Genomic DNA, 143,722 nt, shown 5'->3' with positions numbered 1-143,722 from the left:
ATAAGCACTGTATCCTGTGCTTGCCCACCTAACTCTGTCAACCAGGAAAACTTGGGCTTGTCTGGCCGGTGGAGATTTAAAAGTTTCTCGAAGGATACAGGATGTGCTGCAAGGTCCTGGATGTGCAGTCAATGCTCTGTAGTGCTGGGTTTTAGCACTGGGATGCTGGCCACCACCATCAGGCTGGCGCTGGATGCCTGACCGCAATTCCTCCCCTTGCCCACTCCTCCCATCACTGCCAGCCTTCTTAGAGGTGCAGAGGCTGACTCTCTGACCTCGCCAGAGACTGCCCCTGAACCATCTGTTCCCCTTCAGTCAAACAGAAGGAGAAAGGCAAATAAATCTAGAAGTGAGATGGCATCGACGATGGTGGGGAGGGAGGGACCCACAGTAGATGCAAAGTAACACATAGTCGTAAAGGTTTCTATTGTATTCATAACCCACCCTTCCTTCTCCAGGCCCGGCCCTTTGCTGACTTCTCTGACTAAGGGAACCTAAGCATAGTATTCTTTTTTTTTTTTTTTTTTTTAGCATAGTATTCTTAGGGGGACCCTTTACTGTCTCGTTTACAAAAGAGGAAACTCTAGCTGTTAAGAGGTAGGGAGCTGTCTTTGCTCGCCTCCCCCCTTCCTTCTGGGGATGTTCAGAGCAGTATATCTCATATCCTCTAATGTATCCAAAATATAATTCTTTTAAAAAATGAATTTATTGATTTTTAAATGACGTGTAATTGACATACATTATATTAGCTTCCACAGTATAGCATGATGATTTGTATATATTGCAAAATGATCACTGCAAGAAGTCCAGTTAACACCCATCACCAGACATAAGTCACAGAATTATTTTCTTTTCTGATGATAAGAACTTTTAAGATCTATTCTCTTAGCAACTTTCAAATATGTGATGCAGTCTTATTAATTACAGTTGTCATGTGTTATATTGCATCCCCATGACTTATTTATTTTATAACTGGGAATTTTGACTTTCCTTACCCATTTTGCTTGCCCCACACCGCTGTTAACCATCAACCTGTTTTTGTATGTTTGAGCTTGGTGTCTTGATTTCACTTTTGTTTAAGATTCCTCATATAAATAGGATCATATGGAATTTGTCTTTCTCTGCCTGATTTATTTCACCTAGCATAATGCCTTCAAGGTCCATCCATGTTGTTGCATATGGAAAGACTTCAGTCTTTTTTGTAGCAGGATAGTATTCCATTGTACACATGTATGTGTACACATGTGTGGAGATATATTTATATATATTTCCATTCATCTGTTGATGGACATTTAGGCTGTTTCCATATCTTGGCTATTGTAAATAATGCTGCAGCGAATGTAGGGGCACAGATATTTCAAAAACACAATTCTTCACTCATGTACCTATCAACTTATTTATCCCTCCATATATCTATTTAATCATGCAGTAAATGAGCACGTGCTTGGTGGTGACAAACCAAGGTCACCAAAGGGTAGAGATTCTCAACATTTCCATCTAAGGACCTCTTTACATTGAAAAAAACTGAAATTGATTATGTGGGTTATCAATAATTACTGTATCAGAAATTACTGAGTCACTTAAAACATGTATTTGATGGAGAAGGAAATGGCAACCCACTCCAGTATTCTTGCCTGGAAAAATCCATGGACAGAGGAGTCAGGCGGGCTGAAGTCCATGGGATTACCTGACTGAGCATGTGTGCACGAGGGTGGAGGGAGATGGGCTGGTAGCAATAAAGTGGTAGAACTAAAAAAACAAAAACAAAAACATGTATTTGAAAGTAACAATAAGACACCCACTACATATCAACCTAAAATCACATTTTATGAAAAAAGTAACCATATTTTCTAAAACTAAAGAAGAAACGTCTTGAGAACAGTGGTTGGGATTTGTTCATTGGTCAGCTTGTTTATCCATTTTACAGCTCCCTTTAATGCCTGGCGTAATAGAAGGCAACTGGGTTCTCCTATCTGCTGTGATAGGCCATCACATAGCCTCTGGAAAATTCCAGCGTAGTGACCGAGTGAGGCAAACGACATCGCACACTGTTATGAAATAGCCGTGCTCTCATGACCCTCGGAAACGGTCTTATGGACCCCACGGCCACAGGACACACCCGCCAAGGGCAGCAGACGCGTCTGGGGAACCCCAAGCAGCCCACAGCGCCCCTGAAGCCATGGCTGCCCAGGCTCTGGCTCCCTTGACCTCCTCCCCTTGTCTCCTTTCATCCCTCCCCATATTCCTCTCCAAACTTCCCCTTCCCGTTCCTCTGCCTGGCTAGATAACTCTCTGGAAGCTCAGTGTCTCTACTCAGCTCAGGCTTTTCAGACTCTGAAGCCTGTAGCCCTGGTTTTTATTTGGTGTGTGGCCTGGGGCAAGTTATGTAGCTTTTCTGTCCCTCATCCACTCCCTCTTCAAGGTAAGGAAACTAAGACCTGACTTTGTATAGTCAAAGAGATTTTATGGTTAACCAATATTAGTGACGCGCCTACTCTCTGCTGGCGAGTTGTAGATGCAGGGAATGGGACAGACAGATTCTTTGGCCCTCAGGGAGTCTACATTTTAGAGGAAAGGTGCATTTTCATTCATAAAACAAATGTTTTGAGGGCTTCCCAGGTGGCTCAATGGTAAAGAATCTGCCTGCCAAGCAGAGACTTGGGTTCAATTCCTTGGTCAGGAAGACCCCTTGCAGAAGGAAATGGCAGCCCAATCCAGTATTCTTGCCTGGGAAATCCCACTGACAGAGGAGCCTGGTGGGTTACAGCCCATAGGCCCCAGAGAGTTGGACACGATTTAACGACTGAACATCAGCCTTCTCTAGGCCTGATACTGGTTAACATGTGCAAAGCACCAAAGTTCAGATTATGAAATTCTATGCAGTGGTTTTTAGAATGAGGACTTAGAATATGGTTAGAGCTTGAGGATGTATCCTTCAGTGGAAAATGCAGGTCGTGGCAGCAGAAGGAGAGTGAATGGGGGCAGAGTGACTTTGCTGAGCTGTGGAGGGAGCCAGCCCGGCTTCCTGGTTGTGTGCCTTTACGAGGTTGCTGAGTTTGAAGGGCCTTGTGCTTGGGTTAATGCTCTGCTGTGATGCTCCTGGAATTCCTCACTTTTGAACAAGGGTCTGGCAAAATTATCATTTTGCACTGGGGCCTGGCAAATTGAGGAGTGATTTCACCATTAGGAGTGTACCTAAGGGGTAGGGATGGTGCAGACACATGGCACGGCCCCAGGTATTGCTTCAGCTTAACCCCCCCCCCAACCCTGGAAACACCCACCCCCCCACCAAGTAGCTCCCAGCTGCAGGGAGCAGCCCCAGGCCAGTGCCGCCGGGAGTCAGTGGACACAGGTGCCTTGGTGTCCATCCTCCAACCCCCGACTGGATTGGGATGAACAAAGCAAAATAATGCAGGGCTTCTTAACCTCGATGCTGTGGACATTATGGACCAGATAACTTTCTGTCATGGGGGCATCCTGGGCACTGTGGGTCCACCTGGGAGATGTCAGGAGGGCCTACCCCACGAGCTGTGACAACCAGAAGTATCTCCAGACTTTCCCAAATGTCCCCTCAGGGTAGGGGGAGATCACCCCCGCTGAGAATCTTTGAATCCAGAGCTCGGCCCCAGGCCTAACTTCTTCCTGTCTCTTCCGAAACCCAAAAGACATCTAATCTCAGCCTTGTTAGTACAAAGATACCAGATTTTTCTAGCTATACCATTCTGAGTAATTCCACTCAAGATGGAAGTAAGATATATGTGTGGGGGGAGGAGGATGTGGGTGTGTGTGTTGGGGGTGGGGAAGGGCCTGACACATTGATTCCAAGATTTTTCTGGAAGACTTAAATCAGGGAGATGAGGCAGTTATGGAAACAGGGCAAAAGCTACAATCATCAAACATAGCTTGGCACTGGCACTTTAGACAGATGGGAGGGCAGAAAAATACACGTGGACAGAGATCAATTTACATGATTAATAGGGGCGTTTCTTTCTGCCCCTTCTTACTGTGAGGGCCATTGGCTAGCATCTCTCCTCTTGGGAAAAATAAAAATTAGGTCTGGGACTTCTTTGGTGCTCCAGGGGTTAAGAATCCACCTGCCAGTTCAGGGGACAGGGGTTCGATCCCTGGTCTGGGATGATGCCACATGCTGTGGAGCAACTTAGCCTGTATACCACAACCACGGAAGCCTGCCAGCCCTAGAGCCTGTGCTCCACAACAAGATAAACCACCACAATGAGAAGCCCGAGCAGCGAAACTAGAGTAGCCCCCACTCGCTGCAGCTAGGGAAGGCCCTCACCCAGCAACGAAGACTTAGCGCAGCCAGAAATAAAAATTAATTAATTAATTTAAAAAATTAGGTCTGTCTACCTTAGACCGTGAATACTTCTCCCTTCTCACTCACCTCCCTGCACCCATACCAGCTGCAATAAAGACTGAAACATGAACAAGGATGTGTGAAAATCATTGAAAAAAAATATTGTTCTGCTTTTAGTATATGTGCTCCCGAAGTGAGGGCTGAAAGCATACTGAAGAAAAGATGCCTCGATAGAAAAAAGGGCAAGTAGCACAAATAGTCTGTGGAAGAAATCACACACATGACCAGCAAATTATAGAAAAGATGAAAATCAAATGCACCATTTTCTGTTGAGCCATCCATTTAGCAAAAATTGTCATTGTTGTTTAGTAGCTAAGTCATGTCCGACTTTTTTGTGACTGCATGGACTGTAGCCTGCCAGGCTCCTTTGCCCGTGGGATTTTTCCAGGCAAGAATTCTGGAGTGGGTTGCCATTTCCTTCTTCAGGGGATCTTTGCAACCCAGGGATTGAACCCAAGTCTCCCGCATTGGCAGGCAGATTCTTTGCCACTGAGTCACCAGAGAAGCTCTGGAAAAAATTAAGGATCAGTAGAATAACGTCTTGTAAGTGGGAGGAGGTAGACACATTTTCTACACCACTGGTGGGGATGTAAAGACTAGATCACGCTGCTCCCCTAGGCTCTGGCGCCCAAACCCCACTTCTAGGCATCACCCCTGGAATATAGGCATCACGTTTGCCTGTCTGCAGGCTCTCTCTTTCCTGCAGCCTTGCCCTGGCAGCCCCCAGGCCTTAAAGAGCCTGTGGCCCTATTTTGTTTGTCCCACAGGCTATTTTAAAAGACAGCTTGACTCAACTTGTTAGGCTATGAGTTTAGTCTTCCGCAGACATGTTAGCACCTAGGGTCTTATTTACCCACTTCTGTCTCCTCCCTGGCTTTGAAGGGCAAGTTACTAAAGTGCTGTGTTTCTGGGTTTCTACACAGGCAAAATGGAAATAGTAATAGTTCTCACCTCACGGGGCTCCTGCAGGATTAAATGGGATACTCCGTGCAAAGGACCTGGAAGAGCGAGACACACGTGGTAAGTGTCGGTGCAGGTCAGCTAGGGTGCAACGGACAAAAGCAAGAAGCGGTAAACAATTCTAATGTGGCAGCTCGCATAAACATTAGTTAAACTTCAAACCAGCAAAACAGAAAAAAAAAAATGGAAGGAAGACGGAAGAAAAATGAGGAGGAAAGCAAAAAGGAAAGAAGTGAATCTATATATGAAAGTCACTCAGTGTCCAACTCTTTGCGACCCCATGGACTGTAGCCCACCAGGCTCCTCTGTCCATGGAATTCCCCAGGCAAGAATACTGCAGTGGGTTGCCATTTCCGTCTTCAGGGGATCTTTGCAACCCAGGGATGAACCCAGGCCTCCTGTATTGCAGGCAGATTCTTTACCATCTTAGCCACCGGGGAAGTCCCAAATCTACATATATTAGCATGCAAAGAAGTCCCCATTCTACAGCTAAGTGCAAAAACGCAAATTGCAGAAAATAAAGTACTGCTATTATTATTTAAAATTTATTTAAAATATAGATATAATGTAACATTTGTGATATCGTCTATATCATGTGTAATATAGATTATGGATAGAACGTGTAGAATTATACTTCTGTGTTTTAATGATGTTTATCTCTGGGAATGGGACAATTTAGGGACTTTCTCATTTATTTGTTTCCTCTGGTGCTTGCATTTGAAACAAACCCATCGCTGAGTGCCTGCTCAGAGATCACCTCCTTCACGTGACTACATCCTTGAAGCACCCAGTCTCCTCAATGTCCTGGCCCCTGCTTTTCCTCCAGTGCCATCTGATGCTATATGTCCTATCTGTCTCCAGAGACCCTGGGCCTCTCGAGGGCAGGGACTTGGCCTCATTGCCACTGTCCCCTGATATGGGAGAGGCCCTGGCAAGCTACCTGCCCAGTCAATGAAGAAAGTGGTCACCCGGTGAGCTTCTCCAAGAGGGGAACAGCATTTCTTCTCTAAACATCTACTCTGGGCTGAATACCCTGAAGCTAATAAGAGCAAAGAGTCCAGAGGGCCTCCTTCCATTCTCCTCTGGACCAAAGTCGGCTCTTCAGCACCATCTGTCTGACCCACAGGCTAGTCAGCTCCTCCCCAACCTGTATGGAACCCTGGTTTCTGTTCTAGCATTTCTCCTCTTAGCAATCCCTCCTTGCCTCCTTTCCCTCTTCAATTCCCTCCTTCCTTTTCTCCCTCCCTGCCCTCTGTAATTGTTCATTTAAAGTTATAGCCCCTGCCAACATACACTTCATAAGTTTGGGGATTTTGTCAGTTTTGTGAACGTTATCCCCTGAACTGCAGTAGAACTTGGCACATAGGAGGGCCTCAAAACATTGTTGGATGGATATGTAGTTCCCACTAGACTAGAGGTTACAGAAGGGTGGGTTCCTTACCTGCTGACAACCGAGCAGAGATGCTTGTAACTACGTGTAACTGTCTGTTGGAGGAATGAATGTCTCCAAGAGCCTCTCACTTGCTGATTAAAAGGAGGGCTACCAACTTGGCAGGTGCACCTAGGAGGTGAACTTGGGTGAATAAGGGGTGTAGGGAGGTGGCTGAGAGTGGGAGGGGGTGAGGGGGTTGTGGGTCAGCCAGTGGTCATCCTGGGGAGCAGGTTCGGCTGTGGACAGAGCGGCCTGTGCTCTAAGGATGAAGAGAATGCAGCCGTGATTTTAGTAAGCAATATTGTACAACGCTAACATTGGCCAGGCTTGGGGATCTTCGTTCCCTGACCAGGGATTGAGCCCCGGGTCTGGGCAGTGAGAACTCAGAGTTCTAACCACTGGACCACCAGGGAATTTCCTAGGCATTATTTTAAACCCCCTCCTTATGCGATCTCATTTCATCCTCACTCCTAGGAGGTAGGCACTACTATCTCCATTGTGCAGATGGAAACACTAAGGCACTCCGAGCTGAGGCAGAGTCAGGATTTGGAGCAGACACAGCGGGACCAAAGCCTGTGGTCTTCACCAGGTCAGAGTGTGGTGCATCCCGGGATGTGCAGGGCACCACCAGAGTTCCACCTGTCCTTAACGCGATAGGAAATGTAAGGCATTCGGACCCCCTGTTTTCTAGTGTTCGGTATGGTGAGACATGAACCGCCCCTAGGCGAAAGGGGTGATTTGCTTGTTTGGATAGTATGGGGCTGGGGAAGTCTTGATTTTAGGTATTCACGTCTTATGGGGCCTCAGCATTTTCCTGAATATAATATTTATAATCTAATCCTTTGGGTGGGGGAGGGGACATAATAGGAAGCAACAATAAAATTCTTTTTTTTTTAAATCATGTTCAAAACTTCTTTACCTCCTCTTCCCCTAAGTCCCAAATCCATATAACTGATAGAATTTTTATAACTTTGTATGCATGAATGAAAAACTGTTTCTTTAAAACAAACAGTCTACATGAGTGGTTTTGAGCAGGGTAAATTGGTTGTTTAAAAGGTCAATGTGTGATAAGATTAAAGCACATCCTTTCAACACAGAGAGAGTTTAGGTGATCTGCACCACAAAGACGGATGGAGGATCCCCTAAACGATGCAGCTATGGTTTTGGAACATGTGCAGTTGATTCATTATATACAGTTTCTGGGTCTCACATATGAATAGGGAAGAAATAATTTCACACTTGTTTTCCTACAAATCATTTAAGCCGGTGGGTCTCAAGGAGCTAGAGAGAATCAGCTGAAGGCTGGGTCAAGGCAGAGGTTGCTGGCTCTGCCCACTGAACTCCAGATTCAGTGGGTCTTGGGGTGGGACCCCCAAACTTCGAGTTCCTAGGTGATACTCATCATCCTGATCCCAGACTTCACTTTGGGAATCACTGTTTTATGCTATGTCTGAGATCCTAATGAAAAATAGCTTTTCAATGGACAAATAAATGAAACTGGACTTCATTATAACAGGTCGCTTATGCAGCCACGGAACGTTTTTCAGCAAAATGAAAATTCATTATTGCCAAATGGAATAAATTAGGGCAGGGCAGTGCTCTGAATCTTTGAGCCCATCTAAGCTTCTCATGAAAAGAAAATGCCAAATACATTTTCTTGACAATATACTGTCATTTTCTTTTCTTGACAGTATATTGTCAAGATATGGTACACGATATTTTCAGTTCTTAGTTTTTAAATATTTATTTATTTATTTGGCTGTGCTGGGTCTTAGCTGCAGCATGGGGGATCTAGTTTCCTGACCAGGGATGGAACCCAGTCACGGAGTCTTAGCCATCAGACCATCAGAGAAGTCTCTCCAGTTCTCCAGTTCTTAGTTTTGGAGGCTACAGATTTTGTTCAAGTGAGAAAGAAACATATATATATGTATCTTTAAGATTTTTTGTTGGTGTTCCTGGTATTAAAAAGGACTTCAAAACTGATATTTATTATATATTATAGAGTGGATCTAAAGAGTAGTATCTTTTCTTCCTTTTAGGTTCTGGTTTTAATCTGCCGTGGATTTTTGCTGGCTAGGTTCCCCTTTAGATCCTTGGGTTGCCATGGTGCCATTTTGGCTTTTTTAATGTTGTTGTTTTCAGGCTGACGGCCCCAATGAAATGAGTTCTTACATGTAGAACTCAAGTGCTTGGCACCAGGTTCAGGAAAGCCAACGTTGGTGTGCCACGTGAGGGAGATGCCAGGGGTAAACTGGAGAGACTGCAGCCTGGATTGTAGGATTTAAACGAGAGGGCAGAGGAGAAAGGACACGGGTGGCTGCCTGTTCGCTGAGCGCTCCTGCCGAATGGGGTCTTGCTCCAGCTTCCTTGCAGACCCCACTAGTGGAAGTTGTTTAAAGAGACCCAGGGGTGATTGACACCCTCTCCAGGTGCCAATATTTCATAATTATGTACTGTGACAGTACAAGATGCTTCAGCTTCTGAGGTCAAATAAACACATTTGGGCATTCACAGTGATTGCGTTTTTTAAAAAAGTTATAAAAGTAAGATGTAATCATAGCAGCAATAACAAGAGAAGACCAGAGACACAACAACAATCTTCCTTTCTGGTTTAAATTTTGAAACGAAACCAGGATGTTAACAGTGAGTAGTATGTTCATTTAAAAAAAAATATTAAGGCAGGAATTCCCCAGTGGGCCAGTGGTCAGGAGTTGGCATTGTCACTGCTGAGGACCCAGGTTCAATACCTGTTTGGGGAACTAAGATCCCACAAGTGGTGCGGTGCAGGCAAAAATAAGTAAAATAAAAAATAATTAATACCAGACACATTAATTGCACCCCTACCCACAGGTAGGAACAAAACCCCAAACAGAATGAAGTAAAAAAAGTCAGCTTTCTCTTCATAACCTTCCCCCAACAAGTCCCATCCTATTTCCTGGGTGTAACTATACCCCCAAATGTGGCCTATGACCTTTTCACTATTCCCAGTGGGAATTAAAAGTGATCAAAAAGCACAGCATATGTTGATCTTAGAACAGAACAGTACTGATGATCAAAATCCTACTTACACCTTCGCCTAAGCTATTTTCCCTGTAGTCTTACATTCTGCCCATTTTTTGCCCAAATTGGCAGCCAAGTGAATGTTTAAACCCCTTGACACTAAGTTGTGGCTGTGCTTCCATGACTTTTTGTTTGGAGAAATGCAAAAATGTGCATTTCTCTACATGGATGATTCTATTATAAAAATTTCTTGGTGTCTTTCAATAACAGTGCCTCTGAAGATTGTTGAAGACAGAGAATGTCTGGGAGAGATTGCCAGTGGGTGGGGTTGAAACCTGAAGTTTTCCTGTCACTTTTTTTCTCTCACTTCTAAAGCACATGTAGAGGAATCTTGGGTAAGTTTTCAAACTCACCTCTCTGGAGAAGAAGCTGTTTGGTTGCCTGGGAAGATTTCTGTGAAAACCATCAAGGACTCAGATGCTGAAGGGCAACTGTTCTACTAAGCTAGTTTCTCCTGCTGCTGACCTGGGTTGTCACGGTGGATCCCCTGATGTTTAAACGGATGGTACAGTCAACAAATGACATTTATTTTTGTGCTTATAATCTTCCTTAAGAAGACTGCATTTTACTGGGCTATCAGGGGTGTGTGTGTGTTTTCTTTTTTTTAAAATAACCTAGGTACTTTGCCTCTTACCTTAAGGCAAATAGCATGTGAAAACCAAGGTGTAAGCAAACGTCGATGGCGCTTAAGGAAGACCCCAAACCCGCCCACCTCGTTCTCCTTCAGGGCACTCTTTGCCCCTGATTCAATTTTACCTGGACCCGGAAACCAGCGAGGCGCCTCTTGTCAATGTCAGAACTGACCCCCCCGCCCCCCCGCGCCCCCGCCGGAGAATTCACGGAAATGCTAATAGATCTGGCTTTGGGGACAAAATACATTTAAAATGTCCCTTGCCTGCAAGATGTAGACTACACAGTAAAATAATTTTGTGATGGAGGAAGTCCTAGGTACCGCTTGTTAGAAACAAGTGAAAAACCATTCAAAACGCTGGGAAGACCCTTTTCAATTGGCGATTTTACAGTTTCCAAGGGGAGGAGGGCGGGGGAGGAGTAACCAGGGCCTTCAGGTGTGTCTTCCAATCGCGATAGCCCGTTCTGGCTGTGAATTGTGCCCCCATCCCCCTTCCGTTAATTAAATAAACGCTCCGAGCATTTTACGGCACACGACGCGGCCCTTGGGGACCTGTTGCCGCCGTAGCTCCCATTCTTAAAAAACCTCAGCTGGCAGAGGGTCGCAGAGCTGGCAACATGAATCTCCAGTACCTAAAGGTGAAAAGAGAGGTGCTGGGTGGAGGGCAGATCCAGGGGTCGGCAGGGAGAGGGGTGCGGGAGGGCAGGCTGCCAGGGGCGGGGTGGGGGGTGGTGGGGAGTTCCCTGGGTGGGATGGGCGTCGGTGGGGGGTGCACCGTGGCCCCTAGGCTCTGCGTAGTCTAGGCTCAGGAGGCCGAATCCGCGCCGCCGGGCACCTGGACACAGTGGGTCTCCTCCCCGCCTGGCGGCGACCTGATAAATAGGCGAGGGCCGCCGGGCTTAGCTGGCCTGGAGGTGCCTGGTGTTCAGGACGCCGAGCCGAGAAAGCCTCCGGGGACACTGGGTTCGCGCCTCAGCCCTCCTGCCTGCGCCCCCGAGCGGTTAGGCTGCACCTGGATGGGCCCGGGGACGTTAGTGGGTGGAGAGGTAACAGGCACCTTTGAGGGCGGGGGTCCCCCAGGGCGGGGGAGGCGAGAGCCAGCATGTGTCTGATAGGTGCCCGAGAGCCGCTGGGATAAGCGACTTTGAACAGCAGGCAAATTTGTGGTTTTGAGGTAGTTAAACGATTAAAAATTCGCCTGCCGAGAAACGGGGCGATGGTTGTCGAGTTAGGAACTCTCCCCAAGATTTCTGCGCTCGGCGAGCCTCTCTTAAGCTGGCGTCCTCCGGGCCCTCTCGGCTCGACGCTACGCTTTTGTTGATTTGAGAGGGTGTTTGCCAGGAGAAACTAAGGGCTGCGAAACTCCTTCGAGGACAGGCCTGGCACGGAACAGAAAAGTGTTGGGTTGGACCCTGGGCTAAGACGAGAAGCTGTGTGTAGCCGCCACTTTGAACATCACTAAAACAATTGCTATTTTTATTTGATTGCTATTTTGAAGTGACTGTGAATTGATGCATGTGGCGCCCCCAGCATGCGCCTGAGTGGGCTTGTACAATTCGGATGCTCTTGGACGCCAAGAGTCCCTCCGATGGGTGCCATTGCTGCGAAGAGAGAGTGTGGGAATGGGGCATGAATGGGGGCCCTCCCGGGTGGCTGCAGGCTTTTCGACTCTGCTTCAGCGGCTCTCACCACTCACTGGGGTCCCAGCTGGAGCCCACGCTGTTCCGCGGCGCGGGACACGCACCTTGTTGGGTTCTCAGCGCCCAAAGGGGCGCTTCGGGCCTCCACCTACGGCTCGGGCGCCCCTTCCCTGGGGCGAAAAGAGGAGTCGTGGGCCCGCTCCAATCCCGCTCGACCCGCCCGGTCGCCTTCCCGGGCTTGCGCTGGGGGTGGGGGTGGGAGCGGCGGAGGCCCGTCGCCTGGGGCTGGAAGCCTCGTTTCCAGACGCATCTTTAGAGGTGGCGCACTGCCGTAGCGCTACTGTCCTCGCCTACGCTCGTCGCCTCCGGTCTCCAGCGCCAACCGAGCGGACTGGGGGCTGGGGTCCAGGCTTCAAGCGGGTATGTTGAGTGCAGGCTCCCTAGGTGGCGACAGAGGGAAGCCGCTGACCACCCTCCAACCCCAAATCCTGATGGTATAAGGCGTGCGGCGAGGCTGGTCCCCACGATCCCCAAGTTTTGTTTAGAGTTAGGCGGCTGCGAAACCGCGGAGGGTCCGGTGGGGGTATCATTCTCTGGCGGTGGCTGCCCAAGGGCGCGGCCACGCAGTCACGAGTCTTCATGCGGCGACGGGTGGGGGCCTTGCGGGGAGGCCTGTCTTGAGCGCGGGAGCCGTCAGCTGACTTCTCTAGGCTCAGAGCAGAAAAGTTGAGTTCCAGGGAGGGCTGGGGTTTCCTACATCCCGATCAGGGCGCGAGCTTTCCTGGGCTCCGTCCCTGAAGCCGAAGGTTGTGCGTATTCGGGCAGGGTCCGCCTGGCGGGGAAGACTGCGGTTCGTTTGAGTCGCCTTCCCCGTCCCGCGCGCGGAAGTCGCGTGTCCCTTGAGGGAGGGGCAGCGTCCAGGCCCAGGGCGCTGGCTTGGGAATGAATGAATGGCCTTTGCCGAGCCGTTCGGAAACCTCACTGCCTCCGAGGCTCCCTTCAGGGCCCATTGGCTCCTTTTGCCTCCGTCGTAGACTCCCCAGGGCTGCGAGGAATTTCCGTCCCTCCGGCTGCCTTCGGCGAGCGCTGTCGCGGAAAGGGCTGTCAGGTCTTGGGGTCGGGGTTGGCACTTTGGTGCCTGGTCCTGGCGCCCAACCTGCCCGGCGGCGCAGTTGCCGGCGTGGATGAGACAAGTTGTTGAAGCTGCAACCCAGGCCGGGTCTTGGAGTCAAAGCCGGGGATGGAAGGCCCGGCGTGGAGGAGACCAGGTGCGTCACTGGTCTGGGAATCTGGGGTGCCCGGAGGCGCCGCAGCCTCCCTCGAAAGTGCCTGGGACCCCAATCTTCCACGCCCAGGGCGCCAGCAGGCCTGTCGCGCCGGGTCCGATTCCGCCCCCATTCTCGAATCCCAGGAGCGCTGCTTCTGAGGTTTTTTTTTTTCCTTTAGCCTCCAGGCCCCGGTATTTGAAAGCGAGCTGTCAGGGGTCCTTGTGTGCATTGCCTCTGTCTGTACTTCTAGTGCAAAGCCCGGAGGCAAACCCGAAAAGCCCCCAGTGGTAACCTCCAGATTTTGTCCTCCCACTTGGTCAGCAAATCACCTGAGTCTGCCTACTAAGGCCAGGGAGAACTTTTCGCTTGGAAGACGCCTATTTTTATTTTGGTTACTTTAGGCCCATTTGGGTTTTAAGAAATGCTAAAGCGCAAACCAACCCAAGCAGGAGTAGGGAAGAGGTGGGTGCATTCATTCCGTGGACTGGGAGCAGCGTCCACTCCAGGCCCCCTGGGGCCCTGAACTAACAGGTATTGATAACTGCAGTATTGGATTCAGAATCAGATGGAAAGAGCCCCCTTCTCTGATTCCCTGTGAATGTTTAAATTCAGCTCCCAAATCCAGTCAGGATGTTCCAACAAAATTCCCCCTCAAGAATTAGAGACTTTATCTTTGTAGCAAAAAAAAAAAAAAAAGGTCAGTTACAATTATTGGGCCAATGGATTTCGTTTCTTTAAAAAACTTTAATAGTGCTTTCTGCCTTCAAGTCTGGGTGGCAAATACATAATGCGCTGAGAGACAGCGTTTATGCGGAAGGAAGTTTCGTTTTCTGCCCGCATCTGCGAAACGGAGGGGAACTCACCTCTCCAGCGGGGGTCCCTCTACGGCCCCTCCTTCTGCCCCCACCACTTGCCTCTCCCCTGCCTATGACACTAGGGTTGTATTCTGCCCCGCACCTCGTTTCCCTGTTAAGCTGAGGCTTCCGAGCGCCCGGCCCGTCGGAGGAAGCTGCCGAGCTGGCGCTGAGCAGGGCAGGGCAGGGCGAGGCGGGGCGAGGGCCCGCGGGTGCCCCCACCTCCCTCCCGGCCGCAGCCCAGCCGTGGAGATGGAGCTTCGGGCGATGGCGGCATAAAGTTGTCCTAGACTTCGGGACTGGTGTAGAGGCCCGCCCGCTCGGTGGCGCTTGGGGCGGACTCCCCAGAAGGCCTTCCACCCCGTCCCCTCCGAGGAACCCAAGAGCACCGTTCCCACGCCGTGCGGGGGAGGGGTCATCTCGCGGAGGGGTTGGGTCTTCGGCAGCACGACCCCACTGTAAACCTTGTCTCCCTGGAGTGGGTGGTTAGGACGTTTTAGGAGATGAGGGGACCTCAGGTCTTGAGACGTCCCCTAAATCGGGGTCTCTAACTGCCCGTGACGGTGTCTTTCAGAAGATGGGGAACGGCGGCCTAGATGAAAGGGGGTGTATGTGGGGGGGCTCTTGGATTCGGATCCCTTTTCCCAGCTCTGCCAGTTTCAGGTGTGTGCGAGGTGAGGGTGACTGATGGCAGGCGTGACCCTGGCCTCAGGCTTGCGGCCGTCAGCGAGGTACCTTCCACTGGACTCTGCTCCTAGGCCCCCGCAGCGTGGGACTCCGCGCGGCGCCCGGCCAGGGTGCGGGGCGGAGCTAGGCTGGGACTGGCTGGGGGCCGCCCCGCCCGGCGCCAGGGCCTTCGCGCCGGCCCCCGGGGAGGAGTTATGATAATTTCCTTCTCATTAAGGCTCCCCGATCCCCCGGCTATCGCCGGGACACACAGTGCGGGCGCGGCTTTCCAGGTCCCCTGCAGCGGTCTTCACACCCGCGGTGGCAGCATTTACAATCGCGGAGCCGCCGATGCGCGCCCAGTGACCCGGACAGCTAGGCCCGCGCGGCGGGGGCGGCGGCAGACGCCTGGCCACCGTGACCCCAATTTTGGATTTACCGCTCGGGGGGTGGGGGGAACCTGGATTTAACTGGCGATTGTTTTGGGGGACGCCGGACGCCATGTTGTGGAAAATAACCGATAATGTCAAGTATGAAGAGGACTGCGAGGTGAGCTGGGCACAGGGGCGCAGCCCGGCCCCACCCGAGTACAGTCCGGGAGGCGGGGGCCACTGGACCGAGGTCGGGGGCGAGGGCGCAGGAGCCGCGAACAGGCACCCACCGCTTGCCCTTCAATGGGACAGAGTCCACTTCTCCGGACGCCCCCTATAGTGCGTTTCTCCGCGGTCCCCTTCCCGAATCGGGCCTTTCTCTAAATATCCAGCCTCGGGAAAGGGCCTGGAAAGAGAGTGGCAGATCCTACCACAAAGCTTACCGGCCGGTTTCACGCGAAGCAAAACAGCCCTTCTTCCCGTTTTCTCGGAAGAGCGCCGGGTCTACAACTGTTAGAGGTGGCTTTTACGCACGAAACCTCCGTCCAAAGGCGTTAGACGAGACGACCTGCCGGCGACACCTTTGCGGAGTCTCCTCCGAGGCGGGCTTGTCACCTGCTCCGCTACCCCCTCGGGGAGACAAGAAAACAGCAGAAGTTTGGCTTTCGAGAGAAGTGGGGGCTGGGGAGGGGGGCGCGCTGAGGCCAGATGGGGCCGTAAGCGCTCGGGAGTGCTCCATCCTGTCGGACAGGTTGAGCTAGAGTTTCGGAGAGTGGGAGGGAGGGAGGCGGAGAGCGGGAAGAGGAAGAAGACGCAGGCAGCGCGAGGCGTGCGCCTGGGCCCCGGGAGAAAGGCGAGCGGTGGCTGCGGGGACGCGCGAGAGCCGTGCGTCCGGGGCACCTCGAGGGGCTGCTCCCGTTTGCAGGCCCGGACACCTCCGCTAGGGGGCGACGGCGTCCTGTCTGTCCGGGTCCCCCAGCCCCCGCTCCCGCTACCCCTGTGACCCGGGGACACATGGCGACACGTCCTTTCAGAATTAAGTCGGACAGCCCTGGGGCCAGGGAACGTGCACAGGCAAGGCTGCCCAATTTTCGGGGTCCTTCCTCCTCCTAGTGTGTCGGATTGATGCGGAAACTGACGCTGGTCGGGCAGGACGGTCTCACTCCGCCGTGGTCCCGCATCGGTAGTCCGGGAGCGCACGCCTGGCTCCAGCGGGTTCCACCCCGAATCCCTGGGGCGGCACTGGGCGGCCGGCCCGGCTAGGGAGGGTCTCTCGCCCGGAGGTCTTTGTCCTGAGGGCGTGGAAGGGAGGGTGCCTGGGGCGGGGAAAAAGCGCATTTCCTGCGCGGCGCGCATTATCCGCGCGCGCCTCTTCCCCACTTTTTGGCGGACAACGCTGGCATGTGCGGACTTGTGGGCGATCGCGCTCTGCGCAGCGTGCAGACCTTCTCCCAGGATCCCTGCCTCAGCTTCTCCCGCCTCAAGACCTGGGATGAGGACTGGGAGCCCCCGATAGCCTCGGGCGACAGAGCGCCCAGACCTTCGCCGCCGGGCCCCGGGGGCACCTTCCCCCAGGTCTTTTCTCCAGTTTTTCTTCTGCAGACTCGCGGTTGACAACGAAGTTCCCCCGGGGCACGTTGCTCCCCCAGGGGCCTTTTGGCTCGAGGGCAGGGCCCCGCGGGGTCGGGCTGGGCGGGAGCAGTGGGTCCCCGGGCGCCAGAGGCCCAGCGCGGCGGCTGCACTCAGTTCGCAGGAGCGGGGTTTCGTCCTAACCGGGTCTCGGTTTCTCTGCCCCAGGATCGCCACGACGCGAGCAGCAATGGGAACCCGCGCCTGCCTCACCTCTCCTCTGCCGGGCAGCATCTCTACAGCCCCGCGCCGCCCCTCTCTCATACCGGAGTCGCCGAATACCAGCCGCCCCCCTACTTTCCGCCTCCCTACCAGCAGCTGGCTTACTCTCAGTCGGCCGACCCCTACTCGCACCTTGGAGAGGCGTACGCCGCTGCCATCAATCCCTTGCACCAGCCCGCGCCCACCGGCAGCCAGCAGCAGGCCTGGCCGGGCCGCCAGAGCCAGGAGGGGGCCGGCCTGCCCTCGCACCACGGGCGCCCGGCCGGCCTGTTGCCCCATCTCTCCGGACTGGATGGCGGCGCGGTGAGCGCACGCAGGGAGGCCTACCGACGCTCGGACCTGCTACTGCCCCACTCGCACGCCCTGGACGCCGCGGGCCTGGCCGAGAACCTGGGGCTCCACGACATGGCACACCCGATGGAGGACGTGCAGGTGAGCGCCTCGGCCCTGCCCGCTCCGGCCCGGATCTGTGCGCCCCACCGCGTCTCTCCTCTTACCCCCCCCCCCCCACCCCTACCCCTACCCCGGCCCCCGGTCCCCCCGCCAGGCTCTCCCCGAACTTAAGGAAACTCTCATTTCTCCCCCAGAATGTGGACGACCAGCACCTACTTCTGCATGATCAGACAGTTATTCGCAAAGGTACGCAATGAGCCACAGTCCTTGTCTTCCTCTGGTCCACGCACCCTACCCTGTTCTGGTTTTTAACTGCGCTGTGAAGTTATTAACTTATTGGCAAGGTGGAGCCTTTGGGATCTGACTTGGGACATCTGACTTGGTGGAGGGAGTGACAGGCAGGTAGGTTTTAGGAGTGAGAAGAGAGGGCATTTAAGATCTAAATGGGAAAAGATGCTCTCGGGTGCTGCCTCTCAATCTCTGGTTTTGTCACTTGCTAATTTTTTTTCCCTTGGGGAGTGTCACTTCTTGGATTTGAGAGTGTTTGTACAATGCTCCAGAAAGAACTCCAGAGTGAGTTAAGCCTGTGATTTAATTTGGAAAATCAGTGGAGTGATTGGTCCTGTGACAATTTTAGTTGTTGGATGGGTTGCTGTGATTTTATTCCTGATTTCAAATACAAGGTAAAGGGCCTTCATTCTGATCTGTAAGAAGATGGTGGGAAGCAGTTTGGCCTACGAAACATACAGCCTTAAAATGCATGGGGCTGGGTGATCTCTTGGTTTTAGGCTGGGATGAGGGGGGAGGAGGTTTGGAAAATGGGATTACTTGGTGAGTGAGTGGCTCATGAAATTAAGTTACATCTAGCCAGGATTACCAGTTTGGTTTTGCTGGGAAAGATAGTCATCCTAAATCAAGGGTAGTTAATGACCTGTTACTTGAGGTTAAACTGTTTGAAATCAACTGGGAAAAATTAAAAAAAAAAAAACACAAAACCCGTATAAAATAAATTGAATTTCCTAGTAAACTTAGAACAGATTTATTTGTATTAAAAAATTTGCTGTGATCAGTTGCATTAAAAGATTTTAGCAAATGATTGGAATATGTCCTGCAATTTTGGATATTCCTTGAGTGGTGGGGAGAGGGAATCACCATTTAGTTAAGAAGTAGTCTTTTGAAAACAAATGTTCTAATTAAACAGATTATAATAGTGGCTAGAAAATGCAAACCCAGATTTTGACTAATTAATTTCCCAAGGTGTTAACTTGTGAATTTTGGATTTGATTATCTTGAGGAATACAGCTTTAAAAAAAATCTGTTTGCAGTTTATAGCCCAACATGCAATGTTACTGTCGAAGGGCTCCTTCACTTTTGGTGAGTGATTTGAAAAGGTCTCTTGCTTGGAACTGCCACTTCTGATCTTCATTTACAGGTCCTATTTCCATGACCAAGAACCCCCTGAGTCTCCCTTGTCAGAAGGAGCTGGTGGGGGCTGTGATGAATCCCAGCGAGGTCTTCTGCTCAGTCCCTGGAAGACTGTCCCTCCTCAGCTCTACATCTAAATACAAAGTGACAGTTGCTGAAGTCCAGAGGCGGCTGTCCCCGCCTGAGTGCTTAAATGCCTCATTACTGGGAGGTGTTCTCAGAAGGTACATGGGGACACGTTGTGGGCATGGTGGTTGGGTCGGTGGTGGGGGATGAAAAATAAAAAAGCACCAGGGAGGTATTTTTAACATTTATGTAACTTTTATACCTAACACTGAATTCTAATTGCCTGGGGGGGGAGGGGGATGGCTTAGTACATTTCATCTCTTTTAGAAAGTGGCAAGTGTAGAAAAAAGTGCTAAAACAATGCTAATAAATTCTCATTTGGTTGGAATTTGATTCCATGTATGAAGTGGTAGCAAATGTATTTAGGGTAGAGGAGCTCCATGGGTCTGATTCTCCCCAGGGGAGTAGTTTTGTGTGTGTGTGTGTGGGGGTGCTGCTGCTGCAGTTTCTACAAGTGAAAATTTATCTGCTCACAGTACAACTTGCAGTGTTCTGTTATTAAAAAACAAAAATGCTGGCGATGCTAAGAAAGATTTTTTAATTTTATGGAAATAAGGACTCCCTGCATCACTTGATTAGGAACGATATAATGTCGAAGGTCTCTGACAGATTTCTGTTTTGATAGCAGCAGTTTAGGTATTTCAGCATTTTAAAGTGGTTTCTTGAGAATAGAATTTTTTTTTCTTTGCTTAGAGCCAAGTCTAAAAATGGTGGCCGGTCCTTGCGGGAGAAGTTGGATAAGATTGGGTTGAATCTTCCAGCCGGGAGACGGAAAGCGGCTCACGTCACCCTCCTGACGTCTCTTGTGGAAGGTCAGTGGAGTTTTTTTTTGTTTGTTTTGTGGTATTTGTAGTTGGTGTTGTGTTGTGTCTTTTAATATTTCTCTAAAGAAAAGCTTAAAAACAACTCAGTCACAAGTAGAGAGGGATGCAAGGAATGATTTGCCATGTGTTCATTGCAGTGACTCACAGTCATTTAATCAAATGTTAACCCCAGAAAATCACTGTTAAATTTCCTATCAGGTGAACCAGTTTCTGAAAGATGAAATGATTTGGTACATGTTTTTTCGTTGTTTTCTTTTCTTTTTTTTTTTTTTTTTAAAGCTGGTTCCTTTGGGTAAAAATACCGTTTCTAGTTTTTGTAGCTGTGGAATATTGGGATTATGGTCAATGAAGAGAAAAGCCCCTGTATACAGTGAGACTGGTCCAATTCACAACTCCTTTGTTAATTTCCCCATCAAAAAAAGTAATAGGGGGAAAAAAACCCTGATGGGGCCCACAGATGGGTACCCCTCTCCAATGCTAAGATAGTTAGGATGTGATATTTCAGTTTCTTGAATGGGCTTACACCCACTAACCTGGAAAGTAGCCAAGAATGCAATACGGCCTTTACAAAGGGGGCGAGGGAAAAGTGAAATAATTATTTTTAAAAACAAAACAAGCTGGTTGTTACTGCGCGCAGGAGAATGAGTTGAGCCGAGAGAGGCTTCTCGCCAGCGCCTCGTCCAATCAGCGGGGCGCTGGGGGCCCGGGCAGCCAATGAGGGGTGGTCTCCTGGCAGCCAGGCGATCGTTTGAACATTTTCTTTCCCTGGTTTATGCGGTGCCACCGCGGTGCTAAAAGAGACTTGGCAGGGCCCGGCTCTACCTTTTTATGAGTTGTCTTTGGAGGTCAGGGCCAGGAGAAAGGAGCTGCCTGTTAGATGCTCTTGGGGACCAGCTGTCCTGCATGGAGAATGGTGGGCTCTGCGTGTGTGGAGCATAAATGTGGCTCCCCAAGGTTTCCCCACCAGCCAAGCTGGGGTGCTTGAATGAGAAAGTGTGCACCAGAACAATGAATCTCAGATTCTGATTTAGTGAGTCAGGGAGGGCATTGGGGAGCGGGGGTGCCACCATCTGGGTTTTTGTAAAGCTCTAACAGCTCCACATCTTGGAATCAGACACTTTGGTGGGTTCCTCAGGTGGGAGATGACCACCACCACCCTACCACACTGCTTGGTTTTCTCACTGTCCGCTCCCAGTAACTTAGACAGGGGGTAAGCAGGCCAAGTTGGTAGGTAAAGCTCCTGACATTTCTGGTAGGATACACTCCTCCCTCTTTTTTTTTTTTTTTTTTGGCCATACAGTGAGGCATGTCTATCTTAGTTCCCTGACCAGGCATCAAACTTGTGCCCCCATTGCATTGGAAGCATGGAGGTTTGACCACTGGACTGCCAGTGAAGTCCCCCTCTTAAAGAAACATTCTAGAGACTTAGCTCAACCAGCAATGGGGCACCCTTGTTTAAAACAAAGATTTTATCCCAGTTTGCTTCTTTGACAAACATGCTCACCTCCCTTAAATTTTCTGACTTCTGCACAAGGACACAGAAAACATGGTGTGAAAACGTGGAGACAGAGTATCTTCATGATCTGCTCAGGTTGGGCAGAGGACTGGGTTACACTGGTCAAGAACAGTTAAAAATTTCAGTTTTCCCTCCCTGACGTTGTATGATTTCACCCTCTATTCCTAGGGAAGAGTACCCACTGAAAGTACCCAGGAAGTTCTCCTTACCAGCTGGATTGTTGGCCCCATGTATGATTTCATTTTAGAATGCAGAATGACCACTAGACTGATGATTGTTCAGTCTCTAAGTTGTGTCCAACTCCTTGGCAACCCCATAGGCTGCAGCACACCAGGCTTCCCTGTCCTTCACACTGTCTCCTGGAGTTTGCTCAAACTCAAGACCATTGAGTCGGTGACACCATTCAACCACCTCATCCTCTGTTGCCCCCTTCTCATGCCCTCAATCTTTCCCAGCATCAGGGTCTTTTCCAGTGAGTTGGCTCTTTGCATCAGGTGACCAAAGTATTGGCGCTTCAGCATCAGTTGTTCTGGTGAACATTCAGGGTTGAATAGACTGATAGTGCTGGAGAAGGGGAGAAGGGCTAGTTTGCCGTGGTGACCACAACCACCTTAAAGTCTGTTACCATTGCCGATTATTCTAGGTGAGGCAGTTCATTTGGCTCGGGACTTTGCCTATGTCTGTGAAGCAGAATTTCCTAGTAAATCTGTGGCTGAGTATTTAACCAGACCTCATCTCGGTGGGCGGAATGAGATAGCAACTAGGAAGAACATGCTGTTGGCCGCACAGTAAGTATCCAAACTTGAGAATTTGATGCCCTGATGCTCTGACCTTGAAGCCCAGAGGCCAGCACAGCCCCTGGTGCTCAAGAAAGAAATGCTCTTTAAATAAGTTAGGGTCTTGAGCAAAAGGAATGTCGTAGTGTAAAAGTAGAGTCAAATAGGGTAACTTTCGGGTAGGATTTAGAAGACTAAGAACAGTGAGAGTATGGCTCACAATGAATGTTTTTCAGCTGCTTAGTTATTTAGCTCAAAATAGTTAAGCTTACTCTTTGATCTTATTTGCATGTCTTACAAAAATGTGTTAGAAACAATTTATTTTGTCATATCCAGTAGCGATGATGTGCCTTCTGCTTCCTGATAACAAGATGTTTTTCGATCTTAATTATTTTAGCTATACCACGTGGCATGTGGGATTTTAGTTCCCCAACCAGGGATGGAACCTGTGTCCCTTGCAGTGGAAGTGGGAGTCCTAACCACTGGACCACCCGGGAAGTCTCTTTTGTGTTTTAAAACAAAACGGCCCAGTTGAATGTATAGGAGTCGTAGGCAAATTAAATGTCTCCAAAACAACTTAATGCAGCTGAGGGGTTTCTCATCGAAACCAACAGTAAATTGATTTTAAAATCATGGTAAATGAAGCAGAACCAGTCGAGTGGGAAATAGGGCAGAAAAGAGAGCCGATGAACCAGCCTGTATCACAGAGTGACTTTCAGGGAAATAAATTCCCAGTTCTTGACAGAATTGTTTTATAGGAACCAGACTGCATCAGAGAAAAAAATCACTCTCCTAGGCTGGAATTCTGATTCCACCTCTTTACCAGTCCTGGTGACCTTGGCCACTGCATTCTGGTGTTAATCCTTTTTATCTTTTCTAATTGCAGGGAAGATTAAATAAGATAGTGCTTAAAGGAGTTTAGTTTATGGCCTTGAACAGAATAGGTGCTAAGTGCAGCAGCTTAGGCCATTGGTGTCAGTTTAAAACCTACTGGGAAAAAAAAAAATAAATAAATAAAACCTACTGGGTAGGTCAGCCCCTGTTTCTCTTCGTCTCCAGGTGTCACCCCCACGTAGTTTAGTCTTTGCTCTTTACCTGTCACAGGCCAAGGTTGAGCTCAAGCTCAGCGGTGTGCATTGACTGTTTTCACAGGCAAGTGTGTAAAGAATTTACAGATCTTCTCAATCAAGACCGAACTCCCAACGGGAACAACCGACCCACCCCAGTCCTGGAGACCAACATTCAGAACTGCTTGTCTCATTTCAGCCTGATTACCCATGGGTTTGGCAGCCAGGCCATCTGTGCTGCAGTGTCTGCCGTGCAGAACTACATAAAAGAGGCCCTGATAGTCATAGACAAATCCTACATGAATCCCGGAGACCAGAGTCCAGCCGATTCTAGCAAAACCCTGGAGAAGTTGGAGAAGCACAGGAAGTAAAATGAGGGGGTGGTGAACCAAGGGCCGAAGAGTTTGGAAGGAAAAGGACTCCCAGATCATCTCGACCAGGACAGACTGGGAACCCCACTTACCTGGGGGGCAGCGTTGTTACCCACCTTCCCATGAAAAAGGGCCTCTGTCGATTTCCAGCTCTTCACGTGCCCTCCTGGATTCCTTAGTGTTTAGGGAGTGCTGAAGTGTCTCCTTAACTCTGGACGAGATATTGGAAGTGCTGGTTCTTTACTCATTAAGCTTATATTTTATTTTTTTGGAACCCCATTCTTCCTTACTCTGGAAGTGGTGCTACAAGTTTTCGAACCTTTTAAATAAATCCCCGGGCTAACAAAAACTCACATTCACTCAGCTGTTGAAAGGTCAAATTGATGGGATTCAGATCAACAATAACTTTTAGTGTTGAGGTGAAAGTATTTATGTAGTTTCTTTAGACTTGTCCTGCATACCGATAGGAGGCAAGGATTCTGTCCACCTAGCAACTGGTTAATAGGTGGCATTTGTAACACTTTAAAACCCCTTGTTCAAAGGGGCCCTTCGGGTTTTACGAAACTTGTAGAAACAAAGCCTGCTGATGACTTTATGTTTTTTCTTTTTAAAAAAAAAAAAAAACTTTGAAAGTTAACTCTTCAAGGAGGAGACTCTTTGAAATGACATTCCTTTAAGGTATGGAAGCTTTATTTTGCATATTTATTTCACATCTTAGTGAAACTTGAAAAGGGTAGGCATGGAGCATTTTTTTTTTTTTTTTTTGCTGTCTGTCATCCCCCAGTCCCAGAGGAGGCTCTGTATTTTGAGAAACTGCGTTGAGTGTACAGATTTTATTTATGCATAATTTAATGGGGTCTGTAAATATGGGTGCACTTCTTATGACTTTTTGAGAAATGGGATTCGATTTTAATATTAACTTTTAAAGGTGACGGGGTAATCTAAGACACATCTTTAGGTTTTATTCGTATGTACACAGGGTATTAAGAGTTAAGAGGATCTTCAGCTCTGTTCTTGACTCTGGAAGACTCTTATTTAATTGAAGCTGTCTGTCCACAAAGCAATAACTTTGTCTTGTTCCTGTTGGGCTGACCCCCCGAAGAGGTACAGTTCAAGGTACAGTGCGTGTGGGTGAAAATGGAGTTTTGGAATTGAACTCCTTGCCTGTAAATGTTCCCTAAATAATTGTTGTGTATATGAAACCTGTATAATAAAAAGTATTCTCGATAGAAGCTGTGAAAGTCTGGTTGGAACCTGAGATCATTTCTGGTTTGACTGTAGCCGAGCAGCAAAGCTGTGTGCCAGGGGAATCCCTTGTAAGATTGCTCCGTCACCCCATGCCATGCACTCAGCAGCTCTCAGCTTCGTACCATCTCCCCTGACATAACGGCTGCTGGGAGATGTGTGAGGGATGGTTGATCGGCAAATAAGAGGAATCTGCAGTTTGGGAATCCTGTCTTGTGTAAGGCCACTTATTGAGAAACATGGTTCATATGGTTAAGTTGCATCAAAATTTTGAGAGTGGACATGAGATGATTGTGGGTAAAGACTTGGGCAGATCCTCCTTGGGAGGACTAGGCATTCAGTCAGATGCAGGCAGTGGAGGTGTGTGGTAGGTGCCCTGAATGTTTTCTCTATGGAATTTCTCCATCTTTGAAAACATGATCATGCACATAGACATTCTAATCATTTTGTCTGCTGCGCAGATCAGAGGTTGGGTTTCTGTCCTTGGGGAGCAGAAGAGACTGGCAGGGCTTTGTGTGCTTGTGGGATGTTTGCTAGGATCTTGGATGTTCACCGACAGTCCTTAGGTTTCAAGTTGAAGTGGCCTGGCACATCCTCCAGGAAGTGATATGTTTATAGTTTGGCCTGAGTGGCTGGGCTTCAAAGGGAGTGTGGGAGCAAAAGGGTTTTCCACGTCAGATAAGGCTGTTGCTTCAACTCCAGACTCATAATCCTTGATTCATAACTCTACCAAATGCTTAGCAATTCCTGATTTAATATTGGCATTGGATGTTATTAAGTAACTTAAACTCTGCCAACCTAATGCTTTGCTCTTGGCAGCTTGTCCCTGGCCATTGAACATTCCCATTAAGTTGGATTTATCTGGTTGCTATCTCAGGATTACAATTGCTTTGCTTTAGAGCAGTGAAAAGAGGTCTCACATTGGCAGTTATTTCTCAATCGAGATGTGAGACCTTGGGTGTTAAGAGGAGATGAAGGGAGCAAAGGATTGAAGGAAAAAGGACTATTTGCTTATCAGCATCTCTGCTTGCTTTTGGACTAGACGCTGGCTTTGAGGAGCTGTGCTGAATTGCCGTGCAGACAATGTTCTGGAATCACCCCAAAGTCAACCCAGGATTCAATGAGTCATAAAGCAGGGCTTATGCCTGGCTCAGTGCTCAGTTCTTTTTCTTTGCTCCCACCGAACACCAGCAGGACAGCCACTGGCTTCCTGGGTCCAGTGTGTGGTAACAGGTTTTACTTCCCAACACTCTGAGCTGATGCCATGGTGAGCAACTGAGCACCCTTACGAGGTCCCTACCGAAATCTTGGCTGCCTTGATTTCTCTCCTGCCCTCTGGGCACGTCTGACTCCCATGGCCTCTAACCTCAGGCTGTCAGACATACAGACTCTTGCTTTTAAGCCCTGTGTTGGTAAGAATTATGTTTCTTTCCCCATTTTCCCTTCACCCTGTGCTGTTGTTGCCTTCCTGGCTCCTTGACAGGTTGATTTGCTTTTTATGAAGGCACATGATGCTGCTGAAGTCTTTTTGTACTCCAGGAGAAGAATGAAGATGCTCCTTTTTTCCCTCATGGTTGCACTGAAAGAAAACCCATTGCGGTTCAAAGACACGCCTGATCCAGAGTTCATTTAGGAGAGAGACTCAGCAGGTCTCTGCATCTACAGACTGGATAGCTGCCCATCTGGGCACCTTGGAGATAGATGCCTGCCTGTCTCACAGACACTTAGAGGTTCTCTGGAAGGTCAGATGGGGTGTTGTCAATAGCCCTTCATGGCTGTCTTCTCTCCATGTGCATACAATTTAAGTTGTGACTTAGGAAAGGGACGATTAGTCTGTTTCTCATTTGAAATGATTTCATAACAACCATCATTCTTTCCGTTTTGGGGGTCTAGTGTCAGGGTGAGATCTGAGATCCTGTATTTGGATATTAAAAAACAAGATAAGGTCACAGATGGGTGAGAGGCAGAAACTCCTAAGGCTCAGCAGTGGTGGGAATGCTGGTGGGGAACCCACTGCCTTTTTCCTGGGGTAAGTGTTGGTTACCAGCTGTTAGGAATTCCTGTATGGGATGCTTGATGCCTGAAGACTTCCGGGTTGATCATCCTTGATAGAGGATGGGCCTACACCTCAATAAACTTATCAGAAGTTAAAATTGCTTCAAGTTCAAAGTGTATTATTGTACATCAGCTTTTTTTTTTTTTTTTTTTTTTTGGCTGTGCTGTGCAGCTTGAAAGATCTTATTTCCCTGACCAGGGACTGAACCTGGGCCCTGAAAGTGAAAGTGCCAAGTCTTAACCACTGAACTGCCAGGGAGTTTCCTACACCTCAATTGTTTAAAAAATTATTTAATTCACTTGACCTATCAATTGTCTTCACTTAGCCTCGCTTACCCTAAACCTTCTCAGAACACAGTTCTGCCTACAGTTGGGCAAAATCATCTAACACTTAGCCTGTTTTATAGTGAGGGGTTGAATATATCACAATTGTTTTTTTTTTTTTTAATTCTTGGCCACACCCCTTGGCATGGGGGATCTTTTTTTAATTTGCTGAATTCTTTATTTTTGGTTGTGCTAAGTCTTCGTTGCTGTGCGCGGGCTTTCTCTAGTTGCAGTGAGTGGGGGCTGCTCTCTAGTTTCCAAGTGGGGCTTATTGTGGTGACCTCTCCTGTTGCAGCTCTAGGTGCCCAGGCTTCAGTGGTTGTGGCACACAGGCTTAGTTGCCTCCTAGCATGTGGGATTTTCCTGGACCAGAGATGGAACCCATGTCCCCTGAGTTGGCAGGCAGATTCTTAACCACTGGACTTCCCTGGAAGCATGTGGGATCTTAATTCTCCAACCTGGGATTGAACCCTCACTCCCTACATTGGAAAGTGGAGTCTTAACAACTGGACTGCAGGGGAAGTCCTCATATAATTTGTTGACTACTCTACTGAAGGTGGAAACTAGAATGGTTGTGAGTGTATCGGTCACTGACCCTTGCTGCTGCCCAGCATCATGAGAGGGTCTCACTAGCCCAGGAAAAGGGCAACATTATAATTTTGAAGTATGGTTTCTACTGAATGGCAGTCACTTTTGTTCCATCCTTAAGTTGAAAAATTATAAGTCAAATCCTTGTAAGTCAGGGAGCATCTCTAGTCTTTTCCTTTTCCCACGGGTGTGTTGGGGTGGTGAAGTGGCAGTTTAATTTGCCTTCCTTTACCGCAGGTGGAAAAGACCCTGATGCTGGGAAAAATTGAGGGCAAGAGGAGAAGGAGGGTGGCAGGATGAGATGGTTGGATGGCATCACCAACTCAATGAACATGAGTTTGAGCAAACTCCGCAAGATGGTAAAAGACAGCGAAGCCTGGTGTGCTGCAGTCCATGGGGTCACAAACTGTCAGACACTACTTAGCAACTGAATAACAATAGCAGGTGGAGAACCCAGGAAACAGCTGTCCTGGGCTACAAGGGGAAGAACAGTCTGAGGTACTTTTAAGCATGGTTTCCGGGTGAGGGAGCTTTCTGTGATCCCTGGGGTGGCCATGACCCTCAGCCAATGCCTCTCCAGTTGCCTGTGCTGAGTGGGTGGTGAGGTTTGTCTCCTTAATTGGAGATAAGAAAGGTTTGCTTTCAAAATTTCAATGCCGTAGTGCACCCATGTGCTATTCTCAGGGGTGGCTTCTGCTCTCTGATGATCTGATCATTGTTGATTTACTTTCTCAGATTTCAGATACATTGGATTTCTCTTCCAGTTGACAGTTTTCGTGTACTTCTCTGAAATCCATAGGCCACCAGGCTGGGAGGCGTGGTGACACTTGGAGTCACCAAAACCTGACCCCTTCCTGGCTTTGCCAACCCAGGCTGGCATTATGTTCACGGTCCATGGATGCAAGGCGTATCAAACCTCTGTCTTCTCGTGACATGGAACATAATCTGCAGAAACAAACCTGATCTCATGACTTTTAAAAACTACACTGGAGTCCATAGTTTCATCGAATGCTCAATTACGTCATAAACACTAGTTTTCTTGCCTCTTTTGGATAACATTTTGATGTGGGAGATGGATGGGATAAAAGTGTGAAAACTGAGAGGAGTTGAAAGGCCTAGTTCCAGGAACGTGTTCAAGGAAGAGCTTTGGTAAGGATGTTTACAAGGTCACGTCTCAGGCTTGTGGGATTTTAGTTGCCTGACAGGGGATTGAACCTGGGCTTTCAGGGCCCTTGGCAGTGAGAACTCAGAGTCCCAACCTCTGGACCATGAGGGGATTCCCTTGTTCTCTCCTATCATGATGCGCTGAGTGTTCCTTGTGGCTTTCCAACATTTTCCAAGGGAAGATCTTGAGTCTTAAGGAATGGTCCCAAGAGCAAGAGTCTGAGAAACGGTGGGTTTAAGAGGGTGTCTTGGCGTCTGGCCCTTGCTGAGATTAGAAGGCCTTTGGGACTTCACGGATGTTAGGAGTTGAATTGTACTCCCTAGAAGTGGGGTATGTCCAAGTCATAACCCCTGTACCTTGGTTTCGACCTTATTTGGAAATAGGCGTGTTGTGAGGAAATAAGATGAGGTCGTGCTGGAGTCCCACGGGCCTTAATCGTCATGACTTGTATCCTTACAGAGAGAGGAGAGGCACAGACATATGAGCAGAGATGGCCACGTGAAGTCGGAGGCAGAGGTGGAGGGTGGCTGGCCACCTCCCGAAGCTGGGAGAGGTGGAAAGGCTCCTCCCCACGGATTTCAGAGGGAGCGTGGTCCTGCGGACACCCTGACTTTGGATGTTTAGCCTCTGATGAGAGCAGAGCCTAAAGAGCCGGTCACTGTGTCATTATTTTTGTCCCAGTCCTCCCGTTCCCCTCCCCTACCTCTCCTCCATCTCCTCTTGGAGGTGGGGGTGGTGATGGCCCAGACTGGGGCTCCGTTTCATTACAACTTAGCCCAGCCATTCCTTTTTGAGGAACCAGGAGGGAATCATGTTTGGGCCTGAGGACTTGAAGACGGGGTGTGATTTTTTCCCCACATTTGACAATGTCTGGAGATATTTTTGGTTGTCAAGAGTAGGGGGAGAGAAAATTGCTGTTGGCATCCTAGTGGGTCGATGGCTAAACACCCTACAGGGCATAGGACAGCTCCCCCCACAAAGGATCCCCCGGAGTGTCAGCCATCCAGAGGTAGAGCGTTACTCAAAGGGATCACAGGATTTGCTTCCTCAAGGTGGATTACCGTCTCAGTTTCTCCCTGATGTGAGTCTAAAAGTTTTAAAAAACCAATAGGCTTTACAAATTTCATAAGTACATAATGAATAAATAAATTAATAAATAATGAATGAATACAGAATTTGATGCATCACTAATAGCCATGCATAGTCGTTTAACAACAAAACAGGAAAAATTCAGTGGTGGCAAGCACCAACTGTTTAAGAAGATCTTTAGAGAGACAGAATTTTCTCAACTGTTCCCTTTTAATTGTTGTTTTCTCTATCCATTGTTGCTAGCTACTTCTAACTGATGACAGAATGTAATACAGAATTACATAAATGAATAAATATTATGTGAAAAATACATATTTAGATGAATAAGTAAAGAAAGCCCGTGCTAAGATCTCAAGAGAGACCTGCACCCCTGTGCAACTATTTTTTATCTTTGTTTTTGAAAATTTTTTTAAAAAAGGGTTTTTACCTGTTTCCTAACTTTGGAATCAGTGCAGTTTCTCACTGGAAGCAATTTCCTGGAGAACAGGCGAGGAAGGGTAGGAAGCTGCTCTCCCACCTCCCCCTGCATTCCCTCTGTTTCTTTTTCTCTTTGGCCAGGAATTCTGATTTTCTTCCAGCAGAGATTTTGATGCATCGCGAATATCCATGCATATTCGTTTAACCACAAAACAGGAAAAATTCACTGGTGGCACACACCAACTGTTTAAGAAGATCTTTAGAAAGACAGAATTTTTTCAACTGTTCCCTTTTAATTATTGTTTTCACTATCCATTGTTGCTAACTACTTCTAGCTGATGACAGAATGAATTAAAGTGTCACAAACAATTTCCTTTTTATTGTTGACAAAAGTAATACATATCACACTCTTGTAAACACTTAGAATATCTTTGGGAGTACAGATGAGCACCCAGGAAGTGGTTGTCCTGGGCAGGGATCTGGGAGGCTGACACCAGGGCTGGGGGTTGAGGGTGGCTGGCAGACGATCTTCCACTCTCTGTCGTGTTGTCCAGTTTAAATGTTTTAACTTGAATGTGGTCAAAACAGGGCTTCCCTCATAGCTCAGTCTGTGAAGAATCTGCCTGAAATGCAGGAGACCCAGGTTTGATTCCTGGGTTGGGAAGGTCCCCTGGAGAAGGAAATGGCAACCTACTCTAGTGTTCTTGCCTGGAGAATCCCATGGACAGAGCAGCCTGGTCAATGGGGTCGCAAGAGTCGGACATGACTTGGTGGCTCAACCATCACCACCATACATCTCGGTGGACCCAGCAAAACCACATTTTGAATGTGGTCAAAACCAGCAAAACCTGGTATCAAATCTACAAAGAAAATAAAAACTTTAGGTTTAGTAAAACACATACACACACAAATAAAATCTAGGGAAATCCCTGGCAGCTGAGTGGTTAGGACTCCACACTTTTACTGCCAAGGTGTGGGTTCAATCCCTGGTCAGGAAACTAAGATCCCGAAAGCTGTGTGCGTGGTCAGAAGGAAAAAGAAAGAAAAAGAAATAAAATGCAGAAAAACCAGCTAAAAATGTGACGCTTACTGTAATACAACCTGCAGAAAACACATATGCACCATGTTATTTAATTCCCTAATAACCCTGCATGCATACTTGCTAAGTTGTTCAGTCATATCCAACTATTTGCTACCCTATGGACTGTAACCCACCAGGGTCCTCTTTCCATGGGATACTCCAGGCAAGAATACTGCAGTAGGTTGCCATTTCCTCCTTCAGGGGATCTTCCCGACCCAGTGATTGAACTCTTTAATGTCTCCTGCATTGGCAGGCAGGTTCTGTACCACTAGCACCACCTGGGAAACCCACCTAATAATCCTATTTTAGCCCAACTTGCAGATGAGGTGCCAGAGGCTCAGACAAAGGTGAGCGAGATGCTGAAGCTCTCGTAGCTTCCAGAACAGGCCTGGCTGCCTCCAGGGGCTCTGCTTCTGACCCCGTGCTTTCCTGTCTGGATAAGATACTACCATATCCAGCATGTAGAATGTGCCAACTGCTGTTTTAGACCTTTTTCATATTAAACTAGTTTACTCTTCCCAACAACCATAGGATGTAGGCATTACAGCCCCATTTTACAGATGGAGAAACTGAGGCTCCAAGTGGTGAGTTGCCTGGGCAAGGTCCCTTCCTTGATGGATGGGCAGCCCAGACTGGCGCTCCAACTCCAGCGTCTGTCTTGGGAAGCAGCAGCCTGCCTTCAGGTTTGCTGGTCAAGGGAAGTTTCCTGGGAGGGACTCTGTGCCTCGGATTCTGAGCCTTTAAGGAAGGGGCCAGACATAGAAGATAGATCACATCAGGGCAATGGGTAGCTTTTTATATTATTATTATTAGTATAAAGTGGGGTCCCCAGGAGGAAATGCAACGGTACACAGAGATGAGGGTGTTTCCCTCCCACCCCCATCTCCCCGGCTGGAGACAAATCTCATTACCAATTAGGTGTGTGTAAGGAGCTATTTTAGGCACATACACACAATGACATGTATTTCTTTTTTAACCCAAATGGTGGCATTTTGTACACACAGTCTGGCACCTCACTCTTCTCACTTGATTTATCACCTTGATGGCTCCTCACTGGTTCATATAGAGCTGCCTTGTTTTGTAGGATGTCATTTTGTGCTTGATGCACAGATAATTCACCCTGTTCTGACGGAGTTTAGAAAGTTTCCAGTCTTCTGTGGTTATAAACAAAGTGGCGGGGAGTGTACCTGTTCACCAGCCATTTCACAGAGGTCTTTATTGGTAGGTTCTTGGATACAGGGTTTCATCCCTGCAGTCTGCAGTGTAGAGTCTACATGAGCGGGCCTGCTGGGGGTGATGAAGTGGGGCCAGGGGCTGCTTTATATGGAACGTTCAGGAACTCTCACCAAGGAGGTGATATTTGAGCTGAAGGATCAGGAGGGATCATGTAAAACTCCCAGGATTGGGCCTCAGCAAAATTTATTGAGATGGTGGAAGATTCAATATGTTGGCTTTGTGCAAGTAAGACCCAGAAAGTCAATCACAGGGAATAAAAACCCATGGAAGTTGCCACTGGCTTTTTTTTTTTTTTTGGCTGGAACTCTACACACTAAATCCTAAAGGAAATCAACCCTGAATATTCATTGGAAGGACTGATGTTGAAGCTGAAGCTCCAGTAGTTTGGCCACCTGATGTGAAAAGCTGACTTGTTGGAAAAGACCCTGATGCTGGGATAGATTGAATTCAAAAGGAGAAGGGGGCAACAGATGATGAGATGTTTAGATAGCATCACTGACTTAATGGACATGAATTTGAGCAAACTCTAGGAGATAGTGGAGGACAGGGGAGCCTGGTGTGCTGAAGTCCATGGGGTTGCAAATAGTCAGACATGACTTAGCAACTGAACACCAACAACAGCTAGACACTAAAGCAGGGCCCTGGGACTTCCCCGGCAATCCAGTGGTTAACATTTCCAACACAGGGGCTTGGATTTGATCCCTGGTCAGGAAACGTCCCCCAAGCTGCAGCCAAAAAAAAAAAAAAAAAAAGAAGAAGAAGAAGAAGACAGGGCTCTGGAGGTGGCTGGAGGTGGCTGGTTTTGGGGCTCAAGATGAGTTCCAAACTAGCTCTGAAGACTGATGCCTCCAGATGCCCTGTCACACCAGGACCAGGAAGCAGAGAAATGAGCATGCTGTGTGGGGCTGGCCTTGTCTAATTCAGAATTAAAAATTCCTCAAGCTTACAGTGTCTGTCCAGGAGGTGAGGGTAGGGTTGAGCCTATGGGTGGGGCTCATCAGCACTGTCAACAGTGGAAGGAAACTTAGAAGTCCCTGGCTAAGCCATTGATTTGGAAAAACAAAATTTGTTTAAATGGTAAATTCCTTATGCCCTTCAAGTGGTTATTTAAAAGAATTATGATAATAACAGGTATTGTTTGTTTATCACATATTAGGCACTGGGATTTAGGCCAAATGTTTTATATTCACTATTTCATTTCAGTTTTCCAATTTTTTTTTTTTTTTTTTTTTGCTTAAGGATATTTCTTGAAGATCTTTACCAGTTGATACATAAAGAAGTGCCTCACTCTTTTGTGTAGATGTATAGTATTCCATTGCATGGACGAACCATTTATTCCATTGTATGGATGGACCAGAGCTAGGCATCATTTCAAATGATTAGGTGAATGAAACTACATGTGACAGTTTGTTCTTCCATGACATTATTATTATTGTTTTTAGCATTTACTGTGTGTTTGTGTCTGTGAGGAATCTGACAGGGATAACTTCATCAGGGAGGTGATTTGAGACATCAGAGTAGGGACTGCAGTTTCAGACCCACCTTCTGTGAAATGTGTTTTTGTGTTATTTAAAGAGAAGATTGACACAAAGGCCCCAAAACAGTATTTTGAAGCAGGCACCCAACGTGTAATGTCTCCTGCTATCTTTTCTTATATATTGCCTGCTACCATGCAAAAGCCTGAGCTGTGTGGGGTACTTCATAAACACCAGTACCATCTTCCTTGAAAAATCGCTTCTGTGGTCCAAATCTCCCTTTTGGAGATTAACTGTCCTCTTTAAGGAACCGAAGGCTCTGGTAAATCCTGCAGTGAAGAAACTTTTGTTTAACCCACTGTTACCTGAACTTGAGGACATCATTTATTTATTTATTTATTTTTAAATTTATTTATTTTTTGGCTGTTCTGTGCAGCATGTGAGATCTTAGTTCCCTGACCAGCGATTGAACCTGCGCCCCCTATACTGGAAGCACAGAGTCTCAACCGCTGGACCACCAGGGAAGTCCCGAGGACATCATTTAATCCCTCCTCCATCCCTCAACTGCTGTCAACATCTCAGGGGCCCAGAGCCTGACAACCTGAGAAATGCTGGCTATGGTTGACACATCAGTGATCAGAAAAAAAGATTGTAAAAGATTTGTGTCAACTTTTCAGTGAATGATGTCTCTCTTAGGTGAAACCTCTTGTCTTATTCTTTCCCACACGTGATCTCTGGGGAAGTTCCTAACTGACCACTTTCATGCCTTTTTTTTCATCCTGTGAGGCACCAGGGTACAGCATGCAAATTAAATAGCGCCCAGTATGCAACTTAAGTAGCACCCTACCCAAAGAACTCCCTCCCATGAAAAATGGGGCCTAACCTGGGTCTTTCATGAGAACATTTTACCCTAGGACTGCCCAAGGTTTAACTTCTGGAGTTACAGTTTATGTGCTCAGTCGTTTCTAACTCTTTGTGACCCCATGAACTGTAGCCCGCCAGTCTCCTCTGTCCATGGAATTCTCCTAGCAAGAATACTATGGTGGGTTTGCTTTGCCCTCCTTCAGGGGATCTTGCTGACCTAGGGATTGAACCTGGGTCTCCGGGATTGAACCTGGGTCTCCTGCATTGCAGGAAGATTCTTTACTGTCTGAGCCACCTGGGAAACTCACAGTGTAAAAGTGATTGGCTTTAAAAACCTCTTTACCATCTGAGCCACCTGCGAAGCCCAAGATTCCTCTGGAGAAGGGGCATGGCAATCCACTCCAGTATTCTTGCCTGGAGAATCCCATGAACAGAGGAGCCGGGAGGGCTACAGTCCATGGGGCCACAAAGAGTCGGACACGACTGAGTGACTGACACTTTCACGTAAAAATCTCAATGCGAGTAGAAATTTCTTAGATGATAGAAATATTTTAAAACTGGATAGAGGCAATGAAGATGCAAACTCCAAAAGCTAATGAAAGTCACAGCACTGTGTACACACAGTGGGTGACTTCTGTGGTATATAAGTTAGTATATAAGTTACAACATTTATAAAGTTGCTTTTTAAAAAGAAGGCCAAAGAGAAAGACCCAACAGTTTCAACTCCCCAGTCTGCAGGAGCCTTTTTTTTTTTCTGCAGGAGTCTTGTTTCCTCTGCAAATGACATGGGTTTCCGCAGGACTGAGTGTGCGCCCCGCTGTAGGTGGGCTAGAGGGGTCTATCTGGATTCTCTCCTGTAAATGCATGAATTCACAGTTTAGGTGGTGGGAGCCTCTGCCCACATAGAGCTGACCAGATCAAATGTCCAACCCCAAGGGCATCATCACCATGCAGCCAGAAGCACTTGGGCCAGCTGCTTGCTTTGTGATTTGTGGTTGACTCTGCTGGGTGGTGGTTTCTGAGGAAGCACAATTACATTGATTGAGGCTTTCAGGAAATGGTCCCTGAAGAGAGGTAAGAAGACCTTAATTATGGGCCGGGCTGCCAATTAGAGTGAGATCCAGAGTTTATGAATCCAAGAATGTCTCACCAGACTTCTGCTGCTCTGTGGCTTTTAGCCCCAGAACACTCATATGGGAAGGTGGATTCTGGAACTTATGGTAGAGGCTCCCTACTGAGTCTACAGTTTCTTCTGAACTCACTTAGCTGCTTTTCCAGGGGCTTCCCTGGTGGCTCAGACAGTCTGCCTGCAATCCAGGAGACAAGGGTCCCATCCCTGGGTTGGAAAGATCCCCTGGAGAAGGGAATGGCAACCCACTCCAGTATTCTTGCCTGGAGAATCCCATGGACAGGAGGAGCCTGGTGGGCTGCGGGGATCACAAAGAGTTGGACGTGACTGAGCAACCAACACTTTGACTTTCAGCTGCTTTTCCTTAAAGATTTTCTGCTATAATGTAGGAAAGAGAGTTTCCAGTTTATGATCTCTCTCTCTTTTCTTTTGGCCACACAGCATGTGGGATCCTAATTCCCTGACCAAATCCACATCCTCTGCATTGGAAGCTCAGAGTTTTCACCTCTGGATGGTCAGGAAATCCTCCAGTTTATAATCTTGAAGGGACTCAAATTCCTTTTTTTCTCATGAACGCTCTTAAGTTTCTAGAGTACCTACTATGTGCCAGCCCCACTGTGGGCAAAGAGATGCTCCCTGGGAGCCAGACAGGCTCTTTCTCATGTCTGTGGAGTGTCTAGCCTAGTGAGAGTGTGTAGTCCATACCAGCCTCTGCCCTCCCACTGTCCTTTGCTGTGTGAGCTGTGACAAGGGGTGACCCCTGCCCCACTTGTGTCAGAGTGCTCACAGACTGTCCTCCTGATCCTGAAATTTTTAAATCACTTTTTGGTAAGTCTCTATGGACCCTGCTTTATCATTTCGTCACTTATAAGGTATTTACTGAACACCTACTATGTGCCAGCTCATTTATGGCATATGGTGATGAATCCAATAGACTTGGTCTCTGCCACGGAGGTGATGATCTTGAGATGATGATCATCACCTGTGCCCTTGCCCCCATGGGACCCTCCCAGTGGCCCCTCTCAGAGATGGGCACCATCTGTGCCCATTTTGCAGATGTGATCATCGAACGGCGGGTGGGAGCTGGGGTCCAGCCTCCTGTCCCTTCCATCTGGACGCTGACCTACTTATAAGATCCTGAACCTCCACAGCTGAAGCGGAGGATGAGCTATGTGGACCCCACCCTTCAACCCCCACACTCAGAAAAGCTGAAGAATCCTCCTGCCTTTCAAGATCATTTCCATAAGAAATGAAAATCTCTTCTCTACTGGCCCTGCCTAGTGATTTACAATTCCCCAAACAGGGCGGTCCCACCTAACCTTGGCATCCTAGGTCCTGACCCCCTCAGCCCTCTACCCCCGCACCTGCCCCACCTTAGTCCCTATATATTTCTATGGGCTTTCCATCCTCACAAAACAGAGGAATTTTTATTTTTATTTTTTTAATAAAAAATAATTAATAATTAAAAAATTCTTTTAAAAGGTTAAGGAAAATTATGATAATGTCTTAAAGTGTACACTGAACAAATACTTTTTTTTAGACAAACAAATGCAATGTAAGATATTTGTATCATTCAAAAAGTAATTGAAAGAAGTGAAAGTGTTAGTTGATCAGTCATGCCCAACTCTTTGCGAACCCATGGACTGTAGCCTGCCAGGCTCCTCTGTCCCCTGGATTTCCTAGGCAAGAATACTAGAGTGGGTTGTCATTCCCTTGTCAAGGGGATCTTCTTGACCCAGGAATCAAACCTGAGTCTCCCACATTGCAGGAAGATACTTTACTGTCTGAGCCACCAATCCCCCCAAATAATTAGAAATTGACTAAAAACAGCAGAGCTGTTAAGAGAAGGGATCTGGTGCCAAGATCAACCTGGACTCAATACCTACTTCTGCCACATCATAACTATGTGACTTTGGTAAGGATTGCACTGCCAGCCTCAGTTTCCTTGTTGGTCTCGTGGAGAGTTGTTGAAGATTCCCATGGCAATGCAAGTCCAGTGCTGGGTGTGGTGCCCGCCCCCAAAGGGGTTCTGTCTGTGGGTTTTGCTTATTTTAAAATACTTATGTATTATTTATGTATTTCTGACCATATCAATTCTCGGTTGTGGCATGTGGGCTCTTTCACTGCAGTTTGTGGGCTTCTCTCTAGTAATGGCACACAGATTTGGTTGCCCTGCAGCATGCGGCATCTTAGTTCCCCGACCAGGGATCAAACCCACGTCCCCTGCACTGGAAAGCGGATCCTTAACCACTGGACCACCAGGGTCATCCCCCTGGGTTTTATTTGAGGCAGCCCCACATGGGACCCAGGGTGCAGCTGTGGATGGCGGTTCCTGTGTGTACACCTTGCTGTCAGCAGAGATGCTCACACTTGAAGAGGTCCAGACCTAGGGCTGGAGGTTGGTGGGGAAAGTGCAACTTTATGGGGTGGGGGTGGAGGGGTGCCTGCTCTGCCCTCCTCCTTGGAGAAGCCTTCTTGGGCCCTTCCAAGTGCAATTGGCTAGTTATGCCTTTGCACTGGCTGAATGGAGACACCCGCAACACACTTCATAACAGAACAGGTTGCATGCTCATCTTGGTGATGGGACAGTGATGACAAGGGGTCAGAGGCCACATTTTTATCTATCTTTGTCCCCCTCCAGTTCAGTCCAGTGCCCAACAGGCAGAGTGATTGGACAGCAATGCTGAGGTCAGACTGCCTGGGTTTGAGTTTCAGCCTCTCCACTTACCAGCTGTGTGCTCCTGGGAAAGTTACTTAACCTCTCTGTGCCTCTATTTTCTCATAGGGGATAAAAGTAATAGTGGTCCTCGAATGAGAGGATGACTTTGAGGAGTAATGAAGGTCATGCATCTACTTTTCACCATGTCTGGCAGGAGGAATTTGTTTCCCTCATGGACCCATTCAGCACATACTTATTCCCTGCCATTTACACACTGGATGTTCTTCTAAATGATGGGGAGGTCAACAGAGAACGTTGACAACTCAATGGACATGAGTTTGAGCAAACTCTGGGAGATGGTGAAGGACAGGGAAGCCTGGTGTGCTGCAGTTCATGGGGTTGTGAAGTGTCAGACACGACTTAGCGAGTGAAGAGCAGCAACAACAGAGAGCAGATAGTCAAAGATCCCTGCCCACCTGGAACATCTATTCTAGCTGGGGTGCCAATGGTAGGGACCAGGCTAGACAATGGGCAGGGCTTCATCAGGCAGCCCCTTGCAGCCTGAAGTATGGGATTGGAGTTAATTCTGAGAGCAATGGGAAGCTTCTGGAGGGTTGTTTCCAGATCACTACTCTTAGGCAGAGGAGGGATAAGAAGGGGGTTGGGACACCAGAGAGGAGGCCCTTCGGTAGTTCCATGAACAAGCATGGGGCTGGGGGTGGTGGTGGGTAAGTTGAATGGTGACCCCCCCTGCCAAAGAAATGTCCATGTCCTAATAACCTGTTGTTTGTGATTGTAACCTTACTTGGAAAAAGTCTTTGCAGATGTAATTAAGTTGGCTATCTCAAGATGAGATCATCTGGGGTAACCAGATGGGCCCTAAATCCAATGACAAGTGTCCTTTGTAAGGGACAGAAGAGAAGAAGACACAGACTCATGAAGAGGCGGAGGTCTTGTGACCATGGAGATGGAGACCGGGTGAGGCAGCTGCAAGCCAAGAATACCTGGATCCACCAGAAGCTGGAGGCAGCAAGGAGGGTCCCTCCTCTAGACCCATCAGAAGGAGCACAGCCCTGCCGACACCTTGATCTCAGACTTCTAATCTCTGAAATGAATGTCATATTAAGCTGCCCACGTTATGTTAATTTCCTGGACAGCCCCAGGAAACCGGTAGGGTGTCAGAGTTGTAGGAGTAACAGGATAGCAGTTATGTTGCCTCCAAGTACTTTCTCAAAAGGCAACTTTTGACAGTGGAGATGCCTGGTCAATACCACTTTGACCAAGTGACCAAAGTTAACCTCGCCCATAATGTCACTGACCCTTTTGAGTCAGGCCCCAGTGAGGGTCTTCCTGTTCCCTGTTGTTGAAGCTAATAGAATGAGATCGTGTTCAAATCAGAAGTGTTAGTGCTAGTCACTCAGTCGTGTCTGACTCTTTGCGACCCCATGGACTGTAGTTCACCAAGCTCTTCTATCCATGGGATACTTCAGGTAAGAATGCTGGAGTGGGTTGCCATTTCCTTCTCCAGGCCATCTTCCCGACTCAGGGATGGAACCTGGGTCTCCCGCATTGCAGGCAGATTCTTTACCGTCTGAACCACCAGGGAAGCCCTAAAGGAACATTTTATTCTATCAAGGAATGGAGGGTCTTGAACCCGTGGTCTCGATTGCGGGCTCTCCTGGATAGGCTGTGGGCGGGGCTGCTTTACCATCTTGACTGCTGGGGGGGCGGGGCTGGGTCTCTGCACACGGCCCGCCTCCATCCTGAATTGCGTGTCGGTGAGCGTCTGTGCACATCTCCCGCAGAGCTGCGTGGTCAGCGCAGGCGCAGCTGTATCCTGCAAGGAACTCTGGTGCGAAGGCGGGATGCAAAGCCTCTGAGTATGGCACCCTGTGAGCCACTGACAGCAGAAAGGAACAAAAAGGTTAGACTTTATTTTATTACCAGATTCTGATGCCATTTCCTGGGGCTTGGTACTGCGCTTTGCTGGTTCCCCCTGGGGCTGCTCCCTCTGCGGACTCAGTGGGAACCCGCGTCTTTACCCTCATCTTCATCCGGTGCAGCGACTCATGCCAATCACTGACGTCTGGGGCCAAGGTCAGGCCCAGGACAGACACCCGAAGTTCACTGTCAATGAATGAGGTGCTGAGAGGAGTAGCCCCAAGCTTGTAGTGTATGGGCTGTCTCGTGTTGCTTGAAGGAGCCCTTCCTAATTACCCTGCAGATGCGACAGAAGTGATGGAGATAGGCCTAGAACGCGGCAGCCTGTCTCCAGGCTCACAGGGCCAATGGGAGGCAGAGCTGGGCGCCTAGACTGTCGGGATCGACCTAAAACTTGTGCTCCTTTGTTTCAAACCTGTGCTGGGCCCTTTGGAAGGAGGAATTCTCTAAAAACTTTTTCTTCTGGAAACTGCAGTAGGGCTGTTGGGACAGGAAGTTGTTCTGTGCAGCTGGGGATGAATCTGCTGGAGAGTTCCCTTTGGAAGCTGGAGGTGAAGGATCCCTGCTGGTCCAGTAGGTAAGACTCTGCACTCCCAGTGCAGGGGTTCGATCCCTCACTAGGAAACTAGATCCCGCATACTGCAACTGAAGATCCTGCATGCTGCAACTAAGACTGGCACAGCCAAGTAAATAAATAAATAAAGATAAATATTAAAAAAATAAAAAGAAACTGGAAGTGGAGCTGCAGGGGAGGATCCAATGATTAGATGATGTAATAACAAGTAATAATAAAATTAAACACTGTAGCAATAATAAAAAGAGCTCCCCTTCAAGTGGTAGGATGCTTACAGGATGCCAGGAACTCTGCCAAGTAGTTCTGACTCTTTTCGACCCCATAGACTGTAGCCTGCCAGACTCCTCTGTCCTTGGAATTTTCCAGGCAAAAGTATTGGAGTGAGTGATTATGCCCTCCTCCAGGGGTTCTTCCCAACCCAGGGATCGAACCTGCAACTCTTGTGCCTCCTGCATTGGCAGGTGGTTTCTTTACCACTCGTGCTACCTGGGAAACCTATATATGTATGTGTATACACACACACACACACACACACACACACATATATATACATATGTATGTAGTACACAGTCATAAATACATAGTCAAATATATATAATCATATATATGACAGATGTATATATGTATATACATTTATAATGTCATATAAACACTATAAAAATATATAGTCATATATACAATCATATATGTGTGACAGACATATATATAGTGTATATATATAACCATTCATGTATTTATATATATATATATAGTGTGTGTGTGTATGTGTGTGTGTTGGTTGCTCAGTTGTGTCCAGCTCTTCATGAGCTCATGGCCATGTCCACCAGGCTCCTCTGTCCATGTAATTCTCCAGTCAAGAATGCTGGAGTCAGTAGCCATTCCCTTCTCCAGGGGATATTCCTGACCCAGGGATCGAATCTGGGTTTCCCACATTGCAGGCAGATTCTTTACCATCTGAGCCACCAGGAAAGCCCCATATATATATTCATATGTATATAATAGACTTCCTGCCTCTGAGTCATGGGCCACATGGAGGAGGGGACATTGCCACGGGAAGGGGTGGATGGTAGTGATCACATTGGCTTCATTTTGGCTCACTGTGCAGAAGGCATAGCTCTATGCCTTCACATTTTCTATGCCTTACACATTTTCTTTTCTTTCTTTCTTTTTTTTTTTTTTTTTTTAAGGCTGTGCTGTGCAGCTTGAAGGATTCTTAGTTCCCCAACCAGTGTTCAAACCCATGCCCCACTGCACTGGGAGTGTAGAGGCTCAACCACTGGACCGCCCAGGAAGTCCCCACATTTTCGTATTTAATGTCCCCCACACCTGAACACTTAGGAGACAGAATTCTCACCCTGCAGTAGGTTGGAAGCTCCAGGCACAGAGGAGTTTCCTGGACAGTTCACTGCTGTATCTAGAACAGACCCCGGCATGTCATGGGAGCCCAGCACATGCTTGAAGGAATGAATTACACTGCATAAGTATTTGTCAAATTGAGCCATGTTTCCACCCCCAAGTACACACAGCCAGGAAGAGGAGGAAGGAGAGCATGGCGTCTGGATCCGTTTACGCTCACCATGGAGCCTTCTCCCTTCTTCCCACATGGGGCAGGTAGGGCTACAGCTGGTTGGGAGCTGGGACGGAGCCCCTCAAAGCTGGGGCAGTGGTGCAGTGGGGTGCCAACACTCGGGGTTGTGCCAACACTTTCAGCCCCGGGCTTTGAATTCCCAGGACATGCAGAGACCTGGGCCTGGAGGAAGCATGGGTATTAGGCGAGGACTTGGCCTCAGAAGGCATCATTCATTTGCAGAGTCTAGCTCCTCATGAAGCTGTGTGCACCGTGAGCCTCCGGGCCCAGAGATGAGTCATAATACATTTCCACCTCTAAGGGGTTTGTTAATTGGAGAGAGGTGGACACCATACTGGATTATGTTTAATTTAAAAAATTTCTGGATTATGAAAAGAAGTTAGTGAAGTACAAATTTTCCAACAGAACAGAAGAGAAAGTTTTACTGAACAGTGAGTTTTGTTGTTCTCCCTGACCCTCATCCTTCTTCCTGGGGGCTGTGGTTACCTGGTGATGCTTTCCTTCCAGAAAGTCTGTTAATGTGTGTGGTATGGACCCCTTACACCCTTTATACCTTTGTACTTTACACATTCTTGTGCACTTTGTCTTTTTTCTTCCCATAAAATAATAACGTGTATAGTCCTATGGCTCCATTTTTCATGGCTACATACTATTCCACTGTGTACATGTAACATAATGTACTGAATATTTAATATTGGTGTGGTTTTATTTCCTTTGCAAACATAAATTATGCTGCAGAGAAAGTACTTGACGAATCATCTTTCCTAACATGTGGAAGAACATATGTGCATTTAATCATATATACATATATAGTATAGAAGTAGAATTCCTAAAATAAGGGGTATGATTTTTCCAATCTACTATAGTTATTGCCAGATTAACCTCCTAAAAGATTGTATCAATGCTTATTATCACAAATATGATGATTCTTTCCCTATATTTATAAAAGCTATGTTATAAAACTTTTTGATATTTATAAATCTGATAGCTAAAAATGATATTTCCTTGTTTATTTATATTGACATTCCTTTAACTATGTGGTTGAGGATCTTTTCACATATTAGTTTTTATTTAATTTTTAAAAAAGTATTTATTTATTTGGCTGTGTCAGATTTTAGTTATATCATCCAGGATCTTGCATTGTGGTGCTGGGGCTCTGGAGTATGTGGGCTCAGTAGTTGCAGTCGGCAGGCTTAGTTGCCTCAAAGCATGTGGAATCTTAGTCCCACCAGGGATTGAACCCATGTCTACTGCATTGCAAGGTGGATTCTTAATCACCAGGGAAGTCCCTGTTTGTTTTTGTTTTTATGTGAACTGCTTGTTCATATGCTTTGCTCTTTCTTTTGTTTATTGCCTTGTCTTCTTAACACTGATTTATAAGAGCTTTTACATATTAAAGAGATGAATGCTTTGTCTGTCACATGACTTTGTTTATACAGAGCTGGGTCAGGGGTCTTAGTGTAGTGATAGACATAAGTCCAGAATAACATTGGAGCAAAGACAAGGGTCCCTTGATGCCTGGTGAGTTTGTATAAGTTCTGAGAGACTTTTGGGAGAAAGTGAGATGGAGATGAGTCTTAAAGCATGAGATAAAGCACGAGGATATATCAGAAGATTACATATGCAGGGTGTCATGTCTGGAAATTGTGTGTACACTGGTGGCAAGTTGGTGTGCCAGTGAGAGATGCTATTGGAGAAGGCCAGTAACAGAGTTGGTTCATTTTCCTGTAAGCAGTTAGAACAAGAAGTTCTAAGCAAAATGATCAGATTTGTGTTTTAGCTCTCCATGGATTGTAGGAGAACAAGCTTAGAGAAGGAAAACCAGTAAGGAGCTTATTGTGGCAGTCTGGAAGAAGGGAGAGTGCCCAGGCCAGGGCAGGGAGACTCTTAACTAGTGGACCACCAGAGAAGCCCCTTGAATCTCACACTTAAATGTGAATCAATACCCAAGATCACCTGACGTCAGAGAGAAGGTTCCCAGATGAAAGATGGTGATGAACTCCAAGAGGAAAAGAAATTCTGAGGATGTAAGGAGAGAGCAGAGAACTTCAGAGAAGCGGAGACAAGAAAGCTGCACCCCAGTCTCTCCCCAGTACCAGTACTGGGTGACCCTTGCTGACTTCCCAGTTTGCAGTTCTTATGGAGCCCCTGGTCTTCCCATCCCTGGTTTTTGTGATATGATCCTCTGTCTACCAAGAGCCTCCTGGGCGCTTAAGATGCTGTGACTGAGGTTCCTTCGTTTCTGACCTAAAGATTCTTCTGTCCCGAGGAAAAATATCTCCTGTCCAGGATATGGGCTTCCCAGGTGGCACAGTGGTAAAGAATCCACCTGCTAACGCAGGAGATGTGTGTTCGATCCCTAGGTTGTAAAGATCCCCTGGGGGAGGAAATGACAACCTACCCTAGTATTCTTGCTTGGGAAATGCCATGGACAGAGGAGCCTGGTGGGCTACAGTCCATGGGGTCGCAAAGAGTTGGACATGACTCAAAACACATACTCAACACAACAAAACACAACCCAGGATGTGTCTGCTCTGGCCCCTCTGTGCTGACCTCAGGCAGCTGGAGGAAGAGGCTCCCCCACCCCAGCCCAGGTTAGCAGTCAGCCCAGGGTCTCTGCCAAGTGACCCTGGCAGCTGCAGCCTCCCTGTGCCCCCGGGGAGCCAGGGCCATGTCCAGAAGGCTCCATCTGAGGCTGGCCTGGCTCCTGGCTGCCCCCTCAGCTGGCAGAAGATGGAGCCAGTTGGCTCTGTTTCTCGAGTAGAAGTCGTGAGCCCACACGTGGTTTGTGCCCCTCATCAGTGTCCTCTCTCCTTTGCTGAACCAGGCAAATCTCATGCTCCTTTGCATCTTCTCTCCTCCCATGCTCAGAAACTCTGGGAGAGTCAAGGTCTTAGGTCAAGATGAACCTAATTCTCTTCAAATGCTGTTCGTGCATGCATGCTAAGTTGCTTCAGTCGTGTCCAATTCTTTGCGACCCATGGACTGTAGCCCTCCAGGCTTCTCAGTCCATGGGATTTCCTAGGCAAGAATACTAGATTGGGTTGCCATGCCCTCCTCCAGGGGATCTTCCTGACCCGGGATCAAACCTGCATCTCTCTCTCTTTTTTTTTCTAACCTGCATATCTTACGTCTTTTGCATTGGCAGGCGGGTTCTTTACCACTAGTGCCACCTGGGAAGCCCCTCTGATAGATTATTGTATATTTATTTGAAAACTCCTAGAATGAAAGCACTCCTGTATCCACAGGACCTGGCCCCAGCCCTGGACTCTTGGAGGCACTGGAAGTTTGTGGTCGAAAGGATGGGTGAATGTGTTGCTTTGCTATCTGAATGAGCCCTAGAACTTCCTTTCTGAGGGGGAAAGACCCTGGGGACAAAAGCAAGGAGACAGTGGTCTGTCCCCCCACTAACTGGTGGTTTGACCACTGGTAGTTTGACCACAGGCTGCTGCTCAGTTAAAGTCTCTGGACATGAATTACATTTTGACTGAGCTGGGTCTTCAATGGTGTACATGAGTTTTCTCTAGTTGTGACATGCCGACTTCTCATTGCAGTGGCTTCTCTTATTTCAGAGCATGGGTTCTAGAATGCGGGCTCAGTAGTTGTGGCACACAGGTTTAGTTGCTCCAAGGCATGTGGGATCTTCCCTGACCAGGGATTGAATGAACCCCTATCTCCTGCATTGACAGGTGGATTCTTAACCACTGGAGCACCAGGGAAGTCCTGGACCTTAATTTTTTATCTTGCAAATAGAGATAATAACAGGCATGCAGTCTCCTTGAAGTGTTGGGGAGCAAATAGAGACCAGGAGATGGAGAAGTGGAAGCTCTGAAAGGGAAGATAGGTGCCATTCTCCACTGGGGGGCGGGGAGCGTGGCAGCAGGTGGCTGCAAGTGAAGGGTCCCAGGTGAGCTGGAGCCCTGGTCTGGCATTGGGTGCAGCCCCACACCCACAGGTATGCACAGACATGGAGATGCACAGGTATGTATTTCTTTTTGCAGGCGTTTGCATGGACACACACTCCCCATATGGGCACAGGCAGATGTGTGTGAACGCACACATGCACCCCCACATCACGCATTCCCTGGTGTTCACACCCACTCAGGTTCACATCAGCAGGAAGAGATTAGGAGTGGAGTCTGCTGCGGGCCCTGCTTTGTTCCAGCTGATGCCCCCGTGGTGAGGCTGAGGAGCATGCCAAGAAACCGCTCATGTGGGGGACATATGCGTGAGGTCAGGCGGGCAAGGCTGTGTCTCTGACTCTGTCCCAGGTGCCAGGCTGGGTTGTGGGTGCCTTTGGGCTCAGGGCTGGTCTGTAAAGAGAACAGCTGCCGGCAAACCTAGCTTTTCGTTTAGTGATTTGCCCCAGGAAACTCCGAAATGCACGCTAATTAATGGTGCTGAGGGCTGATCAGTGGCATTGAGTCTGATTTCTCTCCTCATCCTTTGTTTCCTCTTATTTCTCTACAATCAGCATGCATTAGCTTGAACAGTAATCAGGGTCATAAATGCGGCTGGTTGAAGACATCACTGATGGACATTTGAGTTGCTTCCAGTTAGGGGCTATTTTGAATAAAACTGCCATAAATATTTTTGTCTGTACTGCTTGGTGGACACAAACGTTCATTCCTGGAATTGTGGGATTGCTGGGTTAAGGATATATGTTTTACTTAAGTGGATAGACAGATTGCCAGAGTGGGTACATCATTTGACTTTCCCACCAGCAGGGTATGAGTGTTTTTTCTTGTGTGTGCTGGATGTCTTTTTGATTTCAGCAGTTCTGGTATGGACGGGTTGGTATCTCACTACGGTTTTAATTAAGTCTTTATTTAAAAAAAAATTGTTTGTAGGATGAGACCTAAAACAGACTCCCACACAACTTGAGTTGTTGTTTTTTTTTTTTTAAATGTGATCCTGTGCATCAGTTTTCAGAGAGAAGGAAGCCAACATTTGCCTTGCACCTCCTTTCTGGCAGACACTGTGCTAGGGGCTTTACAGATTTCATCTTGTGTCATCCTTGTATGAGATGTGGACAACCCCAGGATAGAGTGGGGACAGGCACCACTCCCATCCCCAAAGAGCTGAGCATGCCAATGAGACAGGTTCACACTCCCCGAGGAACTGATTCAGCAATTGCTTCAGTGACAGGCGCGGTGTGAATGTGACAGATGTTCCCGCAGAGAGAAAACTGCTTTCGATGGGAGCCACACAGGAATCAGCTAGGTCTCGAGCATGTGTGTTTCCTGTTGGTCCTTGCATCAGGACTGCAGGTCATAGGTATGGGGAGCAGAGGCTGCCTGTGGTTTCCCTGCAGACCCGTGTCCTTGTGCATGGATGCTGCATCTGCCCCACGCGCTCTGGGTCTTCTGGATTTCTGAATTTCTTAGGCCAGGAACATTTTCTAACCAGTCTTTGGTGAAGGTTGTAGGTGAAGGTTATTTTTGTTGTGTGAAGGCATTTTGTTTATTTATTTTTGGTTGTGTTGGGTCTTTGTTGCTGCATGCGTGCTTTCTCTAGTTGTAGCAAGTAGGGGCTACTCTCCAGTTGCGGTGAGCAGGCTTCTCACTGCAGGCTTCTCTTGTTTCGGAGTGTGAGCTCTAGGGCTCGCAGGCTTCAGTATTTGTGGATACCAGGCTCTAGAGCTCTGGCATAGGCTTAGTTGCTCCATGGCATGTAGGATCTTGCCGATCAGGGATCAAACCTGTGTCTCCTGCACTGGCAGGCAGATTCTTTATCACTGAGCCAGCAGGGAAGTCTGAGAAAGCATTTTTGAGTCCACTACCATTGTCTCTTCTTCAAGAGAACATTTGAGCACTAGAAAGCAGGTAGAAAAAAAAAAGTAAAAATAGAAAGCAGGTAGAAGTGAATCTCTGTGGTTGACTACATCTTACATATTGAAAAAGTCAACATCTTATCCTTATTTTTTCTCATTGTGCTATGGACTAGTGGAAAATTCACCACAGAGTGGATTTTGCAAACCACTAGAGTGATATAAAAGTACAGAGGTTGGTGCTAAACCTTGGTTTGGAAACTAAGCCTGCTTCTTAGAGCTGTATGACCTTGGCGAGGTCACTCATCCTTCTGCAATTCAGATTTTGGGTAAAGACTCAGAAGGTTATCTGTCTGCAGATACAGTGCCTAGCCCATATGAGGGGGTCCACTAAATGTTAGTTGAATGACTTTCTGATGTATTTCAGCTCTGCGGTCTGTTAGCCACAAGTGCAAAACCTTAAAACACTGTGAAAATAGAAAATGCTTTTCTTATATTTGGTGCAAATTCATATGGCAGCAAGGGACTTTCCTGGTGGTCCAATGGGTAAGAGTCTGTGCTCCCACTGCAGGGACCCAGGTTCAATCCCCAGTCAGGGAACTAGATCCCACATGCCACAGTTAAGAGTTTGCATGCTGCAACTAAGACCCTAAAACCCAAATTAATCAGTTAATATTAATCGATCAATTAATATTTTAATAATAGATTAATATTTTAATCAACCAAATTAATAAATTATTATTTTAAAAATCCATGTGGCAGCAAAACCTGACATGAGGCTATTTTATGGTCTTTCTTGATCCCACTTGGCATGAATATTCATGTTTTTCTTTAGAGATAATGTATTTGATACTGAGATGTTTCCCCATTGTATAACATATGCAATGTATTACATTTATACAGTCTGCAGCGTCCTAAATTCTGATATACATTTGCATTCCAAATGCCAGAAACTAAATTCAGATTTACTTAGGAAAATATTTAAAATGGTGTCTATCATCTCATGGACCTAAAAAAGCTGGGGATAGTTCTGGCTTCAGGTGTGGCTGAATCCAGGGGGTCAAATTATGTCTGTCTCTGCTTCTCTCTTATCACTCTGCTCTGAGCATCTCTCCTTTGCTTTGTCAGGTCCATTCGCATTCTTGCCTCAGGCAAATAGAGGGTATAGGGCATCGTATATGACATCATATATGACAAACTTAGACAGTGTATTAAAAAGCAGAGACATCACTTTGCTGACAAAGGTCTGTATAAGTCAAAGCTATGGTTTTTCTGATAGTCATGTATGGATGAAAGAGTTGAATCATAAAGAAGGTTGAGCACTGAAGAATTGATGTTTTTGAACTACGGTACTGGAGAAGACTCTTGAGAGTCCTTAGGACAGCAAGGAGATCAAACCAGTCAATCCTAAAGGCAGAGGATGAGACGGTTGGTTGGCATCACCCACTCAGTGGACATGAGTTTGAGCAAACTCTGGAAGACAGTGAAGGACAGGGAAACCTGGCGTGCTGTAGTCCATGGGGCTCGAAGAGTCGGACATGACTTAGTGACTAAACGACAACGACAAGGGCATCATAATTGGTTTAGTTTGAGTCACGCCTACAACTCTGCTTTGGATGGAGGCTGGGGTTGGTAGCTCCTCAGAGGTATGAGGAGCAGACCAGAGCAGCAGGTGCCCATCAAGTCAATTATGAACTAGTTCTGTGGCAGTCTAATCCTTCATGGGCTGTTCCAGCTCCAGCGCAATCCCAGTCAGGCAATGAGCACCTGGAGGAGGCGAGACTCTTGTCGTCAGCTGAACTTCTCTCGCTCTTTAAATGGTTATTTATTTGGCTGCGTCGGGTCTTAGTTGTGGCACTTGGGATCTTTCGTTGTGGCACGCAGGCTTCTCTAGTTACAGCGCGTGTGCCTCGTTGCCCCACTACATGTGGGATCTTAGTTCCCCAACCAGGGGTTGAACCTGCGTCCGCTGAATTAGAAGGTGGATTCTTACCACTAGAGCCACCAGGAAAGTCCCTGAACTTTTTGGGTGAGTCCGCTGCGCGATGATACGTCTAAGCATCTCACCGCCGCCTTACTTCTTATTTCTCCAATCAGAGCTCAGGTCCTTCAAGCCACCGTGTGTCTGCACCTCTCCGTGATGGGAAGAGCCAAGCACATGCTGTTGCCCCTGCTGGGATATTCTCACTGTCCATCCACCTGGTTACAGCCAGTTCATTTGCTTAAAGGACACACCTTCAGAAGAGACCTCTCTGTTCCTCCAAGATTCTCCTTTCTCTCAATCCCTGCCCTTCTTTTCTTTTTTCCCAGCATCAGTTTCACTTTGTAATTATATGTTAACTGGGACTTTCACAGCCAACTTCCTGCTCAGACTGGTGTGGTTTGATGACTGGGCTGTGTCTGTCTCTCTCATTACTGTACCTCCTCAGAGCTGGACACACAGCAGGTGATCAATACTTTCTGAATGTATGAATGGGTGAATAAATGAGTGGTAGGAATTGAACGTAAACCCTGATCCCTGCAACCCCAGCTGAGGGGCTCACGCTGCTAACCATAGCCCCCATCTCAGTATCTCCAGGTTGAAATGAGATCTGAGTCTGTCTTATTCTGGCATGTTCTAGAGCACACTGTGGTGGTTTTCCGTGTTCTTCCTTTTCTGTGTATATTTCACATGTGACAGTCCCCCACTTGGGCCAGATTCCTAGCTTTCAGCAGCTCTGGAAGCTCTCATCCAGCTCCAACACCTCTCCCCGTGCCTGCCTCTTCTTACCTGGGGTGTGGTGCCACCTGGATGTCCCCACGTGGGCAGCTTCCTGGCAGATGAGTCCCCTGTGTGTCTTTGGGCTTTTCCAGGCATTCTCTCAGGATGGCTGTCTCAGTCCCAGGGCGCTGGCCAGCACTTTCCCGTGAAGTGCCCCACAAGAGTGTACTGTGAACTCACTTCTCTATCTTTCTATGCCACGCCATCCTTTGGGGAAACTGATCTATGTGGTTCTGATAGGGTAGGGTTCTCTCCTGGAGCCTACTTGCAGTCAGGAGACTGAGCACCAGGGAGGTTGGTGCAGGCCTGTGGCACAGGGAAAGCCAATCAGAGTCCTTTCCTGAGATTTCTCTAATTTCTGCTCATGGGGTCAGATGACTGTGACGCTGAACGCAGTTCTAACTCCAGAGAATAGCCGCTCTGAGAGAATAAACCTGGCTAATTAAGAGAAGCAAAGACTGAAGGATAGAAGACCCTTAGAAAAGGAATGACCCCCTTTACTGGGCACCTTTCTACATGCCAGGCACCCCGCATACGTTTTCCCTGAAGCATCACCAGCATTATGATGGGAGAAGTAACATGGGATGATGAAGCTCTTGGAGGTTCAGACATTTGCCTATGTTTCAACAAGGTGGAGCCAAGCTTCTGACACAGCAGGGTCTGCCAGAAAGCCCTGTGGCCCATGGACTGGTCTGTGGGATGCATGTCTGCCCCCCACCCCGCCACGGCCCTGGCCATTTTGGGGGAGTCCCTTGTCTTGGAGCTGGTCTTGCCCCAGGAGACATGAGGGCGCCCTTTGTGCATTTCCGTGATCCCAGTGGGCGAGCACAGGGTGGGCAGAGGACCCTGTGCCAAGGCCTGGGATGCTGTCCTGCTTCCCCTCCTCCACCTTCCCGCAGGGCAGATGCTTCAGGGCCACAGTGGAAGTGACTCTTAGAAATACCTGTGAAACAAAGGGCTTCCTTCATGACCAAGAAAGTCCCCTTTCCAACAACAAGCAGAACGCTTAAACAAACAGCTGCAAAGCACACGCATCCAAGGAAGCAATTGGGAAAAAGAAGCCTGCATCTCTTACTTGGGTAGCCATGCCCTGGGAGGGAGGCTGGGGCAGATGGAAAGCACCGCCCTCCCTCCCAGCCTGGTGGCCAGAGGAATCGCTGGCATGTCTTAGAGTTGGAGCAGCCCAGCTCTTGACCCCATCAGCCAAAACAAAGAGCTGAATGCACTTCTGAATGGGGATCCCCGACCCTGAAGTAGGGCTGGGGGGCTCTCCCGAGGACAGGAAGGCCCCTCCTTGCGCCAGATTTTCAGCAACTTCAGGATGTGGAGCGAGCCCAGCTTACCACATCCCCTTGGCGAACTGTGACAAGCAGCGCACCAGCTTTCAACACCACCCTTGTTCTCCATCAATGGGCTCCATTGTAGGCATGGATTCTCTGGCTCTGGGAGTTGGTTCTGTGCCCTGGCCAGAGTCTCAAACCAGGGGACCTGGGCTCATCTACTCCCTTCCTCAGTGTTGGGAAGCATCCCCAAGGTCTTGCCCAAGAGCCCCACTGGGGGAGTTTCCTTTTGCTCCATCAGTGGAGGGGCAGAGCGCTGGCGAACATGCTTGGCCATCCTCCATCTGGGCACTTGAACCTCTAAGTCTCCGCTTTGCCCCCTCTCACTGCTTCTCACCTGATGTTCCCCACTTAAGCCCAGGACAGAGGTAGGCAAACTACCACCTGGGGGTCAAATCTGGCCCACTGCTTGTTTTTCTAAATAAAGTTTTATTGGAATAGTGATGCCCATTCACTTACATAGTGTTTATGGCTGCTTTTGCCTACAATGGCAGAATAGAATAGTGGCAACAGAGATTGTATGGTCCACAAAGCCTATCATTTTTACTACCTGGTCCTTCAAAGAAAAACTTTGTCCACTCATGTTCTAAATCCAAGGGGAGCAACAGAGAATTTAAGGTTTGGCATTTTCAGTCTCTAGCTTGACTGACTGATTCATTCATTGGACAAATACTATCTGAGCATCTCCTATGCCCCAAGCTCTAAGATGGTTGCTAAAGATACAGAATGGATAAGGTAGACATGCTGCTTGCCCTCCAGGGAAGCAGAGGAGATGATTACTGTGCAAACCGTTCACACACATTTAGACTGTGCTAAGGGTTACAAAGGAAAGGGTGGTGTGCTATGTCAAGAACACAGGTAGGGTCAAGGACAGTTCTCTGGTGGGAGTAATATATCAGCTGAGACATCAAGGGGGAGTGTTCCCAGATCAGCAGTTCAGGGAAGGGAGGACAGAGGATATTCTAGACAGAGGGCCCAGCCTGGGCAAGGCAGGACAGAGCATGGCCCTGGCCAGGAATGGGGTGAGGCCCTAGGAGGAGACTTGAGAGATGGGCCTCACTGGATGGGCGCTTGCCCCCTGGGCCACCCATTCACTGTGACTAGTCTGATGAGAGGCTGGGACAGTGTCCCTCCTTCTTTAAGACAATAAGCTTTCCCTTTTCCCTTGTGTAAAGCTCAGTCTAAATCAGATTAACAGTTTCTTCTAAAATGGTGTCTGGTTTGAGAGCCACTAGCCATGTGTGGGGTTCCCAGGTGGCTCAGTGGGTAAAGAAGCCTCCTGCAATGCAGGAGACATGGGTTCAATCCCTGGGTCAGGAAGATCCCCTGGAGGAGGGCATGGCAACCCACTCCAGTATTCTTGCCTAGAGAATCCCATGGACAGAGAAGCCTGGCAGACTGCAGTCCATGCACAGGTGTGGTAATGTAAATCTAAATTCAAATGAATCAAGATATGATTTAAAATGTTGAGATCCTCAGTCACATGAGCCATGTAGCAAGTGCTTGAGAACCTCATGTGCAGACTTAGAGCATTTCCACCATCAAAGAAAGTTTTTCTGGGTGACTTTGGCTTAAATGAGGACCCTGGCCTGATCTTCCATCAAGACATCACCACTGGGGACTTCCCTGGTGGTCCAGCGGTTAAGACTTTCAATGCAAGGGGGCATTGGTTGGATCCCTGGTCAGGGAACTAAGATCCCACCTGCTGTGTGCTGCAGCAAAAAAAAAAAAAAAAAAAGTCATCGCAGAAGTACTTATCTATCAATTGGAAAAATAAAAAGTCTGCGATTTGGCATTTAGGATCTTCTATTCACAAACTGTGTGATCCTGGGCAGGTTATTAATTTCTCTAAAATTCAATTTTCTCACCTGCAAGACAGGCACAGAACAGTGTTGGCTGTCCCTCTAAATGCAACTGTAATAATTTCAACCTTGGCAATATAGTGAAAAAAATGAAAAACCTTCATGGGGCCCTGAGAATCCCTATGAGGGAGGAAATCGTCTTTGTGAAAACTGCTGAGTTGCTATGAGGTGAGACCTGAGGGGTGGGTGACAATATCCAGTGACTTTCACTGGATGTTAGTTTTTTATTCATTCATTCATATGAATATGTGGCCAAGTGTCTTGACTCCTTGTGACCCCATAAACTGCAGCATGCCAGGCTTCCGTCCTTCACTATCTCCTGGAGTTTGCTCAAACTCATGTCCATTGAGTCGGTGATGCCATCCAACCATCTCATCCACTGTTGCCCCCTTCTCCTCCTGCCTTCAGTCTTTCCCAGCATCAGGGTCTTTTCCAATGAACTGGCTTTTCAGCTCTTTGCATTAGGTGGCCAAAGTATTGGAGCTTTAGCTTCAACAGTCCTTCCAATGATATTCAGGGTTGATTTCCTTTAGGATTGACTGGTTTGATATCCTTGTGGTCCAAGAGATTCTCAGGAATCTTCTCCAGCACCACAGTTTGAAAGCATCAATTCTTTGGCACTCAGCCTTCTTTATGGTCCAGTTCTCATTATGTATGTCCCCAAAAATGCAATGCAAACTAATTTAAGGGAGAAAATAGTTTATGTAACATTAGTAATCTTAGGAGGTGAATCAAATCTGGGAAAGCTGGATCTGGGGCTCTAGGAATAGGAAAAGGGCCGAGTTTTCCCTCTCTTTCTTTGGTCCCTCACTCCAGTCTAATAAGACGGCTGCTGGCAGCTCCAGGGCAACATGAGCTTCCTGATTCCACAGCGAGGAGAACAAGGAGTTTCCCAGAAGCCCCGTTAACTGTGTCTTTGTGAGTCACTGGCTCTGATGGGGTCACGTGCTTCTCCTTGAACCTGTAAAATGGGATGGTCTGGTTGGTTTGGGCTCTCATATGTTCTCCAGCGGCCGAGCTAGAGAAATTAAGGAAAAAAGTCAATCAAGGGAACTGAGGAACAAAAATAGAGTTGGGCAGATGCTCGGTGTGCAGCAAGAGATGTTCAACACCCTGTGATGCTCTGAGTGTGGCAGAAGGCAGGCTGGGCCCTGCGCCCTCACTGAGCTTATATTCTAGCGGGAGTGTTGACCCTTAACCCGATGGCCCTTTGCCTCCCTTCCCTTCTGGCCCGAGTCCAGCCCAGAGAGAGGAGTGAAATTAACTGTCCTTTGTTATTGGGACATTTCCTGAGAGCAACAAAGGGCCTTTCACCGGAGAGCACAGAGCAAGTAGATGCAGGACGACCTGGAAGTCACAGAATTTGGTTGTTGAGGTGCCAGATGGAAGACACCCAACAGGTCATGTTCAGAATCTGGAGCTGAAACACACATACTCTTAAAGAGAAACATCCATATATGGCCAGTGTAGCAGGTACACCTTTTGGAGTGAAGGGTGCTGGGCTGGAAACTCAGAAACTGAAAACCCACGTAAGGTTCTACAAAAGTCAGTGCTCGGTGGCAGCCAAGTTCTCTTCCAGGCTTCACCCTCACGCTGGCTGGATGTGTCCCTCTGGGAATTGCGGGGAACTAAGGCCCCAGGAACTGGTTCTCAGGCCCACCCCTCTCCAGGTCACCAGACCACTTTCAGTGGAGAGTTCTAGGTGGAGGGAGCAGCAAGTGACAAGACTGTGGAGAAAAGAACATGGACAAACCAAGGGACAAAAAACAGAAGGCTAGAGCAGAGAGACAGACAGGGTGGGCGATGAGGGTGGATGTGGAGTTTGGAAGCTGAGGAAATGAGCTTCATCACTATCCTGAGAGCCTGGGGTGCCCTTGATGGGAGTGAAGTAAGGATGGAGTGGGAGAGACAGGCTGTGTGAGTTTCCTGGGGCTGCTGCAATTAAGAAACAAAACCAACCAACCAAACAAAAAGTGTGGCTGAAATGAGAGAAATGTACTCTGTTGGAATTCAGAAAGTTAGAAGTCTGAACTTAAGGGGTCGGTTCCCTCCAGTGACTCTGGGGAGGGGTCAAACTCTTCCAGCTTCTGGGGGCTCCTGTCAGTTCTTGGTTTTCCTTGCTGGCAGCTGTGTCACTCCAACCTCTGCTTGTCTTTGAACAGCCCTCTTTTGTGTGTGTGTCTCTGTGTGTGCTCTCCTCTTATAAGCCCTGGTCGTTGGTCTTAGGGTCCACCCTAATCCAGTATGATCTCATCTTAACTAAGTACACCTGCAGAGAGCATATTTCCTATGAGTCCCATGTGAGGTTTTAGGTGGACATGAGTTTGGGGGGACACTTCAGTTCATAGTGGTGGTCTGATATGATTCTCACTTGACACGAAGGACTCCAGCAGCACGAGGAATGGGTTGAAGGTTGCTAGCATGGCAGGCAGGAGAGAGGCGGAGGGAATCTGGACCAGGGTGGTAATGGTGGCAATGGATGGAGTCCAAAGATGCTTTGGAAGCAGAATCAACAGGACTTGGTGATGGACCAGGTGTGGGCAGATTAAAAGGGAGATTGTAAGAATGTGCCTTGGGTTTCCAGGTGAGCAGTCTGCTCCATCATCAGTGAACCCAACTTGGTGAGGCTTAGGGTAGGACATGAAATAGACTTGCAGAAGGAAGAAAAGGAAAAAAAAAAAATTAAAAGAAAGAGAAGGTGGCTTGGGCTTGTTTCCACGCCAGGAGCTTTGTGCACAAGCTGCAGGAGGTCTCTGGGGACACCTCACCACCTCCTGGCTCAGCGCGTGGGCTCCACACAGAAATGCTGATGGCCCAGCAATAGAACAAATCACCCTCCCAGTGAGCTCATCCTAAATTAGGTCTCTTCTCCTTGCTCACTCCAGCCCCTAGACCGAGGAAATTGCTAACAACATGATGGAATGTAGCATCCTGTGGCCTTGGGGCTGGGACTGCCCAGTGCCAGGTGACAAGCTTGCCTTCTCTGTCCCCTGGTGTCTGAGGGACATGGCCTGACACGGTGGGCAGGGGCAAGTGCTCAGAGTTTGGATCTCTGACTCAAAGTGCTGGGACAGGTCCCTACCTTTCTTCCTTCTGTGGACTTCTGGTGTCATAGAGGTAAAGAACATGCTCACTGGAGCCAGGCAGCCTGGGTTTGCTTAGAGTCTGGGTTAGTTCCTTGTGGCTGGGTTAGTAACAAACTAACATAAACTCACTGACTTAAAAGCTACAGAAACATAGGGACTCTCCTGGTGGTCCATTGGCTAAGACTCCATGCTCCCAATACAGGGGACCCAGGTTCGAACCCTGGTCAGGAAACTAGGTCCCACATGAGAGTTGCACATGATGCAACTAAGAGTTAGCATGCTGCGACTAAAGATCCTGCATACCACAACTGAGACCCAGTGCAGCCAAGTAAATAAATAAACTAAATATTACTATTGCTTTGTTGTTCAGTAGCTAAGTCATGTCTGACTTTTTGTGACCCCATGGACTGCAGCATGCCAGGCTGCCATGTCCTTCACTGTCTCTCAGAGTTTGCTCAAACTCATATCCACTGAGTTGGTGGTGCTATCCAACCATCTCATCCTCTGTCATCTGCTTCGGCTGTCCTCAGTCTTTCCCAGCATCAGGGTCTTTTCTAATGAGTTGGCTCTTTGCATCAGGTGGCCAAAGTGTTGGAGCTTCAGGATCAGCCCTTCCAATGAATATTCAGGGTTGATTTCTGTTAGGACTGACTGGTTTGATCTCCTTGGGGTCCAAAGGACTCTCGAGAATCTTCTCCAGTACCACAGTTCAAAAGCATCAATTCTTTGGTGCTCAGCCTTTATGGTCCAGCTCTCACATCTGTGCATGACTATTGGAAAAACCGTAGCTTTGACTAGGTACACCATTGTCAGCAAAGTGATGTCTCTGCTTTTTAATATGCTGTCTAGGTTTGTCATAGCTTTCCTTCCAAACAAAATAACTCCCCCCACCCCCACCCCCCCAAAAAACCAAAACACCAATATCAAAAACCTCTCCTCTCACAGTCTGCAGGCCAGATGTCTGAAGTCAGTGCCTCAGGGCTGAAATCAAGGTGCAGGCGGAGGCTATGCTCCCTCTTAAGGGGAGAATACTTCTGGCCTCGTCCTGGTGATCAACTTGGTGGCTGCTGGTGATCCTTGATTTGTGACTCCATCACTCCAGTCTTCAGGGACAACATCTTCAGGTTTCACTCTGCTTCCCTCTTGTAGGGGTACGTGTGATTGCATTTAGACCATCACATAATCCAGGACACTCTCCCCATCTCAAGGGGAGATAATTCAATCACTCTTTTGATCCCTGGGTTGGAATGATCCCCTGGAGAAGGGAAAGGCTACCCATTCCAGTATTCTGGCCTGGAGAATTCCATGGACTGTATAGTCCATGGGTTGCAAAGAGTAGGACATGACTGAGCGACTTTCACTTCACTTTTCCTTTACTACGTCCAGGGATTAGAACCAGAGATTTTTGGTTGGGTGGCAGAGAGTAGCTTTATCCTGCCTGCTACAAACTCCACTTAGAGTCTGCATGGCAATTTACTTTTCTCTCTGTGTCTCTGTTTCGTCATGTGTAAATAGCAGAGACTCTGCTTTTAATGAAAGAACCCTGTTTCTTTGGGCTTTCCTGGTGGCTCAGTGGTAAAGAATCTGCCTGCCAATGTAGGAGACGTGGGTTGGGAAGATCCCCTGGAGAAGGAAGTGGCAACCCACTCCAGTATTCTTGCCTGGGTAATCCCATGGACAGAGGAGCCTGATAGTCTACAGTCCATGGGGTTGCAAAGAGTCGGACACGACCTAGCGACTAAACAACCACCACCACCCCAACTTTAGGTGGCCACAAGGTCATTGGAACACAGCTAGCATTTCCCGGGATGCCTTGAAGCTTGAGGAGATCATGTGTCTTGGCTCTAGCCAGTGGGAAGTATATAATCCCCTTCTCTTTCTTCATGCTTGCTGGTTGGGAGTTGGACGTGATGGCAGGAGAATTGGAGCAGCCATCTGGGACCAGGAGGTCAACTAGGGAATTTAATAAGAGGAACATGTTTCTCTCTTCTCCCCCTTCCCCTTTACCCCTTGTTCTTCCTCTTCTTCCCCCTCTCCCATGAATACTCCTCTTTTCTCCCCCCTCTCCCATTTCTCCTCCCTCTCTCTTTCTCCTCCCCATCCTCCTCTTTGTCATCACTGCTGCTGCTTTAGTTCTGAGGCTCCTGAACTCTTAGGTGACCTTGGCCATGACACTCAGCCCTCTGACCAGCTTAGCTTTGGGGATCTTTGCATGGAAGTGCCTACCTGAGCCACACCCATAGTTTGCTGTTTTTTAGTCATTCTTGATTATTAATACAAACAAGCAGTGACTAATCAAGCTGCTGTGCTGGGCACTTGACATACCTGGTTTCCAGACTTTACAGCAATTCCTTTGTAAAATGATCCTTATGTTAGAGATTGTGTCATCTTTATCAAATTCCTAGCTGTCCAGTGTTACTGGTGAAGAAGCTGAGGCTAAGAGCCTCACAGTTTCACATCTGGTGGGGATGGAATCAGCCTGCTTCTTCAGCCATGGCCCTGCATCCTTCCGTGATAGTTTACAGACCCCCAAAAGGGGACTGGTGCTGGGTCAGTAAGGGAGGCCAAGGGAAAAAAGATCAGCCCCACCCTTGAGGAATTCCTCATGGGGAAGGGCATGCTGGTTTCCGGAGGTCCTCTGGGGTCAGCCCCGGGGTTTCCTGGAGAAGGCAATATGTGACCTGAACCATGAGGAGAGAGTAGGGTGTAGACAGGGTCAGTGCAGGGAGCTCTAGGGTGGTGGGATCAGGGTGTGCTGGAGAATCAGGAAGTGGACCATTTGTCCTGGGGATGGGTGAGGGTTTTTATTATTATTACTATCATCATTTATTTATGTGGCTGCACCCGATCTTAATTGCAGCACTTGGGATTTTTAGTTGCAGCATGTCAACTCTTAGTTGCAGTCTGTAGGATCCCTGACCAATCATCTAACCCAGGCCCCCTGCACTGGGAGTGTGAATTCTTAGCCACTGGACCACCGGGGAAGTCCTGGGGTGAGGGTTTTGGGTCTGAGCAAAGTAGTGCTTTCTCTGTTCACCAGGAGATCTGAGAGTTTCTTCCTGTCTCCGAGAAATGTGTTTCTCTTTATATTAACACAGCACATATTCATTGGGAGAAAATTTGGAAAATACAGGAAATCATAGATCAGTCCTCTCCACCTAAGTGGAGTAGGAAAATGGCAACCCACTCCAGTATTCTTGCCTGGAGAATCCCATGGACAGAGGAGCCTGGTGGGCTACAGTCCAGGGGGGTCACAAAGAGTCGGACACGACTGAAACAACTGAGCAAGCTCCACCTAAGAGTTCACTGTTGTGAGATTGATTAGCATCTGTACTCACCCTCACGGACCCTTCCGATGTAGGCATCCTGCTGCCAGCTCTCCACAGCGCTGTGTCCTGACAAGGCAGAGGGGGCAGGGTGCTCTTTGGCCTCCTATCCCATTCTTGAGGGCTTTACCCGCATTACCTAAGCACCTCCCCAAACCTCCACCCCCGCCAATGCTGCCTCACTGGGGGTGAGGATTTTGACATGAATTTAGGGGGTGGGGTGGTCATACACATGTAGTCCATAAAGAGTGCCACTGAAGACCCGTCCTGTCCCCCTTTTATAGCCACAGCTCATCCCACCCCTGGCAGCTGATACTGCGTTCTCCATTTCTATAATTTTATCATTTCAAGAATGTTATATAAATGAAATCACAGAGTATATAGCCTTTTGAAACTTTTTTTGTCACTCAGCAGAATGCCCTTGAGAATTCCCCATGTAATTCTGCATCCCACAAAGGGAGGACTGCATTCAATTAGATGAATAGATCGTTAATATATTTAACTAATGCCTCCTACTACTTAGTCTACTTAAAAGTTATTTTGAGTTAGGCTGTGACAAATATCCTTGAAGCCGAGCCTTTGCTTATATAAAGTATTTGCTTATATAAAGATTTGTTTCTGAAGACAGATGCCCCACGTTGGACTTGCTGAGTCACACGTTTTAAAAAACACCTTGCCTAATTGGCCAGTAGAAGCCATGTCCTTATTTTCACCCCTCCCACTAACATGGGAGACTCTTTGGGTCCCTACATCCCCACATCCCTCATCCCCCTCACACCACTTGGGCATGTGAAATCTTAGTTTGCCAACTAGAGGTGAAATCTGTGCCCCCTGCAGTGGAAGCAGGAGTCTTTTTTTTTTTTTTTAATTGAATGATAATTGCTTTAAATAAATAAATAATTTAAAAAATTGTTGCCGACAAATTTACAATACCATCATTAACAACAACAAACCCACTGCTTGGGCCAAAGGGCCATTGTCTGTGAACTGGGTACTTCCAGGACGGTTGGCAAGTCGCATAAAGGCTTTCAATAGCTAGTTGTCACCCCCAAATGCAAAGCATCAGCTCTCCTGGGTCCGTGGGTTCAGCAGAGAGGAACAGGGATGACAGAAATGGAGATGTGGGGGAGAAGTAGAAACATGGAGGAGTCCTGCCTGCTCCACATACCAACCACAGACCCCCACAAGAAGCCCCTTCTCAGGGAGGGGCTTGTGCCTGCAGTGGTTCTTCCCCGAGCCATACGGGGTGGCCCTACCTTGCTGGCCCCGGCCCGAGCCCATTCTCACTTCTGGGTGGGTGTGATTTCATCAAGCAGCAGGAGCTTGTCAGCGCCCGTGCTACCTGTGATCAGATGCACAGATGTTCGAAACTCAGAAAGGTGCTAAAGAGGCTGCTGGGCCATGAAGGGGGGTTGTGTGGGGAGAGAAGAAGCTTCTGGAAATAAGACAAGCCAGTCCCTGAGTGTGATAGGGCCTTGGTAGGACTGAGGAATGGTCCCACCTGGGGGAAGGGTCAGGTCAGTATTGTCTTGGGACAGTGCTAGCTGGCCCGGGATGGGGGTTCAATCTGCCTCCAAGTCCAAATCGGGGAGCTTCCCTCTTCTACCCTGCCGAGTGCCCCAGGATCTCCCATCCCTTTGGATCGGGCATGGGCCCCCACTTCATTCACTTATTGTCTCATTCTTTTCTCAGTTCCTTTGCTCTGGACTTCTATCACGATTCTGGGAACTGGGAGAGAGCTGTGAACAAGAGGCAAAGCACCCAGCTCCCTCATTGAGTGGGTCGGATGGAAAGTAAGTCAACAGGTAAGCATGCAGAGCAAGTTCGGAGCCCTGGTCCATCCACTGCCTGTCTTGCTTCCCCCTGGGACTCCTCTGAGCTCTCTCCAATCCTTCCACAATCACCACTGTCTCCTCTTTTCTTTTGCCACAGGCCACGAAGGTCCGCAAGACAAAGCCCACATCATTCACAACAGAACCTGGCTTCTCTTTCTGGGATGCTGGAGAGAGGATGCACCTGATGGGCACGTGCTGCTCCAGGTGAGTGCAAGCGTTCAAGTGTCACAACACCTTATGAGGTAGGGACTGTCGTGATCTCCTGCTTATAGTAGATATAGTAGATTCCTGCTTATAGTACAGGAAATTCAGGTGCAGCGAGAGGTTAGGTAAAGGTGCCCAAAGACACACAGCTAGCAAAAGGAAGGCTCTGGCATTTGAACTTAGGGCCAAGATCCTGTGTTCGTAATTTCTGTCCCATGTGGCTTTGTGGATGAGTGAGGGCAGGGGCCATGCCTGTCTGTTCAGCACCGGGTCCCACAGCATCTGACTTGGAGTTAATGTTCAGTTCTTATTTGTGTAATGAATGAATGAATGAAGTCACCTTTACCAGGATGGATGGTGCTACTTCTGTGAGGGGTCATTGGGCTTCCTGTACTGTTTTTGTTTTAATTCAGGTTTGGCAGGTGCTTAGCTCTTGACACATGGCATAGGTCCACTGAGTGGATGAATGACTGAATTTGTATTAAGCCGAGAGGCAGAAAGAGAGAGAGGGCAGTTGGGAGAGAGAATCCCACCTTTGGATGGACACATGGGAACCTGGCTCCAGGGTCACGTCTGGAGCCAGGATGAGACGGTTCGATGCTGCTAAGTGCACAGATTGTCTTAGTGTGGGCTTTGGGGGTGAGTTCTGGTGTTTTCCAACAAGAAAGAGAGTTTTTGCCTTCTTTGGGTGTGGTTGAGTGGCCTAAAGGGGTTAGACCTGAAGTCACCCACCAAAGAACAATCTCGATGTGTGCATTTATTGCAAGCATTGGCCAAAACCATCCGCTTAACCTCTCCTTCATTTACTGATGAAGTTCATTACAGAAAAAGTGGGGAGATCAGATGAGGTATCTGAAAAGAGAGAAATCCCTCCTGGTTCTACCACTCAGTTTATTTTATTTTTACTTTTTAAAAAATTGAAGTACACCTGATTAATAATGTTTCAGGTATACAGCAAAGTGATTGAGTTATTCTTTTTCATATTCTTTTCTGTTACAGATTATTACAAGATATTGAACATATTTTTTCTGAGCTATCTAGTAGGATTTTGTTGTTTATCTATTTTATACTTACAGTAGTATGTATCTGTTAATTGTATGTATCTGTTAATCCCAAATTCCTAATTTATCCCTCTATTCCTCCCCTTTGGTACCCCTAAGATTGTCCTTTTGTGTCTGTGAATCTGTTTCTGTTTCATAAATAAGTTCATTTGTATCATTTTTTTAAAGATTCCACGTGTATGTGATATCATATTTGTCTTTGTCTGACTTACTTTGCTTCCTTTAATAGTCTCTAGGTCGATCCATGTTGCCCCAAATGGCATTATTTAATTCTTTTTAATGGCTGAGTAATATTCCATTATATATTTATATATATATATATATAATATCTTCTTTTATCTATTCATCTATTGATGAACATTTAGGTTGCTTCCATGTCTTGGCTGTTGTAAATAGTGCTGCTATGAACGCTGGGGTGCGTGCAACTTTTCAAACTAGAGTTTTCATCTTTTCCAGATATATGCCAGGAGTGGAATTGCAGGATCATACCATAGCTCTATCTTTAGTGTTTTAAGGACCCTCCATACTGTTCTCCATAGTGGCTGCACCAATTTACATTCCTAACAGTGTAGGAGGGTTCCCTTTTCTCTACCATTTAGTTTACATCAGCCAAATCTACTAGTATTTCCATAAATGGTGTATCAGGGTCATTAGGTGTTTAGAAAGAACATGGGAAAACAGAGCCATGTTATCGCCAGATGGTGTTTGATGGAGCCATTAGCACACAACCGCGCAGGTAGGGACCCCCTGACCTTCATCTCCTGGCTGAACAGAGGCACAATGTGGTCCAGGGATAAAAGCACCCTGTCAACTCCCACTGCTCCAAGTCAGGAAGGTGGGTTGCTCTTGGGAAATTTGGGATGGGGACCAAGGGATGTCCCAGGAACAGTCTGGTGAGGAGGTGACCGTCAGCAGTGGGTGAGGGCCCTGCCCTCTTCCTGCCTTGGCAATGAAGTCTGTGGGGGTGCCCCACTCTCGCCTTCCTCATGTCTGTGAACACCAGCCACTGCAACGGCATTCCTCTGCCCTAAGGTTTCCTGTGGAAACTGTATGAGCGATGCCATTCCTGGGGCCGGCAGGAGTGATGGGAGTGGTTGCCCCTGGGAGTGGTCCTCAGCCAGTGACCCACCAGGCGGTACCTGAGTCCCTTCCGGTGGGATGACCTCCAAGCCCGCCAGCAGTAATGAGCTCCGGGAGCTCAGACACTCTAGTGGCAGCTGGTGACACTTTGTGCGGCTTCTCTCACTTCCCATCCCCCCACCCCACCACCAGGTGTCCTGTGGACTCACCTCCCTGTCAAATCCTTCTCATTCAAATCCTTGCCTCAAAGTCTTCTTCTAGAAGCCCACTGTCTGCCCGCATGACACGCAGGAAAGGAAGACAGATGGTAAAACCAATACTGGTGACGACTGCTTTAAAGGGAAGCCCCAGAGTGGTGGGGAAGCTACGGGGACTCAGCCTAGAAGGAAAAGAATACCTTTGCTTTGCTATTGTTGTTGTTCAGTTGATAAGTCATGTCTGACTTTTTGCGACCCCTTGGACTGCAACTGGCCAGGCTTGGCATTCTTGGCCTTGCTAGTTGCTTGGCATTCTCAAAGACAGATTGTCCTAGGGACCTTTTCTAACATGCAGGAAACTCTTAGAGCAATTCAGAAACCTTTATCAAGTGCTTCCTTTGTACCAGACGTCCAGCCTCAACACTGAGGCCAAAAAACTGGATTTCTCTTGTGCAGTTCAGGATATAACCGGGGAGACACGGATCAGATGATCTAAGGAACAAGTGTGCAGATGCAGGTGTGACATGTGTGGCGAAGGGGAGGTGAGAGGTGTCCCGGCTCCTTTCACAGGAGGCTTTGACCTCGTCGGCTCCCTGGAGTGGAGCTCCAAAGCACGGGGAAGCTTTCACCAGATGCAAAGGGAAGGACACGTGTTCCAGGCAGAGGGTCCAGCATGTGCAAAGTCACAGGGATGTTGGGGGACGTGGCTGGAGAAGCCACACAGGGCCAGCGAGATGCACTCGCAGGGGACGAGACTGGAAGATGCTGTCCCTGACCATTCAAGGGTTTTACCCTGGGAGTCTCGGAGGCTATAAAGCCAGTGACAGGCTTTAGCTGACATGATTTAGCTGAAAGAGATCACTCTGGTTGCTATGTGATCACTCTGAGTTTATCTAAAGATTCCTTCCTGTCCCCTCCCTGCCTCTCTGGGCCATTATGACCCTCGGACTGGAACCCAGAAGCAGGAAGGCTGGGATTGGCCTCAACAGAGATGGTGGTCGTCCCATGGTTACCAGCCCACTGCACAGGATTCCTCCTCTTGCCAATTGCCGTGCTGTTTCCAGAGGCATGTTCCCGCCGGAGGAGTAAATGTGTGGCCTTATATAACATTTGGACGTCCCTCGCGGCTGGAAAACAGGGCTCCTGTCAGGCGATCAGCCCCAAAGAGCACGCCTTGGATCTGATAAACAGACGTTGGCAAACAGGAGGTTTGAAGGTGGTGCCAAGTGCTGTGGTTTGGACTGGTCCTGCGAGGGGAACAATCGAAACAGCTAACCATGTGCAGGAAGGGAAGATGTGGGGGAAACATAGCTTGAGACAAAAGAGGCAGTGTGGGCGGTGGAGGGCCGCCGGGCATGAGCGGGGGCAAGGGTCTGCCTCTTACTGCAGCCTTGAAGGTGGCTCCCAGCCCACCCAGAGGGAGGCCGTGCTTGCTGGTTGGTCATCGACCATCACTGTTCATCCACTAACGTTCCTTCCGGCGGTGCCTCCTTCGAAAGTAAAGGGGTGAGGTGGGTTACCGGGTGTGAGCGAAGGGTGTCAGTAAGCAGTCCATTATTAGAAGCAGCTTTTCTGTGCCAGGTGTTGCATTTTCCCTATTTCTTCTCACTTCATCATTTCATCCCCACAACCACTCCAGGGGATGGAAGATGCAAATGAGGATTCGGGAGCGGAGTGACGTCAAACGTTCCGCCCGAGGTCCTACGGCTGGTGAAGGGTGGGGTCAGGTCCGAATTGGCCACTGTTGACCTGTTCCCTTCAAGAGTGCCTAGCTGGACATTGCCCATCCACAGGTTGGTGAACCTAAGTCTCCTACCGCCCGCAAGAATCCTTTCTCCATCCAGTGAGTAAGCTGACTCTTTACCTTCTGCAGCCTCAGGGCCTCCTGTCACCTCCTGCAGGGACTCACAAAACATTTGCAGAAAGACTGAGATTGTGCTCAGGCATCCACATGATGTGGTAAAGCACCTGGGTGTGGATAGAGAGACTCACAGCTAGAAAGACCTCATCTCCCACAAACGCCGGCTCTGGTGATGTTAAGATGCGCCCTTACTCCTGCACTACTCCTGTTCTATCCTGGAGGCCAGGCTGGGTGGAGGGCTGTACACTTCTGTGTTTGTGCATATTATACACAGCAAGGCCTGTAGAAGCCAGCTCAGTTGAAAGACAGAGAGCGTTTTTTTTTTTTTCTTTTTTTAAATTTTTAAATGTAAATGCCTGGTGTTTGTTGGAACAGATTTTGGCCTGTATTTGGCCCTGCATTTTTTTTTTTTTTTTTAAATTTCACTTCCACTAGGGGCTTAAGTTGTTGGGTTTGGACAAGAACTAGGCAGGCAGCTGTGGCTACTTGCCTGTCAGGGTTTAATCTTCTTTCATTTGTGTGGGGTGGTGGCCCACAAGGCCCCGGTTTTGTGCCGCCATTGCTTAAAACAGAGATCCTATGTCAGGCATCCATGAACCTTGTGGTCCTTACTGGACAGGCCACCCCAGCAGGCACAGGACAGACAACCATGAGTGCTTGAAGGCCTGCTTCTAGGCTTAGCAGATGAATGAAGCAATCTGACTGTTCTCTCACTCTCCCCTCCTGCCTGCCCCATCCCCCAAACCCCGCACCTCTCTGACCATTGACATCTCACTTCAGTGACTTAACTTTTAAGGAGAGGTGAGTAAACTAACCCCTTTGAGAACAGATGTCAGGTTCTTATTCTATCATGTGTTTTTAGCCCAAACACCCACATTTAGTTAAAAAGAAAAATTCTAGGACACGACTTTAAAATTCTAGAAGAGATTAAATTTCATCTCTGTTGCATTTGGTTTGCAAAACCCTGGGATACCCATTGTAACTGCAGCCCATTCTGGTTTAGGATTTAGGAAAAGGCAGAGGTCTAAATTCAGATCTTTCATTCAACCGTTCATTCAACCAAGTTGCTGAGTACCTACTGTGTGCCCAGTACTCTGCCATGCTCTGGAATGCTGGTCCCTGCTCTGTGGAATCTCCACTCTTAGGGAAAAGACAGACACTAAATACATGAATAAACAAGGCACTTCCAGACCCCAATCAGTGCCACAGGATGAGAAAATGGACTATGTGCTGGGGCAAGAGGGAAAAAGTCTGATGGGCTGATGGGAAAATCTTCCTGCTGATATTTATTTCCCATTTTCTACCCAATACATAGTCAAAGCTATGGTTTTTCCAGTAGTCATGTACATGTGAGAGTTGGACCATAAAGAAGGCTGAACACTGAAGAACTGATGCTTTCAAACTGTGGTGCTGGAGAAGATTCTCAAGAGTCCCTGGGACTGCAAGGAGATCAAATCAGTCAATCCTAGAGGAAATCAACCCTGAATATTCATTGAAAGGACTGATGCTGAAGTGAAGCTCCAATCCTTTGGCCACCTGATGTGAAAAGCCAACTCATTGGGAAAAAACCCTGATGCTGGGAAAGATTGAGGGCAGGAGAAGAAGGGGATGACAGAGGATGAGATGATTGGATGGTATTACCAACTCAGTGGACATAAGTTTGAGCAAACTCCGGGAGATAGTGAAGGACAGGGAAGCCCAGTGTGCTGCAGTCTATGGGGTCGCGGAAGAGTTGGACATGACTGAGCACCTAAACAATGACAACAATTGGAGACAGATTTGAACGCAGTCTACAAAAGTTCTGAGGCTTACTCTCCTTTCACAACTGTTTCTTTACCGTCAGGATTGTCACGCTTAAATTCTCATTCACAGAAGGATACAGTCTCATGGAACTCTCCTGCAAAACGAAAACTCTCATCAGAGGGCCTTGCCAGCTCCCCAGAAACACTTGGAGAGTTCTGAATATCCTTCACCTTGCTGGGACCTTGAGAAAGCATTTGGGTTGTTTCTTTGTTTGTTCTTAGACTGAAATGGGGCCATCTCTTAAAGGTTGGGTGATATCTATAGACCTGGCCCCAAACTGGCTATAGAGAACAGGTTGGAAATTTTAGAAATAAGTATATGTTTCCTTGTAAGAGTGCCATCGGACTTCCCTCATGGTCCAGTGGTTAAGACTCTGTGCTTCCAATGCAGGGGGCACAGGTTCAATCTCTGGTCAGGGAAGTTCCTCAAGCTCTATTGGGTGGCAAAAAAAAAAAAAAGAGAGGGATTATGATATGTGTAAACACACACACACACAAACACAAACATGTGCACACCTATTTATAGTTGTTATGGTGGTGTTGGTGGTGGCGTTTAATACCACATTCTCCATCTCACTTCTCACCTTGAAAATGACATAAGTAACTCATTCCCTAAAGTATGCTTGTATCTGCAAGTCAAAATATATGTTAAAAGGGACTTCCCTGGGTGGGCCAGGGGTTAAGAATCCACCTTGCAATGCAGGGGACGAGGTTTCAATCCCTGTTAGGGGATCTAAAATCCCTCGGTGCCATGGAGCAACTAAACTGCCAGCCCCAACTCCAGAGTCCGTCCATGGCAATGATGGAGCCACATGAAGTAACAAAGATCCAGTGTGCCGCAACAGAGACCCAATGCAGCCAAATGAATAAATATTAAAAAAAAAAATATGTTAAAAAAAAAAAGAGTGCCATCAGTGGTGGCTTTGAGACAAGTTAGGTGGCGAAGACAGGAAGCCGAGCTTGCGGCGGACTGGCATTTCCAGCACCCACGGGGGCCCTGAGACTAGAGAGAGGAAACATTTGCAAGACCTCCTTCCTGGCTGAGAGGTGGGGCCCACAGCCAGCCCAGCACCAACCACGAGGGAAGCTGGGTGTGTTTGGGTTTCGTCTTAACATCTTGGAATGATTCATTTTGTCTTCTGCTCTCAATAAAACCCACCAGCCTTGCGAGGACCTTCCCATCATCACAGACTCTGCTTTGTATAAAATAAATTGGATCCGCTGGCGTCTGATTCATCTACATTGAATGCGGCAAAAACAGTGTTTTGTGAGAAATTCTTGCTGTCCGGCTGGCTAAGCCGGGAGAGGCTTGTCTTTAACAAAACGCCTCCTCCCCCTTGGAAAACAGGAAGTTACAGCGGGCCAAAGAGAAAATGAGTTCCGGGCTGGCCCGGTTCAAGTCCAGACTCCACCCCCACGCCCACCTGTGGGCTCCGCATCAGCCTGCCCAGCTCTCTCCAGCTCTTGACATCGGTGGGTGGTTAAGCCGCTGTCAACGCGGCCCTCCTTTTTGGCCTGGCCTATCTGGTGTCAACAATGTCCCTGTTCTTATTCAGAGAGAAGGTTCCACTTCCCCCTCATCTCTCCTCTTGGCCCCCTCCTTAATCCTCTGAGTGCAAAACTCTGAATGTGTTTTTTCCTCAGATACATTGAAAAAAAAAAAAAAAGGCGGGTGCCAGAGGTTTTTAGCCAGCACTCCATATTCTTTCTTCCTGGCTTAGAATTGAAAAGGAGCACTGTTTTATCATCCTTCGGCACAGGTTTCTAACCTAAGAAGCTTCTTGAAGGTTATTTAATTAAAGATGAATGGAAACCCTATTCAAACTGGCTCAGATAGAAGAGGGAATTTATTGGCTCATATCCTTGAGAAGGCTTGTAGCTTCAGGTACAGCTGGATCTAGGAGCTAAAAGATATCATCAGTAATCACTTTCTAGCACTCAATTTTACTTTTTTCTTTCCAAGACACATTATCCCCTCTGGTTGGTGAGATGCCTGCCATCAACTTCAGGCTAACATCCTATCACTATAGTTACTACAAGCAAAATTGGTATGGGCAGGCAAAAATGAGGTTGCTGTTGGTTTAGACCTAACTGGTAGCTCTCCATGCAACTGCTTGTACTTTAAAAAAAAAAAAAAAAAAAAAGTTTCTTTATGTTTTCCAGTCTTTCCCAAACTTTAAACAATGAACATGAGGCTAGGTAAAGATAGTTTGGTTGTAAACAACAGACATCTAGTCAAACTCACTTAAGCACAAAGTTTCAAAGAATTTAAGGATCACAGGCTTGACCTGTGAGAATGGAAAGGAGAAATCAGAAATCTGCTGAGAATCAGCGTGGCATTCTTCTCTCTCTGTGGTCTCTACTTCTTCCAGGGTGCTGATGTCAGTCTCCTGCTCTCATCTGATGCTTTCTGTGCTCATTGCAGGACATGGCCACTGCAGGCAGCTCTCGAAGCTGCTCAGAGGTCATCACTGGAAGCCCATGCTCTTCTCTGAGTCCCAGGAGAGAGAATCTGATTGGGCTGGCTTGGGTGAGGGTCCACCCTAAGTCTGTTCAGTCAAGGCCAGGACACAGGACACATGGCCTGTGTCCACCCTATAGGGAGAATGGAAGCCAGGTCTCCGAGAAGAAGGTCACAGTCCTTCCTACCACAGTGGAAGTGGTGTCCTGTTCCAATCTCAGGCAAACCCTGCACTAGTTGGAGGGCCTTCTTGGGGCGCTTCACCCCTGTGACATCCCGCTTTGCCTCCCGTGTCGTGTTTGTACTGCCATTTCTATAGACCAGTGTCACACCTGGGTCTCAGCCTCTGTACTATTTTTTTTTAACACGAATAGAACTTATTTGTAAATTATTCAAGCAGAACATAAAGTCACATTTTAACCTTTTTTTTAAATCAAAGGATAGGTTTAATCTTTGTTGTTGTTCAGTCACCAAGTCATGTCCAACTCTTCGAGATCCCACGGACTGCAGCATGCCAGGCTTTGCTGTCCCTCACTATCTTCCAGAATTTGCCCAAGTTCATGTTCATTGAGTCGGTGATGCCATCCAACTATCTCATCCTCTGTTGCCCCCTTCTCCTGCCTTCCATCCTTTCCAGCATCAGGGTCTTTTCCAAAGAGTTGGCTCTTTGCATCAGGTGGCCAAAGTATTGGAGCTTTAGCTTTAACATCATCTTTCCAATGAACATTCAGGGTTGATTTCCTTTAAGGTTGACTGGTCTGACCTTGCTGTCCAAGTGACTCTCAAGAGTCTTCGCCAGCACCACAGTTCAAAAGCATCAATTTTTTGGCACTCTGCCTTCTTTATGGTCCAGCTCTCACATCCATACATGACTACTGGAAAGACCATAGCCTTGACTATAGGATTTAATCTTTGTCTATGTCCCAAACAAGGTAAGAATCTCTGGATTCTTCCCTGTCTTTGTCTTCGTCCTTGCTCCTTGTTCCACTTTGAGATCTCTAGTTCCATATTGTTACTAGAAACTAAATGTTCAGACTGAAATAGAATATTGCTAGTTTCTTTGATCTGTTTTGGGATTTTCACATCTTCCTCTGTCTCGGATTTATTATTTCTTTTTTTTTTTGTTTTGTTTTTATTTTGTCATACATTGATATGAATCAGCCTCGGATTTATTATTTCTTTTGCTGAAAAAATTCTTTAGTCATTTTCTCAGAGAGTGTCTCTGTGATGAACCCCCTGAATTCCTGCATGTCTGAAAAATCACTTCATTTTGTTTTACCACTCAAGTGCTAGTTTGGGATTGTTTTTTAAAAAAACGTTTTGTTTTATAATTAACGATGTTGTGATAGTTTCAAGTGAACATTGAAGGGACTCAGCCATACACATACATGTATCCATTCTCCCCCAAACTCCCCTCCCATCCAGGCTGCCACATAATACTGAGCAGATTTCCATGTTCAGCCTCAGTACTATTGACATGTGGGTTCATTCTCTCTTGGGGAGACTGAGCTGTGCATAATGAGATGTTAATGTGACCTGACCTCTACCTACTAGATCCTAGTGCTCCCCCCCTGAAGTGTGACAACCAACAATGTCTCCAGACATTGCCACATGCTCTCTGGGGGCAGAATCACCCCAGATGAGAATCTCAGTGTAGACCTTCAAACTTGCCTTGGCCTCACCCTCTTTAAAGGAGCCACCCCCCTTCACCACAAGCTTGCCTCTGTCGCCAGGGTGTTTTCTGTTCCCTTCATAGCAAAGTGTCTCTAAAGAGTTGATTCTCACTGAGTCCACTTCTTTTTCTTCACTTCTATTCCTTGGTCTAAGAAGACAATGGACTAATAACCAAAACAGCAGCTATAACTTTTTAAATAGCAAAAATGAAAGGTGATAGATTTAACCTTATTGATGGTTTAAATTGAAATTTGGATGAATGATAAGAATTATTAATGAAAAACTAAAATATATTCGATTTTGGAAGTTTATGAATATAATCTAGGGGCTTCCCTGGTGGTTCAGTGGTTAGGACTCTGCATTTACACTGCAGGGAGCATGGGTTCCATCCCTGGCTGGGGAACTGAGATCTTGCATGCTGCATAGTGTGGCCAAATTAAAAAAAAAAAAAAAGGAAATATCTAAATTAAGTCTCACATTCAACATCGAACATTTTTTATATCAATTTTTAAAATGTTTTTTCTTCAAATAAGTGAAAAGTGTTATCAGACAAGATTACAATGCTTACTTATTTTTTAAATAAACCTTTTATTTTAAAATAGTTTCAAATTTACAGAAACATTGCAAAGATGGTACAGAGCATTTCAGTATATCTCACACCCAGTTTCCTCTTTTGTTAGCATGCTAGTTAACATTTTGATTAATTGTATATAAATTGTATATTTGTTGTAATTAATGAACTACCATTGATATATACAATCTATTGAATGATATAGTATATATCACTCTACTATTGATATATACAATATAAAAAAATAAGATACATTATTTTTAAGAAAAGTCCATACTTTATGTGAATTTGCTTAGTTTTTCCTCAGTGTCCTTCTGGGTCAGGATCCCACTCAGGATACTGTGTGATGTTCTGTTATCATGTCTCCTTAGGCTCCTTTTGGCTGTGACTGGTTCTCACACTTCCTTTAGTTTTGATAACCTTGACGGTTTTGAGGAGTGGTGGCCGTGGATTTTGTAGAATGTCCCTCACTTGGGATTTATCTATATTAGGCTGGGGGATAGGTTTTGGGGAGGAAGACCCCCAGAAGTAAAGTGTCCTTCTCATCATATCATGACTTATTACAGTTGATGGTAAAGTTGATCACCTCACCCAGGTGACGTTTGCCAGTTTTCTTCACTGTGAAGTTACCTTTCGTCCTTCTTGTCAAGTCTTTTCTTAACCTTTGGTCATGGGTCTGTAGTGTGCCTGTGACATAATCTTGCATTTGATGTAAAAAAAAAGAAATAGAATGTCATATCAATTTAAACACCTTTGGAGCAGAGTTTTTTCTTAAAACCCTTTTGCAAAATATGTGGCTTTCTTAAGGGAAAAAAAGCATTCTGTCCAAAGTACCATTCAGTTCAGTTCAGTCACTCAGTTGTGTCTGACTCTCTGCGACCCCATGGACTGTAGCAGGCCAGGCTTCCTTGTCCATCACCAACTCCCGGAGCTTGCTCAAACTGAGGTCCATTGAGTTGGTGATGCCATCCAACCATCTCATCCTCTGTTGTCCCTTTCTCCTCCTGTCTTCAATCTTTCTCAGCATCGGGGTCTTTTCCAATGAGTCAGTTCTTTGCATCAGGTGGCCAAAGTGTTGGACTTTCAACTTCAGCATCAGTTCTTCCAATGAATATTCAGGACTGATTTCCTTTAGGACTGACTAGTTTGATCTCCTTGTAATCCAAGGGACTCTCAAGAGTCTTCTCCAACACCACAGTTCAAAAGCATCAATTCTTCAGTGCTTAGCTTTCATTATGGTCCACAGCCATACATGACTACTGGAAAAATAATAGCTTTGACTAGACAGACCTTTCTCGGCAAAATAATGTCTCTGCTGTTTAACATGCTGTCTAGGTTGGTCATAGTTTTTCTCCCAAGGAGCAAGCATCTTTTAATTTCACCATCTGCAGTGATTTTGGAGCCCAAGAAAACAAAGTCTGTCACTGTTTCCATTGTTTTCCCATCTATTTGCCATGAAGTGATGGGACCAGATGCCATGATCTTTGTTTTCTGAATGTTGAGTTTTAAGCCAACTTTTTCACTCTCCTCTTTCACTTTCATCAAGAGGCTCTTTAGTTTTTCTTTGCTTTCTGCCATAAGGGTGGTGTTATCTGCATATTTGAGGTTATTGATATTTCTCCCGGCAATCCTGATTCCAGCTTGTGCTTCATCCAGCCCAGCATTTCTCATGATGTACTGTGCATATAAGTTAAATAAGCAGGGTGACAATATACAGCCTTGACATACTCTTTTCTAATTTGGGACCAGTCCGTTGTTCCATGTCCAATTCTAACTTACTTCTTGACCAGCGTACAAATTTCTCAGGAGGCAGGTAAAATGGTCTGGTATTCCCATCTCTTTAAGGATTTTCCACAGTTTGTTGTGATCCACACCGTCAAAGTCTTTGGCGTAGTCAATAAAGCGGAAGTAGATGTTTTTCTGGAACGCTTTTGCTTTTTCCATGATCCAGCGGATCCACTTTGATCTGGTTCCTCTGCCTTTTCTAAATCTGGCTTGAATCTCAAAATAAAATCTGGAATGAGGTTTAGTTTCTTATCCATGGGGATACCATTCTTATTGGAATGGGTTATCAAAAGAACTTGATTTTTCTCAAGTTTTCAGTTTTCTTTTTCTTTAAAAAAATTTTTGATTTTCTAAGTACTGTGAATTTAAGAAGGGAAAAATGACCCAAGTAACTGGGGACTCCTGAGTTCTCTGTGGACACATGAAGTGCACTTTAGAAATAAATGATTGCCTAAATAATCCAGTACTTAATGCTTCCTACAGTACAAATGGAAGTTTCATTTAAAAGCAAATATTCCAATGACCCCCACCTCCATGTCCGGCCCCCCACCCCATTCCATCCCCTGAACAACCTGCCAATTGTTTTTCTTTTTCTTTCAAGGAATTTTGGAGCTAAATAAAAAAAATTTACATTCTTCAGTTATGGCAGTCAACTTTTTTTCTTTGCTTTGCTGAAGCTGCCAAATGTTGCTTGCCTTTAAAAGGCACTTTGAGGTATAAGGAAGGGGAGAACTCGATGAAGGATAATGCTGTTTTGAAGGGTATGTTTATGAAAGGAGAATATTGTGCATTGCTGGGTAGCTGGATTCAAGGTGGATTTTGCTGGTAAGAATTTGGTGCCCTGCTGAGGAGGCAGTTTGCTTCCCCAGGTACTTAGGAAGCTCCTAGGTAACTTAGCACCCAGTGCAAGTGCCCGCATGATAGTACTCTATACCGTGTCTCCATGTCATCGCCTTGCTGGTGAAAGGCAGAGAGGACAAGTGACTGCAACCAGATCAAAACAGCTTAAGCAAAATGATCATTCATTGGCTGCCCAAGTCCATGGAGGGGCCAAATAACCAATAACTGCAATGCTGCTGGGCCTCTGAAACAGGCTGCTATCAAGGATGGGTCAGCAAGGTTCTCCAGTCAAGAAAAATGGGCATCTCATGCATAGCACACCTTTCCCAGCTGGAGACAGGATGGCTTTGAAGCTCTGCCTTGTCCATCATGGGGCCTAAAGCTGGGGAAGGCTTCTATTGGCTTAGCTTGGGTCAGGTGATCACCTCTGGACTAAGAGACTGAACCAGCTGGAAACCAGGGGCTCTTATGGAAGCCATGTGGTCCAGCGGGCAGGAGCATTGGTTAGAAGAAGTGGAGCTCAGATTCTAGAAGGGGTATAGTGGAATAGACAAAACAGTTAACATTAATTTGATAATGAGCATATACTTAGAAAGTTGTTTCTATGTCTGGCATTTTCTCAGTTTATTTCTTGGCCAGAAAAGTCAAATGTCTTGTTCTGTTCATAACTGGTTACCAGGCAGCCCTTCCCACAATTTCACCTCCTCACATACGGCTAACCTGTTGGTGTTCTTCCTTCTGGTATTTCCTTTCCCTGTCTCCCCAGCTTCTTCCTTTTTCTTTGTAGGAGCCTGGACTGACCTTTGCGTTCTTAGCTAATCTCGAAATCTGTGGAATTCTTTCCAATGAATTTGGAGTACTTTTGCTTACCAGCTATATTGACAAGGACCTCTGTGAAAAGTTCTCAAAACGTTCCCACCCCCCCGCCCCCCCCCCCCCCCCCCCCCTCCGCCCCCCACACATTTGGTTGCCAATTTTGGTGACTCTTGAAAGGTAATTAAGGCTTCAAAAGAAATGACTGAAGTGACCTTGGCCTCTTGGTCCCATGAAATAGAGAGCCCTAAAAAATTAGTATGACAAATCACTTTCTAAATTTTAACCTAGACTTTGCAAGCCAGAGGACTGTAGGTCAGATTGGGCCCCAAAGCATTCTGTTTGGCTCATATCGCTAAAGAAAAATCTCAAGTTAATCACCAGCATTTGAAATCAAGAGCTGTATCAGGATTGCCAACTTTTCTCCAGATATCAGGTGTGGCCATGCCCGACCAGCCTTCCTTGCTGGACTGTTGTGGACAATGGGGTATGCTGGTCGCCACAGAGCCCCAGACCCCATCATGATCCACTTGAGTCACATAGGAGGCCTGCCTGACCCGCATGCACCGTGGTCCCAATCCTCCACTCTCATTAGGCTCCTGTTCTTGGGTGGCTCAGACTCAGAACCATTCTGCTCCATCCAGCAAGTGCCCTGTGGGGTTTCCTGCCACAGATGGGCCTGAAGCCCGGACTCAGGATCAAATTCTGTAGAGCTTGATGGTTGGAGAAAATGTTTGTGAGGTGCTCAGGAGGGAAACGCTGGGTGCAAGTTTTCACTGGACATATTGTCATCCTCGGGTAGTTTGAGAAATGTACACATGTGGAATGATCTCTATTTTACTAGTGTTTGTGTCACTGCCTCTGCCCACTTATCTTCATATTCTCCTCAATGTTTTAAGCTATAGAAGAATCCCATCCAATGTGTATTTAACTGCAGCCAGTTTAATCATATCAGAGAAGGAAATGGCAACCCACTCCAGTATTCTTGCTTGGACAATCCCATGGATAGAGGAACCTGGCAGACTACAGTCCCTGGGGTCCCAAGAGCCGACACAATTTAGCGACTAAACCACACACCACACAATTTAACCATATACACCCTGAAGAAGAAAGAATTCCTTGGTTGCATATTTTGCATATGTATGGGTACTCTTCAGAGGCTACCCTCTCAATTCCAATACCTTATCCATGCTTCATTCACATGGAAGGGGATCCATTTCATTCCCACCCATCATCCCTACTCAGGGTTTATTTGCAAAATCCCTGTTGACAGGATTTTTGTACCTGATTGATGGGATTTCCCAGAATAATTCTTGCCATACCCAGATCTTTTTTATGCATTGATTTAGAACCCAGACAGGTTGATTCTTGGGGAGAGAAGGTGATTCCTGGGGAGAGAAACAGGAAGAAGACAACCAAGGTCAAGGGCTGTGTGGAACTGATATTCTAGTGGGAGTTTTCAATTTGGCACAGTCAGGATTCAGCCTTTGATTTGCCAGACTCTAAAGGCATCGATTGCATCCTTCCCTACATCCTATGAACTGAGCTAATTTTTACCCACCAGGTGCCAACACCAAAGTTGATAAGGTATGTTGGAACCACATAGTGGGCTTCTCAGGTGGAGCAGTGGTAAAGAATCTGCCTGCCAATGCAAGAGACGCAAGAGATTCAGGTTTGGTTCCTGGGCTGGGAAGATCCCTTGGAGTTGGAAATGGCAACCCACTCCAGTATTCTTGGCTGGAAAATTCCATGGACAGAGGAGCCTGGCGGGATAGAGTCCTGGGGTCCCAAAGAGTCGAAAATAACTGCGCATGCATGTGCACACACATGGTACCACACTGTTGTTCAGTCACTCCATCATGTCTGACTCTTTGCAACCCCTTGCACTGTAGTACACTAGTCTTCCCTGTCCTTCACCATCTCCAGGAGCTTGCTCAAACTCATGTCCATTGAGTCAGTGATGCCATCCAACCATCTTGTCCTCTGTCATCCCCTTCTCCTGCCTTCAACCTTACCCAACATCAGGGTCTTTTCCAATGACTCGGCTCTTCTCATCACATGGCCAAAGTATTGGAGCTTCAGCTTTAACATCAGTCCTCCAATGAATATTCCATGTTGATTTCCTCTAGGATCGACTGGTTTGATCTCCTTACAGTCCAAGGGATTCTCAAGAGTCTTCTCCAACACCACAGTTTGAAAGCATCAATTCTTCAGCACTCAGCCTTCTTTATGGTCCAACTCTCACATCCATACGTGATTACTGGAAAAACCATAGCTTTAACTGTACAGACTTTGTTGGCAAAGTAATGTCTCTGCTTTTTAATACGCTGTCTAGTTGCAAAGAGTCAGACACGACTGAACGACTTTCACTTTCACTAGGTTTGTCATAGCTTTGCTTTCAAGGAGCAAGACCATATAGTAGGTGGGAAAACATGCAAGAATATAATAAACAATGAGAGGTTAACAAGATGGTTCCTGCTTGTTACCTACATGATCTAAACATGCATTTAACCTTTAGAATCTCAGCTTCCTTGGATTGAGTAATGGGTCCCTTATGCGGTGGACCTAGTTCAGGAAGATTATTTTTCTTGTTGAGTTGCTCCATTATGTCCAACTCTTCTGTGACTCCCTGGACTGTAGTCTGCCAGGCTCCTCCATCCATGGGATTTTTCAGGCAAGAATACTGGAGTGGGTTGCCATTTCCTACTCCAGGGGATCTTCCTGACCCAGGGATCGAACCTGCATCTCCTGCAAGTCTCCTGCTTTGCAGGCAGATTCTTTACATTTGAGCTACCAGGTAAGTCCCTCACGAAGATTAGGAGTAGTAATAATGCCCCAACTTTGTAGTAACGTAGTAAGATTTAAAAATATATTTATGTGAATTACTTATTGTAATAAGGGTGTGATCAAAGCTGAGCTTTAATTAGTTCAACATCCTACATTCTGTTTATATTTATACACTTGTTTTACAAAAATGAAGCCATACTTGTCCTGCTGCTTGTTAACTGTCCAACACATGGTGACATTAATATATAATCCTCAGCATCATTGTACAGCAGCTACATCACACTTCACCATGTGGATTTTTAACAGTTTTTAAGCTGAACCTCTATTGATGTCCCTTTTGATTGTTTAAATCTTTCACATCCTTATAGGTTTAGCTTTGTGCATACCCTTGACAGTTTTTTAGCCTAAGTCCCTGATCAGGGCAGCATTTTCCTCTGGCCCCACCCTGATGTTTCCCTCCCTCTCTTCTGGGAAAGGAACATTTGTTTGAAATCAACAAAAGAAGATCTTGACTGGGGATTTTGGGGTGTAGACTGGGGCGGGGATTCTGCTAGACCAGGTATGACTGTAAAGCCAGATGAAAAGGCTGCTTATGCATGCTGATGGGAGCCCTGATAACGTCCAGTTTACAAAACCTTCCTCACTGAGAGTTTTAAAGATGCCCTTCTTTTGTGATTTTAATACATCCTGACCTACCCACCCACGGAAACTACAAAAGAGCCAAAGAACCAGCAACCTGTATCTGTTCCTCTTATCTTCCTTGAATTCTTTCAGCCCTCCAGAAAGGTCTGGTTTTGAGGTTTTTCTCAGAGAAATGAAATACAAGTCCTGGATTTTTGACTTTTGGAAACAGAAGCATGGCTTTGGGAAAACAAGCAAGCTTTTCCTTAAACTGGTGTGACCTTCTGCGCCATGCTAGGGCTGGGACCCTGGGCCTGAATTCTCAGTTTTGGAGATTTGAGGGTGAGACAGGTAGAAAGAGAAAAAGATGTAGATGTAGGGTGGGCTGAGGGGGTCTAGGGCACCTCCCTGTCCTGTTTTCTCATGTAAAATGGGGCTCTGGTGAGATGGGTATCTCAGGGGCTCTGGTGAGATGAAAGAATCTGATGCCAGTAAATGGCGTGATGCTCAAATCCTTGCACGAGTGATTGTCGAACTACAATTAGGAATCAGTCTCTCAAGGAAAGCTTGAGAACAGGGCTTTCACTTAGATTTGAAGGTGCTGGGCATTCTGCAAAGGCTTCCCTGGAAGGCAGTCAGACCCGCACACAGCGTCTTCCCATCACACACCAGCACCAGGAGCCCTGGCCCGCTCCCATTCTCCCAACACACCAAGCCCCAACAGACTTGGCCGTGCTGTCCCCTCTGCCTGGGACACACTTGCGCCCAAACTGGTTGACTACTGATATTTAATTCCAAGGTCAAGTATCATCTCAGAAAAGCCTTCCTCACTCTCTACCAGGCTTAATCTTTCTTCACAGCACATCACTTCCTGTAATCTCTGCTCCCTGGAATCTGTGCTAAGTCTGTTCTTCCTTCTTCAGCCAGTGCCTTGCAGAGCATTGGCACTCATCGGTGGCTGGCCCTCCAGCAGAGCTCCTTGGCTTTAAGAAAATGTGCACCGTGTGGGGGAAACTTTGTTAAAATCGAGGGTTTGTTTCAGTGCATATGGACTGGCATCCAGATCCTCTTCCTGGTTGTGATGCTGGGGGTCGGTGGACCAAGATTTCAGGAGCAAGGTTCACATGTGTTCTTTGTGGTACAGACCCTACACGGTGGTGGGGCAGTGGGGATGAGGGGAAGGTCAACACACGTGTCACAGAGGAGACCCTGGAAGGGGATAGGATGGGTGTTGTTCTCATCTTGGGACCTCTGGATCTGTCCTTTCATTTGGGTTCTGACATTGAGCACTGGGGTTTATTCTCCTCTCTTCACTCCCCCCATCACTTACTTCCCTGCCACATTATTGATCCTCACACCGTATCTTCTTTGCCCCCTGCCTTCTACTGTCCCCATGTGTGGGTTAGTTTTCTAAAGCTGGTGCATCACTTGCCATGGCCTCTGGATTCCTTAGACTCCTGACCACTCAGCCTGGCACCAAGCTGGTGCAAAGACCTCTGCTGAGTAAAGGATGAGGTAACATCAAGGACCACCATCGGCACCTCCCCCTCAGGGGGAGGGGAGGCTCTATTGTCCCTTAGGCTCCACGCCTCATCTGCATATGTGAGCCTCCCAGTTGGGTTGGAAAAAGGTTTAGTTCCTCTCTTTATCCTGTAAGTAAGCTCTGCATAAAACTCTTAAATGGAACAAACAATAAAGCCCTTGCCTTTGCAAAAACATCTTAATATCTGTTATTCTGGTTAATTCTCAGTGCTCTCTCCAAACGTCCTGTGTTCTCCAGGGATTAGGGCTCAGACTCTGGGTCCAAGTGCCTGACTCATTCATTTTAACTTTTTTGTGTCTCCATTTTCTCATCTGTGTAATGGGGATAATCAAACATACCTTAGAGTGCTGTGAGGACAGTGATAAGTTAAGACTCTAAAGTCAAGTTGCATAGCATCTAATACCCGATGAGCTTTAATAATGCAGCTGCTATTTTGTTAGCAGAGTAGGAAACAGGCAGTGAGAAGCTCAAAAACCAGTTCAAGGCTGCTTTCCTTGCTATTGGGAGGATGGGGCTGAACTAATTCTGATGACGCATTCTCTGTGCTTTCCATTATACCCCAGGCATCGCCAATCTGGGATTTTGTGGACCAGAATAATTTGTTTGAAATAGTTAAAATATGGGGGTGGGATTGGGTTGCCAGCTCTTCGGTGACCACCTGAGCTCACTGGCATTTCATCCAGGATGGGACTGTTAAGCATGCACATCAGAGCAAGAACACAATTGACCTCGAAATTTGCAGCCTCGTTCTCGTGGAAGGACAGTTAGAAGGCGTCGGCATCCATATGGCCTGACCCTTTGGCATCTGTACAACTTAGTCTGCTTCCTTGTGGCCTGGTTTTCTTTCTTTTCTTGGTCCCATGGGGACTCTTGACAACTTTGTTCTACAGCCATGACGCCTCCCTTCAGGGAATACTGGACATGTTTTGGGGCACACATCTTTGCTTGTCACAATAGCTGAGGGGCAGCTGGCATTTGTGGACAGAGGCCAGCGATGCCAAATGTCCCGGAAGACACAAAGCAGCTCTCCAAGAAGACCTGTCCTGCTGCCCACGTGACTTTTGAACCCCCATCCCAAGCCATTCCTGTAGCAAAGAACCGTTTATCATTACCCAGGTCTAGAACCCAATTTCACATGACACTGAAACATTAAGTAGTTTTTGCAAAATCTTTAATATCCACTGACTTTTCCAGGAATAGATCTACTGTGTAAAAGGAGGGGGAATATATCTTGTTCTGTTTGGAACTTGATCGAGAATTGTTCACCATTCCGGGGAATCTTGTCACTGACAGCATTGCCGCCTCCTCCTTGACTGTTGTCCCCTCTAAGGTGTGAGTCCCTGGGGGGCAGTCCCTGGACTCCAGCTTCAAGCACAGGGCCCAGTGTGATGTAAGCCAGTGTGGGAGGCTACAGGGCCTGGTGATGACCAGCACAGGTGACTTCACCATGTGGTTTGGGCACTTTCTAGCTGGTGTCCTTGAGGGAGTCTTCGATCACTCTGAGCCTGTTTCTTCAGCTGTAAAACGAGGATCCCAAAGTCCCAGCCACATAGGATGTGAGGATGGGATGAGATAAGGGGGCCCTGTGCTCAGCCCGGCAACAAGAGCACACAAATAATAAGCACTACTAAAGATGCAAAGAATAAATGGATGGAAGAATGAAGTAGACCTCAGGATTGTGTGTGTCATATATTGTTTCCATGGTATGTAATGGTGCTGAGTGGAGTCAATGATGTTCACACATACACACACACACCCCAGTTGGATCTTTCCTCTCTGGTCTCCTCTGCCCTCCTGTCCCTCAGCCCCCTCTTTCTGCCCCCACGCCTATCACTTCCTTGTGCTGAGTGAGGGATGTTCTAAACCCCACCCAGCAAGCCTGTCCTACAGTGTGGCCTTGAGGAACAGAGCCCATGCCTGGGATCAGGGAGGCTGGGTTAAAGTCCCTGGCCACCACTCACTATTATTAGCTGAGTGACCACGACCTGCTGACCCCATTTTCTCACTGGCCAACCATCAGATTGACTGCGAGGTAGGTTGGGAGGATGAAAGATGATTCCATGACCCCATGTGCAAGATGTTTGGCCCGGTGCCCAAGGATGGAGGTATGCTTGGTAAGCAAGCCCCCTCCCTTCCTATCCCCTCCCACTTTTGTTCCCAGAGGCTCATATCTGCGTTTCAGGTAACCCATGAATCCTCATAAGACGGTGCCTAGGGGACGGGACATGGGATGGGGGCATGGAGAAGATGACTAGGAATGCTGTAGGTGTCTCCACCTGTGGGAAAGCCTTCCATCCCTCTCCAGAAAGCAGGTATGCTGCAGGTAAAGGGGCTGGGGTTGGGGAGAGGTACCCCAGGGGGAAAGAGTGGCAAGGGCAAAGGGGCAGAGGCAAGAGAGCAGAGCAAGCTTGAGAAGTGCAGGCCTGTGCTTTCCATCCCCTGATTGCTCCTCTCTGCAGGATGTGGTTGGAAATGCCTTCTCGCTTATCCCATCCTAGGAAAGGTCATCCCACTTGACTTAGAGTTATGGCATTCATTGCCTGAAATTCAAAGTTCACTGGGCATCTTGTGTTTTAATCTGGCAAGTCTGGCTGTAGCCCCAGATCCTGGAAGAGTGCTCAGTGCCTGGTAGTGTGAAGTGTGTGTGTGCTCAGTAGGGTCCAACTTTTTGCAGTCCAGTGGACTGTAGCCCATCAGGCTCCTCTGTTAATGGGATTTCCCAGGCAAGGATACTGGAGTGAGTTGCCATTTCCTTTGCCAAGGGATCTTCGCGACCCAGGGATCAAACCCAGGTCTCCTGTGTCCCCTGCATTGGCAGGCAGATTCTTTACCACTGTGCCACTTGGGAAGCCTCAAGAGTTATGATGAGGATCAACTAAATGGCTTGTGGTAAATTTCAGGTACCTGCAGATCTGTACTGATTTCCTTCAAAAATCAGTTCTTGGATTCTTGACTTTCTATTCACTCAAACTGATTCATTGGGAACCTACTGTGGAATCCCATGGACAGAGGAGCCTGGAGGGCTACAGTCCAATGGGTTGCAAAGAGTCGGGCAGGGCTGAGTGACTAACCATGCACACACTGTGCCTCAGCTTCTTCATCTGTATAATGGGAGTGAGGATGGTATCTGTTTTGTGGGGCAGATGGAGAATAAACCAGCTGAGAGTTGCAAAGTGCTGACCACTCACCTGGCACGGAGGAAGCATTCACGGTCCAGCCGCCCTGCCTCAGTACTCATCTCTGCCTGTACTTGCTGGTCCTTTGGGGACAAGTCCCTTGCCCACCTGTGACCACCCCACCCTGGCTGTTTCCTAGTTACTCCAGGGAAGGAAGAGGGGCTGGCCCATGTGACTTTAAAGTTCTGTTTCAGTTTTGACATTTGATTGCCGGTGACTCTGTGTGTGTGTGTGTATGTGTGTGTTTATGGGGAGTGAGGGTGGGTGGGACGGAGGCCGGGAAAGACACTCTGAGAAATGTTTATATTTTATGCCTTTTGATGTAATTCCAGTCAAACCAGATCTTAAAACATGCAGCAGGAAGCTCCTTTAAATGTTTAATTTGTTGTTTTTCTTAGAAATGATTATTTCCACATGAGCCCAGAGACACTCCAGTCTCATCCTGTCTTCCCTCCTTTTATTGTTCCTAAAACTCCCTGGGCGGTGGCTGTTTACTGCTGCCAATCAGGTGGGCTTTGCACAAACCATGCTCTTGGAACCAACAACTGCCCCAAAAAAGCAACACAGAGTCCACCCAACAACACTTGGGGCCACCCTTTCCCTTGGGAAAGAGGTATATATCTTTGGGGAATTCTCTGCAGCTGGGTAAGGGGCGTCATTTAGAAGAAATCCAAGCTGTAGAGTTCCTTGCTAAAAGCCACAGTAATTTTATTTTATTTTTTTTGACATGTCCACACTGCTTTATTTATGTACTTATGGTTGCCCTGGGTCTTCATTGCTGCACTTGGGCTTTCTCTAGTTGTGGCATGCTGGCTTCTCATTGTTTGGTTTCTCTTGTTTGAGAACACAGCCTCTAGACGCATGGGCTTCAGTACTTGCGTTTTATCAGTTGTGGCTCATGGGCCCTTGAGCGCACGGCCTCAGCAGCTGTGGCTCCTGGGCTCTAGAACACAGGCTCAGTAGTTGTGGCGCATGGGCTCCGTTGTTCCACAGCCTGTAGAATCTTCCCAGACCAGGGATTGAACCTTTGTCCCCTGCATTGGTGGGTGGTTTCCTATCCACTGAGCCACCTGGGAAGTCTGTCACAGTAATGTTTTACAACATAGATTGAGAAGCAGAAGACCTGGGGTGGGGAATGTGGGAGCAGTGTGGAACTAGATTTCTTGGGGGATCTTCTCAGTGTTCAATTTTTGATGCCAACAACTTAGTCTTGGTTTTGAAGAGCAATGGAGTGAAGAAGAAAAAGAATGAGATAACTTTAATAAGAATTGGGACAAGAGATATTTGTGATCTTTAAAAGACTTAAACCCCAGCCATGTCAGAGGCAGCTGCCTCCCCAGCCTTTCAGCTGGTAACCCAGGAGGGTGTCACAAGGAACTGGAGAATATTTATGAATGGGGCGGGGTGGGGTTAATGCCTGACCCAAAAGCCAACATCAAAGGCTTGTTCTTTACAAGGGAGCAAGGACAACAGGAGCCCCTGTGAAGAGCTGGGGAGCCTCTGGAGGTGGATCTGCAGGATTCTACACCCAGGCTGAGGCTGGGCCCTGTTCGCTGATGGGGTCAGAGAGGGGCCTTGAGCCCATGGATGTGTGTGGGGGTGTCCCTCTGCAGAGGAGACTTCCTGGAGGTCAGGATGCAGTGGGAGCATGATGGTGGGACTTGGGACAAAGCATATAACTCTCTGAGCCTTGGTTTCTTCCTCTGTAATTGAAGGGTAACTTTCAGCTCATAATGTTCCTGTGAAGGTAAGACAAGCTAATGGGGGTAAAACATGCCCAGTGAAGAGCAGCAGTAGAACTTCAGAATGGAATATGCATCATTGCTGTTTTCTGGTTATAACCGGGGTTTCTAAACCTTGACCCTATTGACAGCTTGATCCAGATCCATTTCCGCTGTGGGCTGTCTTGTACACTGTTGGGTGTTTAGCGTCATCACTGGCTTAGCCAATAGCACCTCCCCCTGACACCCATTAGGGACAACCAAAAATGTCTCCAGTCATTGCCAAGTGTCCCTTGGGGGAGGGGCAAAATCCACCCTTCATATAACCAAGTTATAACTACAGTGCATGCCTATTGTAAACAAACAGGCTTCCCAGGTGGCTCATTGGTGAAGAATCCATCTGCCAGTGCAGGAGACACAAGAGATGGGGGTTCGATCCCTGGGCTGGGAAGATCCCCTGGAGTAGGAAATGGCAACCCGCTCCAGTATTTTTATCTGGAAAATTCCATGGACAGAGGAGCCTGACAGGCCACAGTCCATGGAGTTGCAAAGAGTTGGACATGACTGAGCACACACACACACATTTTAAACAAAACCGAGACTAAAAACTGTTGTTGACTAATATAGAAGAGTGTAAAGAAGTCACTATCCAGAAATTCCAGTATTGCCATATTTGCATTTAAATGTATATACGTACAGAGATTTTTCTATGCAAACACATGGTACACACACACACACACACACACACACACACACACACACACACACACACACACACACACACACACACACACACACACACACACACACACACCCCAACAACACATATGTCACTGTTTTCTTTTAGGGCTTAGAGCAGTGGGTCTCATACCTGAGTGTGTATCATAATCATGCTTGTTAAAACACAGACCCACTCCCTGTTCCTGAGATTGACAATCTGCATTTTGAGTAAGTTCCCTGGTGATCTGGGGAACACACTGAGAACTGCTGACTTTGATCCATATTTCTCAAAACCTGTGTGTCAGACACTACTGAATCTATCCGAGGTCATTTTAGGTGGTTTACAGGCATGGTATTAAGTGACGTTGCATTCCATCAAAAGAGTTATTCTTGTTTTCAAATTCTTTTCTAATTTTTCTGCTTATATCAAAGAGCCAGTTTCAGTTTGAGGTTCGTCTGTCTTCATGCTTCTCTGACATTTGCAAGTCTTTCTCCTTGCTTACTTATTATTTTTAATAAAAAGAAAAAGGGCCTCAAACTTAGAGACTTCACTGACACCGCTTGTCTAGTGAGGATTTAACGGTATTATTTGGTTTTGCTGTATTTGTTTAGTTAATAGTCATAAGGAAGGGTAAGTGATATTGGTTAACAGCAGTGATACAAACTTTACTTTCAAAATTAAGTCCCTAAAATAAGTCATTTTAAAAGAAAAACAAGTAAATAAATTGTAGGTGGCAAGGTATGGGGGACACGCTTTGCAGGGGGCACTGGAATGGCCGAAATCTGGGGAAAGTTTGATGTACTAATTGCACATGCTTCTGATTCCCACCCCAGTTGATGGCAGTGTGACCCTGGCACATGGAAAGTCCCTTCCTATTTCTGGGGGCCAGTCTGCCCGCCGCTACATCTTCTCTGAGTGCTGGAGGACTGGGATGGTCCAGATTCTCACTGTGATTGGCTGGCATCAGGCTCCAGGTATGGAACACGCAGCAGGGCATCGTCCCTCTGTTTCTGCCTCTGAGCACTGAGACACATTCCTGGGGTCCTTCGTTTTCTGTGGCCTTGGCCAGGCTGGGCTCATTTCCTGATGTGCTGTGCCGGCGTGCTCACCGTTGGTGTGCAGAGATGAAACTTTGCTTCTTGTTTGTTTGTGGCCATGCTACGCGGCATGTGGGATCTTAGTTTTCTGACTAGGGATTGAACCCACATCTCCTGCACTGGAAGGCAGAGTCTTAACCACTGGGCCACCAGGAAGTCCTGAAGTTTTCTTCTTCATCAACTCCTGCCTTGCTCTCCTGAGCTTGGCACTCTCCTGACTATAAAATTCTTCAGTAGGAGCACCCTCCCCCAAAATGGGTGATGGAGAAAATTCAGACTTTTTGGCCTGATTTTTAAGGCCATTTATCATCTGTTTACTTAGGTTGGCTTCACGGATAGACATTCACGCTGGGTTCAGTACTCAGAAGGGCCCAGTGCTGGACTGAAGGCTCTGCTATTGCTGTCTGGAAATTCTTATTATTTCACATCATTCCTTATATATCTTTGCTAGCTCTTTATTGGTTAGGTCGCATTATGCATGTCTCCACACCCAAAATAAATTTTTGAAAACCACTGGATTTGAAAATAACACACCATGACTTAGTAAACGAAGAGTTCTAACATGTACCTACATGTACTGTCAATGAACTTAAGCGAAAGATAGAATATTCAGAAGTCGAATATTCAGCTAAGTCATTTAGGAGACCTGCTTGGCAGGAGAGAAGAGGTCAGGACTCTGTTAGCTCCATGATTAAGCAGCTCATTATGTATCTTGTGAGGACTGGAATGGTGGCAATTCTTAGCAGTTCTTTTTTTTTTAAGCTTACTGTTGTTCAGTCTCCCCGTCGTATCTGACTCTTTGCGACCCCACGGACTGCAGCACGTCAGGCTTCCCTGTGCTTTACCATCTCCTGGAGTTTGCTCAAACTCATGTCCATTGAGTCGCTGATACCATCCAACCATCTCATCCTCTGCTGCCCCCTTCTCCTGCCTTCAATCTTTCCCAGCATCAGGGTCTTTTCTAGTGAGTCAGCTCTTCACATCAGGTGGCCAAAGTGTTGGAGCTTCAACTTCAGCATCAGTCCTTCCAATGAATATTCAGTGTTGATTTCCTTTAGGATGGACTGGTTTGAACTCTTTGCAGTCTAAAGGACTCTCAAGAGCCTTCTCTAGCACCACAGTTTGAAGGAATCAGTTCTTCGGTGCTCAGCCTTTTTTGTTGCCCAGCTCTCACATCCGTACATGACTACTGGAAAAACCATAGCTTTGACTAAATGGACCTTTGTCTGCAAAGTAACGTCTCTGCTTTTTAATATGCTGTCTAGGTTTGTCATTGCTTTTCTTCCAAGGAGCAAGCATTTTTTAATTTCATGGCTGTGGTCTTGAAATTTAAGCTGATTAGGAGACTTTTTAAAAGGTATATTCATTTATTTATTTGGTTGCACTGGTCTTAGTTGCAGCACATGGAATCTTTAATTGTGGCATATAAATTCTTAGTTGTGACATGTGGGATTTAGTTCCCTGACCAGGGATTGAACTTGGGCCTCCTCCACTGGGAGCTAGGAGTCTTAGCTACTGAACCACCAGGGAAGTCTCCTTAGCAGCTCTTAACCAGGGACCCCACAGTTTCGTTCTGCACTGGGCCCCACCCTAGGGCTTCCCAGGTGGCTCAGTGGTAAAGAACCTGCCTGCCAATGCAGGAGACATAAGAGACATAGGTTTGATCCCTGGGTCAGGAAGATCTCCTGGAGGAGGGCATGGCAACCCACGTCAGTATTCTTGCCTGGAGAATCCCATGGACAGAGGAGCCTGGCGGGCTATAGTTCATGGGGTCACAAAGAGTTAGACACAACTGAAGAGTGACTTAGCATGCTGCACTCTGGTGAACTGGGGTTCCCAGGAAAGGCCAAACTGTCTCTAAAAGCCTCTCAGATCCAACCACACCCTCTTGACTTCTCATCGACAGCAGACTTTCAGATTTGAAGATAGATGTCAGACTTTTAAAGGTTGACAGCCATTAACATTTTTTAAAAAGAAACCTCAAATCCAAACTAAGAGACTTTCTACAAAAAACTAACCTGAACTCTTCAAAGACACCCGTGTCTTTAAAGATGAAAACCGAAAATGACAGCAGAGTAGTCCTAGATGAAAGGAGATGGAGGAGATACGACAGCTAGGTGCCAGGCAAGGGACTACAATGGACATTATTGGGACAGCTTAGGCACATGGACTGTGTATTAGGTAATATAATGTGTACTACTATGATGGTATGATAATACTATGCGTGCCTCTGTGCTAAGTTGCCTCAGTCTTGTCCAATTCTTTGTGACCCCATGGGCTGCAACCCACCAGGCTCTTCTGTCCATGGGATTCTCCAGGCAAGAATACTGGAATGGGTTGCCATGCCCTCCTCCAAGGGATCTTTCCAACCTAGGGGTCAAACCTGCATCTCTTACTGTCTCCTGCATTGGCAGGCAGGTTCTTTACCACTAGCATCACCTGGGAAGCCCATGATAATATAATTGTGTGCTGTTATCATGCTAATATGTGCAATGTTTATATAATATTTCACACAGAACAGTGTTAGAACTGTATTGTGGTAATATCAGGGAATGTCCTTAGTAGACATATATATATATATATGGCTTGTGAGCCTTCTAGTCCTAGTTTATGACATTTACATTAAATTATCTGACACACGGGGAGCTTTCTGCTTGGCTTTTATGTCTATGAAACCTCTCCAATCCATCAGAGTTAACCCAGTAACTTGTACTGGGCACTTAATAACAGTTCGGGCCACTGGTTAGACCTAGGTGCCTTTTTTTCTTCTCTCGATTAGGCTATGAATAGAGAAAGGAATGTTTCTTCCTTACTTTGGTATTCTTCTCCACTTGTCCCTCTATTATTAGGACTAGAATGAACTGCTAGGGTTTTAAAGCCCCCAAATGACAGAAATTTGGACAAGAGAAGCATTTATGTCTCTCATATGCTTAAAAGATCAGTGGGTCAGGGGATCCATGTTTGTGTGGCCAGCATGTGGAGTACCATGATGAGCCCTCACTGAGAGCCATGGGCCTCACCTCCACTTTCCTCACCAGCAATGACCCGACATTCCCCCTTGCTTCACCTCTTTGAAACTTTTAACTTTGTGAAAGTACTCCATGGAGAGAACCGTTATGTATTTTTGCCCTACTACAGAGAACTTCCTAAGGATAACTCATGGACCAAGATGGTTTCTGGAGCTCCAGCCATCACATCCACATTCCAACCACCAGGAAACAGAAAAGGACAAAGAAAAATTTGGAGAAAGGTTATGTGCTAGCTGACTTTTTGGAGAGTCCCGGAAGCTTTCACATGATACTGCCATTTACATCACATTGGATAAATTTAGTTTCATGGCAATGGCTAGTGGCAAGGGAGGCTGAGAAATGTAGTCTTTATTCCAAGAGACCACATGCCCACATGAAGTACAGGGATTCTGTTCCTGCTGAAGGAGAATGGTGACACTAAGGGACAAACAGAAGTCTCTGCCACACTCCTAAACCAGCAGAGGACCTGGCATATACTTAATCAAAAGTCAGCAAACTCCATCCCATGGGCCAGATCTGGCTAGTTGCCTGTTTGTCTACAGTCCATGAGCTAAGAGCAGTTCTTAGATTTTTCAGTGATTGCATTTTAGGTAGTTACAAGAGAACTTATATAACAGCCTCCATGTTATTTTTAAGCCAGTAAAGCCTAAAATATTTACTATTAATATCTGGCCCTCTAGGAAAACTTTTGCTGACCTCCTGTATTAGATGCTTAATAATAATACATTCTTTTAAATATTTACATTTTCAAGTATGTACTAGTTATTTGCTATGTGCCCAGCCCTGAAGATGCAGCAGCAAGCTACCCTCACAGGACTCTAGGGCTAGTAGGGGACAGAGATAAGCAATAGCTAGTGAAATGTAATTGATTACAATTGTGCTTTGTGCTGTGAAGCAGTATGGGGTGATATGATGTATAGGATGGGGGCACCTAATCTATTTGGAGCAGGGCAGGGAAGGACTGCTTATATGAAATCTGGAGAAGGACTTAGTTAACCTGGTTAGCCTGGTGATGTGTGCGAGTGTGTGTGTGTGTGTGTGTGTGTGTGTGTGTGTGTGTGTTGAGAGGAGGAGCCTTTGAGGCACAGGGAATAAGGATGAAGACCACAAGAGGGGGAAGATCTTGATTTCATCTAGAAGTGACCAATGGCCTGTGTGTGCTGTGTAAGAATGAAGGGAGAGGGAAGTGGGGCAGTACAGAAATGAAGGAAATCCTCTCCTGGGATGTGCAGGAAACGTATCAGCTGGGGTGATTCTCACTGTCTCCATCTGTTTCTGTTTCCAGTGGCCTCTCAAATCCCATGAAATAGCCATTTCTAAAACATACCCACTGTCTTCCTTTCTTTTCATCCCCACCGCCTTCCACTGAGTTTCTTATAGGAAAAAAAAAAAATGCAGGAATTCCAGTAAGACTGGTCCAGCCACATGGAAAGCGGCCCAGAAAACTGCTTGGTGATGGCTGCAAATGCCGTGAGAAGAAAATTATCCTATAATTGAAGGGGAAATTCTTTATTAGGATTGTTGGAGAGTTCTACAAGCTTCTTTCATCTGTGGCTTGCTCCAAGCTTTAATTAATTTGGATTCAGGAGGTTTCCCAAGCCTCGGGTTGTACCATCTCCCTGGGAGATCAGGCCTTCTGTTGCAGGGAAACTGAGGCCATAGAGACCCTGGAGCTTTGGGACAGGTCCTACGTCAGAGGGCTGGTTTCTGAGCATGCTAAGGCTCAGGCTTTCAGGAAAAAGCTCAACAGCTGTTCCAGAGAAAAGGAAGAGTTTTCACCTTAAAACAAAACAAAACAACTTTTTGTTATAAAACTGGTTAAATCCTATTTACGTAAGACTGGAAAAAAAACAACAACATATAAGCACTTGAAATTCATGAGCCCTTTTTCTATTACAACTGGCTAAGGAAAACCCTGATATCGCCACTGAGTTATTCTCTTTTTTCTTGATTTTTAACTGAAGCCCTACCCAAAAACTAGCTTAAACAAAAATGGCAGTTTGTTGGCTCCAGTAAGTAAGAACATCTAGGAGGCAGATCTGCCTTCAGGCATGTCTGGTTCCATGGGTGTAAGTGATGTCACCAGAGCTCTCTCTCTCTCTTCCTCAGGTATGCTCTCTCTTCTCTGCTTTCTAGACTATGAAGCTGCCTTCAGGGGCTCACAGAGGTTTTTTGCAACCAATGACTTCTTCCCAATAGATCTATGAAAATACGGAGAGCACAGTTCTGAGAGGCACAAAGATGGTGAGGAACTTCAAAGAACTTTGCTCATCGTTCTGACAATATCCTTCCCTGGGATGTTTCAGGAGACTTTAGTAAAGTTTCCAATTACTTTCAACCTTTTGTCTTCTTAATGGACTGTTTCTTTGAAACTATGTAGAAAACCAGACACAAACCAGTCACCCCTTGTCCTACCAAGTTATTACAATCACCCATCATTTGGGAGTGTGTCTTCTTCACTTGGTCCCAAAGCATTTCTGTATAATTGTGGTGGTGGTGTGGTGGGCAGCATAGTTTATATGAGCTTTGGAGCCGATGGACTTGGGTCTGAATTCTGCTGTTTTTATTCTTATAAAGTGTGTGACCTTAAATAAGAAGGAAGGGAAGAGGGAGAGAAAAAATTCTCTCCATCCTTGAACTGAAAGCCCGATGCTCCTTGCTAATTGACCACCTCTGACCAATGCCCGGTGGCCAGGGAAATGCCATGTGCTTATTGGGTTAGGTCTGAGTCACTTGAACCAATCATGGTGGAAGGCTGGGAGGGAGCATTCTGATTGGCTTAGGCAGATGGCGATGGCTGCAATCAGGGTGGAGGTGTGAACATCCTGCTGGCCTATGAGGTCACCGAGCCTAGGGCCGGGTCCCAGCAGGCAGGCTGTAACTCCTCACTGTGCAGGACAGTGTAGTCCTTAGGGGTGGTGGAAGAAGCGGTTGGGCCATCTTGGCTTCCTCTCCTGTGGCCTGGAGCTCTGTTTTCCTGGACCCCATGTCCTCTGCCGCATCACCCATCTACTACATCTCCGTACTCCCTAACTGCATCCCGAAACCAGGATTCTACCACATTCTGAGCCCACGCCTTCTCCTGAACTCAGGGACAGTCCTAACTGTGACAGTTTGGCGGCTAGACAGTTTTTATTGGTTTCTCTTTGGCAAAACATGAATGCTGTCTTCTAAGAAAATGAAACTTTTTTTTTTTTAAAGAAAAATTAGAAGAAAACTGGGGGGTGGGGTGGGGGGACTCTTAAAAATAAAAGCACAAATCCCAACTTTAGTAGCAAATTGTATTTCAAATAGCTCTTAACAAACTAGGCTTGAAACAGTTCTACAAGAGCCAACCAGATGCACAGGAATTGTTTCTCACAAAGGCGGCACCAAAGGAAGGATGCAAGCAGGAAGATTCTCAAGGGAAAAGACCCTCCAGGCTTCTGAGGCTGCGATTATAGTAATTGCTGTCAATGCCCATGGTTTCCTGAGGGCTTACTGTGTGCACAGTCACCTATTCATATTATCTATCATCCCCCCAAGGCCTCCTAGCACAGAACAGGCACCCAAGGCACAGAGGTAAGGGTGCTTGCCTCAGGGCATGTGGTTTGCAGTTGTAGGGCTGGCACCCAAGTCCGTGTTTCTTTCTCCAGAGCTTTCTAACCACTGTCGTTCCCTGCCTCCCTTCAGATCTGGGACTTGAGAAAGTTTGCCGGCTGTGTTTTCTGGAGTGAGCTGGGGCCTGAGGCAGACGGAGCTGCCCCTCCTGGTTTCTGTAGTCTGTTGGGTTTTGGTTTGGTTCCTGTAGGTCTATTTCAAGCTGGCCGGAGAAGGGGTCTTATTCTTTTTTTTACTTCCTGTTCCCTGAGTTACAGTTGCTCAGTCATTCAGTCATGTTTGCCACCCCATGGACTGTAGCCCACCAGGCTTGTCTGTCCATGAGATTTCCTAGGTAAGAATACTGGAGTGGGTTGCTGCTTCCTTCTCCAGGGGATCTTCCCAACCCAGGAGTTGAACCCAAGTCTCCTCACTGGCAGGTGGATTCTTTACCACTTGAGCCACTTGGGAAGCCCCCTGCTCCTGAATTCCTCCAGAAATAAGTTTGCTCCAACAAACCTGGAGTCATCTAACTTTTGGGTTATTTTATTTAGTTGTTTTTTTTAAAATATGTATTTATTTATTTGGCTGTGCTAGGTCTTAGCTGTGGCACACGGGATCTTTTTTAAACAACTAAATGGGATTTTTAGTTGTAGCATGTGGGATTTAGTTCCCTGACCAGGGATCAAACATGGGTCCCTTGCATTGGGAGATCAAAGTCTTAGCCACTGGACCACTTTGGGGGTATTTTAGATGAGAGGGAAGCAGTGTACTGTTAACCCTTCCAGTGGGCAAGATCCCTGGACTTGGGGAGCAATGAGAGTGCCTTTTCATCCTGACTTTGTGGGGAGAGGCGGACTAGAAAGGGTCAAGATAATCTCACTGAGAGATAAGTGCTAAAAAGTCAAGAAAGCAGGATGAAGCGGTCGAGGGGGACGGCTTCAGATGAGATTAGGCAGGACCTCTCTGAGGAGGTCCCCTCTCTAAGCAGAGCCCTGAATTGGGGGGAGGAATGAGCCATGGGAGAGTCTGGGGAGAGAATCTTGCAGGCAGATGGAGCCCCAGGTGTTAAGATTTGGAGGGCGAACGCAAGCTAGCCAGACAAGAGGGGCAGGGGACGTGGGAAGAAAGGCCCTACTGGAAGAAGGAACTGTATGACCTGGAATGTCTCTAAGCCCTTGAAGTTTCTGCCGTTGTCAGCTATGACATCATCTGAGTCTATGCCCAGATCTCCCCAACCTGGTAACACAGGGGTCCACTCAGTGGCCAAAGAACATGGTCTTTGGGGCCTTCAAGGGCGATGAAGAGGGGAGGTACTATGGGTGTCATCCTGCTCTCCTTGGGGAAGGGAAGTTGCAGGTTGGGAGAGAGAATTGACTCCGTCCCACTCAGATTCGGATCACAGGGACCAGAGCGACAACCCACCGTGTGTGGCAGGCATGGACAGTCCCCCCACGGGGACCCTGGAGCTGCTTACTAGCTAGCTGCTTCACTCGGGCTCAGCGGCCTGTGAGGCCAACAGCCCGGAGGGGTGCAGCCTGCCTCGCTGCCAGGCTCAGAATGCCAGGAGGAAAGAAAAGCAGGCTTGCTGAGAAAGCATGAGTAGTCACTTATAAAAATGCTTTCTTTTTTTTTTCTCTTGCTTTTCCTCTTTCCAGTTCAGAGCAGAAGGCACCGCCTTATCCTGGAGGCAACATCAGGTTGTTTTTCAAAAGTGAAAATTGATATTTGCTCTCTGAGCTGTGTTGATCTTCATTTTAGTGGCCCTCCAGGCAAGCAAATAAGAAAATATCAGTTTCTGGGATGGAAGAACTGAGAGATGCCATAATTGAGGGGCAGCAACCCAAAATTTAATATGGATGATTTGTTTAAATATTCACTGAATCTGTTTAAACTTTCCAAATAACCAAAATTATATCCTGGGGAGGCTGTAGGGTGCATATTTAAACGGTCAAGTGCATGGGTCATGAACACTTGAGTTTTAGTCTTCCTTTTGCCTTTTACTTGCCCTAAGAATTTGGGCAAGTTCTTTATCTTTATATGGCTTTCCTGGTGGCTCACAGAGTAAAGAATCTTCCTGCAATGGAAGAAACCTGGGTTTGATCCCTGGATTGGGAAGATCCCCTGGAGGAGGAAATAGCAACCCACTCCAGTATTCTTGCCTGGAGAATTCCACAGACAGAGGAGCCTGGCGGGCTACACCCCATGGGGTTGCAAAAAGTCGGACACGACTGAGTGACTAGCACACACTCATCTTAATAAGTCTCAGTTTACTTGTGTTACTTGTGAAATAAGGGACCTCCCCGGTGGTCCCTGATAGCTCAGCTGGTAAAGAATCTGTCTGCAATGCGGGAGACCTGGGTTTGATCCTTGGGCTGGGAAGATCCCCTGGAGAAGGGAAAGGCTACCCACTCCAGTATTCTGGCCTGGAGAATTCCATAGACTGTATAGTCCGTGGGGTTGCAAAGAGTCGACGCGACTGAGCGACTTTCATTCACTGGAGGTCCAGTGGTTAAGACTCTGCACTTCCTGTGCAGAGAGTGCGAATTTGATCCTTGGTCTTGGAATTAAGATCCCATGTGCTGTGAGGCATAGTTGAAAAAATTAAAAACAAATAAATAAAAAAAAATGGAAATAAGATCAATTCCTAGGTATTCATTCATATAAATGCATTTGAATGTCAATATACATATATAATTTTTAGTTTAAAAAAATAGAAATAATAAATATTTCTCATAGAATTGTTGTACCTGGCACATAATAAATGCACAGTGGAAAAAAAAATAAATAAATGCACAGTGCCTGCTTGAATATACATAAGGTGTTTGGGGTTGTGCTGGGGCATCACAGCAGCTCGTGAAATTTAAGCATTGGTATAACAATGATAATTGGTGTCGTAGTCGTGCTAATGAGGGGTAGATACTGGAGTCAGACTTTCTGAGTTACCTGGCTCTGCTACTTACCAGCTTTGTGGCTTTAGGCAAGTTAGTTGACTTCTCTGAGCCTCAGTTTTCTTGACTACAAAATGGAGATGATAGTAAAACACGGTTATGAGGATGACATGACTCAGAACTGAGCTAGATGCAGGGTGAGCACTGTGTGAGTACTGTTATGTTATTATGAATAGTGTATTGTTCCACTGCTAAAGAGTATTCTTCCTGAGAGCAGGGACTTGATCCTATTCTCCACTATATCCCAGTGTCTGCAACAGTGCTGAGCACACAATAGGTGCTAAGTAAAATTTCACCAACTTTGTTGAATAAATGAAATGGAAGGAAAAGAATCATTTCCATGTTTCTCTGTAGATGGAAAGATCCTGAGCCCTTCTATATACTAAGAACAGTGGTAAGTCTAGAATGGAATCCCCTCTCCCCTGCCTCCAAGTAGGTGACTTTCATGTTCACATCTCTTGCCCCAAATATACACAGCACTCAGCAATGGGAAGCAAGGGCTCCTTGGTTCCCTATGAACTCACAGTGCTAAATAGGAACCCTGTCTCCACCATGCATCTCCCAGTAGGGTCACCCCTGGCTCAGGAGCCTGGAATCTCATTGGAGACTCACGGTCAGTTCATTTGCATCCCTCGGGCCTTCCCAGGGAAGGTGGATGAAATAGTACTGATACATGTAGATGACACCAATTATGCCATTTTGATGGAGCTTTGTGTTCACACATCTGACTGAAGGGGAGAATAAAGGGGTGCACACAGGCTAGGGCATACAGGCTACTGGGGGGCAGAGCTAGATGAGAAGATGAGCCAGCTAAGGAACCATGGAGCATTCCTGGATACTAACTTAGGCTGGCAGCGTGAGACCAATCTCAAAGAATTATTGATCGTCACCAGACTGCCTCCATAGAAGGGCGTGCCAATGAACTGTGGGGGTGCTGAGAAGGGCCAGGTCTGAATTGCTCTACAGAATAAAGCTTGCAGTCCTGGTACCATTGCTTCTGTGCTTGAAAGCCAGTTGAACTTTTATCCTGCTTCCCAAAGTGGTCAGGTCTGGGGCAGGTAGTGATGTGTCAGTGTGTACAGCTGTAGCTTAAACATGGTATGTATTTCAAAGCTGGTTAGAAACCCTTTTAAGACAATTTAATACAAGTATCAATGAAATAGGATGATCAACTGTTTCATAGATCTTTAAGTTAAAATACAGGACTTCAAAAAATGTTAAGTCTGCTCCAGTCAGATCATCCAGATTTTCAGAGAGCTTGTTTGCTTTTCTCTCTGCAATTAGAAATATTCTGGCGGACACATTTATGAAGTACTGGTATCCTTAAAACCCTGAAGTGGGACCCAGCCAATTGGCCATCTCCCTTTAAGTCTTCCTGTGAGACTGATTTCTGGAAGGAGTTGACATCTTTGATCTTGAACTCCCTCAGAGAAGCAGGCTAGAGTTAAGCTATTATTAGCACTGATGGGGCATTTAGAAGGGGAGTTTTTTGGTTTCTGGGACAAAACCCAATCAAAACTAGTTAAAGCCAAAAAAGGACACTGTTTGGCTCACAGAATTTGGAAACACAAGGATGGATTCATGGATTCATATGTGGTCATCAAAGCGTACACACTCTCTCTCTTTAAATCTCTTCTCTCTCTTTCTCTATCTGGCCTCTTGATATTTTTCTATAGAGGGACTTCCTTTATGCAGCTGGGCAAAAGTGGGAGGGTCATAGAAATTTACACACAAGGCAACCTTGTCCATGGCCAGCCCAGAGACACTAGAGGGCTCAGATTTCTCAGGGTGTGCCCATAAAATCTCAGGGCAGGGCTCTGATTGGTCCAGTCTGGCTCATGTGCATGTGCCCAGGCCAATCACAATGGCCAGGGAGATGACACAGTGTGATTGGCCTGACCTGGATTATGTTTTCCTTTAAGGAAGGTGATGGGGCAGTAGATAACTGGACAGCCCAACCAGAACCACATGCTCCCCAAAGGTAGAAGGGAGTCATTTACCAGAGTTGGGGAGAAATGGGGAGCATGGGGCAGAAATAAAGCACAGATCTACACCACCTAGGAGAAGGTGTTCACTTTGGAGGAACAGGAAGGAACAGGAGGAACATCTTCTTGTGAAGTTAGCTCCAGGTAGGTGTGGGCTTCATTTAAAGACAGGTTCCACATTTTCAGAGACCTTATCTGCCTTCTCAGGAGAATGTTCAAAATTAGAAAAGGACACTTGTTTTCCTGACCAGGACTTGACTTTGGTTTTGATTTCTCTACATGTTAAGAGGGTGGGAGAATGTTCTGGAGCCAATGGCTCAGTCGTGGTGCCACTTTCTATTTTGTGCATCCAACAATCCACAGACTGCCTGTGTAGCTCGATGGGTGAACTAAAGAAGAAAGATTCATGGACAAAACTTTTGAAATATTTAATAGTTTTAAGCCAGAGGCCACAAAGCGATGGCATGCTTTCTTTGGCCAGCACAGAGTTTAGGAAAAAAAGAAAGACAACTGCTTGCCAACATTTAAGAATTGGAACATTTCACATGAAAACATGGATTTCCGGCTTCTCTAGGAAAACCATCAGATCTAGCCTTGCTAGGCCCAGAATTGCACACAGTCACAGTGGGCTGGAGCTGAGAACAGTGACCCCTTTTAACAGGATGTAAAACTCTAGCTTGCCACAGTCTCCACCACTCCCTATCGCTTACTTCATTTGTTCATTCTCATTTCCTATTTGGCCCCTGTAAGCATTTGCTTTTGCATGTCCTATGTTTTACAATAACAAATTCCCCAAGCAAAATCTCTGAAAAACTAAGTCTTTCTTTTTCTAGCTTTGTGACCTTAGGCAAGTTGTTGTTGTTCAGTTGCTAAGTTATGTCCAACTCTTTGTGACCCCATGGACTGCAGCATACCAGGCTCCTCTGTCCTTCACTATCTCCTGGAGTCTGCTCAAACTCATGTCCATTGAGTTGGTGATGCCATCCAACCATCTCATCCTCTGTCACCCCCTTCTCCACTTGCCCTCAATCTTTCCCAGCATTAGTCTTTTCCAGTGAGTTGGCTTCACATCAGGTGGCCAAAGTATTAGAGCTTCAGCTTCAGCATCAGTCCTTCCAATGAATATTCAGGGTTGATTTCTTTAGGCAAGTTACTTCTCTCTAAATCTCAGTTTTTAGATCTGCAAATTGGGGATGAAATACTACATTTAATCAATCCTTACTGAACATCTGTTTTGCTGGATGCTGTGAACAAGTAGACATGGTGGGGGCAGGTGAGAGTAAGTGTTAGTGAGTCAAGGAGGTGGGAAGCACACTTTAGGGAGGCGACAAAATGACATACTGTATCTACATCACTTAGTCCAGGGGTTGGCAAACTACGGCCCATGACACCTGCTATTGTAAACAAAGTGTTCCTGGTTCACAGTCACACCCATTCACTTACATACTGCGTGTAGCACTGCAGCTGTCTGCGTACAGCCTCAAAGTTGAGTAGTTGCAACACAGACCCTAAGACCCATGAAGCCTAAAATATTTATCATCTGGGCCTTTAAAGAAAAAGTTTGCCAGCTCTTGCCTTAGCCCAAAGCCTGGATAAATAGAAGGCATAAATTGCAATTTTTTATTAGTAACGGTCCCCTCCCTGCCTCACTTGCTGATCCTTCAAGGCCGGGAGGCGTTAATCGCTCACTAGTCTCCCTCCCCAATGACCCTTCTGTTTACTTGTTCAGCATCTGTGCTCCTTGTTCAGGTAAGCTGCCGAACCCATACTGGCTACTTCTTCATATAGATTTCACGGGAAGTTTACCGTGGCCCTAGTAGGGGCAGGGATGCAATTCACCCACTGTCCCTTTCTGTGTGTCGAATCAAGTTAATCAGACCAAATCAAACACAGGATTAGGCAGGCCACAGCTTGAAACCCCACATAGAAAAGGCCGGATCAGTGTTAGCTTACATTTTTCGATGGGGTGTGTGGCAGACTTGCTGAGGTTTTACGGTCTCATCAATGATTCTATCCCTGTGCCAGCCCGACTACGTGTCAGAGACTTCTGTTTTCACCCCAGCAGCATCAGCACAGACCTTCGGCCTGGGTGGGGTCACAGGGAGAAAGCAGGTGTTGCCCAAGAGTATGGAGCAACAGCAGAGTCTTGTGGGTAACCACGGAGGTCAGCAGAGTCCAAGGGCAGTGCCCGCTCCATGGGTGTGTGACCTGGGTGGTTATACAGGTCCCCATGCTCAGAAAGACCCTGCTCTGTTAGTGCTTTTTGTCAAAGTCTTGAAATTTTTTTTTTTTTTTTTTTTAATTTTTAGTGTTTGGCCACATCACTTAGCATGTGATATCCTGGTTCCTTGACCAGGGATTAAACCCAAGCCCCGTGCACTAAAAGCATGGGGTCTTAACCACTGGAATGCCAGGGGAGTCCTTTGAAATTCTTAATAATTTTTAACACGTGCATTTTGCACTGGGCCCTGCAGATTTTGTAGCCAATCCTGACCTTGGGGGTATGGGCTTGCTTAGGTTTCAATTTTGGAGGGGTTGCAGGGGGTCCTGTGGGAATTAAAAGTGATCAGATTTCCTAGTGGGCCTTAGAGCTCCTGGTTCTGCACTCCAGACAGATTTGAGGGGAGGGCAGAGGAGGGTAGGAAGGGAGTTAATAATGTGGGATTGGAGACCAAAAGGACCCCTCCTCCTTCTCTGGTAGCTGATGGGGCAAGAGCAGGACAAAAACTGCATTGTTTACAGGGACATCAGTGGCTTCCCTGGTGGTTCAGCGGTAAGGAATCTATCTGCCAATGCCAGGAGACACGGGTTCAATCCCTGGGTTGGGAAGATCCACTGGAGGAGGAAATGGGAACCCAAACCAGTATTCTTGCCTGGAAAAATCCCATGGACAGAGGAGCCTGGATGGCTACAGCCCATGGAGTTGCAGAGTCAGATATGACTGAGCACATGCATGTCATGCACCCCCAAGAGAACTCTAAGTGGGCACCCTTGTGTGGGATATGAGAATCAGCCAGGTAAGGAATTTTCCAGGGTCACAGAGCTAGTAAGCATGGAGAGTGGGGATTTGGCTGTCTGAGCTCAGAACTCCTGGATATGTTATTTAATCTCTCAGTTTCCAAGTCTGGAAAAATGGAAGCCAATAAAGTTAATTTGGAGCATCATTGGGAAGATTGGAGAAGGGATATATAAAGTGTCTAGCACACAGCATGAAGTTCATGGTCACTAGGTAACAACTGTGATAATGATGATGGTGATGATGACAACAATGATGGTGGTGGTGATGATGATGATGGTAATGGTAGTGGTGGTGAGGGTGACACAAAATCCTGTACTGTTTCTAGCTCTAGCTTTGCTGACCCTTATCCACCGCACTAAAATGGCATTTTGTCCCACAGAAAAAAATGTGGAGTAATGTCATTGTGCTCCCTGAGTGTATTTATTTCCTGTGGGTACCATAGCAAGTTATCACTCACTGGGTGGCTTAAAGCAACAGAAATGTATTTTATCATAGTTCTGGAGGTGAGAAGTCCAAAATGATTCCAATACTGATTCTTCTTGGAGACTGAGGGCAAACTCACCCATGCCTCTCCCCTAGCTTGTGGCAGCTGCAGACGATCCCTGGAGTTCCTTGGCTTGTGGCCTCGCCTCTCCAGTCTCAGCCTCGTCTTCTCTTGGGCTTCCCCTCTCTGTGTCTCTGTGTGTCCCTGTCTAGCTCTTATAAAGACACTCTTGTTTGATTTAGGGTCTATCTTAATTAAGGGTGATCTTATTTCTATCCTTGCATGTGTGTGTGCTAAGTTGCTTTAGTCATGTCCGACTCTTTGCTACCCCATGGACTGCAGCCCGCCAGGCTCCTCTGTCCATGGGGATTCTCCAGGCAAGAATACTGGAGTGGGTTGCCATGCTCTCCTCCAGGAGATCTTCCTAATCCAAGGATTGAACCCTCATCTCTTATGTCTCCTGCATTGGCAGGTGGATTCTTTATCATTAGCGCCACCTGGAAAGCCCTATTTCTATCCTTACCCGAATTAAATCTGCAAAAACTCTATTTCCAAATAAGGTCTCATTCTGAGGTCCCAGGTGAATATAAGTTAGGGGGCAGGCATGCAATTTAAACCATTCACTGGGGTAGGTCAGTAGGGTTACAAGGAACTGAGGAGGACTTGTCATGCCCCTGCTCCCTATGGGCCCCCAGGCACTACTCACCAGGCAGCTGTCACAGCGGCTGTTGTTAGTGCTGTGGATTTGTCCACGGCACCTCTTCAAGCCTCAAGGATGATGACTCACCCAGGAGTCATCCTGGCGTGTGCCAGCCCAGGGAGCTCTTGGGTGCGTCCGGCCCCGGAGGTCCAGCAGCCCCCAAGGAACGGGAGCTCCCAGTGAGGCCCAGCAATCCCTCTCTGGGGGGTTGTGACCTCAGAGGCTGCGTGTTGGGGGCCAGGCTGGGCTCTGGCCACATTCACCTGTCTTTCCTTCTTTCAGATCAAATGTTGGTAAAGGAAACTGCAGCTTGCTATCCCTGTGGGCAGGCTGCAACCCGTGGAGGCAGCTCGGGCGGTATGTGGGCTCCCTGGCAGTGCCGGGAGGATTCAGCCGGGCGCAGTGATGTCCCCTGGATGGGCAAGACTGCTCCGAGGTGGATGCAGCCTCTAAAGTTTATTCTGTGTGTCGGGAGGGTACAGTGTGGCCAAGAGAGAAGGGGGAGAGAGGTTAGATCATGAGGGCACAGCTCGCCTTTCTTAAGAGTGATGTAAACAGAGCTCTGTTGGAAGGGGGCCCCTGTCCCCCACCATTTCAATTTGGGGTACCCCTCAACCATGCCCACATCCCTGAGTTGGCAAGAAAACATCTGAGAAACCCTCTATTTTTTTGTGTTTTTTTGAGAGAAAGCAATACCCTGCTTCAGGTGTGGGGGTGGTGTTTGAGGCCATTTTTCTCAAGTGTGTTTGGTTCAGGAGGGGGCTGTGTGTTTGGTGGGAGGGGGTGGCATGAGGGTGACTGTAGTCACCAATGTTCTTCACCTTGTTTGTGGAGTTGGGAGTCTTCGGGACGTCCCCCGTCCATCAGGATCCTGACCCTAGCATCTGGGGAGCACAGAGGCTCTGGGTGCCCTTGGAAGCTGGAGGGGGGTTCAGAGAAAAGCCAGGGATTTCTTTGAAGTTCGACATTCCTTAAAAACGTGGAATTTGTTGTTTTATTAGATGAATGTAGGTAGGGAGGATTGAGTGTTTCCTTAGTGGGATGATATGAATGGGAACGTATACTTTTTAGTGCCTCCGATAATGATAAGGAGGAGAAAAAACAGAGGAAGAAAGGATGGAAGGGTGGGAAGGAGGGAGAAAAAAGGAGAGAAAGAAGGGAGGAATAAAAAAGACCAAAAGATAATGAGAAAAAGAAGAGAAAGGAGAAAAGAATAGGGTACCAGAGAATTCTCTAAGGAGGTGACATTTAAGCAGAAACTTGTTTGGGCCACAGGAGGCTGCAGGGGCTGAGTTGTCCAGTCGGGGAGCAGGTGCAAAGGCCCTGGAGCTGTTTAAGGAACAGACAAGAGAGCCATGACTGAGCCTGGTGGGTTTGGGTCTGAATGAGATGGATGAGATGAGTTTGGCATGGGCAATATCCAGACCACAGGTCCAAATTCCTAGGGGTGCCCAGCAGGAAGACGAGGCAGACTGAGGGGGGACGTGGCCATCTAGGGTATATCCACTCACTGGAAGTCTGGCGGCCACCTACGCACATGGGCTTGATATTGCCAGGTCTTCACTTTACAAGAGAGAGCCGGAATATAGATTGTGGTGTGAATGATGCTGGCTTCAAATGTAGAGACTGAAGAGAGAATTTGCAGACTGAACAGGGAATGTGGGCTGGGGCCACCGGTTCCAATGCTGGATTTGATCATCATGGACTATTCTGGGGCACATCCATTGTTACCTCTTGATCTGTCCCCAAGTCACAGGAACAGTCCTTTGCTTCGCTATCTATGCAGCTGGCCGAGGGACTTAATCCAAGTAGGGGCACAGCCAGGAGGAAAAGGGTGTGTCTTCCTTAAAAGGCCTTGAATAAAGGACTCCTATTCAGCACCTGAAAAGACCCATGTTTTCAGTGAGTGGCAGCCTGTTCAGGCAGGTCTGTGTGCGCTATGACCTCTCCCAGAAGGGAGGTTTGCTTCATGAAACTTCGCTGTCTCTGCCCATGGAGGAATCTCCTCGGGCAACATCCGACACATTTACCTGCAGTCTCCACATTGATGCTGGAGACCCAATTAAGGTCTCCAATTAAGGAGACCTTAACCTTCCTCTGGGGATTATGAGACGGGACCTCCTGGGCACAGCTGGCTCATCCTTGCCTCCGGTGAGGAGAGCTGGCACTCAGCCCCCAAGGAGAGTCTGCAGCCAATGTGTCAGTGAGCTTGTGAAGTCACATGGCACTGAGGAGGTGGTTGGTGTCTAGCAGAGTTGTAGAAAGTCACCCAAGTCTAGGTGACAGAAAGTGAACTCTCACTGGATTAAATAAACAAAAGAAGGCGACAACTTGGTGGACCTGGAGGGCATTGTGCTAAATGAGAAAAGTCAGACAGAAGAAGACAAATATTGTATGCTCTCACCTGTGTATGAATCCCCCTCCCAAACCAAAAACCCAAGCTCATATAAGAGATCAGATTGGTAGTTGCCAGAGATGGGGACGGGTGGGGTGGTGGGTGGATAAAATGGATGAAGGTGGACAAAAGGTACAAAATTCCAGCTGTGAGATAAATAAACCTTGGGGATGTCATGTTCAATGGGTTGACTTTAGTTAACACTGCTGGATGGTGTATTTCAAAGTTGGTAAGGGAGCAAAAGAAGCACAATAGTAAAGGACTCACCTGCCAATGCAGGAGACACAGGAGACGTGGGTTTGATCCCTGGGTTGGGAAGATCCCCTGGAGGAGGCAATCACAACCCACTCCAGTATTTTTGCCTGGGAAATCCCATAGACAGAGGGGCCTGGCAGGCTACAGTCCATGGGATCACAAAAGAGTCGGACACAACTTAGTGACTGAACATGACAATTGCAAGCACGAAGAGAGTAGATCCTATACGTTCTCATCACAAAGAAAAAAAAAATTGTAACTAATGAGGGGATGAACATTGACTAAACTTATAAACTTATTGTGGTAGCCATTTTGCAGTGTTTACATATGTCAAGTCATTATGCTGTACACCTTAAACTTATTCAATGATATGTCAATTGTATTTCAATTAAATGGAAAGAAAAAAAAAAAAGAAAAGAAAGAATAAATTGGCTTATGACACTGAAAGGTCAGCCCCTGGGACATGGAAAGAATCTCTCTCTGTCCCTTGACCCTGATTTCCAGGATGCTCCCTTCTTAGCCACTTGCAGCTCTTGATGCAATTTCTAGCCTGGCAAGTTCCACAGACAGAGTGTGAAAGCAGAACCCAGGGCTGACTCCTATTGGTTCAGCTTGGTCAAGTGCCCATTTGTGACCCAACCGTTGTGACTCATTGGTCCGCCCTGGTTCCCAGGGATAAGGTCAAATCTGTAGTCCACCAGGACCAAATATAGAAGAGGAGTAAGTTTTCCAAAGCAAGTCAGACACTATTATTACAAAAAAGGGGAATGGCTATTGGGCAGGAAAAAAGCAAAAGACCATCACACCACAGAACACAGCTGATAAGTAGCAGATACCGGTTTTGAGTCTAGGTCTAATTTGGGACCCATGTTTTTAATTTGGGGGTTCAGGAATGGATGGATCTAGGGAGTCAAAAAAAAAATGTTAGTAGCACTTGGTTTTCCCCAGACTCTTCATTTCTCCTCTATGCTTTCCATTGGTTGGTTTCTTTCTCAGGCAGGCTTTTTTCTTTTCTTTTCTTTTTGCTGCTTCTGGTCTTTGTTGAGGCTCGGGCTCTAGTTGAGGTGCTCAGGCTCCAGTTGCCGCATGTGTGGCTTTCTCTGGTTGTAGCATGGACTTCTCTTGTTGTGGAGCAGGGACTCTAGGGCACATGTGTTCAGTAGTTGGGGCTCATAGGCTTCTATAGCTGGTTTAGCCGCTCCACAGCATGTGGAATCTTAGTTCTCCAGCCAGGAATGGAACATATGTCCCCTGCATTGGAAGGAGAATTCTAAACTACTGACCCCACCAGGGAAGTCTCAGGCAGGCTTTTTTTCATGGTGTTCTTCAGCAACTCCAGGTTTACAACTAATGGTTTAGCAACCTCTGTGGAAAGAAACCTATCTTTTCGTAAATAGCAAAAAAAAAAAAAAAAAAAATTCACAGGGGTGATGCTCATTGGACTGACTTGGGTCCTATGCCCCTCCCTGATCATTGGTATGGTTTGCTGGGGTCTAAGCTGATGGGCCAGCCCTGGAGCAGGGAGTGATTCCCACCTGATAGATGCGCTGTGGACCATGACGAGCGGGACACTGATCACCTGAGACCATAGACATTGCTCAAGGGAGGGGAGCACATAACTGGCCAGGCCCTGATCCTTTTCTTTAGGAGCTGGGGAAGCTGTGATGTGCCTGACAGCTGGGGTCAATGGAGATGCAGGTTGGCAGTCAGGACCCTTACACTGTCGGCCACAGTGATTCATCAAGTGTCCAGTAGGAGCCTTAGGCAGAAAATTCTACATGGCCAGTCTTCTCGTGGATTTGGTGGAACTGGGATTTCTAGGAGCAAATTGTTTGCAAGGGAGTGCGGACTGTCCCTCTAAGCACACTGGCACAGGTGTGGCGGGAAAAGGGCTTTGCATTTCTGCTGTGATGAATGACCTTTAAAGAGAATAACGCTTCCTAGTTGCACAGCACATGGTAGTTTTGAAACTGTTGAAATCTGGGAACTCAGAAGAACCACATAACAGGCCCAGAAAAGCCTGGACAATCAGCTCCATTGTCATGGGCAGAAACTGAGTGAGTATACAACATGGTGACTGTGTAGGTTATTAGGATGCCCAAATGGGCACCTGGTCTCCTGACCATTAACTGTACCAGCTTTTCCTATTTCACCATGGACTTAGGTGTCCTGAATGTGAGTTCTAGAGTCAGAGGGCTACTGGCTGAAGCCACTTATTAGTTGTCTGAACTTGGGTTCTGCACCTTGGTTGCCTCATGTGTAAAATGGGTAAGCAATGGCACCTACCTAGTAAGACTGTGGTAGAGCTTAAGTGAGTTGCTATATGAATAGTCTTAGAATTACCCTGAGGACACAGAAAATATCATTAATGTTTACTATTGTATCAAGTGACAATTAGAGTCAACTGTGGCTAGGGTTTATTTTCCCGCTTAACGCCCAGGGGTGGGTAGTTGCTGGCTTTCTGTTCAGGCTCTCTGGTGCCAGAGCCGAGGTGGCTGCACTTCCTTTGGCCTCTCCCCGTAGTCCCAAGATGGCTGCTGGTGCTCCAACCGTCATATCCATTTTCCAGTCAGGAATAATGAGGAATGAGGAGTGGCCAAAGGGCTCTCTTCCAACTGAGTCAGCCCCTTAAAGAACTCTCATGGATGCCACACCTACTGACTTCTGCTTATATAACATTGGCCACATACTTTGCAAAGGAGCCATCAAAATGTGGTCCTTTAGCCAAACTCATCTCAGGCTTTGATGATTCAGGATTTCTCTTAGAGAGGAGGAAGGAGACTGGATAATGGGAAGACATCCAGCAGTCTATGCTAGAGAGGTTTTGTTTTGCCTTTTTTTTTTTTTTAAGGGCTGTGCTACGAAACTTGCAAATCTTAGTTCCCCAGCCAGGGATTGAACCCAGGCCCTGGCAGTGAAAGCACCGAGTCCTGGCTGAAACACCAGGGAAGTCCCTTGTTTTTCTTTTTCTGAAGCCGTCATGCATATGGGGTTTACAGCAAGAGTCACACACTGACATGTCCATGAGCAAGTGTCCTTAAATGAATGAGGTACGCTTCAGAGGCAGAGAGGTAATAGGTGGTGGGGATTGGGGCAAATGGAAGAACTCATGTTCTGTCTCCAGTGGATCTGGCTGATACTTGTTGTGTGAGAAAGAGGGACTCAGTGCTACTAGAGCCTCAACTTTATCAAAGAAAAAAGTGGGTATACACAGTTTTAGATGAAATCTGCTGATTTTTGTGAGGTGTGTTTTTTTTTTTTTTGGCTATACCTTACCACAAGGGATGTGGGATCTTAGGATCTTAGTTCCTTGACCAGGGATCAAACCTGCACCCCTTACATTGAAAGTGTGGAGTCTTAACCCCTGGACCAGCAGGGAAGTATAAATCTGCTGGTTCTTAAATTATAATACTAAATTCAAATTTACCCTCTCCCTCCCTGGCTCCCCTCTGCCCCCCAATTACATGGGTCAAATAACACACAGTTATGAGCTGGATCTTACTTTTTTTTTTAAGTCAGGTTTATTGAGGCATAATTTACAAACAATAACGCCCACCCTTTTCAGGTATACAGGCCTACGAATTAATTTGCAGCATATTGCAGACGTGTAACCATCATCACAACCGGACTATACAACATTTCCATTGTCCCTAAAATTTCCTTGTGTCACTTTTTAGTCAACCATTGCCTCTATCCTTCCCTGGTGGCTCAGATGGTAAAGGATCTGCCCTCAATGCAGGAGACCCGGGTTGAATCCCTGGGTCAGGAAGATCCCCTGGAGAAGGGAATGGCAACCCACTCCAGTATTCTTGCCTGGAGAATTCCATGGACAGAGGAGCCTGGCAGACTACTGTCCATAGGGTCTCAGAGAGTTGGACATGACTAAGTGACTAACACTAACACACCCCTACCCTCAGCCTGTGGTAACTACTAATCTTAGAGAAATATCTTCCATAGTTTTGCCTTCTCCAGCAGGTCATAGAAATGGAATCATACAGTACCTAGCTTCTGAGTCTGGCTTCTTTCACTTAGCGCAATGCTGCTGAAATTCGTCCATGGGGCTGTGTGTACAGTAGTCAGTTTCCCATTGTATAGATATACAAGTTAGTTTATGCTTTCACCTTTTGATGGACATTTGGTTTGTTTCCAGTTTGGGGCGATTATGAGTTAAGCCATTATAAACATTCAGGTACAGAGTTTTGTGTAAATGTATGTTTTCATTTATATAGAGATAGATCTAGGATGGTTTCTTTTTAAAAATTTTTATTTATTTATTTATTTTTATTTTTGGCTGCTCTGGGTCTTTGCTGCTGTGCACGGGCTTTCTCTAGTTGCTGCGAGTGGGGGCTACTCTTCATGGCGGTGCACAGGCGTCTCATCTCCGTGACTTCTACTGGGTGCCAGGGCTTCAGTAGCCATAGCTCATGGGCTCAGTGGTTGCAGCTCCCAGGCTCCAGAGTTTGGGCTCAGTGGTTGTGGCTCATGGGCTAAGTTGCTCCGTGTCATGTGGGATCTTCCCGGACCAGGGCTTGAACCTGCGTCTCCTGCACTGACAGATGGATTCCTATCCAATGGGCCACCAGAGAAGTCCTAGGATGGTTTCTAAGGTGCCTGTACAGTTCTGCCCTCCCTCCAACATTGTGAATGGGTCCTGGTTGTTGCACAACCTCACCAGCACTTGGTATTGTCAAGTGGGTTGTTTCATTTTGTTTAGCCACCTAGTGATATGCAGCATCTTTTCATTTGTTAATTTTAGTGTTCACATATATCCTTTGGTGAAGTGTCAGTTCACATGTGTTGCCCATTTTTAATAGAGTCACTTGTTTTCTCAGTGTTCTATTGTGAGACTTATGTATTCTGGATGCCAGTCCTTTATAAGATGTATCTTTTGCAACTATAGTGTTCCAACCTGTGACTTGTCTTTTTATTTTTGTAACAGTGCCTTTTGAGGATCAGAAGCTTTAAATTTTGATTAAAATCCAGTTTATCAATTTTATCATTTAAGGTTTATGGCTTTTGTGTTCTATCTAAAAAAAACCTGTGCATACTCCAAAGTCACAGAGGTTTTTCTCCAGTGTTTTCTTCTAGAGGATTTATAGTTTCAGGTTTTACATTTAGACCTATGATCCATTTATATATTTCAAACTTGAATTCTATTTATTAAAGCTTATTTACCAGGCAAGAAGTTCTGGGCCTTTACTATTATTATTTTTTTAATTTTTAAATTTGTTTATTTTTAACTGGAGGATAATTGCTTTACAATATTGTGTTGGTTTCTGCCATACATCAACATGAATCAGCCATAGGTATACATATGTTCCCTCCCTCTAGAATCTCCCCCCCACCTCCCATCCCATCCCACCCCTCTAGGTCATCACAGAGCACTAGGTTTTACTCCCTATGCTATACAACAGCTTCCCACTAGCTATCTATTTTAAATATGATAATATATATATTGCAGTGGACTCTTTCAGTTTGTCCCACTCTCTCCTGCCCCCACTGTGTCCATAAATCTGTTTCTATGTCCGAGTCTCTATTCCTGCCCTAAAAATAGGTTCATCAGTACCATTTTTCTAGATTCTCTACATATGCGTTAATATACAATACTTGTTTTTCTCTTTCTGGCTTACTTCACTCTGTGTAACAGGCTCTAGGCTCATCTACCTCATTAGAAGTGACTCAGATTTATTCCTTTCTATGACTGAGTCATATTCCATTGTATATATGTACCGAACTTCTTTATCCATTCATCTGTCGATGGACATCTAGGTTGCTTCCATGTCCTGGCTATTGTAAATAGTGCTGCAATGAACGTTGGGGTACATGTGTCTTTTTCAGTTATGGTCTTCTCAGGGCATATGCCCAGTGGTGGGATCCCTATGATCCATTCAACTTATTTTTTGTGTATAGTGTTAGGTATGAAGTTCATTTTCTGATCATGAATATGTGATTGTTCCAGCACCATTTACTGAAAGACTTTCCTCTCTTCTTTGAATTGCTTTGACAGTGCTGTTGAAAGTCAGTTGACTCTGTATGCGTGGACCTCTTTCTGGAGTCTGTATTCTGTTCCTTTGGTCTGTGTGTTGTCATTTATCAATGCCACACTAGTGCCCAGGCAAGAGTCCCGCATCAGAGTTAGCACTTACCATATTTTATTAACTTTTTAAAAATAAAATTTATTTTAGAATAATTTTAGACTTACAGTGTAGTTGCAAAGACAGTAGAGGGAATGCCTCTCTACCTTTCACCCAGCTTCTCCTGATACGAACATCTTATACACCCCTGTTTGTAATTTGTCAAAATGAACACATTAACGTTGGTACAATACCATTAACTAAACGACTTGGATCTCACCAGTTTTTCCATTAGCATTCTTTCTTCCTGTTCTGGGATCCAACCCAGGATACCACCCTGCATTTAGCCACGGGTTTTCTTTTTTTTCTCCATGCCACGTGGCTTGCGGCATCTTAGTTCCCTGAACAGGATTGAACCCTCACCCTCCAGGAAGCCTGTGTCATAACCACTGGACTGCCAGCGAAGACCCAGCCATGGGTTTTCTAGAGACATGTTTTGACATGTCTAGAATCAAGATTCATCTTATCATCAATATTGTCCTACAATGATAGCTGGGTGTTTGTTTTCTTAGCAAAACATAAAATTACAGAATGTCTTCGATTTTAGGAAATGTGCTATTTGTATTATTACTTGATCGCCTAAATCTCTACTTCCCCATCTGTGAAATGGGAACAATTCTATCACTCACCTCACACAGATGTGGAAGGGTGAAACGAGAGACTGCACTGAGAAGGTTCAGCACAGAGCTAGTAATGAATAAACGGTTAGTGTCAAACCAAAATATTAGCTCCATCCAAAGCCTGTGTGCTGAGGTCTGGTGAACACACCTTCCTTACCTTTCCCCATGTTGAAGAAAAGTTACCAGGAACCCTGATTTCTTAGCAGCTTTTGTTCTCCCGGCAGGAGCCCACAGGAATAGCTACCAATTAAAATAACAAAGTTTCGGGTGACAGCATTTGCAGAAAAAGCTGCAAATGTTTAATAAAAACCCAGTTGCTGGGAGAGCAAGACAGCTACCTCTTTCGGAAGACCAGAGGCCTCGTTTCCAGTTGGCCGGAGAATTTGCTCTTGTTAGAACAAGACCCTGTTTTCGCTCAGGCTTCAGACCCTGGCCTTCTCCTCGCCGAGTGTCTGGGGCCAGGCACAGGCAGTGTCCGTCCCCTTTTCTGCTTTTATTTTCACATCCTGCGGTGTGTTCACTTGTCCTTTCTGGTTGGTGCCTTTTCAAAGCTGCACCAGTCACACATTTTTTTGTGGATGGTTGAAACTGTTGTATAGAATCGAGATAATAAAAAAGAAGGACATTTAAAAAGTGATCTCTAACCCCACTACTCAAGAGATGGTCACTGTGGAGGCTGAGCACTTTTCTTTTTCTTTTTCTGTTAAAAAAATTTTTATTGAAATTTTCTGTTAAAAATAATATTCACCATAAAAGAAATTAGAAATTGTAGAAAGAATACAAGAGTAAACCATCCCTTCTCATCTCACCATCCAGATTACCAACATGAATGTGCACCCTTTCGGAACTTTAAACACCTGTATTTTCTTACGTGTGTTAAAATAGTGCAAGACTTACTAACTGACAGCAGGTGCTGGGGGTAGACCTGGATTTAAATTTTAAATTTAAATTTTGCCTCCACTGCCAACTGGCTGTGGCCAATTTATAGAACTCTGGTCCTCAGTTTCACTATTTACAAAATGGGGAGATCATTGGAACTTACTCCAGTTGAGAACATCTCAGGAGATCCACTACAGAAGGCTCTTGGCAACCACGCCCTGAAAAATGGCAACAGTGATTAATGTGTGCATCTCCAGTGCAAGACAGATTACCCCACAGACCTGGTGACTTAAAACAACACCCACTTATTATCTCAGTTTCTGAGGATCAGGATTCTTGGCACAGTGTAGCTGGGTTCTCTGCACAGAGTCTCTCAAGGCTGCTGTCAACATGTTGCCCGGGGCTGGGGTTTCTTTTAGCGCCTGGGGTCCCGTCCTAAGGTCATATGGTTGTTGGCAAAATTCATTTCCTGGCAGCCATAGAACTCATGGTGTCTGGCTTTTTCCAGGGCAGTAGGAGTACCCTGGGGCTACTAACAGTCTGTCTTCTTCATCTCTCCACTCTTGACCCTCTTTTAAAAGACTTACCTGATTAGGTCAGGCCCATCAGGATAAAACTCATTAGTAAAGACCCTGATGCTGGGAAAGATTGAGGGCAGGAGGAGAAGGGGGGCACAGAAGATGAGATGGTTGGATGGCATCACTGATTCAATGGACATAAGTTTGATCAAACTCCGGGAGATGATAAAGGACAGGGAAGCCTGGTGTGCTGCAGTCCATGGGGTCACAAAGAGTTGGACATGACTTTGCTACTGAACAACTACTACTACTCAGGATAAGCTCCTTTTGATGAACTCAAAGTCCAGTGTCCCAGGACCTTAATTACATCTGCAAAATCCCCTCACCTTTGCCTTATAACATAATCTGGGGGGGGGGGGTGACATCCCATCATATTCACAGGTCCTGCCCACACTCAAGACAAGGTGTTTACACAAGACTTACCTCAAGGGAAGCAAACCTCGGGGCCAGTTTAGAATTCTGCCGATCACAATTAGTAATCCTAAGGTCTTTCTGACACCCTGTGTTTTAGTTTGAGGGCAAACTAGAGAAACTGAAACCGTTCCCAAAGATTCAGACTTGGAAAGGAAGATTTCTTTTATCTAACCAAGCACTGGCATTGAATGTGCTTTTGAATAGATGAACAAGCCACTTCATTCAGAAAACATTGATTGATGAGCCAAGTTACTCATTTGTTCCTTAAGTAAGGACACCTCTGGGCACCCCTGGATCTAGTGCTGAAATGTGGACTCACGTTCGTACTGATCTAGCAGGATCTTTTATTGAGCACTTACTACAGCCAGGCACCACTGCTGTTGTTCTCCTTGGATTAGCTTTTTTTCCTTCCCTGGTGGCTCGGTAGTAAAGAATCTGCCTGCCAATGCAAGGACGCGAGTTTGATCCCTGGTCTGGGAAGATCCCTTGGAGGAAGGTATGGCAACCCACTCCAGTATTCTTGCCTGGGAAATTGCGTGGCCAGAGGAGCCTGGCAGGCTACAGTCTACGGGGTTGCAAGAGTTGACCACGACTGAGCGACTGAACAACGACATCAACAATTCCATGACAACACTTTGAGGGATGTATTGGGATTCCCTCCACTTTTCGAAGCAAGTCGGGAGAGGTTGTTTAACTTGGCCAAGATCACACAGCTAGAGAGCAGCAAGGCTAAGACCAGGGTCCAGGCATTTTGTCTCTAGAGCCAGGGATTGAACCTGTGACTCCTGCATTGCAAGGTGGATTCTTAACCACTGGACCACCAGGGAATCCCCTAGGACTCAGGCCTTCAAAGGCCAGGTCAGAAGTCTCGTTGGGTTTCTTGGCCCTGATTTTCTGTTCTGGGGACAGGAGCCTCTGGCTTTGAACCCAGCTAGCTGATTCCAACGCACTTGCCTTTGAGAATACTGAGGCTAAAGATCCTGGGCTCTCAAGCCTGGTTGCAGACACAGATTCTTTCTTTTTGTCTTCATTCTGTCAGCCTTGAGGGTGTGGTGCTGTGCAGTCACCTGGGTGTGACCTCTGCCAAGCAGCCAGCTCAGGTGCAGGGAGGCACGGAGAGAGGGTCTGGAATGCCAGCCTCATCCACCACCAGCTTGCACACGTCTGGAAATCAAAGGCTCTGCCTGCTTTTGGGGAGACACCAAGGGCAGGAGAACCTCCCAGGAGCTTTCTTTTGCTGTTACTTTTTAAAATTTTTATTCTAAAGAATATTTATTTTTGTTTATTTGATTGCACCAGGACTTAGTTGCGGCATGCTGGATCTTGCAACCTGCCCTCCTTCAGGTCCCTATCAGCGTGAGGTTCACTTATATTTTTAAATCTGTCTGAGCTCAGATCATCTGGGTTAGACATCCAGACAACAGGGGTGCCGTTGCAGGCTTTCTGTGACTTTGTCTTTAGCAAACGGGTTGATTGTCCCTACAGGAAGGCGGGATGAACCCCACAACACATATTTGGAAATGTCTGCCCTGTCCCGACAATGGGCTTTCTGAGAATATGGCTAATTCTTCATCATTTCACAACACAGAGGTGATTGAGCAAGTGTTAGCCACAGTGAACCACAGCTGGACTTGACCAGATTCTGTCCCTGAATATTAAAAACAGGTCAGTTTTCTTCTCAGAGCTCTAAAGATTTAAGAATGGGCTTGGAGGAGAGGACTGACTCTAAGTGACATAAAGAGAGGATGTCTAGAGGGGAGCTCTTTTAATCATGAACCTGGCCTTTTGATTCCCCAAGAAGCTTTTCCATTCTCAACACCTAGTAGCCTGGCCTGGAAATGGGAATTTACAGACAAAAATGACATCTATTTTCATCTAAATGTTCCTGGGATTTTTTTTCCCTTAAAAAAAAAGTTTGTCTGAAATGTTATATGGACCCCAAAGTTCTTTGCAGCACTGTTTATAATAGCCAAGACATGGAAGCACCCTAAATGTCCATCAGTGGAAGAATGGATAAGGAAGATGTGGTACATATATACAATGGATTATTACTCAGTCATTAAGAAGAATGAAATAATGCCACTTGCAGCAATGTGAATGGACCTAGAGATTGTCATATTGAGGAATGTAAGTCAGATAAAGGGAAATATATGACATCCCTTATATGCAGAATCTAAAAAGAGATGATACAAATGAATTTACAAAACAGAAGAGACTCACAGACTTAGAGAACGAACCTATGGTTACCAGGGAGAAAGGGTGGGGGGAAGGGATAGTTAGGCAGTTTGGAATGGACATGTATACACTGCTATATTTAGAATAGATAACCAACAAGGATCTACTATGTATCACAGGAACTCTGCTTAATGCTATGTGGCAGCCTGGATGAGAGGTGAGTTGGGGGAGAAAGGATACATGTATATATAAAAAAATATACATAAATATTATAATATATTACATAATTATAAATATAATAAACTTATAGATTATATATAATTATAAATATACATGTATATGCAATATATATAAATATAATATGTATTATACATATATTACTCTTAAAAAAATCTGACTGTGAGAGATAACATGCACCTGAAATGGCAAAATGTAGGAAAAAGAAAAAATAAAATTTACCCAAAACTCTATCACCCAGTGATTATCACTGAAACATGATATCTTTCAGACTTCTCTTGTTAGCTCAGCTGGTAAAGTATCTGCCTGCAATGCAGAAGACCCCAGTTCGATTCCTGAGTCAGGAAGATCCACTGGAGAAGGGATAGGCTACCTACTCCAGTATTCTTGAGTTTCGCTGGTGGCTCAGCTGGTAAAGAATCCGCCTGCAATGTGGGAGACCTGTGTTTGATCCCTGGGTTGGGATGATCCCCTGGAGAAGGGAATGGCTACTCACTCCAGTATTCTAACCTGGAGAATCCCATGGACTATATAGAACAGGGGTTGCAAAGAGTTGGACACAACTGAGTGACTTTCACTTGTACATAAACATTTATAATTGATTGTGTATAGTATGTTATAATATTGCTATTATATATCTTGTGCCAGTTTAAACTTTTTTTTTGCTTTGTATCAAGAACATTTTGTCATCGCGTGCAATAGTTGACATCAATCTGAGTGACTGCACAGCCCTTCACTATGAAAGGAAATCAACACTGACTTAAACAATTCCCCATTGTTGGATATTTAGGCGGATTCCAACTTTTTGCTATTGTAAATAACTCTACAATGCACATCCTTGTACATAAATCTTTGCACACATCTCTGATTATTTCCTTAGGGTAAATTCCTAGAAGTAGAATTACTGGTGAAATGGTTCATACTTAGTAAGACTTTTTGTTAAGTACTGTCATGTTAGTCGAGAAAGCTTATGATAAATCACATTTCCAGTAGCAATAGAGTATTTCTCTCTCACTCCTTCTTCATCCTTGCTTGTCCTGGTGGATATGATACCAATTGGAACACAGAAAAAAATATAAAGAAGTAATTCTGCCTCCTTGAGAAAACCAGTGTTAACAATTTGGTGAATACTTTTTCCAGACTATTTTCTGTGCATACATGTGTGTATTTTTCAGATCTGGAATGATGTGTGCATAGTGTTTTATACCCTGATTTTTGTTCTATTTTTGTTTTTAGAATTATTTATTTATTTGGCTGCACCACCTTAGTAGCAGCATGCAGGATCTACCACATTTATGAGGTATATGGGACCTTTTAATTGTGGCATGTGGGATCTAGTTCCCTGACCAGGGATCAAACTTGGCCCCTCTGCATTGGAAGAGTGGAGTCTTAGCCACTAGACCACTAGAGAAGTCCCATTTGTACTTTGATTTTTGAATCCAGTATACCATCTTTATCTTTTCTGAAGCATCCTTCTTTTCCTTGATTCCATTATATTACACTGGGCATCTGTACTGTTGCAGCATATGTCACTAATCTCTTAATGCTGGTCATATAGGCAGGCTGCTTTTGACTTTTCCCTTTATATGGTATGGAAATGAATTTCCTTTCTTATCTGTGGTTTCTAAATAATTCCTTACAAACAGAAAATGCTAGAACAGAGACTTCTCTGGTGGTCCAGTGATTAAAACTGTGTTTCTAATGCAGGGAAACCAGGTTTGATCCCTGGTCAGGGAACTAAGATCTGACATGCTGGATGGCCCAGCCTAGGAAAGAAAAAAATAGAACAAAAAGGAATGCACATTGTAAAGATTTTAATATGCATGACAAAACTTGGAAAGACCAAGGACATCTTCCCTCCAGTAGTCTGAGCCTTGCATCATTGTGTGTTTTTATTTTCTTTTTTAATGTTGCTATCCGAATAGCACTCACATTTATCTCATTATAGTTTTCATTTCATTGCTTTGGTTGCTAATGAGTTTAAACATTTTTCATAAATGTATCCTCTGTGTACATTTCTACTTTTGAGATTTGTCTCTGATTAGTCTTTAGCCATTTTGATTGATCTGTCAGAGCTTTGTATATTTTGAGAGGCTTAATACTTTGGCATATATGTTGGAACTATTCTTCTTAGATGTTATGTGTTTTTAAAATTTTATTAGTGGTGGCTTTTGATGTCCTGGAATTTTTAATGTTTGTGTTGCATCATTTTGTCTTTTCCTTTGTGGTGTCTGCCATCAGGAGACTAGAAAAGTCTGCCAAGGGAATGATGTGTAGGGCTCATTGCCACAGGGGACCATTGGACAGATACCCAGACTGAACTATGTGATGTCACGTGTGTGAATAAAATGGCCTTTGACTTTGGAGGAGCTGATATGATTGCTTGGCAATGCAGCCCAGGTAGTCAAGAACCCTTTGTCTAGTCTTTATTTTTTTTAGGAATTTGTTCCTAATTACATAGCAGAAAAAGCCCTGAGCAGAGAGTGTCAAGGCCAAGAACCTTGGGCCATGCTGCCTACTCACTGTGGCGCCTCCATCCCTTCATTTGTAGAATGAAGCAATGATCAGGATCTTTTCCTTGCTCCCCCAACTGATCACAGGGTGACCTTAAACAGGGTCCTAAAAGTCACTCCCCAGTGAAGCCTGTTCTAGGCACATAAAGCCAGACCACCCAAAGAAAGGCAGAAAGATCCCATCACATAAACATTCAAAATTCCTGGACGTCAAGAAAGACCACAAATACAGTGAAAAGACAAAGAACAAGCTAGGAAAAATATTTTCAACCATTAAGTCGTTAGACTTGTAATAGACAGATAATTCCTGCTCCTCCTTCAGAGGTGGGGGAGGGTGAAGGAACCCGGCACAGAGGAAGGGCTCATTAAGGCTTTTTATTCTCCCAAAGGAATGACTGAATCAATGATGAAGCCAGCATCCTTGGTGGAGTGTGTGCCTTCCTTTAAATTAAAGGGAGATGGGCTGCCTGAGCTGGGGAAGGAAGTGGTTTCTCTTCTATTGTTTACAGCAGGGTTCACTGCAGAACCTCTGAGCTCATCTGGAAAATGGGTTTAGAACTGTTTACTCTCTCATCCAGCCTCCTCCCTCCCTAGGGATGTCAGTTGGATGAATCAGAGCAAAGGTATTTTGGCTCAGTCATTGTTTTGACAATAGGAACGATTAAACAGATAGTTTATTTATTTTATTCTCATCTTTTGCACCCACATCTCCAGAAGGGCTTTGTTCATAGGTGTAGACAAGAAAGGAACTTTCTGCAAAGTCAGAAACTGATTGTGGGAAGAAAATGGGGGCATCTTTGAGGCAAAGAAGCTTTTATTTTTTTCCACAGGGTTTCTTTTCAACTGATTCTTTTCTGCTCTTGTGTGGCCTGGAAAGTCTGTGAACTCCAGGCCTGAGAAAAGACTTGAGTTGCAGCATGAAAGATTGGGTCAGATGTCAAGAGGGACTTCCTGGTCGACGCAGTGTGTAAGTCAAGGAAGGAGGGAAGGAGGAAAGTCACCACCTTCTTCATCCAGAATAGGAGACTCAGAGGCAGTACCTGTGGGTGAGACCCTCTCCACATGTTCCCAGAACAAAGCAGCAATGGAGACAAAGCACAACCCTGCCGGAGGATCCTGAGAGAAAACGCAGTACCTCCTTCCCATTTCACAGGTGGAGAAACCAAGGCAGGACCATGCAGTAAACATTTACCAAGGACCTCGCATGCTGGGACTGTTCTGAGCACTAGGGGTGTAGTAGTGAGTGAGACAGATGACTGGCAAATGAGGACAGGGACACAGAATTAACACTGGGGAGTGATGGGGCTGGACTGGGACAGGAAGGAATGGGGAGGAGGGGTGGAAAGCATGCTTGAAGGAGTGGTCACGGTGACGCAAGATGAAGTGACTCACCAGGGTCACACGGAGATGCAGTCAGAGTCTGGCTTCCTGAGTCTTAGTCAATGGCTCCTCTAGCTTCTCCAGGGTGTTTTGGTTGCAAGTGACAGAAAACTCAACTCAAAAAACGCTTATGCCCAGAGGACATTGGTTGACTGGAAAATCTGGGGGTAGATCTTGGTTTCAGGCATGTCTTGATCCAGGTTCTCAAACAATGTCCCAAGCCCTGCCCTCTCTCCATATGTCTGCATCTTCCATGTTTTTTTTTTTTTTTTTTTTAATTAATTAATTTATTTGGCTGTGTCAGATCTTTGTTGTGTTATGTGGAATCTTTCAATGTGGTGCACAAACTCTCTAGTGGAAGCACATGGGCTTAGTTGTTCCACTGTACGTGAGATTTTAGTTCCCCAACCTAGAATCAAACCGTCGTTCCCTGCATTGCAAGGCACTAACCACTGGACCACCAGGGAAGTCCCTTCCATGGGGATTTTAATTCCCAGGAGGCTCCTTGTGGGAGCACGATGACTCCAGCATCTTGAGAGTCAGCCTCAGCAGGACAGGTTGCTTCTCCTTCCCCAGCCGTTTGAACGAAAGTCCTGGGCCTGACTCCCTCTGCCCAGTTTGGGTCACAGCCCCATTTCTGAACCACTTGCAGTGGCTTAGGGGACATTCAGCACCAATTGTCCATGCCTGGATCACAGGCCCACCCTGGAGCACCGGGCTGAGAAAAGGAAGGATGTGTTCCCAGGTGAATTCTGAGCACTGTTGGCAAATGGAGGAGGGTGGATTCAGGCCAGCCCAAACCCAGCCATGACAGTGACGTCATCCTCCTGCATCCTTTCCAGCCACTTCCCCAGCCTGTATCGGATGCTGGCTGTGTTCTTCCATTTCTGTTTCCCCGAGCTCAGTCCTCAAGATATAGGAGACACTTTTTTTTTTTTTTCCAATCCTCCTCTAGGATCTTGCAATTTACTGGAGGAAACAAATCCTATATCCTTGTTTTCATCCTGTCTTTTTGTGGTTTGCTAATGACATGAATTTTCTGTCCACAAAGGGAAGGATGTCTGTGGGCTGGAGGAGTCAAGGAAGGCAAAGGAGGCTTCCAGTGCATTTCAAATGGTGGGTTGCATTGGGCAAGGATTGGCAGAGGGTAAAATTTGATAGTGCACGCAGGATGCTAGCTATGGTCAACTGCATACATAGCCACTTGATTATGGTTTGTCAGGATATATGGTTAGAATTTGTGTAGTTCTTGTACCACTGATAGTTTATAAGATTATAAGATGGGAACCAGGCAAATGTGTATTTTAGTAGTCAGATATTTATTCCAAATTTGTCTTTAAAACAAATATGTTATTAAATTATCAGTCCTGGATGATATGGCCAGAGATGAAGTAAAAATTTAAAAAGAAGAAGAAAAAAATAGGAAAAAGAAGGGGGAGGAGTTGATTTAAAGAAAGATCCTTGGGATTTCCCTGGTGGTCCAGTGGCTAAGACTCTGACTCCTAGTGCAGGGGTCCAGGTTTGATCCCTAGTTAGGGAACTAGATGCCACATGCCACAGCTAAAAATCTGGTGCAGCCAAGTAAATAAATAAATATAAAAAAGAAAGGACACGAGATGCTCAATGATTTGCAGAAATGGCGAGATATATTGTATGAGAATGAGTCAGGTTTGGGAAATGCTGATGTAGATCGTGGATTCTGGGACCAGACTTGGATTTCAGCTTCAGACCTACGTGCATCTGTGCCAAAATTTTGGGCACACAGATTTGCCTTTCCAGCCCTCAGTCTTCTTACCTGTAAGATGGGGCCGAGACTGGGACCAGCTTCATGCGAGGTTTCAAGGAATCCTTCATCTAGATAATGTGTGTGCAATGCTTAGCGTGGTGTCCGATGCAAGTGAAGAGTCATTCAGTTAGCTGTTAATCATCTATTTGTTTTTCACCGGAAGTGGGGAGGGAAGTCAGCCTAGGTAGCAGGCATGGCAGCAAAGGCCCGGAGGTGGGCACGGACATGGCAGGTTGGGGGCTGCTGTGCAGGTGGGATCTTGTGCAAGAACAGCTGGGGTGATGTTGTGTCCAGAGAGAAGGACATTTGAGAGGAAACTCTAGAGGGTGAAGAAGACTCCTTTGGGGGTTTGGACTCGCTGTTCACTCCCAGCTGACCACCAACCCCTCTGTCTTCCCTCTCCCACGTTGAAAGCTATCTGTGCAGGCAGATCGCGAGAACTGGGGTGGTGCTCCCTAGAGTTAATCTATGTTGTTTATCTTTTAAACACCATTAACCACAAATTAGCTGATTCTTTTGTGGCCATAAATTAATAGATTCCATTAGTAAGCAGTCAATTAAAGGATGATTACTTCTTCTCCCCTGAACCTCGAGTTCTTTTTATAGCTATCTGAGAGCATCTGATTCTGTCCTCTTCCCACTCCCTGTCTCCTTTCTGGGTTCTTGGTTCATTGGACCGGATCTTCCAAATGGGCTGGAGAGGCTGAGAGTGGGTGGTGTGGAGTCTTTCTGTAATGAGCTTGTAGGCAGCGGCCTGTCGTTTGTTTTGCAGAAACAAAACCGACTGGAGGTTTATGTTCAAAAATATTTTTATTTCCACCATGAACCAAAACAGCAAAGTTGCCCTCTCCTTTTCTTTGTGTGTATACCATAAGTGTATTCTATTTGTGTTTTCTTCCACATCTTTCCTACTTCTGGGGCTTCATCCTGGTAAATGCCTGATAATCTTAATTTTTCTACTTATCTGTCCATTCACCCATTCCACTATCCATTGATCTATTCATCCACCCCCCATCCCTCTATCCATTCATTCATCCATCCATCCATCCCACCATCCATTCATCCATCCACCCAATCATCCACCCATTCACCCATTCTTCTGTCTTGATACATCCTTCTATCGTTGGCTGGTGTTGCCAAGAGGGACTAATCCCATCGTATCCATCTTCCAACTCCAAATGTATTCAAATAATGAGATGGAGTTAAGTCTTTGGAACCCATAGCCTTAAATCTACTACAGGGGTGGCAAAATTAGTGCCTTCAAGGGTTAGGCAAGTAACTTAAATAATTAAAAGCAAAAAAAAATTGTCCCAGGGCTTCAGTGAACTGTGGGGTTCTAGCCATTCCTAAAGTGTTTTAATTCAAATTAAGAACAAAATAGAATATCTTTAGACCTTGGGTTTGTGACTTTTGCTGTTTCAGCCAGAATTCTTTGGTTGCAAGCAACAGAAAATGACTCTTCTAGTAGGCTGAATAATGGTGTCTGAAGATGTCCATGCCCTAATTCCCAGAGTTTGTGAATATGGACATGGTAAAGGGGACTTTATAGATGTGATTAAGAATTTTGAGATAGGAAGGTTATTCTGGATTACCCAGGGGAGGCTGATGTCATCTCAAGGGAGGCAGGGAGGTCAGAGTCAGTAGTCAGAGAAGTGAAGATGGATGCAGAGGCTGGTTGATGCAGGGAAGCAGCCCTCAATCAAGGAATGAGGATGGCCTCTAGAAGCTGGAAAAGGCAAGGAAAAAGATTCTCCGCACTACTTTCAGACAGAAATGCAGCCCTGCCATCATTTGATTTTAGTTCAGTGACTGATTTTGGGCTTCAGAGCTTCAGATCTGAAAGATCATAGAGGTGGATTGTTTTAAGTCATGGAGTCAATAGTAATTTATTACAGCAGCTACAGGAAACTCATCCACTATAAAAAAACACACACAGAATTTATTGAAAGGGCTTTTAGTAGCCTCCAACTCCAACTCCACGTGCTGTGCTCCATTGTGTCCGACCCTTTGGGACCCTGCAGACTGTAGCCCACCAGGCTCTTCTGTCCATGGGATGTTCCAGGCAAGAATACTGGAGCTGGTTGCTATTTCTTTCTCCAGGGGATATTCCTGACCCAGGGATCGAACCCACGTCTCCTGCATTGACAGGTGGATTCTTTACCACTGAGCCACGTGGGAAGCCCTGGAAAGATTGATGCTGAAGCTGACTCTCCAATACTTTGGCCATCTGATGTGAAGAGCCAACTCACTGGAAAAGATGCTGATGCTAGGAAAGATTGAGGGCAGGAATGAAAGGCGGGTGGCAGAGGATGAGCTGGTTAAATAGCATCACCGACTCAATGGACATGAATTTGAGCAAACTCCAGGAGATAGTAAGAAGACAGAGGAGTCTGTTGTGCTGCAGTCCATGGGGTCACAGAGTTGGACATGACTTAGCGACTGAACAACAACTGCAACTGAGAATAGAAACTCAGGACAGACCGTTGTAAGGGACAATTCTAGGATTTTAGATGCAAATCTAAGGGACAGTCCCTCAGGCACCTGAACTGGGATAAAATCAGCATTTCCCATCCTTGTTTAAGGCTGCTCAAAATTCACATTCCTAGGAGAGGGTCCCCACTCCAGTACTCCTGCCTGGAAAATCCCATGGACGGAGGAGCCTGGTAGGCTGCAGTCCATGGAGTCGCGAAGAGTCAGATACGACTGAGCAACTTCACTTCCACTTTTCAGTTTCATGCATTGGAGAAGGAAATGGAAACCCACTCCAGTGTTCTTGGCTGGAGAATCCTAGGGATGAGAATCCAAGGGGGAGCCTGGTGGGCTGCTTTCTATGGGGTCGCACAGAGTCGGACTAACAGCGACTTAGCAGCAGCAGCAGCAGCAGGAGAGGGTCTGACTGAGCTTGGGTCAGCTTAACTGGCCGCCTGACTAGAATGGAAGTTCCCTAAAGTAAAACCAGAGGCCACACTTGGAGTGACTTGTCCCCTCCTCCTGAGTCAGCTCTGGCCAGGGGCAAGGTCACAGACTACAAATATGGTGGTGGGGGCCCCTCTGCGAGGTCCAGGGGCTGGACATATGCTCCAGCGTGACCTAGAATATTCCTAGCTATGTCCCATTCTCTGCAAAGCCCAGCCATGGGTGCCTTCTAGTTGGACATCTGAATTCTCAGTCTCCAGGAGAGCGATTCAGTCCTTGCGACCTCAGCCCTGGGTTTCAGCCTCATGTGGGTTCTTACCAGGATTAAAGCACCTCCGGGCCTAGTCCTGGGCCTTTTCTGTCTGGTCTCCCACCTTTCCAGCACAGGTCCAGTTTTCTTCTTAAACACCAACATTTAAACAGAGTGCTTCCCTGGTGGCTCATATGGTAAAGAATTTGCCTGAAATGCAGGTTCAATCGCTGGGTCGGGAAAATACCCTGGAGAAGGGGAATGGCAACCCACTCCAGCATTCTTGTCCGGGAAATCCCATGACAGAGGAGCCTGGTGGGCTATAGTCCATGGGGTCGCAAAGAGTCGGACGTGACTGAGCAACTAACACTATCCACTATCCAAGTGTTGGCTTAAATGTCACTTTCTCCTAGAAGCCTCCCCTGATTGCCCAGACAAGTTCAGCCACTCCTATTATATGCTCTCCTAGCACCCTGTACTTCTCCTCATACCCTAATCACAACTATAATTTATTCATTTACTTGTATATTTGATTAATGGGCATCTGTGTTTTTTTTTCCCCCCTTGGGCTCTGAGTTTAGTGAAGTTCATTCCTGTTTCTCCAGCCCAAGCACAATGGCTGGTACACAATAGGACCTCAGTGACTATTTCTTGACTTCTTACTGCCAAATAATTCATGACCCTGTCCGGCCCAGGACTTTTCTTGCCTCAGAGTGGGGAACAGCCTCCTTTAGTCATCTGCCTTCCCAGCAGTGGCCAATCTCTGTTTTGGCACGTTTTCTATCAGCCTCAATTTCTGGAATGGGTCCCCCTGCGTTTCAGTTGAACCTCTGTCGGCCACTGCTGATCAGGAGAGGACGCTTGTATGCAGATCAGTTCTTAGATACTGCGAGGCTGCTCCTGGTGGAGCAGCCCCTGGGCTCTGGGAGGACCGAGGTTCTGGGTTTCCTGGGACAGAGGGCTGGGCCCCACCTTCTCATCCCCTTGTGCCTACCTGCCAGGTGGGACTCCTGGGATTCCTTATGTTGCTCTTTTTATTGGATCTGGTTGCTTTACTGTGGGTTTATAGTTTTTCCTATAAGACAAAGTAGCATCGTATATTCACACCATGCATCTGTGTTGAGTGCTTGGTAACCTGTGATGCTGCAAATATGGGTGGGCGGGGAGACAGAAAACGCAGACAGTCCTTGCTCCTGTGGGGGCTGCAGTCTGGTGTAGGAGACAGACAGGCATTAGTCAAAGACTTCCATAAATGTAAAACCACAGTTACCGCAAGTCCTGCTGGAGAGAGGCAATGGTGCTGGAGCACTAGCAGGACATCTCGCAGGAAGATCAGAAGAGGCTTCTCTCTGAAGTCCTGATGACCAAGTTCAGGCAGGAAGGACAACAGGACTCCTGCAGGGGAGGGGGCTGGGAGGATGTGTTCCCGGCAGTGGGCACATGGCAACAGCCCTGAGGGGCAACACAACAGGATGAGTGGTTGTTTCTTTCTTTCTTTTTTAATTGAAGGATGATTGCTTTACAGAATTTTGTTGTTTTCTGTCAAACATGAATCAGCCAGAGACATACACATGCGTTGCCCTTTACAGTAAACATCCAGGGTTGGACACTGGCAGACACATAAATACATGGGCTCACTTGCTCATTGTCTTTGGGGAGCCTACTATGCCCCCACCCTGGTGCTGTGCGCAGGGCTCCCCAAATGAGCAAAATATTCCTCCCATCCACAACTTTACTCAAATGGTCAGAAGAGATGGGTGTACCTGACTGATGACAATAAGGAAGGCTGCCCTTTTCCAGACTTAAAGCTGTTTCTAGGCAGACAACTCAGTCTGCTGGGTACCTCGGGTGTTGGCTGTGGGCAAAGAACTTAACTGATGCACCCTGGGGCTCTTCTGAGCAGGAGCAGGCCAACAGATTCCCAGGGAGGGTGAGTTCTAAGTTTATTCAACATCCAAACGATCAAATTAGAAAAAAAAAAGGTAAAGGACAAATACTTTCAGCCACATCCAATATAGGAAAAACAAACATTTGCTTTCCCTTTGGATGTTCTGGTCAGCTGTGAATTTTAGTATTGCTGCATACTTTGGGCTGACCCTTTAGGAGCAGGAAGAAAAGTTCACATTTGGCCACCAGAATTAAATGAAGAGAAGCCAATGGATGCCCCAGTGCAGAACCTCATCCCGGGGTCTTACTCAGTGTGGTCAAGTTGATTACGTGGCTGCCACTTGAGAGTTTTCTTTTTGCCATGGTGGATGGGACTGGGGATGGGGAGAGATTAGGAGCTGTGGGTTTTGTTTCTTTCTGCTTGTGTTCCTGGCACCAAAAAAAAAAAAAAACTTTTTTTTTAAAGCCTAAAGCCTGGTCATTTTATCTCTTTGGTTACAAACGTCTTTCATTTCTCCTGAAAGCAATGAAAACACACAGTGCCATGTAATGATGTTTACTGAGAAAAAAATCCCCGAGTAAAATCAACAGACACAATCTGGATAAAATAGATCATTCAGCGACTTCCTTGCGAACTGTGCCCCTTAATCCCTGCCAGCAGGCCGTGCACTCTGAGCTCTTTGGCATTTATTTGTTTTGCTTTCTTGAAAGTGCGCGAGTGGGGAGAGGCAGGTCTGTAATTGTGCCGGGTGAATAGCGAGGACACATTCTCCGAATAGCTCATCAGAATAGCATCCATCAGTAGGAGTTTTTCTCCTCAGCTCATGGCAGCGGATCAAATATTTAGATGTGATTTTTAGACATAAAGGCACATGAAGAGATTTGTTTGACGAAGGAGGAGTGATTTAGAAAACTCAGCTCCAACGATGGGGAAGAATTTTCTGCCAGGATGAGGCTTATCCACCTGCAACACATTTTGCCTGAAAACTTCATATCCCCATCATTTTTTCCCGAAGGAAAAGACCCCATTGGCCAGACCTTTTGCTGGGGGCCGGGGCTGGACCCCACCGGTAGGTGAGTTTGGGGACTGGGGTGCCCTTTGCCCTGACAGCGTCTGTCTCCCCATGGACGGTCCTCCTGGCAGCTTTCCAAGTTGAGTGCTGACAGCTCCGATTTGCCATCGAGGTGGGGAGAGATCAGAAATGATCCATCCGCCTGCTCAGTGTAACGGGAAAGGGCCTGACAGGGCTTTCAGCCCACGCTGGAGTCACAGCAGGAAAGCAGGAAAGCTAATGGGAGCAGACAGCTCAGGGCCGGGGCTGCTGCACAGGATGGGGGAGCACGGAACAGGACAGGATCTGATGAGGGCACGTCAGGTGGATTCAGGTGAGACCCGAGAGGGTGGTGCATCCTGGGAGCCAGCACCTGCCTCCCCAGGCTCCCTGGTCCTAAGAGAGGCACGACCCCGGGAGTGGGGGGTGGGCTTTCAACTGAGGCTGGTAACTGCAGTATAATCTGGGTGGTCCTCCCCTGAACATTTTGCATTTAGAAAAATGCATATTAGTGAAAACACCACTAACACTCTGAGCTCATGATTTCAGGTGCTGGTGACATTTTTTTTACTGATTCAGAAAGTACCTAGGGAGATGTCAGGGGCCAGGGGTGGGGGCGGGGTATGGGAGGGGAGATGGGGATACAGTTTCAGTTTAGGAAGCTGAAAAATTCAGGGATGGATGATGGTGAAAGCTGCATGACAGTGTGAATGTACGTAGTGCCACTGAGCTGTAGTTTAAATGGTTAAAACAGTTTGTTTTATGTTATATGACTTTTACTGCAATAAAAAAATTTTAAAGAAAATCATGATCTCTAATGGTGAAGGCTTTGCCGCAAGCCAGGCATGTTGCTAAGTGATTGTTGGCAGGTATGCTTGTATGGATTTATGTCCACACACAGTAGCTCAGTGGTAAAGAAACTGCCTGCCAATGCAGGAGACGTGGGTTCCATCCCTGGGTCAAGAAGATCCCCTGGAGAAGGAAATGGCAACCAGGAGCAGTATTCTTGCATGAGAAATCCCACGGACAGTGGAGCCTGGTGGGCTACAGTCCACGGGGTCCCAAGAGTCGGACACAAGAGACTTAAACAACACACGCATGCACACACACACATCTATCTCTATATATTCCTTTTAAGACTTGAAAGAGCCCTGTGAAAGTTTATCAGCATCCCCATGTTACAGATGAAGAAACCAGTGCCAAAGAGCTTAAAACCTGTTACTCAACTGTCCTCAGCCCAGTGACTGATTTTTGTAGCCCAGTGGTTGATTTTTGTATCCCAGTGATAATAAACCCTGCTTCTTTCTCCCAAAAATATCATCCCTGGAGGTGCTTAGAGGAAACCTGTTGATTAATCCCTCTGTCAACTCATGACTCTTGTGTTTTCTCAGTCCTTTTTCTTGGACCTGTTCTATGATTTTGCTTATTTAAACCCTGCTCATCAAAGCTGTATTGGTTTCTACACTAGAGCCAAGCTCATGGTCCCTCTTCAGGGGGACCAGAAAAGCCTGCTTTTCTACATTTAGGAAATAATGACGGAGGTAAAATACAGGCAGTTTGATCAATCGTGGTTGAGAAAACAACACTTTACCTTCGGTGGGGTCCATTCTAAAGCCATCACACTCTCACTAAGGTATGAAACCTCAGACAAGCATGTGCAGTGAGAAATGGGGTCCCTTCCTGTCCAAACGCTTAGTGTCTCAGCTCCCAGCGCTCAGACTCTCTGCAGGACAGAAGGCTCTTTTCTTCCTCTTCCTTCATGTGTGTGTGTGTGTGTGTGTGTGTGTGTGGTGTCACTCTGTCATGTCCGACTCTTTGTCACCCCATGGACTGTAGCCCACCAGATTCCTCTGTCCATGGAATTCTCTAGGCAAAAATACTGGAGTGGGTTGCCATTTCCTTCTCCAGGGGATCTTCCCAACCCAAGGGATTTTTCTGGGTCTCCTGCATTGTAGGCGGATTCTTCACCATTTGAGCCACCAGGGAAGCCTCCTCCTCCTTTGGAATTGGCAATTGGCCCAATCATACTGAAGACCTGTGTCGTAGACCTGGAAAACAGGCTGTGTAACACATACACATACACACAATCCTCACACGTGTTCTCACATCACATACACATTTACCCTTTTTCTCACAACACCCTCATGCACATGGGCACACACATGCACACCCACTCTTACACTCGCTTGTGATCTTTGACACACTCACCCACCCATGCACGCACACACTCATGGACTCACACAGATGCACTCAAAGTGGTGACCACATATGTGCACTTGGAACTCAGGGTCAAAGCCGAGGAAACCCTCGATGGACTGCAGATGGAGCAGGGGTATGTTTCAGCAGCAGTCAGTCCTTGGCTCACCTGAGTCCAGCTGAAGTTGTCCAGAAGCTGCTACCAGGTACTAGGCTCCGCACGGGGCCCTGAGGGGACCAAAGCAGGAGAGGAGCAGCCTATGAGGCAAGGGGACACAGACTGACAGGTGGACCAGGACCCACATCTCCCCGTGCTCTCTGAGCCTCTGTTTCCCCATTTGTAATGACACCATCCCTTCGCCTCTTTCCATTCCGTGATGCCAAGACAATCCAGCCCTGCTTCCATCTGACTTCTCCCTGAGCGCCCCTCCACAGAAATTCTGAACTCCCTTTGGCTAGACTGGACCTCAGGAGCCCTGACTCTCCTCCGTCCCTCTCGCTCACTTGCCAATCCCCTTGTTGTTCAGTTGCTCAGTCGTGAATCCAGGACTGAAGCACGCCAGGCTTCCCTGTCCTCCACTATCTCCCGGAGCTTGCTCAAACTCACGTCCATTGAGTTGATGATGCCATCCAACTATCTCATCCTCTGTCGTCCCCTTCTCCTCCTGCCTTCAAACTTTCCCAGCATCAGGATCTTTTCTAATGAGTCAGCTCTTCACATCAGGTGGCCAAAGTATTGGAGCTTCAGCTTCAGCATCAGTCCTTCCAATGAATATTCAAGACTGATTTCCTTTAGAATTGACTGGTTTGATCTCCTTGCAGTCCAAGGACTCTTAAGAGTCTCTCCAGCACCATGCCAATGCCCTTAGGGACTCACAAACCCCTCTGGACCAACTTCTGCCTGGCGGCTACCTCTTCTACCACCTCTGGTCACAAAACCTTCCTGCACCTTTAGGCAAACCCCTTCCTAATCTGGCTGAGCCTCCACTGATATCTGCCCACAGGATACCTCCCCCGACGCATGCTAATGGGTGGGAGCCTCCTTGCAGGGAGGGGGGTGGAAAAGGGGTGGCCAGGGTGGCACTGATTTGTCTGCAGCAGCCTTTCTGGGCTTCTGCTTCTTTTTTCAGTTGCTTCTAAAAAGCAAAAACACAACTGTGCTCTTAAGTTTCTCTGTACTTCTTGGGAAAGGATTGGACTTCCCAGGTAGTGCTAGTGGTTTTAAAAAAAAAACAAAAACCCATCTGCCAATGCAGGAGACTCAAGAGACATGGGTTCGATCCCTGGGTCAAGAAGATCCCCTGGAGGAGGGCGTGGCAACCCACTCCAGTATTCTTGCCTGGGGAATCCCATGGATGGAGGAGCCTGGCAGGCTGCAGTCCATAGGGTCACAAACAGTTGGATATGACTGAAGCAACTTAGCATGCATGCACACTTGGGAAAGGATTATCGTATCATTCAGAGGGGTGACTGGGGAGGAGCAAAGGTTCAGCGTGAAGGGTTCAAATCCTCAAGTGGTTTTGTCCAGGACAGAGGGAGAGGCGTCTGGGGCAGGCAGGGGCTGGGGTGAAGGTGAGAACAGCTCTTCCTGGTTGGGCTCTCGGGGTGCTGATAACAGGCCAGGGCTTATCTCTCCTAATTCTTACCCGCCCACCTGCTGAGATTTCACAAGCCGTGGGAGTGGGGCCTTTCATTCTCTCCCACCTCGTGTACTGGTCCTGTCTGTCCCTGGTGCCGGCACATAGTCACTGAATCAGAGAAGGAGTGTGTGGTCCCCACCCCACTGTTGGCGACTGCAGCCTCCAGGCCGGCACCAGGTTAACCTACCTCCCAGGATCCCCTAGGTGTTCTTGGAGCTTCTTCCTGGGACCTTTATCTCCTGGGATCTGCACCCATCACAGGCTGGCACGGGGAGGGGTGTGTGGGGAGGATGGGAGGCAAGAACCTGGTATGAGTAAGAGCCTGTGGTTCTCTTCAGATGCTTATCTGCCCATTTCACAAACCTTCCTTCTGTGGAATAACTCGTTTGGTGAAAAAGGCTTCCTTTCCTCATTTTATAACTGGGAGGTGTCATCAGACAATTGCTTCTGAGTGCTGAGCTGGGGCAGGAGTGGGTTACCAAGATCCCCTCACCCGGAGGTCCCCAGCCACCTCCACTGTCCCCCACTTTCGTGAGTCTGAGATGAGAGCTGGGAGCTGGGAGGGCCACCAGGTGAAGGAGCAGGACGTGTCTCCACCTGCCACTGTCAGCTTCTGCCTTTTGAAGTGAGGTCACCTTTCAGACTGGGCTCCACCCACCACTGTCCCTTCTGCAAGAAAAGCGGGGTGCCCCTGCTCCAGTCCCTGCTCCCCTACATATACCTGACCCTCCCCATCAGCTTCATGTACTCCCGTGTGTTCATGGGCAAAAATGCATCGTCTGACCATATACATTCACCTGGGCTGCTCCTTAAAGTCAAGTCCAAGATCATTTCTGGTGAAGAAGATACACTCTTGCTGTAGAATCACTTACTTATTAATTCATTCAATGAATATTGATTTACTGCCCATAGTGTATGGGCCACTGGGTCAAGCCTGAGATCAAGAAGAAGGAAGTGAATAGATCAGATGCTCACTCAGCTTGTAGACGAGAAGAAGTTTTACACGACACAGGGCAGGAGTGAATGGGGCACCCACTGCCTGCCAGGCATCAAGTGCTTTCCCTCTGGCTCCACCTTCAATCTTCATAGAAACCCAGTTGGTAGGTTGGTTCCTCTCCTCCCCATTTAGGAAACTGAGGCTGGGAGGGGTAGAGGGACTTGCCTGAGATCACACGGCTGGTGAGTGGCAGGACCTGGATTTGAACCCAGGTTCCCCAACTCCAGAAGCCACACCTGTAACCACGACCTTGTGCACCCCAAAGATAAGGTCTTACTCACCATGAGAAGGGCTGGGTAATCTAGGTCATTCTGGGTAATCTAGAAAGGGACCTGATTGAGTCTGGAGGTCACCAGAGTGTCTAAGGAGAACAGACTTGTGGTTGCCAAGAGGAAGGAGGTTAGGGGAGGGAAGGAATTAGCAGAGGCAAACTATTGTATATAGGATAGATAAACAACAAGGTCAATATGCTGTGACAAGCCATAATGGAAAAGAATACAAAAAAGAATATATATATATATAAAACTGAGCTTCCCTGGTGGCTTAGATGGTAAAGAATCTGCCTGCTATGCAGGAGACCTGGGTTCGATCCCTGGGTCAGGAAGATTCCCTGGAGAAGGGAATGGATGCAAACTCCAGTATCCTTGCCTGGAGAATCCCATGGACAGAGAAAACCTGGCGGGCTATAATCTATGGGGTCACAAAAAGTTGAACACGACTGAGTGATTCACTTTCATATACATAAATATATAAAACTATATATATATATAAAACACTTTCATCTATATATATAACTGAGTGACTTTGCTGTACAGAAGAAATTAACATTGCAAATCAAATATACTCCAAAAAATTAATTTACCTTTGGCCACACTGTAGAGCATGTGGGATCTTAGTTCCCTGATCAGGATGGAACCTGTGTCCCCTGCAGTGAAAGTGTGGAATTCTGACCACTAGACAAATTAAAAAAAAAAAAAAAAAGACTGTCTAAGGAGATGCCCTTGATGCTGCACTTGGGAAGATGGTGAGGTATTAGACATGCAAAGAATGGGAAGAAGTATGTTCTAGGAAGAGGGAACTGCAGGTGCCAAAGCTCTGAGGCAGCAGGGATGTGGTGGGCTGGAGGAGTGCGAGAAGGTCCCTATGGTTGGAGCCCAGCACACGAGTCAGCTCTCTTCTTACAACAGATGCAGTTACTTCCTGGACGATCATCCACCCGGCGTCCACCTGACCCGCAGCACCCCAGGTGAGGCTGTGCTTCATGAGAAGCAGGCTCCAACTCTGATACTGTCTCAGGATGGCTGTGACTATATCCTACATGCTCGTCCAGAATTTCACCCACCGATCCATGAAGAAGGAGAGTCTATTTCTCAGTCCTTTGAATCTGGGTGATTTTGTGATTGCCGCAATGAAGACGATAGAGTGAAAGTGATGCTCTATGATTTCTGAGGCTGGGTCAGAAAAGGTGACGTGGCTGGTGAGCAATCTCTCTCATGTAGGGCACTTACCCTTGGAACCCAGCCACCATCCTGTGAGGGTAGGTTATACATGGAGAAAAACTGAGGCCTTGAGCCAACAGCCAGCATCTCCACCACACACGGGAGTAAATGAGACGTCAGCGGATTCCAGCCCCCAGCTTTTGAGACGTTCAGTCTCTTGTACTCTGTCCAAATTCTTGACACAAAATCTATTAGATTATGATAAATGTCTTTGTACCACCAAATTTTGGGGTCTGGCTTCTATGGTAAGTCATGTCTTATTTGATAGCTCATTCCTTTTTCCAGGGATTGGTTTGGGGTTTGGTTTGGGATCCAGCCCTGGCTAATGAGATGAGAAGAGATGTCTACTGAGGGAATTTCTGGAGAAGCTTTCCAGATTTTGAAAGAAAATTATCAAGAAGATGCAGTTTTTTTTCCTACCTCCAGATGAATCTTTGTGAGGAAATAATGCCTGGGTAACTGCAGCCATTTTGTGACTATGAGGGAGTGGTCCGATGATGGCAGAATGGAAAGAGAGACAGACCCTTGGTCTGTAAGTTTTGAGATGCTGCTTATCCAGTCTTAAGTCCACCCTATTTTTGTGAAATAATAGCCCCCCTATTATTTGAAGCATTTTGTGTATGATTGTCACTTACTTTCTAAGTATTATGCCTTCCTCCCCCTTTACAACCCTCCTTTCCCCTGTCCTAGTTCATCTGAGTTTGGAGCAGAGAAAGCTTAAGAAGCTCTGATAACAGAAAAGGATTTTTGCCAGTTTATCCACTAAACCCAGAGAAAGAGTGACTCAGAATGGGAATTCCCAAGGAATCTGATGGTGGAGGAAAGAGGTCAAGAAAGGAAGAAAACAAATCAAGAGGAAAGACCAGAGAGGGAAGAAATAAAGATTACGCTGTAAGTACCAGGGAACCAGGAAAAAAGAAATGGGGCAAAGAAGACCTGGGAGGAAGTGGTAGAGTTCAAGACTACAAGACTACTTCTGTACCACTCTTTGATTCTAGAACCATCTTCCTCATATCATCCTACAAAGCCACAAAGAACAGGGATTAAACACGCAAGCTCTGGACTGAGAATTCTGACCACTACTCTCTAGTCGATGACATTGGGCAAATTGAAAAGTGAAAGTGAAATTCGCTCTGTTGTGTCTGACTCTTTGCAACCCCATGGGCTATACAGTCCATGGGATTCTCCAGGCCGGAATACTGGAGTGGGTAGCCGTTCCCTTCTCCAGGGGGATCTTCCCAACCCAGGGATTGTATTCAGGTCTCCCACATTGCAGGTGGATTCTTTACCATCTGAACCACCAAGGAAGCCCAAGAATACTGGAGTGGGTAGCCTATCCCTTCTCCAGCAGATCTTCCCAGCCTAGGAATCGAAACGGAGTCTCCTGCATTGCAGGTGGATTCTTCACCAGCTGAAAGAATTCTTCACCAGGATTCTACCAGGGGAGCCCAAGCAAATTGAAACTGTTTCCTAATTTGTAGAATAAATATGATAATGCAACTCATCTCAAAGGGTTGCTAAAAGGAATTTAGACAGGACTCTACTAGTTGTCAGTTCAGAAGCTCAATTCAGACTAGCTTAAGCCAAAGAGTGATTCCTTTAGCACCTGTCCCTCACAGGTGAAGAAGTGATAGGCTTCAGGCATGACTTGATCCAGGGGCTCAAATGACATCATCAGGATTTGATCTCTACACATCTTCTGTCTCTTTCTCTCCCATTGGCATTGCATTCAACTAAGTTTTCTTTCTCTGGCTGCATTTTCTATGCAGGCTCGAAGGAGTCAGTGCTTTGTTGCTTGTCTGATCAGCCAGCCTGGTGGGTCTGCTATACCTATTCCTACACCTCTTGTATAACCAAGGAGATGGATTATGCTAACTGGCCAGCTCTGAGTCAGGTGTCATCAACTCTGGACATGGAGACAGGGCCAGCTCTACCTGCCTTGGTGGGCTGGCGTAGGGTATGTGTGTGGGGTGGGGTCGAGTGCGAGAGGCTTCAAGGAAAATTGGGGCTCTGTCACTGGAAGCAGAGAGGGTGACTACTGGACAGACTACACAGCAGTGTCTACAATAAGGACTTGGACAGCCCTCACCTTCACTGCCCTGTGCTCACCCCTAGGAGAAGCAATTACACAGATGACAAGCCCTGAGACACACTTCACTCCACAGTGAAAATGTGTCAAGGGCAAATGACTTTTAAAAAATGTGATTTTCAGTGAAATACACATAACATTAAATTTATCATTTGACCCCCTTTTAAGGGTACATTTCCATGGCATTAAGTAGTTTTACACTGTTGTACAACCATCACCACCATCCATTGCCAGAACTTGTTCATCTTCCCATGCTGAAACTGTGTCCTCACTGAACAACATCTCGCCACCGTCCTTCCCCCAGCCCTGGGCAAACACCGTTCTATTTTCTTTTCTCTATGAACCTGTCTATTTCATGTCCCTCATATAGGTGGAACCATACAGTATTGGTCTTTCTTGTGTCTGGCTTATTTCACTTAACCTGATGTCCTCAAGTTCTATCCATGTTGCAACATGTGTCAAATTTTCATTCTTTTAAAACAATCTAGTATTTATTTAATTAAAAAATTTTCTTTGTGGCTGTGGTGGTTCTTCATTGTATTGCTCAGATTTTCTCTAGTTGCGGTAAGTGGGGGCTACTCTTTGTTGCAGTGCTTGGGCTTCTCATTGTGGTGGCTTCTCTTGTTGAGGAGCACGGGCTCTAGGCACATGGGCTTCAGTAGTTTGTACACAGGCTTTTGTTGCTCCATGGCACTTGAGATCTTCCTGGACCAGGGATTGAATCTGTGTCCTCTGCACGGGCACCACCAGGGAAGTCCAAATTTCATTTAAAAGGAATTTCATTCCTTTTAAGGCTGAATACTTTGGCCACCTGATGTGGAGTCAACTCCCTGGAAAAGACCCTGATTCTGGGAAAGACTGAGGGTGGGAGGAGAAGGGGGCAACAGAGGATGAGATGGTTAGATGGCATCGCTGACTCAATGGACATGAGTTTGAGCAAACTACGGGAGATAGTAAAGGACAGGGAAGACTGGCGTGCTGCAGTCCATGGGGTCGCAAAGGGTCAGACACGACTTAGCAATGGAACAACAGCAAAGGCTGAAAAATATTCCTTTGTACGTATATACCATATTTTGCTTAGGCATCTGTTGATGGACACTTGGGTTGTTTCCAGGGCAAATGCCCTTTAAGCCAAGAGTGTGCCCACTTTCAGTTTTACAGACAATGTGACACCCAAGCCGCTGTTCTGTTTGTCCCCTCCTGTCCTTCCCAACCCCAGTTATTCGGCTTCAGAAAGTAGCAAGAGCAAGGTCACATAAGAATAGAAGTGATAAAGAAAAAGAGGGAGAGAGAATTAATATTTTTTTTTTTTTAAGTTTTTCAGCAACGGAAACTCATTTTTAAGAGGAAAAAAAACCCAATTAGGTCTGGTGGCAGCACTTACAAAGGAAGCACAGTTGTCAGAAGGAGGGCTGGGACTTCTCAAAGCGCTTACTGGAACTAAACAGAAATGCTGAACTTTGTTTTGTCTTTCCCAAGAACATGCTCTTTTTGGAATCAAAAGGCTCTGAGGGTGGTGAAAGACTTCTGAGCATGAAATTGCATTACTGGAAATGGTTTGGGGCTTTTGTTCTTGAGGCTGGGGCCTCGTGAGGGATGGGCTCGGTGGCAAGCCCAGCCAGACTGCAGGGGGGCACAGAGGACAGGGGCAGCCCGGCTTCCTGCCTCCAGGAGGCAAACCTGCCTCCTGAGGCCAACCAAGAAGCCTCAGAGGCCATGATCAGATGCTAGGAGGCTTGGGGAAGTGAGGCCTAACGCCTTGTCAGATGTATCAGAAAGACATCAAAACACAGAAATAAAATGGTGCCTAGACCCAAAACAAGAGCAGCAGCGAACAGACAGAAGTGGGTCAGAGACTGTGGGTTTGTGATCCCCACAGCTTACTTTGAGATCTTTAAATACTGCTGAATGACCACAACTGTCTCCCCAAGGGTCTCCTTGCCTGTTTCTATAGAAGAGAAATCTGACTGCATCACCTCCTTGCTTCAGAACCTCCGATGGCTCACCGTTGCCCTTGCACTCTCTGCTCTAGCAGCACTGAGTCACCTCTGCTTCCTTCAAGGAGACCAACCCTCTCCTGTCTCTCGATCTTGCATGCAGTATCCCATCTGCCTGATGAATGCTTTTTGCTCCATTTTTGCCCACCAATACTGTGTATTCTTTTGGTTTCAACATAGACATCACTGGGCTAAGAGCCTCTCCTCTGTGCTCCCCAAGTATTCTGGGGTTTTCTGATTATAGACATATCACTTTATTGTGTTTATGCTTTCACTCATCCCCCTTGGGGTTTTTCAACCTTGGCACTATTGACTTCTGACTCTGGGTACTTCCTTGTCGTGAGGGCTATCTTTCACATTATAGATGTTTAGAGGTATTCCTGACTTCTAAGCAGCACTCCCCCAATCCTCAGTTGTGACAACTACCCTACATCACCTGATGATCCAATGTAGATGCTGGAGCTCCAGCCATCACATCCACATTCCAGGAAACAGAAGGGAGAGAGAAGATGCAGTAAAGAGGCTTTCATAAAACATTTTATTCATTTCAATGTGTTAAATATGCTAGGAGTTAGGAGTACAAGAGCGAACAAAATAGACACTAGTTGTTCCTCCTTAGTCATCAACAGCATAAAGTCTTTCTAGACTTCAGTTTAGGCAGAAGTCTTTCTGCCTTTCAGTTTCTCCCTATCCTTCTTCTGATCATCTGGCAAATCCTGCCAGCTCTATCGAGATCCATTCCAGACCCCCACTCCTTGTCACCACCTCCCATGCCTGGTCAAAGCCACCCCCCCTCAGCCGGGCCACCACAGTACTTCCACCTAGTCTCCCAGCTGTACCCTCACCCAGCCATGCCCTGGGCTGTTTTCCACACAGCAGCCAGAGAGGTCTTTTTATTTATTTATTTGACTGCTTCGGGTCTTTGTTGTGGCACGTGGGAGCTTTAGCGGTTTCCCAGGTGATGCTAGTGGTTAAGAAACCATCTACCAGTGCAGGAGATGTAAAGAGATGCAGGTTCAATCCCTGGGTTGGGAAGATCCCCTGAAGGAGGGCATGGCAACACACCCTAGTATTCTTGCCTGGAGAATCCCCTGGACAGAGGAGCATGATGGGCTACAGTCCATGGGGTCTCAAGGAGTCTGACATGACTGACGAGATTTAGCACACACACATGGGGTCTTTCATTGTGGCATGTAGAATCTTAGTTGTGGTGTGTGGGATCTGATTCCCTGACCAGGGATCAAACCTGGGATCAGCCTTGGGAAAGCTGAGTCTTAGCCACTGGACCACCAGGGAAGTCCCCAGAGAGGCCTTTTAAAAATAACACAAGTTATCTCTGGCATGTTGTTTCTACAGCTCTCCCATGTCTCCCATCTCATCGAGAGGAAAAGCCAAAATCTCAGAGCAGCCCTGTGTCCTCTGCACCACCTCTCCACTCCCAGCATGGGTACTCTCTCTTCTTTTGTTGTTCAGTCACTAAGTCGTGTCTGACTCTTTGAGACCCCATGGAATGCGGCACGCCAGATTCCTCTGTCCTTCACTGTCTCCTGAAGTTTGCTCAAATTCATGTCCATTGAGTTGGTGATGCTATCTAACCATCTCATCCTCTGCCACCCTCTTCTCCACCCATTGCCCTCTTCACCGCAGGCCCACTGTCTTGTGAGTCTTCAGTCATAGCCTTGGCTCAGGGCCTTTGCACTGGCTGCTCTAGTTGCCTGGAAAGCTCTTCCTCCAGACATCTTCATGGCTTGCGTCTGGTCCATCTTCAGGTCTCTGCTCCTGTTACCTCCCCAGAGAAGACTTTGCTGACCACCCTCTCCACCCCCACTATTCATTGCACTCCTCCAGTGACCCTGTCCCCCAAATGCCTACCACCAACGAGAATGAGGGCTGGGAAACTTTTCTTGGTATTTTCACTGCAAGATTCTCAGTTCCTGAAACTGAGCTTGACTCACAGCAGGTTCTCATTTATATCTGTTGAAATGAACCCCAAGTTTTGAAAGTCTAGTCTTTTGATGTGGACCATTTTTTTAAAGTCTTTGTTAAATTTGTTACAATATTGCTGCTGATTTTTTGTTTTTGGGGCATGAGGCATGTATGATCTTATCTCCCCAATCAGGGATCGAACCTGCACCCTCTGCGTTGGAATGGCAGAGTCTTAACCACTGGACGACCAGGGGAGTCCCTCAAGGTCTAGTCTTTGCTGGTACCATGAAACTTACTTAGTAAGGGAGCTTTGCTGAATGGGAAAATCTGCCATATTGGAAATGTCAGATACCCAAGACTTTATTCTTTGTTTGGCTTGATTTTTCTGCCTGTAGCTTATACCTGCTTTCAGATCCAAGGATGTCTTGGGATAAGAACTTTCCTCCACTTACCACTACACCTACAGGAATTATTCTGATCCTTTCTGCTCTGATTCATTGACTGATGGCCAGTGTCTTAAGGCTAAGTAGAACATTTGGCTGCCAGGATAACTAGCCTACACTCGGGTTTCTCAATCATGACACTAGTGATAGTTGGGACTGGATAATTCTTTGTGGTAGGGGCAGTCCTGTGTGCTGGAGCATGTTTAGCAGCATCCCTAGCCTCCATCAGCTCGATGCCAGTAGCGCGCTCCTTGTATGACAACCAAAAATGTTTCCGGACATTGCGGGATGTCTCCTGGGGTACAAAATTGTCCTGATTGAGAAGCACTGTTCAATGTAATTAAAAACTCACTTTGTTAAGGAGTTGGGATGTGACTGTGGGTGAAGCTAGCCAAGTGTCCCCCAACTTTTCCTCGACTTTCAGTAAATTATTCATCTATCAGATGACAGCCATGAGGGAGCTCTTATCTTCTTAAGGACTTCCAGTCAAAAGTATTTTGGGGTACAAACAAAAAGACAGCCCATGTTTCAGTTGAAGCTAAGAAATAACAGTTTCCAAAGCATCCCAGGGCCATTAAATTGTTCGTGAGGAAGAAAAATATGGCTGTCTTTTGTTCCCCCTTGATTCAACAAAACAGGTCTTGAAAATCACACTCTAGGCTTTTTAAGATCTCATTAAAAAAAAA

General features: G+C 46.7%; 1 protein-coding gene and 1 long non-coding RNA gene across 5 annotated transcripts; both read left to right on the top strand.

Moving 5' to 3' along the window:
• Positions 1–15,155: 15,155 nt before the first annotated feature.
• TFAP2C (transcription factor AP-2 gamma) lies at positions 15,156–24,847 on the top strand. Of its 3 annotated transcripts, none has more exons than XM_043884735.1 (7): positions 15,156–15,435; positions 17,055–17,540; positions 17,696–17,747; positions 18,934–19,150; positions 19,746–19,864; positions 22,036–22,180; positions 23,321–24,847. In XM_043884735.1, exons 1-7 carry the CDS (start codon positions 15,388–15,390, stop codon positions 23,604–23,606), a joined length of 1,353 nt encoding a protein of 450 aa, XP_043740670.1. In that variant the 5' UTR covers positions 15,156–15,387; the 3' UTR covers positions 23,607–24,847. The 3 variants fall into 3 exon arrangements, with proteins under 3 accessions (XP_043740670.1, XP_043740669.1, XP_043740668.1); XM_043884734.1 differs by lacking the exon at positions 15,156–15,435 and adding an exon at positions 15,450–16,331; XM_043884733.1 differs by lacking the exon at positions 15,156–15,435 and adding an exon at positions 16,345–16,832.
• A 15,882-nt stretch (positions 24,848–40,729) lies between these two features.
• Positions 40,730–137,624, top strand: LOC122682042. Of its 2 annotated transcripts, XR_006337197.1 has the most exons (5): positions 40,730–40,857; positions 62,874–62,986; positions 63,114–63,220; positions 136,270–136,328; positions 137,272–137,624. It is a non-coding gene; the product is annotated as an uncharacterized LOC122682042 (long non-coding RNA). The 2 variants fall into 2 exon arrangements; XR_006337196.1 differs by lacking the exons at positions 136,270–136,328; positions 137,272–137,624 and adding an exon at positions 64,220–64,461.
• The last annotated feature ends 6,098 nt before the right edge of the window (positions 137,625–143,722 follow it).

Source organism: Cervus elaphus, chromosome 23 (genome assembly GCF_910594005.1).
Source record: "Cervus elaphus chromosome 23, mCerEla1.1, whole genome shotgun sequence".
In the NCBI taxonomy this organism is placed as follows: domain Eukaryota; kingdom Metazoa; phylum Chordata; class Mammalia; order Artiodactyla; family Cervidae; genus Cervus; species Cervus elaphus.
The sequence above is the reverse complement of the archived record's forward strand: the minus strand, read 5'-3'. Positions and strand labels throughout refer to the sequence as shown.

Coding starts and splice junctions, on each gene's coding strand:
- TFAP2C (XM_043884733.1), top strand. CDS start 16,659: ATGTGCGGACTTGTGGGCGATCGCGCTCTGCGCAGCGTGCAGACCTTC. Junction 16,833..17,054: donor CCGGGGGCACCTTCCCCCAG/GTCTTTTCTCCA, acceptor TCTCTGCCCCAG/GATCGCCACGACGCGAGCAG. Junction 19,151..19,745: donor CTGGGAGGTGTTCTCAGAAG/GTACATGGGGAC, acceptor TTCTTTGCTTAG/AGCCAAGTCTAAAAATGGTG.